The 126,677-nt window shown below is 39.5% G+C and overlaps 4 protein-coding genes across 7 annotated transcripts in view; 2 read left to right on the forward strand and 2 right to left on the reverse strand.

The window, feature by feature from the left end:
- The first annotated feature begins 8,079 nt into the window (after positions 1-8,079).
- Positions 8,080-68,594, forward strand: RNF19A (ring finger protein 19A, RBR E3 ubiquitin protein ligase). Of its 4 annotated transcripts, XR_013921799.1 has the most exons (12): positions 11,068-11,258; positions 48,109-48,863; positions 54,338-54,546; positions 56,521-56,665; positions 57,243-57,405; positions 60,809-60,923; positions 62,274-62,435; positions 63,078-63,291; positions 64,686-64,829; positions 65,218-65,417; positions 67,242-67,309; positions 68,525-68,594. XR_013921799.1 is itself a non-coding variant. In XM_080339257.1 (11 exons), the coding sequence occupies exons 3-11, from the start codon at positions 48,247-48,249 to the stop codon at positions 65,906-65,908; spliced, it is 2,460 nt and encodes an 819-aa protein (XP_080195383.1). In that variant the 5' UTR covers positions 8,123-8,158; positions 11,100-11,258; positions 48,109-48,246; the 3' UTR covers positions 65,909-67,437. The 4 variants fall into 4 exon arrangements, 2 of the variants coding, with proteins under 2 accessions (XP_080195382.1, XP_080195383.1); XM_080339257.1 differs by lacking the exon at positions 68,525-68,594 and adding an exon at positions 8,123-8,158 and having other exon boundaries at positions 11,100-11,258; positions 65,218-67,437; XR_013921798.1 differs by having other exon boundaries at positions 65,218-67,309.
- A 6,068-nt stretch (positions 68,595-74,662) lies between these two features.
- Positions 74,663-112,059, reverse strand: SPAG1 (sperm associated antigen 1). Its single transcript, XM_080340568.1, has 19 exons — positions 111,989-112,059; positions 110,694-110,835; positions 109,970-110,129; positions 109,471-109,590; positions 103,493-103,560; positions 101,299-101,417; positions 100,707-100,812; positions 95,956-96,086; positions 95,198-95,304; positions 94,508-94,670; positions 90,875-91,303; positions 90,388-90,487; positions 87,816-87,968; positions 83,415-83,590; positions 82,371-82,512; positions 81,331-81,457; positions 77,925-78,089; positions 75,018-75,395; positions 74,663-74,863 (listed from the first exon to the last, which is right to left on the reverse strand). The coding sequence occupies exons 2-19, from the start codon at positions 110,831-110,833 to the stop codon at positions 74,732-74,734; spliced, it is 2,916 nt and encodes a 971-aa protein (XP_080196694.1). The 5' UTR covers positions 110,834-110,835; positions 111,989-112,059; the 3' UTR covers positions 74,663-74,731.
- Positions 112,060-113,789: 1,730 nt separating this feature from the next.
- On the reverse strand, positions 113,790-117,854 carry POLR2K (RNA polymerase II, I and III subunit K). The gene is made up of 4 exons (XM_080339611.1): positions 117,733-117,854; positions 115,234-115,297; positions 114,381-114,473; positions 113,790-113,949 (listed from the first exon to the last, which is right to left on the reverse strand). The coding sequence occupies exons 2-4, from the start codon at positions 115,292-115,294 to the stop codon at positions 113,927-113,929; spliced, it is 177 nt and encodes a 58-aa protein (XP_080195737.1). The 5' UTR covers positions 115,295-115,297; positions 117,733-117,854; the 3' UTR covers positions 113,790-113,926.
- A 7,787-nt stretch (positions 117,855-125,641) lies between these two features.
- FBXO43 (F-box protein 43) overlaps positions 125,642-126,677 on the forward strand; it is a gene marked incomplete at both ends in the record, with an annotated part of 4,598 nt that continues 3,562 nt past the window's right edge. The window contains 3 exon segments of the mRNA XM_080339060.1: positions 125,642-126,095; positions 126,098-126,672; positions 126,674-126,677. The exon segment at positions 126,674-126,677 is cut by the window's right edge and continues 359 nt beyond it. Of these exon segments, the coding sequence (XP_080195186.1) occupies positions 125,642-126,095; positions 126,098-126,672; positions 126,674-126,677 (1,033 nt within the window).

The raw sequence follows: 126,677 nt of genomic DNA on the forward strand, positions 1-126,677 counted from the left end.
TGCACATAAAGTCTCCTGTGTACAAACTGCATAGCATGTTTTGTAGTCCTGTGGTTTCAAGCATGACAAAGAGACTGAACTGGACAAGCCTCTGCAAGATGTGGTTCAGAGGATTATCCCACTGCTGATCCAAAAGGTTATTAGCATGGACGCTGTTATGGATAAAGACTCACTGTCCATTCTCTACCACACACAGCTGATGCTCTCCCAGATAGTGTGGTCCGTAGCCAGTTCCCAGGAATGTTCTGCCAACTATGTAGTTAAATGGCTAATCGGTAGCAAAAAACCCTAGACCTTCTCAGTTAACTTGGTGGGATTCACTTCTTGCCTTTCGTGGATCCAGAACATGCGTGTTCTTTCACTGAGTAAAGGTTGCTGGTTCATCCCTGTGCAGACAAGAAACTGAGCTGTCACAGGTTCACGAATGCAGAGAGGAACTAGAAAGTAGACAGAAGTACTTCAAATTCCAAACAAAATATTAATAGGTTGAAAAAAGCTACTTAAAATGCTCTTTTGCCCATGAAGTAAGTTGGTCTTTAAGCAAATAAAAAGAAGAAAGGACTCCCACAATGCTCCTGTGGCCTTCTCACTCCTCACAAGTCCTCTCAGTATGCAGACTGACTGCTATGGACATAGAAGAAAGCAGCTTGTGGGACATGCTCCCTTCCTCTATTCTCCTGGCCTGGAGCTCACAGGAGCTGCCCTTGAAGTCTCAGTCCAAACATTTCACGGGTCATCTGCCAGTTCAGCTTCCTTCCTTGCACATGTAGGAGAAAAGATTGCCATCGGGGTTGGATCTGCAGCTGATGGTAACACCGCTGGAGACAGCTCTGCTGTGATTTCCTTCAGGTCCACACTGGAGCATGTCTGTTGTAGACACCTGTACTCTGAGGGCCAACACTGCAACCTTGTGTATGGGTACAGGAGCTTGGTTGAACCCTTTGCAGATTGCATCCTGGGAGCATTATTTGGAGCAGTTCTCCAAAGCCAACTGCCCAGCTATCTGGGAAAGGCATCAGGAACCAGGACTCAGCCCTAAGACAATGGACATTTCTGTGAGCACCAGTTTAGACTGCAGGATGAAGAAGCTGGGTAGACAGAAGCTAATCTCTATCAAAAGTTTGGGGCATTACATCAATGGTCTTCATTGATATTTCTCCTTATCTGTAGCCTGGTCTGTGTGGTGACTAGACTGAAAACCTTCAGCTGCTTCAGATACTTGCCTTGCATGTGGAAGGGACATTTGAGATAAGCAATTATCTTCCAGTCGTTTTGCATCATGGCCAAACTAGGCATATCCTGGTATGCTGTCTACTATGAATCAAAACTATTTAGAGCTCTCTGTCAAAGATTTAACTATGTACTATTCCTGGGCATTCTTACGGCACTGTAGTCTCTCTCTCTATGCAATGATTGCCCCAAAAGGAGCTTGAAGTATTGGGAACTGTTGGAGAAATTATTGGAGTTGGATACTCCTGACTGCAGGAAATTGCTATTGCTAACTTGTGTCTAGATTCAGCTTCATGCGAAGAAACAAGAGGCTCCCACCTCACTCCGGAGGCCTGCTCCTGGCTAGCCTAAGGAAGAAGAGACAACAGAGGAGTCTTCTGGGCAAGAGGTGAAGGCCACGATTGCTGTTTCATGGGGGTGACACCGAGAACAATCACAGTAAACAGCAAACTTGCAAGAGTTGTTGGCAGGAAGGCGGGCACACTCACAAGCATGATGCTTGTGAAGAAATTGCCACCTTGGCAGTGGCCTCAGCGTGGACAGGACAGTGGCTACACATGGCATGAACAATTCACCCACTGAGGAGGACCAGGCTTCCTTGGAGTGCCCCGCTCATGTCCCCCATGCTTGGGCAGCAGCTGAGGCTGCAGGATGTTTTACTGCAAGTGGGAATCACCACACAACCTGCTAGACCTGTGTTTGCAGGTCCCCAAACACAGCTGTCGCAGTTGAGTGATTTACAGTCTTGCTTGCCACAGAGCAACTCTCCCACACCAATGGCCCATCTGCGCTGGTGAGGCCAGGAAGGATGATGCAGTTCTAGAAAGCTCTCCCCGTACAGAGATCCTGTGTCCTACCACTGCTTGTCTGTCGGCTCTCACAGCCTTAGCCATCATATCAGAAACCATATGCCCTCTAAGCGGGGATTAAAGGCAATCAGTCCTCACAGACCCCCACCTTTGTCCTTTTCCACCAACAATGTGACTGCACTCATCAGTGCTCCCACCAGAGCCCTGCTTGTGTGAGCTCCTCTTGAAGTGAGGGATGGTCAAAGCCCCTGACGATCCTTGCCCAGGGATGTTATAGCAGCCCCTGAGGCCATCAACCTCTGCTCCAGCAATGCTGCAGCAGGGCCGGTCTCTAGCACCCACAGCCCTGCCCTCCCCGGCCATGGGTCCTGCTGAGCCAGGCCCACCCAGGTCTCCCATCCCAGCCTGGCCTCAGCCCTGCCCTGCTGCCATGGGTAGCCTCTGGCCTGTGCTGCTCACTGTCAAGATGGTTCTGTGGACACAAGAGAGTCAGAGGTTGCACAGTGCTCATGCTGGACATGCAACACCTGGCATGACCGCAGGTGGCAGCGTGTGGCAATGGATGTGTGATGTCATGCCTGCCTAGAATCTACTCCACATGCTGTCCAGGCTGGCAGATGTCACCTTGGGTGCAAAATATGCTGCCTTCAGGTCCACTGACCTCTTTGCAGTTGACCTGAGGCATCTCAACAGACCTTGTGAGGTGCTCCTGTGGAGAAACACTCTGCTTCTTCATACCCCCATGGACACAGTGACAAAGACACCTTTTGGCCCCTCGTTGTCACACAGATGGCACATTTTTTTAAATGCCTGGGAGTGACTGATGATAGTTAACTGTAGCATGAGGACATGCAGAGAGACAAGGCCACAGGGCCTGCTGTGACACTTATGGAGGTCCCACACCATCAGCAGAAGAATGTGGCCATAGTGTACACTGAAGTGGGACCCCATGGGCACTGAATACTTCCTTCATCAGCCTCCCACATGCAAGTTTATTCATAAAGGAACCTGTAGACACACTGCAGATGAGCCACCCCAGGAAGGATTACACAGTAATGGGCCAGCCGGTGCACTAGGACTTTGGGGTCCACTCAGTGTGTCAGCATGAAAATATGGAGGCACTGTTTGTGACTCAAAGGACAAGTAAATCTGAGCAGATATTAGTTTATCAGAGAAGGGCAAGTCTAAATGTTCTCTGGCTCTGCTGCTTCAAGGACCCTCTGACTGATTTGAGACCAGCTTCAGGAAAAACACAGGCCTTTCCTGAGAAGGGTTATTTCCACCATGACTTTTAACCTTTTCACATCTAGTGATATTGATTTAAAAGTTATTTAGAAAACCCTGGAGCACTTTAACATTTATGCAATTTTACCCCTACTCCACTGTTCTCACACTTAGAACAGCAAAAACATTCTTGGTCAGGCTTTTCAGAAACAATTTCACCTTTGGGCAGAGACTAAGCATATAATTTCTCAAAGTAGAAAACCAGAAGTTTCAGGCTGTTCTGGGTAACAGAGGAGGAAAGCCCAGGGGACTAGGATGGCAACAGTGTTGTGCAACAAAAGATAGTCTTCTGTTTTTCGCAGTATAACTAACTCTCACTTGATTTTAATTATTTTTTTCTAACACATTGAAGCTACATAAGGATACAGACAGTGACAGCAACCGACCTTTAAAAAAAAGCTAGCTCCAAGAAAATACACAGGTATCGCATGTGCATCTTGCAACTCCTCACCTTTAGGAACCTGACTTCCAGAATAGTCTCCAGAGCTTAAATATTACATCCAGGAGTGGAGGGTTGTGTGTTCAATAATTTTTAAGCTCATGAAGAAGTCTTTTGCAGACTTTTGGAGCCTTAAAAGTTGAGTGACATCTCTGTTTAGGAGCAACATTTTGGGTTCAGGCACACGGATTTATTTAACTATTTCTATTCTCTCTTTTTGGACTGGAAATAAACCTACTTAATTGATTTAAATAGATTCTTTCTTGCAGTAGGCATGTTCTAGGGCCAGTAGTTCAAGATATCTTAAATTTTCTACTATTTTTTCTCTGTTGACTACTACAGAAACTGGTTAGATCAGATTATGTAATTAACATATCTGAGATGTTTGAAATGGCTAAGGGAGCCTTCATCTTTAATGTTTTATGATATGCCAATAATTTGGAAAGTTCTCAGCCTGCACATTGTTTACTGGTATCTTGCCACTTTGTAACTTGGATCAGTGAGGTTGCATTTACATCAGATAGCTCTACTTGACACTAATCCATTATCCTAGGCTTGTCATCATGGTACTCTATATTTAAATATTCTTTCATTTTATCTTCAGGTTAACGATGCCTTTTGAGAAAATTGTAGTCTGGATTTCTTCCAGAGCACATATTTTTTTATCTACTGCGCTCAATACATTAACTGATGACAATCAGTGTATGGTAAATTATCTGTCACGAAGGGTAAGCAGAAGCCTGACAGAATTCAACACGTTTTTCTGTCCCATGCAATTTGTCTTAGCTATACTAATATATCATAAGGCATCTACCAGTTATATCCTGATATTTATTAGTATTGCCCATTTTTGCATGCCCAGTCTAAAGATACGATATGTTTTGTTATCAATGGATATTGCAGATATTTTAGTTCATCAAAGGCTTTTATCCTTTCTTCTTTAGTTGCAAGTCAGAATACGCTTCCATATTACATTTTCTCCAGTGGCAAAATTGATTTAGACAGCTCTCTTCCTTCTCTATGCCACTTGTTCCTCCTGCCACATCAATCTTTTGCTATGCTTTTTGTGCAAATACAGCCATCTGTGGGGCAACAATGTAAGACAGATCAGTAAAATCAGGGGTGCTAAAAATAAACTCTCCAGGAAACAAACAAACAACAACAACAACAACAAGGCAAAGCCTGGAAAATGTAGGAGAGTGGTGAAATCCCAAACGAAGGGTGTTCTTCAGAACAAAATGAAGGAAAAGTCAAGGGCACAAATGTGCATGTCAAAAGGGGAAAATTTGAGGATCTCTCTTTTCCCCCTAAAAATTATGGACTGTAGACCAGATGATGGCGGAGGCTGAAGAAAATATAAAATTATCTATAGAAAAAAATAGTTTGGCTCTGGCGATTTTATGTTGAAGATGATAGTTGAATATTGAGATAAACGTTTCTAAGAAGTACTCAGATGTGGGATCACAGAGATGGAAACTTTTACTCGTCATACTTTATACTCTTTCAGAATAAGTTTAAAGAAAGGACCACAAACACGTGAAATTCTGGCCCAAGACACTGGATTTTACAGTACCCTTTCATATGAGATAGCAGTGTTTCGTATATAAATACTGAAACTATACTGAGGCCAGTAGTCCATGCAAGTATAGCTTATGAGAAGAATATACTAAATTGAGAAAAGGTTGTCCATGTCATACCATTTCTTCATTCCTTACCACTGAGAGAAAAAGCACTTTTCTTTCTCAGTCCTGTCTGCTCACCTCTCCTCATGCCAATATAATTTTTGGCCTTCCAAATTTGACGGCAAGTTGTGTGCGCTTATTTCTCCATAGAACATACCAGCTGCTTTGCTTTGATGGCAGTATTTTTTTAATTCTAAAATAATACTTTGTACTTTTCTGCCAGCAGCTGAATGAAATATCCAGAATGTTTCAAATCTTAGATATTTTTCAGAAAATGTTTTGGAAATACAGGCTTGTTTGTTTTCAGAAATCTTGTATGCTTCACAAAATGCAGTGTGCATGAGGTATTTCCTCTTTGTTAAAGGCTTTGGGCAGCCCCTACTTTTCCTTAATGCCTCTCTGTCATCCTGCTCTATAATAATAAGCAAACAAGCAAACAAACATACATATCTCCCTACATATTATACAAACCACTGTAAGTTTTTGTGTGCAGCTTGTGCAGAAAAGATTCCCTTCTGTATTTTATTAATTGACTATTTTGAGTGTTTCTGATGAAAAGCACCTAGTTGGCTTCAGGCTCTCTGCTGCAGAGCTCTCAGGGCGACGCTGGCTGGAGGTTTGCTTTCCCCTCATCAGCTTCAAGGGGAAACTCTCTGACCATCACAGCGACTGCTCGATCTCCCAGCACAGACTTTCAAAACACCCGGGCTCCGTTCCGCTCCTATTCTCCAGCATTAGCTGAGAGACTTCAGAATATTTGTACTGATTTGCTGAATCCCTCTGGACATTTAGAAAGCAATACATTATTGCATTGCTCTGCATTTCTGGTTGCTGTTTTTTCGTTTTATTGGTGCTTGCACATTTGAGTTGGTAAAATCGTTTGCTGTTCCTATTCCAGTCAACATTTGTTCACCTATCCTGTCATGATATTCTATATGCTCATCTGTTCCTGTCTTTGTTTTCTTTCTCCCATTCATTTCCACTCTTGCCTTTCCTTTTTCTCCCCTCATTTTATGAACTTTAGTTCTCCAATACCATATTCCTGTACCAAATCTCATATATAAGAAAGTGGCCAAAACTTTACCCTGCAAACAGCTAGATGTAACATTTTTCTACATATCTTATCCAGCTGAATAAAATGACACCACTTACATGCCTGAAGCGACATGTACGTGTCTGCAATTCTGGAGTCTAAGGAACTCACCTGGCTACTGGCTTTTACAAGGAAAGAAGGAACTTCTGTGGTTTGGTCACAACGGATCAAAATTCCAGTGTAATCTCATTGCTGTTACCCTCATTTCCTCATGTTTGTTGTAATTGCCTAATCTGTCATTTCAGATCAAGTATCTCACAATAGAATGACTTGTACTCACTCTTAATTTGATGTACTGGAAGTAGCTCTACTGGCTTAAATGGAACTATGCACATAAATAAAGGTAAATGTATCTGCAAGCCTTGAAGAGACCGTACATTGCAAATCCCGCAGGAAAAGCACGATACATTTAACTAATTTTACAATATTTGCACGCTAAATACAGGTTGGGTAATTAGTAACTTCTTCCAGAGTAAGCTTTTAGGCTTCATATCAGCTTAACAGAAGCACCACTAGTCATCTGTAAGCACAGGATAAACTCCATTTCCAGAGAATTCAGAGATGATCCAGGACAGTATGAATTATTAACTAGAGAAAGAAAAACAAACAAAACCACACATACACACGATTTAAACCCGATGAAATATTAATGTCCACAAATAATTCTTAAAATATGCCAGAGGGATTCGGAGCTGGCCCAGAAGCAGAGGTCAGGAGCAGGCTGTGGGAGCGGGCAGCAGCTCAGGCAGGATTGCAGAGGGAATCCCATGAAGGTCGGCGGGACAAGCGGCCGGAGAGCCGGGGCAGCGGGGCCGGGTGCGCGGCGCGGCACAGCCCGGCCGGGGCGGCCCGGGGGGCTCCGTTGCCGAGCGCCCGCGCCCCGGGGCTGGCTGCAGCGAACCGCGGCGAGCGGGGTCGTGCCGCAGAAAGGCTGGCGACTTCTGGGCAAATCCTGCCTGCGGTTCTTTTTCAAACGGCAAGAAGAGGGGCGAGAAGAGTGCCTGTATTGTACAGCATGCAATCAGTGCTTTGCCGTTCGGGCGAGTGAATCAGCGTTCAGCGCCGTGACCCTACTGAAATGCCTCAACAGTTCACTACTCGCCCTGCACTTTTATATTTTAGTGGGTGTGAAGTCCACGGAACGGTAAATAATTGCTCTGTGCTGCTGTCGCGGCTCTCGGCAGCGCTGCGGAGTCTCCGCACGCCGGCCCACCGTGCTGACCGCCACCGGGAGGACAGCACCCCCGCCCTGCCGGCGCCGAGCTCCCCCGGGGCCGGACCGGGCCGGGCCGCCCCGGCAGCGCCGCCGGGTCCCGGCGCCCCGCGGCCAGCGCAGTGCCCCAGGGCAGCTCGAGCCCGCCCCGCCCCAACGGCCGCGGGCGAGGAGGCGGCACCGCCGTGCGCGTGAGCTCAGCGCGTCGCGGAAACCAACGGCCCGGGCGCCGCCCTCTCTCCCTCCCTCCGCGGGCAGAGCCGGGCTGGGCCCCGCGCCGCCGGGCTCGGCCCGCCCCGCCCCGCCAGCGCCGCCCCCTCCGTTCCTCTCACACACACACAGACGCTTCCTGCGTGGGGCCGGGCCCGGGCGGGCGGAACGGCGGCTCTTTCCCCCGTCGACTCGCAGGTATCGGGGCTGGGCCCGCGGCGGGGCAGGGGGCGCGGAAGGGCCCGGCGGCGGCAGCGGCAGCGTCTCGGTCTCCCGGCTGGGGTCTCGGCCGGCAGCCGCCGCCCTGAGCGTAGCGAAGGGTGGGGGGGGGTGGAGCGGTGCCTTCGAGCCGGAGCCGCCTCTGGGCGGGGGCCCGAGCCCGGGTGGGAGAGGGCCCGGGAGGGTTCCCGCTGCGGCCCGGGGAGCCGCGGCCCAGGGGTCTCCCGGGGCCCCGGGGGAAGTCGGCGGCGTCCGCCGGTGCTCCTCACATTGCTGGAGGGTGAAGTCATCGTGCCCATTGTCTCCCCTCGACTCCCCCCGGGCTGAGCGAGGGGCCCGTCCCGCCCCGAACCGTGGCGGAGGAGGGGGGCCCGGGCCGCCCCCCGCCCTGGGAGCTGGATGGCGGGGCAGCCGCCGGGTGGGTTTCGCTTGGCCTCGGCGGGTGGGGCTGTGCGCGGAGGTGCTGCCGCCCTCCACCCGCCCGGGTGGGCCGCGGCGCTGCGGGGGGCCCCTCGGCGGGCGCCTCACTCTCGCCGCCCAGGAGCGGCATAGGGCCGCCGGCCGGGCCCTGGGAACTCTGGCGCTTGAACTTACGGGGCACGGGAGAAGCGCTGCACGCAACTCCCGGGCCTTCGGCGCGGTCCGGGGGGAAGATCCCACGTCTGCCCATCGAGAGTTTCGCTTTTGCTTTTCTGGGCTCTGTTGCCCACCCTGGATCCGGTGAATCGTAGGAGCGAGTGTACTGGGGTGACCGAGGATATTGCAGCTCGGCTGGAAAGGCGGTGAGGGAAACCAGCAATGGTGATTGCCAGCATCCTTGCACAGGTCCTTCTGCAGAGCTGGGAGTTTTCCATCTGGCAGTGTACTATACACACTGCAACTATTGCAGCCCCGTCTTGCAAAGATGGAAAAACGAATAACAATCTGAACGCCAGTGTGCATCTAAGAGAGCTAAAGAGGTGCTAGTTGGCAAATGGGAGGTGTCCCTCTGCCTCTTCCTCTCCTGCTCCAGTGCTCTCTGAAAGAAATGCGGCTTTGCTAAAGGGGTATTAGTGCAGTAGAGTTAGGGGTTATGCAAAAGGGACGGTAGTGGAATGCAGTTATTGCTGAGCAGAGAAACCAAAGTTTAAAGCCTTTATGCCCTTGTGGTCGCTTACTGGAAATGTGCTAGCATTTCCCTGTGAGGAGCACAACAAATCTTGTTTCTGTTAAAATACTGTCATTGGCATTGCTAGTGATTAGTGCTTTATCTCAAATTGCCATCAAGGACAACGTTATTTTTAAAAAGCAAGGGGCAGTTTGGGAAATGAGTCTTGCAGGATTTAATTCTATAGACAAAACTAATAATAAAATCATTTTTTAAATTCAATTTTTTTCTTCAGAGTTTTTTTGGTGGCCAAAAAACCCTAGTTCAGTATCTGAATGAATGGTTTTTACTAAGTTCATTGGAAAATAAGGTTTTCAGTTTAATATCTAGGTCAAACTCAAGTATAAATTCTGTTTTGCTCAGCTCATATAATTGATTTGCATGCTTAGAAATGATGGCTGTGTAACATTACTTAACAATTTCCAAATTCTCACCATTATTTAAGTGCAAACATTGTTTAAATATTTGTACTTAAAGCTTTCAGAAAGCCAAGAAAGCACTTTTTTATTACTTGTGAACTAGGCCTGTTTGGTCCAGTAAATGAAAATGAAAGTTCCACTTTTGCATAATGGCAATAATGCAACTCTTAGAAATGAGTCCAGTAAAAGGCTTACATATGCGTAACTCCTCTATATGCATATTTCTTGAAGTATTGCAGAGTTTCAACTGTGCTTTACACAATTCAGCATTTCTAAAATGCTGAATTCTAGCTGTTATGTTTACGTTGTCAGCTGTTTTTGAGTTTGAGGACATCAGATCATCATTTATAGAAGAGAGGGTTGAAATGTGTATGTGTGGTTTTCTTTTTATATCTACCAGACAAATGACACATTTCTTATAAAGAGCAATCATCAGATTTTGATTAATTATGCTAGCTGAGGCTCAGGAGCAAGTAAGATACTTGACAAATGTATTTGTTTACCTTTGTAGTGTTTACAAATCCTTGTCTCTCCATTAGTAAATGAGTCGTTAAAACTCATTTAGCTATGGGATTCCCAGTTAGCCTTAATATTAGGAAAACTTGGTTTATGTGAATATTGCCAACCTGTAAAAGAACACAAACCCTTGAATTCTTTTGGCAGTTGTGTAGAGCCTTTTGTGATGGAAAATGTGCATACTTTATTTTTCTATTAATAATTAACAGCATTTAGCTACTGTTCCCCATGACAGAAAGTTCAGACTGCATTTGTTCAGTGGGTAGATGGTTCTTCCTAACCAGTCAAATTTTTTTTTTCCCGTTTGCTTGGGCCTTTTTGATACTTATGCTTATGAAAATATTCTTCACAAAGATTCCTCCCTTGCCACTTGCCAGGCAAACAAAGTAGGATGCCTAAATCTTTCCACAAGACTTCTGAATCCTGGTTTGGAAGTGCTAAGGAAGGTGTTTGAACTCTAAAGTACAAGACACTGTTCTGCACCACTGTCCTCTGATGGCCGTTAGCCAAGCTTGTGGTCTCCATTATGGGGTCAGTTTACCCTGGCCCATGGTCAGATATCCATAATTAGCTTTGATTTGTTTTCAGGATTGGACGTAAATGCCACATACCAGCCTAGTATAATAAATTTTAATACCTGACTAGAACGAGTTGATGGGTACATGTTTTAGGCTTTACTCTTAGTGCGATTTCTGTTTTGTAGCTGAGTTGTGAGTCAGTCCGATTCTTTCTTAGGGTCAGCGAATGCTCTTTCAGGGACTACAAAATACTAATTTTAATACTGACTTATTCATAGAGGAGTTTATTTCAGATTTTTCTCTTTTTGCATTTGCCTTAGCTCTAAGTTTCCATTCTCCCTTCTGTGTGAACTGATGGAAGATGCGTAGCTGGATAAATTGGTGTACATAATGCAGCTTCAACATGCTGAAAATGGTCTTGGATCTTATATTGCTAAAAGCATCTGTATTGCACCTGGAGGTAGACTTCCACCAAGAAGGTAAAAAGTAGCATTGAGTCTTAGAGAACTGGTTGTTGCTAGTAGTGTTGCAGTATATTATTTTTGGTGCAGCGTATTGTTTTGTTGTTCTTTTTGTTTGTTTTTTGTTTTTGTTTTCACATAGGAACAATATGGAAGAGACTGTATCAGCACCTAGAAAACAGTTGGGTTTTTTTTTACGTTCCTAGTTTCTCTCAAGAGGATGCCTCCTTTATTTTTTTTCCTGATTCTCTGAAATTGAAGTTTTAATTGTGATTTAGTCTAATGTTAGTTCATTTCTAGTAGTTTGTCTTATATCGTCAGTGAAATAGCCTTTAAGGAAAAGTGAAACCTTTTCGTGTTTTTTATATAGATTAGATTTCAGATAGTGTGTGTTCTGCTTTAGCTCAGAAAGAAGTAGAAGTCCAAATAAACAACTGAGTTTGAACTAAAGAGTAGAATTCAGAGTGGAATTTCAGTCTTCGCTCTTGAGTATTTACTTGAAGGTTACTTCAGAAGGATATCTTCAAGGACTCTCTTTTACCAATTTTGTTTCTTAGTGCTTTGTGATAAGTTTTATAAGTAGGTATTTGGCCTATTGCTGACATTTATGAATTGGCAAATTTCTACCAAACTTCTGTAAACTAATGTTCCCCCCATTATCCCAGGTTTTCTAGTTGATGAGAAGGGACTTTGTATAAGAGACTTTGCTCATCTGAGTCATAAGGCAGTTTAGTCTTCTTTCTTCATTTCTGTCAATTCTCAGCCACTGCATAAATGTGCTTTACCTTGTGTTTGATTGCTGGCCCTTCTCTGGCATGGGCTACTTCTTGTTGTGGTTTTTTGTTTGTTTGTTGTTGTTGTTGTTGTTGTTGTTGTTTTTCTTTTTTCTCATAGTGCAGATACTGACTCAAGGTTCCAAAACAAAGCAATGTTCTTCAAAGGCAGTAAAATTCAGAGAAGAGAGAATAGCCCCATAAAAGCTGAATTGTGAGTTGTCATTTGTGATACCACACTTAGGTCTTTCCTCATTAAGGGCAGTGAGGAAGGCCTCTACTGTCGGTTTTGCTTCACTTCCATGGAAGTTGTGGCACACTTCTAAACAGAATAAACCTACCTTGAGCTGTGTCCATGGAATAAGAAAAGGTGGGAATCCTTCTATTACTTTTTTGCAATGGGACGATTAATATAGACTTTAAAAACTGGATTGAAGTCAGTCATCTGCTCTGTGACTATTAGTATATTGTTGGACTGGTAGCCAGAGCACTACAGCTGTAGTTGCCATTTACAGGATGAGAGTAGCTGTAGATTTTTTTTTTTTTTTTTTTTTTCCCTGAAGGGCAAGTTTCCAGCAGGTTCACTTCACATCTAGATATATTGCACCAGTCTGGAAAGCTGATATAAGAGTTGATTTAACCTGAAGCAACTTAGCAAAGAGACCTAATGAAATGAGCTTAAATAAAAGTTATGTGTATGTACACAGGTGTTTCCTCAGGCATTAAAACTTCCTCTCTTCAGAGGCCAGCATATCCCCTAATGATGTCTTCAGCAAGATGTTTGAAGGGCATCTTGCAGAAATAAATGTTTGTACCAATTCAATTTGGTATAGTCACTTGTTTTTGCTTCTTAAGTAGAGCACAACTCTGTTAATGCAAGTATCCTGTTATTGTTCAGCACAAACTGTCATTGTGGGACTATGTCAGTTCTGTTCTGCTTCCATTTATAGTTGAGATAAATTACTGTTAAACAAACATTTTTCCATAGGTCCTTTAGCCGCTCCCATAAGGCAGATTAGAGCTCTTATTCTAAATTGGAGCCTCTGGCTGTCCCTTTCAGTTGTTCCATTTAGTGAATGAAGAACTGCTTCAGCAAGAGGACTAGCTCCAGAAAAACTGTCTGCAGTAAGAATCATGTTGCTTAGTTCTCATTGTGTTTCACTGATGCTGCATATTCTCGATAAATAAAAGTATCAGGTTTAGTTTTCTCAGTTAATGATTAGATTTTTCACATAAAACCAAATTCTGCCAGCTACATCAAGTTAATCAAGTTCTGTTTTTATTTGAAAATATTTAGTCTGTAAGACAATTCCAGCTATAACATTTGGTGTGCTGTGTATGACTTCTGGTGAGACAAGTTTTCTCGAAAACATGCACAAGGTAATGGTTTGTAGGGAGTGTGAAGTGGTTGTGGACTTCAGAGCATCTACTGAACCATGGAGGTATAGGTGGGGCTAAAAGTTTTAGTCAAGGCGTGGGGATTTTCCAGTGCTGTCTGGCTAGCAGTTTGGATATGATATCACAGCACTAATGTTGCTGCACCTTTGTTTTTTAAATAGCCTTGTTAACTGTCTGCTCTTAGTCAAGTGAGAGTCTCTCTTAGCACCATAATGGTTGCATTCCAGAGGAAAAGATTATTGATGGTGCCATGCCTAAATGCGTCATTCATCCATTTCCTTTGCTGAAAGTACATGCTGCACAGAACTTCCAGTATAATTCAGTGAAACAGGGCGAGGGGAGGGATGTTTTCGCAGATCTTCGGCAGTATCCTCATTTGGAACTCTATCTCTTGGGAAGAAACATTTATACCTTTTATAGGAAATAAAAGGCTTTTGTTCTGTCTAAATGAGATAGTTGATGAGTGCTTGGGTCTTTTTATGACCTGGAAATTGAGGGCCATGTGCTCAGCCCATATTCAGTGCTGCAGCTCTTCTTGTATCAAGATCTAATTGTATCTTGACACTAAATGTTTTAGTAAGTATTAATGTCTGTGTGGGGAGTGTATATAGTAAGTGAAGATGCTGTCAGAGTGGTTGTTGCAACATACTGTTCGGCTTTTCTCCTTCATATCAAAATGTTTTATAAAGGGAGCATCCAGTTGTCCTTCAAACATCTTGTGTAGGAATAAAATAGTGGTTGTAGTGAGACCATCCAGCTGGCAAAGGTGAAGCCTGCTGAGAAACATTTTCTTCTAGTCAGCCATTGGGTAGTGTCTTACGTTAGGTCTGTCTTCCGTGTTTCCGTAATAAGCCATCTAATATGGTGATAAATGTGACTGTAAGATGAAGTCTGTTCAAGCCTAAATAAAGACTTTTAGAATGTGTATGGAAAAATATTTTTTACCAAAGACTTCTTTGCTGTGTGTCCTGATGGTGGTGCCTCTAACTTTGTGTTCCTCTGTCTCAAGTCAAATATAAACACAATAAAGCCTTAGAATATTTTTTTTTATTATTTTTTTTTTCCTGAATAGGAGACCTTCAGTTTCCTGAGAAGAGCAGTTACCTTTCCAGTTTCATTTTACCTGTGAAGCTGTATCTGATAGTTACTTTTTGTTTGACTTTGCATTTTCAAAAAAAGGAATCAAGCTTTCCTTTATATGGCACTGCTAAAAATACATCTTGGGAGACCAGGAGCCCTTTTGCTCAGGGTCAGAGATGGAGGTATCAAACTTCTAGGTCCTTTTTAAGCAAAGGGATCTTTTGCACTTACAGCTTGTGAAGCCAGGCTGTTGCTTTCCTGAAATGCAGGGTTCTGCAGTCAGTGCAAGTTTCTTTGTGATACGATGCAGAGAAGAAATCTGCAAAGCTGTTGTGCTCACTATTTCTCCTGATTTCACACCACTGTGGTTTTAAGCTGTCTCCGTTTGGGCTGAGAGGTTTTTTTTTTTGTATTTGGTGACCATAAGTATTTTCCTTCTCACGTTCCTACCTGACTAGTTACTTTCCCCCCCTTTCTTCTTCTTCCTGTTTGCTGTTGCCTCCTTTTTCTCTTTTATGTGGCAGTATGCTTTTGTTTGGACTTTGTGGTAGTGGTGCCGAGCTGTAGAAAAGTAGACTTTGCCTTCGTGTGACCTGACACCAGGCAGAAATTCAGCCAGGGTAAGAATAGAACACTGTAAGCTCAGCACAGGAGTCCCGAGTCTTTCCATTATTAACAATTAAAGATTATTCCAAGATGAATTAGGTAGTAAATTAACTAACTAATGAAAAGAGAACAAAGATAAAAAAAGAGAAAGACCATGCCTTGCAAGAATTAAGATTATTAGGATTACATGCTGCCTGCCTGCCTGTTTGGGAAAGGAAGAACAAGCTCCCCTGTTTTCATTGTTAATTTAGTTAGTAGATAAGGTATGTGACGTGCCAGATGAACTTATCTTTTGCTGTTGAATTGAAGCTTTGCAAGGAGGTGGTGTTTGTTGGGGAGTGGGTTAAGAAACAGAAGCATCCTGTTTAGTCCTGCCCGGCAGCGTTTCAGCTTTTTATCTAGAACATTAAGCAGCGAAAACGGTTTCTTCCCACCTCCTACACCCTGCACTACTCAACATAATATCGTGGCTGGATCTAGACCAATAAATGTTGTTTGAGTAAAATATGAGACAGTGACATGGTTTTGTTTTCATTGTTGCTTTTTTCTGTTTTGTTTCTGAGGTGTGAGGTACTGCTGTATTTTTTTTTAGGGCAATATCCTTTTTCTTATCTCAGAGGTCATGCAATATTACCCTTTTGTTTTAAGCATAACAACTAATTTCGAAGTCACTGTTTCAACCTAAATTATATCCCACAGGCTGTGAGGATCTTTGCACTCTATGCCTTTTAAAGCCATTATACGGAAAACGGCATATGCACAGTTGCTGTGAAGCCACAGTATGCTGCATTTGTGGGACAAATTCTCTTAAACCTTCTGTAATTTGCCTTTGTTCATCTATGACAATTAAAAGTAAAAGTAATAATGAATAGGTATTTTGATATGGTTGGTGTTCCTCCTGAAATGCATACCAGTACACCACTAAGTAGGCAGAATGGTTCTGTTGTGCTAGAAGTCATTCAGAGAACAAATCAGAACTCTGAAAGGAGGGAGCTTCCAGTTGGCAGTAAAGTGAACAAAAATACAACACTATGGGAAGCCTCAGTAGGCTGATGATTCTATCTGTAAAAAAGCAGTGTAGGTACTGAAACTCTCTAAAATGTAGTCCTTCTGAAGTTAGAACTAATCACATTTAAAGTTCAACTCTCTGAGATATGTGCTTTGTTTGTACAGTATTACTGTAAACTAGTAACTGAATATGGGTGGGTTTGGAATATTTGGTGATGAAGAAGATTAAATCCTTGCTTTGGTGATTTGATTTCCTTCAAAAAGGGGAGGTTATTAGATTTAACTTCATTATCACATGACTGTCAAGTCATGAAAGCAGTTGACTGAAGTATGGCTTTGAGTACGTATGGTCTAACTCAATATGGAATTGCATTAACTTTAACTTCTCTAATGGGCATTCTGCAAAACAGTGCATCTTGTAGTTGAAGAATGGCTCAGGTTTTAATAGTGTGTGTAATGAAAAACTGTTGTAAAGTCAAGGGAGATGCCTTTAGGGTGATGGAAGTTTAAGTTTGTTTTTCAGAAACCATGATAATGTGTGCACTAGAAATACTACAGACAGGTAGGTGTGGCTTCTGCAGCAATTAGTTGACTTATTTGCCCTTGTTTTGTAATGTGAGGGGTTGCACGTGTCAATAAAGTGAAATCGATTCTGCCATTGCATGCAGTTTATTGTCATTTTAAGGTTTCAGGGCAAATTCTCAATTGTTAAGAAATGCCAGAATTCAGGTTGAAGAAGTAACCATAGTTTGATCGCCTTTTGTGCCTAGCTTTACTAAGGTATAGTTCTTAGTTATATTATACAGCTGTGTTGTTTTTTTTTGTTGTTTCTTCCCCAGAGAAGCATTCCTCAGAATGCATTTGCCCTGCCCACTAGGGACTCCATCTATGTTGGGTAGCAACAAACCTGGTCTCAAGGGTGATTGTTTCATTTGAATATAATGCAAATAAACCAGAACACTGAAAATATTTTCTTCTTGCCTGTCGAAGGCATCAGAATCCTGGCTATGTAGTATCAGTGGTATTTCTTGGTTTAGGGTGGAGGAGTGTTGGGGTGTGTGTGTACACAATACTGCCGGTATCTTTCAATATATACTTTTCTGTATAACATAGCCTGAAATAAATTAAATTTTGGGGTATCTCAGATCAGGCACCTGAGTTTGGTGAATAAATTCATCCTTGATCATATGCCTTAATATTGAATCTGTTAAAAGGGACGGTAACCATGCTACTTCAGCGGCATGAATATGGTATTTGACTATAATGTAGCATTATATACAGGGTTGGGGGGTGTGCGTTGGTCTGTTTTGTTGTTGTGGTGGTGTTTTTGGTTGTTTTTTAATGAGCGCACAATGAGTAAGAACAAACAAAATACTGAGTAGTGACCTGATAAAGTGTGAACCTGGCAAAGATTCTACAGGAAGGAAAGGGATAAAAGCCATGCAATTAAACCATCGTAGTGTACTTCAGCACTTATTTCTAAACTCCAGGGCTTAACTCTGTTTACTTGGTGACGTTATTTCTGATGTAGTTCGTGTGCTCTGTCCTAGCTGTTAAAAATAATAATTGCAATCATATCAGCAGATTTGGAAGCTACTCACTAGGCAGGCCACTGCTATTTGAGCTAGTGGTATCTAATAATATTCTGCCATGCTTTATAGGGATCAGCCCTAGACAGTATGATCTGTGTGCTTATGCAGAGTTTTATGGATGTCTTTGGACTTGGAGGATGAGTGCTAGAGTAAGGCATGCTTCGACAGTATAAGCTGCTTTTGCTGCTTTTTTTTTTTGTCACCACTGATGTACCTTTTACTTTCTGCATACTTAAAACTGTTTTTTTCTAAATCCTATTCATATTGAGTTACGTTTTTTGTTAGGAAGATATCTTAACAAATCTAAATGCATATCCTTTTCCATACCTAATCTGATGTCTGTGTCTTTCCTGTCACTTGGAGATGCTTCCTCTCTTCTTCCCAGTTCAGCTACTCTTTGTAGGGTCTCTGGTATCTTCTCCCTGTGCTTGTTAGCATGTTTTCTTTTAGTGTTTCTGATCAGCCAGTTCTCCTGGCTCTCTGGGTTTTTCCTGAGATACATTGTCTCTATTACTTGTGCTAGAATTCCCAGATTACTTCCCTGAACAACTGTTGGTCTCCTCGCTCTGCAATCCCTGTTTTTTCTTATGTTTTTCTTTCTTATGCTCTGTGAAGGAGTCTGTTTAGCCATCTTGTTCCTGTTTTGGTGCAGACTTCAGTTGCCCTTCTAGCAGGCACCACCTCAACTGTTGTTTGAATTCCAGCATGGTTGGGATTGAAAGAGACTTTTGAAAGGCATGGAGTCCAGGTCCTGCTCAAAGCAGGGCTACTTTTAGGTCAGGTTGCTCAGAACCATGTCTCAGCAAGATTTGGCTATATCCATTCTTGTTTTCATCTGCTTGTCTCCCCCTAGCCCCCTTCTCTCCTGCTGCTTCCACATTTGGTTAGATTATCTTGTACACTGCTGTTACATAGTAGTGAGATCCTGGAAAGGATAAGTCAGCTTCTTAGCTTTATTTTCACAGAATCACAGAATGTTAGGGATTGGAAGAGACCTCAAAAGATCATCTAGTCCAATCCCCCTGCCGGAGGAGGAACACCCAGATGAGGTCGCACAGGAACATGTCCAGGCGGCTTTTGAATGTCTCCAGACAAGGAGACTCCACAACATCCCTGGGCAGCCTGTTCCAGTGCTCTGTCACCCTTACTGAGAAGAAGTTCCTTCTCAAATTTAAGTGGAACCTCCTGTGTTCCAGTTTGAACCCATTACCCCTTGGTCTTACCATTGGTTGTCACCGAGAAGAGCCTGGCTCCATCCTTGTGACACTCACCCTTTATATAGTTATAAATATTAATGAGGTCACCCCTCAGTCTCCTCTTCTCCAAGCTAAAGAGACCCAGCTCCCTCAGCCTTTCCTCCTAAGGGAGATGCTCCACTCCCTTAATCATCTTTGTTGCCCTGTGCTGGACTCTCTCCAGCAGTTCCCTGTCCTTCTTGAACTGAGGGGCCCAGAACTGGACACAGTATTCCAGATGTGGTCTCACCAGGGCGGAGTAGAGGGGAAGGAGAAAGTCTCTCGACCTGCTAACCACCTCCCTTCTAATACACCCCAGGATGCCATTGGCCTTCCTGGCCACAAGGGCACAGTGCTGGCTCATGTTCATCCTCCTGTCCACCAGGACCCCCAGGTCCCTTTCTCCTGTGCTGCTCTCTGTCCTTGCCCAGATGCAAGACTCTACACTTGCCCTTTTTCCCTGCCCAACTCTCCAGCCTGTCCAGGTCTCACTGGATGGCAGCACAGCCTTCTGGCATGTCAGCTACTCCTCCCAGCTTGGTGCCATCAGCAAACTTGCTGATAGTACACTCTATTCCCTCATCCAAGTCATTGATGAGTATATTGAATAATACTGGTCTGGTACTTTGATACAACATGTTGTGCACCTGGAAGTGAAAAGAAGATTAAGTTTGGTTTGAGGCTGAATCAAGTTCAGGAGAGATTTTTGAAGATAAAATTTCTACTTTTTGCTGAAAATCATGTATCTTTCTTCTCCCGTTCCCCAAAACTTGCAAGCATGGCTATATTCACATTGCTGGAAGGCTGGTAAAGTGTACATCCCAGGTACATAGGTCAGAATTCAAATTCTGAGAAAATACTAAGTTTTTGATTTATTTTATTTTCTAAGATAATTTTCTTCATTGATGTGTTATCATTTTTTGAGGTGTGGGGTTTTGTTGTTTTCTTAAGTAGTTTGGTTGAAATAAGAGAGCCGAAGATCTTTGTATATAACTTTCAGCCTAGCTTGTTTCAGAAGATTCTAAGCAGCTTTGGAAATAGGATGTTACAGTGGGAAGTGTCAAGCATTCTTAATAATAGTGTTACCAGGCTTGCTTTTAACAAGAAATCCTTGTCTTTGGAGATAAGTGACTTACTAAGCTATAAAAATCAAGTGAGTCACAATGTATTTAATTTCTTATTACTTTAATTTCTGTTTTCAATAGCATGTTATATTTTTCCAATTTGACTTAATCTGACTGTCTGCTTACATCCTCCTCCCCCATAACATCTGTGGTTTAACCATGAGGTGCTATATCCATCCTTGCTTTAAGCCTGCTGCTGCCTTTTGTAGGACTGCTGTACTCTTTTATGTGCTGATGGTATCTGGTCTGTAGAGTAAGTTCTGGTAAATGTTTGCCTTTTGGGAGTTAGTCCCACAGAATAGTGTAGCAAGCTACTTTGGAAGCTCAACTGCTGTTGTAAGTACATTGTTAGTTTAGTAAATAGCCACAGTGGTTTAAAATGTTAAACCTGGTACCACCTCCTGTTTAGTAAATTCCAAGAAAAGGACATTAATAACTATAGGTTATAGTTATTATAGGACATCAGTATAATGACATGAAAGCCCTTGCTTCCATTCAGATCTGGAGATTTAGCTTAAACCTGTCTTATAGGCAGTTTAAATTGAACATCTGACCTCACTCTGAAGAGTGCAAGATGGCCCTGTTCTGAATTTCTGCTGCAGGGTAGGTTAATGCAGGACAGAGACAGCATGGACGACTACTTGTATTTATTTAAACTTTTTTCTAGTTCGGTAGGGACTTCATCTGTAGGACTCTCAAACTATGTAGTGAACCTTACTGAGCATAGAGCCCCTCTATACCAGAGCTTCTTGCACTGGACACTGGAAAAGATGCATTCCCTTTAGTGTCCATCATTTTAAAATACAGGCAAATAACTTCACATCTGTCTATATTCCTGTAGAACTTGTCTGCCATGTTTCTGTCCACTTCAAGTTACTTTTTGTATTGTTCGAGGAAATTATATTAAAATATAAAAAACCTGCAAGCTACCTAACTGCACATCAATAGAATTTCGTGAATGTATTTTTCCCTGCAGAAATAAATTTCTTAAAGTTATATGTAGCTTAATTAGTCTTAAACAACTGCAGGTCTTACTGTAACTTAAGTGATAACTGATTTATAAAATGAGAAGTAAATTTGAACTAAAACTGAAAGCACATTGAAAACAAACGGCAAAGTATCTTGGAATGCTGCAGTCAGCTTAAATTTTGTTTATTTAGTTTTTTTTAACCTGTCATGTCCCTGGGTATTTTACCATTTAATTGTAGTGATGTTGAGAATTTTCTTCGTATATTTACAACTTGAAGTGAAATGGTGTTTTCCTGGCACTGTAGTAATTTAATTTTGTGCTTAGGGCCACAGAGCAATGCTTACTAGTACTGTGGAATAACACTCTGTAGTTGCTTTCCTTTTGTAAAGTAGTAAGGTAAATACTAAAGCGTATGTTCTATCAAGTAACTTAAGGAAATGTTTGAAAGATCTCCTGTGCTGACATAAAGTTCCTTTTAAAGAAACTTAAATAGCTTTTCAATGAAATTATACACCTAGTTCCTCTAATGTGTTTGTGTAACTATTTTCTTTGGAACTGTAGGAGGAAATAAATGGTTTCAAATAAACAGCGAAGCTCCTGACTTCAAAGAACTTCCCTCAAAAGTGAAATAGCTTCACTTTCCTTTCTCAAGTGAATAAAACCCAAACATAACTTACCTTGTTACATTTTCTTATTCGTATGGATAAATCTACAGGGATTTACCTCTTGGATCTTCCATAGGAAAAGAGTTATTAGTGTAGGGCACCTCAAATTGGGTTGCATTAGGAACATGGTTTAGTGTTGGACTTGGTAGTCTTAGGTTAATGGCTGGACTTGATGATCTTAAGGGTCTTTTCCAACCTCAGTGATTCTGATTCTGTAAATTAGTGTTGGAAAAGATTTACTAGATTTGTTATTATTTGTTGCATATCTTTATTATGGTGATGTAAAAAGAAAAGTTCTCCTTGGAGATGAGCTCCCCGGATGAAGAAGAGGCAATACAGCTAAATTTTTCTGCAGTGGTGCTGCAGGGCAGTGTCTTTTCTTCTTCAATGGCTCCTTACCTAGAGTATCCCAAAAACAGACTAGATAGCATCTGCTCTCATACTCTGCTTAACCAGGACATTACTTAAGGAATAGAATTAAAACACAATAGTTTTTACTGGCAAATACTGCTTAATTAGGATGCCTGCAGATATTTGATCTTCAAATAAGCTTATAGATGCATGCAGATCAAATATTCAGAAGTGTCGAGACACCCATTTGTTTTAATTGTTCTTATTATAAGTAAGAATGCTCCTAACATTGTCTTGTTTAGATTTCATTGGCAGTGCATTTCTTCTGCAAATCTGACCTGTAAGGACTGCTTTTCTCCACCTCCTTAGGATGCTGAGTGTGTGCACGCTTCTGTTTGTAAATGTATGTTGAACAGTTTTAAAAGCTTGATACTTTTTTTTTTTCCTTTGCTTTGGTTTGTTACTGAAACTTTTTGTTAAAGTGTACTCCTTTAGTATTATGCTCTGTAGTATAGTGGTTTCAGCAAACTTTTGGAAATAACATAATTTATAAGTTTTCTATCAGTTCAGCTCTGTGTAACACAGTTTTTTGATAGGTTCAGAGAAACATTTTCCAAGTTTATAATTAGCGAAATATTTTGTACTTATTGACAGGCCAGACCAGGTGTGAATTACATATCAATACAAGGACTGTGTTTTATATACCAAATGTTCTTCCTAACTCAGTAATTGGTCTGACTTCCTCTTGCTTTTAATCAGGGCATATTATTAAATGTTAATAGCGTCAAAATTATTAAATTATTAAAAAAAATCTCTGTCACAGACAGATAAGAGTGTACTTTGTCTCATTAGAATAAAGTTACTTTAATTTTTTTAAAGGAATCTTCACAAGCTGCTTTTTTTTTTAATAGGTTAGAATAGGTTAGTATACTTATAATGAAGTACATTGCTTTCCGTCTTGTATTTGGTATTTTAGGAAAGATTATTTTTTTAAGAAAATATTTGTTAGAAAACTGAAATACTAATGTATATTTATATATAAACTTCAAGATTTTATGTGTTGTTTAACACTCTTAATGAGCTTGTTTTAGATTTGAGCGAACTTGCATTCCTCACCAAAAATTGTGTGCTAATACTCTTTTTAAAAGGCAGAACTTCTTGAATTACCAGAGCATCTGACATCCAGGGTGTCAGTTTAAAAATCTTCCCTCTTACCAGTTGTGGTTGAAAACTAGTTTATAGTTAATTAGTGTATTTCTGAGGCATTCAAAATAATGGCGGAAAATACAATTAAGAGTAAAAATAATTCTTTTGAATAATTTGCTTGCTATTACAATATTAGATATTTTTCTTTAGTTCAGTGTTTTTTATAAAAAGTGTGGGCTATTTTATATGTTATATGTAATCAGAGGGGAATATGGAAACATCAGGGAGTTATTTCAACCTATGCTGTAAAGAAAATGAGGAAAGGGAATTCACATTCGAGCCAAAGTGTGGTACTTGCTTTAACTGTATATACCTGGTCAGGTATGTAAGAGATGTTAGTAATATGCAGAGTAGCAGAATCCAGGTCCCCTCCCCAGCTGAGACTGGGAAGGACGGAAGTTGGGCACTGGGCTGGGGAGCCACATTCCTTTCTGACCCGTGCAGGTGCTCATGAGAACCCTGCAGCCTGGGATTAAATCACTGAAACCAACCCCAGGGTCAGCTGCCACAACTTTAATAATGCTTTGCATATGAGGAAAAAAGTGTGCTGTCAGTTTGCTGTAAAATTTATTATTAAGACAAAAAACATATAATACCTACATAGGATGGAGCTCTGTTTGTTTGTTGTTTTGTTGGTTTCCCTCCCTCCTCCTGTAGACTAGTTCTGATTATGGGGGGGGGAAAGTATTTTAGTCCAAACTTGAAATTCAAGTGATTAGTGTGGTGTCTAGTAGGGATTATAGCCTGGTTCTGTTGTTCTTCTGTATATGCAAGTATACAGCTGTCTTAAAATGTCCTGTGACATCCTGGGTTAAAATAGGCTTTTGCCTGCCATTTAAATTTTTTTGTGGAAGTGCATTTTCTTCAATAGTTGTCTTCTCTATCTTTTTAAACTTTTGTTTTTTTATTATTTTTTAACTGCTTAAATAAGAGATGAGACAGTCCAAAAGAAATGGTGCTCAAGGATGACAGAATTTTGTACTTGCATGGGAAAGTGATTTCAGAACTTGAGGTTAATTTTTGTTGTTGTCATTGTATCTTATTTCTTAAAGTTCATTGAAGGAAGTTTTAGTGGAATTTAAATGCAGTATCACAGCATATCTGTAACACAGAGACCCAGACTTGTTCATAATACAGCCTGTCGTGTGGCAAAGCTGGAAGGAAAATGAGGGGTTCACTGTAATTTGGCACTGATCTTTATTTGGTAGCCTTCATTTCTTACCTTGGCTGGTGCTTCATCTGCTTACATGCAGATTGCCTAAATTCCATTTATTTAAGAGCCAATTTAAAATGTGATGCATCAGAAAGACTGTGGAAGAGACTTGTGATATGCCATAATAAAGAAAAAGATCCAGATTTATTTTCTTGTTCTGAACAATCCATATTTACTCTACTATCTATTGAAGCTATGGTTTTTAGATCAAATTGTGCACTGAAGTTCCTGTCACTTTAAAAAAGAATGAATCTTTTGTAAGACCAAAAAATTTCATCGTGTTTCTTCTCAAGGTTTATTATTTCAGTCTGATTCATTTCCTGTTTTTTCTGCTAATGCACTGACAAAAGCAGAAACATGTATCCTTCAACTGTTTGTTTGTAAATCTAGAAAATATGTAATTTACTGTATCACAAGTGGCTGTGTGTAGCTGTAAATGGTGCAAACATTTATACAGTACTTCCTTCTGTCTGTCTCTGGTCATGCACTTGATTCCCCAGCTAACCCTGCTCCTCAAAGGCTTCGCATCTCTCTAGTTGGCAATTCTGTTCATATATGAGAAAGATGAGAATAAGTTAGACCTTATTTTCTCCTATCATAATGTGAGAATGAGATGCTATTCAGTAAGATTAGTAGCAGATTAAACACTGATTTTTAAATCAGTAATTGGTTTTGAGCTGTTTTCCATTAGGCTGTTGAGCTCATTAACGTAGGACTGACTTCAGGATTCATAGCATTGAGAAGGGAAATTTGATACTTATGGACGGCAATTTAGAAAGTGCTAGGAGATAGGGAAAGGGAGATAAATTTTCTATCTGGATTTGAAAGCAGTCTGGCAAATGAAGAGTGTGTGTTTAGGACATGGGCCCAGTGGAATATTTCTTTCACCCTTAATCTGCACCATGGAGTTTTACATGCTCTGGAGGTAGGATTCTGTACTTGTGAGATCCAGTGCAACCATTCTTATGTTCCATTGAATTCTGGTAGTCAGGAACGTTCATGATTACTGAAATAAGTGTGTTTTTTCCCACGTTTACTAATATCTTGACACGTATTAAAATGGTAACAACTTAATAGGTTCTTGTAAGATTTATCAGATTTGAGTAAAGTATCGATTGGCCTTTATATGTCATTTTTTTGAACTGTATCAAAAGAGTATGTCTTGCATAGCAGTTAAACCCCCTCCCTTTCAAACAAATGCCTGGAAAAAGATAAGCACTTCCAATAGGGTATTTTTTCATGATGTTGTGGTTCATGCTGTAATTGACAAATTTATGAATTAGGACATGTTGGAAGTTTGCAGTTTCTTCTACAAAACATAATCAAATGAAGTAATTGCTTAAATGGCTTTTTAAAATTGAATTTGGGATTACAGTAGTATAGTATTCTAAATCCTTTTCAAACTTGTATTTCAGGATTAGTTTGATAGTGTAGCAGGCTTGGTCTTGTATGTATTTACTTGTCAATTAGGGAAGACTGTTTCACCTTGAAGAAATAAAAGCAAGGTCTTTAATGTGTTGAATAAGTTCTTTTTATAGTGAGCTTTTGTATGTGTAGATTAAGTTTTATTAGGTGCTTCGCTATAGAAAATTTCGTCTGAAAATATCGACCTTTTTCTGTTGCAGTTAATGACGTTTCCATTACTAACTTCATAAAGTTATTTAGGATTGGTTTTGTACTTTTTTTTAATCAAGTATTTGTCTTTCCTTCTAGATATGTGGGTCCTTCAAGGATGAGAAAGGCGTACTTTTGAATGACATTAAATACCTCCAGGCTACCATTACAGACCATGTATCTTGCTGAGCAAAGAAAAATTCAAGGGCTCTTTCTCTGCTGATGTCAGTCATATGGAGGATATTGTACTGTAAAATGAGCAGTGGATAAAAGGGCGAAACATAATGCTTTTGTGCTGCTATAGGCTATGGATATTTGAGAGAGACTACAGAGATATGTATGAGGGAGGAAAAAGCATGCTTTATTTCTGCTCCAAATGGTGGTGGGGTTTATAAATGTTTTTAAGGATAGCCGTGGTGATGAGAGACTGGACTGATGTGCTACATATATTAGAGTACAGGCAAGTGAGTGCAAGTTGTGAAGTTATTGTGGCTTAATGCTCAGCCATAGGAGGCTGTGACAATTCATGTGATCCCAGGCCAATGGTGAGATAAGACATGTTCTCCTCTGTTCGTTGTCAGGCTGTTCTGTTCATTGTCTGTGTGAGAGTGTGGCAAGTCACATTATCACAGAATTATAGCTATTGGAAGGGACCTGGAAAGATCATCTGGTCCAATTCCCCCGGTGGAGCAGGAACACCTGGATGAGGTTACGCAGGAATGTGTCCAGGCAGGTTTTGAATGTCTCCAGAGTAGGAGACTTCACAACCTCCCTGGGCAGCCTGTTCCAGTGTTCTGTCACCCTCACTGTGAAGAACTTTATTCTCATATTTAAGTGGAACCTCTTGTGTTCCTGTTTCAACCCATTGCCCCTTGTCCTATCAGTTGTTGTCACCGAGAAGAGCCTGGCTCCATCCTTGTGAGGCTCACCCTTTATATATCTGTAAATATTAATGAGGTCACCCCTCAGTCTCCTCCAAGCTAAAGAGCCCCAGCTCCCTCAGCCTTTCCTCCTAAGGGAGATGCTCCACTCCCTTAATCATCTTTGTTGCCCTGTGCTGGACTCTCTCCAGCAGTTCCCTGTCCTTCTTGAACTGAGGGGGCCAGAACTGGACACAATATTCCAGCTGTGGTCTCACTAGTGCACAGTAGAGGGGAAGGAGAAAGTCTCTCGACCTGCTAACCACCTCCCTTCTAATACACCCCACGATGGCATTGGCCTTCCTGGCCATGAGGGCACAGTGCTGGCTCATGTTCATCCTCCTGTCCACCAGGAGCCCCAGGTCCCTTTCTCCTGTGCTGCTCTCTGACAGGCTGTTACCTGGCTAATACTGGAACTTGGGATTGTTCTTGCCCAGATGCAAGACTCTACACTTGCCCTGGTTCTGTTTCATTAAATTTTTCCCTGCCCAACTCTCCAGCCTGTCCAGGTCTCGCTGGATGGCAGCACAGCCTTCTGGCATGTCAGCCACTCCTCCCAGCTTAGTGTCATCAGCAAACTTGCTGACAGTGCACTGTATTCCCTCATCCAAGTCATTGATGAATGTATTGAATAGTACTGGTCCCAGGACGAACGTTGGGGCACTCCACTAGATAGAGGCCTCCAACTAGACTCTGCCCCATTAACTGCAACTCTCTGGCTTCTTTCCTTCAGCCAGTTCCCAGTCCTCCTCACTACCTGATCGTCCAGTCCACACTTCTTCAGTTAAGCAGCGAGAATGCTGTGGGAGACTGTATCAGATATTTTACTGAAATCAAGATAGACCACATCCACTGCTTTACCATCATGTATCCACTTGCTTATGTCCTCATAAAAGGCTATGAGGTTGGTCAAGCATGACTTCTCCTTTGTGAAGCCATGTTGACTGCTTCTAATGATCCTCTTATCTTTGATATGCCTTGAGATGTCACCAAGGAGAAGCTGTTCATCCCTGGAAAAGGTGATGGGAAGTGAGGCTAACCTGGGACCAGTTACCTGGGTCCTTCTTCTTGCCCTTTTTGAAGACTGGAGTGACATTTGCTTTCCTGCAGTCCTCAGGCACCTCTGCTGTTTCCCAAGACTTAGCAAAAATGATGGAGAGTGGTCTAGCAATGACTTCAGCCAGCTCCCTCAGCACCCATGGGTGCATCCCATCTGGATCCATGGATTTATGGATATCTGGATTGCTTCATTGGTCCCTAACACAGTCCTTGTCAACCAAGGCAAACTCCTCCATTGTCCTGTTCTCCATTATCTGTCTGCCTCAACCTCCTATCTGTAAAATAAGAACGATGCTTCCTTTTCTCTTCATGCTTTGTTTTTAGAATTTGCACTACATTTAGAAAGACACTTCCACATATGTTAAGTGTATGATGTAGTGGAAATGGTCTTAGTAGATATTAATTTTGACTGGGCTGCTATCATCACATAAGCAACAAAGAATTCATCTTTCTAGGAGTGTATGGCTGTATGTCTATATAGTACTTGAACTGACAGTATCTGTTATAAATGAGATTAATATTATACTTTGCATTATGAAACCAGGCATTTAGGTTTTTTATTATGCTGCATTCCAAATGTAGCTTGTCTGGAACACTTATGTTTTGTGGCTCAACTTGGATATAAAAACAAACAAAAAAATCCCACTGAATATTGTTTCTGAGAATCCAGAGAAAAGGTTTCTTACTGTTTAAAAATATAATCCTTTGCATCTCTTCTGAGAAAGTTATAAAGTCTGGTTTAGAGCAAACGTGGTTGGTTGTTGGGTTAGTGTGGTGTGGGGTTTTTTTGTTTGGTTTTTTGTTTCTTTTTGTTGTTGCTGTTTGGGTGGTACTTTGTTTTTGTTGTTTGTGTGTTTTTTGGTGTTTTTTTTTTTTTTTCCTTAAAGAAGTCTTGATCCATTTTTATTCTTTCCCTGTGAAAACTTGCAAGGAATTACAATTTTTTTCGAAAATGGCTTTGAGCATTTTCTTTATAGACTGGTTGGTGTGGTGCCTAAATTCCTGAATATTTCACATACAACCAGACTTTTTCAGCCATTGTAGCAATTAGTGAGATACTTAAATTTTGTCTGCCAGCTGCCAGACATCAGTAATGAGAGACTCCAGTGAGGAGGAGGAATACTTCCTCTGCTCTTGGTTCTCTGCCAGGTTGAGAGGCTTGAGACAAAGCGGGAGATGCCTACCTTAGGTTCAGAGGGGGTAGAGGAAAAGGTGGTGGGTAGAGGCAACAGAGGAGGGAGAAAGGCATAAGTGAATGCCTGGCAGAAGAGTAGGAAGAAAAGGTTGCATGCTGGGATAGAGGAAATTGAGGGTAATGAAAGCTGAAACTACTGAAACAACTTCTTTTAAACTTTTTTAGATCAAATCTGTTTTCTTTTTATGATACCTTTCCCCGTTTTCCATGTTGTTCCCCTCCTGCCCTATTTGTAGTTTTGTGGCTCTCCAGCTTCAGCATCAGCAAAATAAAATGGTAGAGGAAAGAAGGGACTGTTCACAGGTGTTATCCTTAACCTCTGCTAACTATTGGCCAATATCTTGGCCAGGACAGTGTCAAGTGGGTTTGGTTAGTGAGGAGTGAGGGATGGAAAGGTTAAATGAAGCTTAGCCGTGGGTAGCCCTCTAAGCTACCACCCTGTGCCTACTTTTGCAGGAGCATGGATTTATATCAGTTTCTTGTGTTCGTCCACAGAGATGTATTCCACAACCCCTAGTTCAAAAAGCACTGCAGCAGACCATAGTATCTTTGAGGGAAGGCATTCTTTCAGGTTTGTTTTCATCTTTTGAAACCCATTGGCCAATATTAATACAATCTGTTACAGGGACAGAAGTTTCAAAGAGAAACTACATCTAGCTAATGCTAGCTAGGTCTCATTTGCTATCTGCACATTACTAAATTTTATTCAAATTTGTGTAAGAGGACATTCTCATGCCCTAACAGGAGACAAAACATTGTTAACACTTAAATCACTACAGACAGCAGTGACATTTTTTTGAGCATGCTGGGGTTTAAACTTAGGATAGGAAGTGCTAGAATGAGGAGTCTCTGGTAGCCCCTTTTGTAGAGTGTTTATGTGGTGTTGGGCAAGGCCTGTATAGAGTAGTTAGGGGTTTGTTTTCCTGTATGCCCATCTTTAGACATTGAGTTGTTGATCTGCAGGTAGCTACTGCTGTCAGTGCTCAGCATAAGTTTTGAACCTATACTAACATGAAACAGCTTTACAACTTGGGCAGCCTACAGTATTTCAGGTGGCCTTCGTGTCTGTTTCCTATCTCACAAATTTGGAAAAATAATATTCCATTTCAAAATTACTGTGAACACAGGAATACTCTGAAGACTGATTTGTTAATGTTTTTGAAGCCATTGGTCTGGTAAAAATGTTTTATGGACTTCTGTGGTGTTTGTGAATTCAGGGTTGTAGAATGTTGCTGTAAAGCAAAAAATGTACATCACGTAAGTCACGGGGCCTCATTTATTAGGGAAATAAGAAATAGCCATCCATGCAATGAGGCCAGCTCCAGAAAAATCAGTATGTCTGTGTGATCCTACAGGGAGTTCAGAAGCCAGATCAAGCCTTTGGGATCACAGAATCATAGAATGGTTTGGGTTGGAACGGATCTTAAAGATCATCTAGTTCCAACCCCCCTGCCATGGGCACGGACACCATTTCACTAGACAAGGTTGTTCAGAGCCCTGTCCAACCTGACCTTGAACACTTCAGGGATGGAGCATCCACAGCTTCTCTGGGCAGCCTGTTCCAGTGTCTCACCACCCTCATGGTGAAGAATTTCTTCCTTATAGCTAATCTACCCTTTTTCAGTTTAAAGCCATTACCCCTTGTCCTATCACTACATTCTAGGATACCTCAAGCTGGCTGGTGCCCTTCAGCCCAGGAGCTGAAAATGGCTCCTAGAGCATGAAGTGGGATCCAAAGAGCAGCAGTCTTCCATCTTCTCTCACTAGAGTTCACCTGCCTGGTGCTATATATGCAACTTGTCCCTGGAGTAAGTAGCCAGCTGCTTGGGTGGGAAGCAACCAGCCCCACTTAGTCTACAGATCTGCCTGTAGCACCCTGGTAGTTGGGTCTCTGTTGTGGACAGGGGAAGACATGTCTCGGTGTTCCTGAAAGTGGTGATGAGGATCAAATACTCATATTCAGCCATCATGCGTGCTGGGACTGGACCAGCATTTGCTTTGCCTTCCAGTGCATCAACTACATAATCAAGTGTATGGACAGGGAATGCTGAATTTAGGTTTTAGGGACAGCTTGCGTTCTGGGATCCCTAACTTCCGAGCACTCATATGCACAGTGTTAAATGACCGAACAGTTCTTTATGTAGCATTGTATGTGTGCCTCTGTTATCCATGGAGTATTTGATAATGTTATTCGTCAGCAGATAATGTATTTATTGTGGCAAGGACTTTGGCAGGGGGGAAAGTTGCAGAACAAGGATGAGATTGTGTCTCCTATAACCACATTAGCACTTGTGATTACGGCAGCCTTGCTATGCAATTCCTACTGGCTATGGCATGGCTGTAGTGGACTTTTATGTAGCATAGTTAAATATGCTATGGGAAATACTTGATTCTACACTAAACATCTTCTTACTTAGTAGAAAAGTTATTGTTTTGGTTCCTAGAAAAAGACTTGGTAGGTTTGCTTTCTTGGTGAAGTGAAATTAGTGAATAAACAATATTACCTCAATGTGTGAGTTGTAGAGACTTGTGACTTCTCTGATAGCTTATCTTTCACTCCACCCATTTAATATTTCTTGTCTTTCTCCTTTTCCTCTCCTCCATGCTGTCTAAGCAGCACAGTCCTCTCTAGGATTGTGGTTCAACAGCTGGCTCTCTGACTCTACATTTAGAGGACATTAAATAGAAAGGAAAGGGATTGTACTCAGACAGGGAAAGCTGTTAAGTTTTAATAACTTGCTAGTTGTTCCTGAGAAACTCTTTCCTGTTGCATTGAAAAGCCGCAAGTGTAGCTGAAGCTGCTGTAACTTCTCTAATGGGGAAGTGTGGGCTCTGGTTATATCAAAATTTAAAGTTAAACAAAATGGTATCTTTTTGAATGTAGTTGTTATCTCCCCACTATGGAGCAATGTCAGCCTGACCAGCAGCTATTTAAGAAGGCTGCACTCAGCAGAAATTTCAGTTTGAGTGAGGACTTGCTAGTGTAAGTAAATAACAACAGTCTTTCAATGCGAGACAGAACAATTCCTTTTCAGACACAGTGTTGTGACGTGAGTTGACTTGGCAGATTGTTGTTCTAGTTTATTTGCATTTATTTTTCATATTTTCTACCTGTTTTGATGTTAGAATCCTTTTGGATTTTCCTTGGCCTTTCTGCTTCCTTAAATTCTGTTGCACAACTCTCAGTTATACAGCTGTGATAGCTACAAGGTCATGATTTTCTTTTGCTGGGTGACAACAGTTTTCTCTTTTAAGGAGGATCCTTTAATAATGCTGACTAGAAGTTTGCAGCAGAGTGCTTCTGTTGTTGCAGGAAACTTTAAAAGAGTGAGGAATCATTTATGTTCCTTCAATCCAGTATTTGATAGATTTCAATTGGTAGAATGACTTGAGGATGCATGCTGAACAGTGGAATGCAAGTCAAAAGTAAGTACAGAAGGGGAATTGTCATGAATACCTTTATTGATAATGGTGATCTTAAAAATTACGAGCAGGAAAAAGGCTTGAGAGAGAAAAAAAAGGAAGGAAAGAGCAGTTTAAAGAACTTGAGAATTAATTTTGGAATGACTTCTCAGTTACAGTTTTTTGTTTTTAATGCAGAGTTGAATAATTGTTTAGTCTCAACCCTCCTTACTGAAAACAGGCAATATGCCAGAAATGTAACAACAATTTACAAAGTAAATAAAATTTATCTACTGTTTTGAATCAAACTTGAAGCTTGTGAATAATTATTAAATAATAAAAATTCCTATTTTCACAACTTAACAATATTAATTTGATTAAAATGTCTCACTTCTAGAGTACTGTAACTTTTCTGACATTTTATATGCCTTCTTTTTTCAGCTAAAGCTGTTAAATTTCAAGTTGACTGAAAGAGTAAATCCTTTGTACGACAGAAACAGATGTGCAACAGAGGTTTTTATAGGGCAGTTTCTTCAATAACAGCGATTGGACCTGCTTTTTTTCTCTATTTTGGCACTGTTACAGCATATGATTCATTTTTGTCTCAGCTGTAGCAAGGAAACCACATGCATATTGCAGTGTAACAAGGTTAGAAAAGTACTTTTCAAGTCAGATGCAAAACAGTCGTTAAGAGTACTTTTTCTGTGGGAGTTTTTTCCTGTATTATATGGCATATTTGGGGGAAAAAATGAATCTCTTGCACAGATTCACCTTCACTATAGGTGGTACTGTGCTACCTAAAGAATGGAACTGGTGCTAACACTCCATTCTTGAATCTTGAAATAGTTTTGGAGTTTGTTTACCATGTTCCTTCCTCCCCACCCACTCATGAAAACATACTGCATTATCTGAATTTGTGTTAATAGCCAGAGGAAAGGTCTGGGCTAAGACCAGAGCCTGAGACTTATACCTGGGTAGTAAGCCTTACAGCTGAGGGGATGCCAGCTGTGATAGCTGGACTTTCCAAAGAGCAGCTGGCACCATGTCCAGGTATGTGCATTGATCCAGTCTTGCTGGGAGATGGCAAAAACAAATACAGGTTTGTCTAGATCACAGTCCACTGAATTGGAACAGTATCTCTTAGTAAACTGCAGTTAACTCCAGGTAATGTTTGATAGTATCACCAGGTTATCTAGAGGCAAACGTTGTCTTTTGTGAATGTGAAATTTGGAGCTCTTTATGATTAGTTTTTGTTCAAATGTCAGCATCTCTGGTTTGTCTGATTTCTCTGTCAGATGCTCATTTTTCTCCCAGGAGCTGAATTTCATTCAAGAACCAAGTCACGTCAGTGACTGTGGAAGCTAAATGTCATTATCCTTGAATGTTCATGTGCATGTTTTTAAAATCCACATTTAAATCTGTTTTCAGCGCTGCTGTTTTCTGTGAGGGTTCTGCTGTTTCATGGAACACTCACTATTTGTAGGTGGAAGATCTGATAGAAGTGAGGAGCCTTTTGCTATAAATGTATGTGGGTAGCTGAGAAGGAGTGAAGATGGTTCACAAGGTCCTTGTGCAGTGAGGTGACTGCCAATGTCCCTTTGTGTACAGGCTCAAGTTTGAGGATCTGTGACTTGAGCCGTCGCAGTTGTGAACATGCCTTTATGTCTGTGTGTGGCTTACTGAGTGAATTTCTACCTTTTTGAGTAAAAATTCAGAATGTTGTTGGTGTTGGGTTGGAGCAGAGCTGACCCCTGGTAGCCGTAAAAAGCTGAGTGAATAGAGGAGGTTTTTGAGTTAGGTTCTGAGATCTTTTCAGTATGATTGACTGTTCTCTAGAGAACCAATGTGAGGTATTCTGCCACCACTGTGGACACTGTCTGCAGGCAGTCTCAGGAATCCTTTAGTCTTAAGTGATCTGCAGAGTGTACAAACTGTTAGCTTTAGTTCCAGTTTCTGCTTTTAGAATAATTGAAATGACTGTTTCTTACTTGAGGCATCTGTGTTGTTATTGAAGATGGAAAAGAAGACAAGTGCACTGCTGTCTACCATTATGGTATCTGGGTCAGGCCGTGTGGCGCACAGGGACAAGGTGTGCTGGTGAGGGCTTCTGCCCGGCCTAGTGGATGCAAGCAGGGCAGCTTAGCTGGCTACTTTAGCTGACCTCTTCAGCTCTTACCACCACTGTTTGTTTTTTTTTTTTCCCTTCCTGGCTCTGGTTGATACAGAGAATTTACCTGAAGCCTGGAAAACGAGCCAGTTATGTGGAGAGATTGTCCCCAATACAGCCATGGTCTCAGACTTATGCATTTGTTTTGCAATTCAGGAATCCAACCTCTGAGTTACATTAGATCTCCATTGTGCTATGTAAGTACTTCCAAAGCATGTGTTGGCAAGAAAACTTTGACGTCAGCAAAGCTAGGGTGAGGTTTAGCATTGCGCACATTCAGTTGCTCCGGTCGGTGTGGATAATGGCATGTGGGAATTGAAGCAGAGTTTGGAGCGGGGTGGGGAATCATTGTGAATGGTGTTTGTAGTCTGCTGCTCAGAGTATATCTTCTGTGTGTAGAAAATGTACTTGACAACTATGTGTTGTCCCTATTGTTTATTACAGATATTTCAGATGATTTTGTAAATATTTGTGTCTGACACTCCTGGCTTGCAGAATATTGCTTTTAGTTCTTTAAACTGGGATTACAATAACAGCTATTTGCTGGTGTTGCAGGTGAAGATATTTTTCAGAGGCAAACTACATGTATTGCTCAAGGATTTTTTTTTCCAATGTTAACACTAAGTTTAGTTAAGCGAAAATAATTTGGTAATCATCTACTGCAATTTGAAATTCATAATGATTAACTTGCAAGTAGAAAGCAAGCAGGGATTTAAAGACACTGCGTGAATTCATGATCTGCCAGAGAAAGTGGTATTTTATTTTAAGATGAACAGAGGACTGACTTTCGTTATTGCTGTTTAAACAAATCTTTGACTTGGAAATAAATACGAAAGCCTGTTTGTTAGATTCAATTTAAGATATTTGTTTCAGCTAAGATTTGTCTGGATGCAGACAGCTCAGGAGAGCTATATTTAAGGCTGTTAGAGCAGAACTGTGGGTGTCACTGTGACAGGATTCAAAATCAAGCTGGAGGCTTGCAGTTGATTTTATAAACAAACAAGAAGCTTTTGTTGTGCTTAGAAATTATTTACTCTGCTTTTTAAGGGAAAAAGTCATCTGGACATTTGATGACTGTATCTCAGGTTTAGGCTAACAAGTACTCCTGGCCTGAGGCAGCATCTTCTGTACTAATTCACTGTTTCTGTGGTCTATGAAGCTTTTAAATCTGACTTGATGGGTTGGGGTTTCTTTAAAAGTTTTACTAGAAAGGATATAGTTGGAGGCATATACCAGTGTTATGATGTAAAAACCACAAAGTATGGTTTTACCTCAGAACCCCAAATAACACAGGTTTATTTGGAGACTATAATTAGAAAGTATTTAGCTGCTCTAAATAATGGAGAAAATAAGCACAGTAGCTTTTCTAGGAACTGCATTATGCTTGCTTCCTTTTTTTCTTTTGTGCCTCTAATTATTTGAAATGAATGATGTGTCACAGCCTGTCGCACAAAGGGGCCTAACTAATGATGTTTCCATAATTGTGTAGAAAGAGCTGAATAAGATGATGCTGTGGGGAGGAAAAAAACTAACATTCAACAAAGTGTATTTAAAGACGTATTAGAAAGAACATGTGAGTTTGCATCTGCAAATGTGGAGGGGGAGAGTGTCAGGGGAGAAAGGCTTTTTAATCCCTCCTCAAAACCAAGAGAGCAAGGGATTTGTATTTCAGAAATACTCCATGTGTTGTGGGGTCTGGCAGTGGAGGTGTAACTTGCTAATTTAAAGGTCGTGGAGTAAATGGAATAGTACAAATACATCTTGACCCACACTTCCTTTTCTCCTTTCTGGAGTGTGCCACGAAGCACTGCTGCAGCGCTCCTCAGCTGGCACAGAAATCACTGTAGGTCCCATGCTTTTTTTTTCCTGTTTGTATTCTACTGTTAAATGTATGAAGCACAGTAGGAGTAGGGAACCTTTGAGTATTTTTGTTTGTTGTGAACCATTCTGACAATCCATGATGTCACAGCTCTGCCAAGGTTCCATCAGCACTGTGTGACGTGGAGTGTCACCTGGCGGGCAGGACTGTAGGGCTTCTGGCTAATGCGCAGTGACTTGCAGGAGATTCACAGACTCCCCTGTGTTGTTTCTTGCTTGGATGCCATCAACGAGACAATGAGGACTAAGAAGGTTTTGGAAGATTAAGTCTTTAAAGCCACAAGTGGGAATCTCTGCGCTGACTTTTCTAGCTATTTGAAATAGCATTTTTTTGCATGGAAAAGCTCTGCTTTATCCCCAGTCTATGTTACAGTTATGCTGTGGTGCTATCAGTGAAAAAAATGTTTGGCTAAATTCTGCTGTGTGCTGACACAGCATATTTTTGGTGTGATATATGATGTTGTAGGAGGAGGAGTAACTGTGCTGGCAGAATAACTCCTCCTGTTGGCCTATATTGTATTTCAAGCATAGGTACAGCATCAGTTTTACTTTTAGTGATGAGTGTTCAGCTTTTCTTGTTTTGTGCTTTTAAACTAGTTTTTACACTATTTATAGTGTAAACTGGTGGAGTCTGTCTGTAAAGGCTGGTAGATCATTGTCCTTGTCTTGCTCTGTCTATGCTGAATGAGTTCTGTCTTTTCAGCCTGGTCTTTATTTATTTTTAGTGGGACTAGAAGAATCCTTTCCACTATTTCCCCCCAGAAGAAGCATCAGTAAGATTGAACTTTTCACTTCATGTATTTGTAAACGAAGATCTGTGTGTTTGGGTAGTCGGTTTGTCTTTACCTTACTCTTCTAATGTTCTCCTTTTATTCTACATAAGGTTCAGATGTGAGATAAGCTTCATGGTACTTGTGCCATTTCCTGACGCCTATGGTTTTTCTGGAGGCAGCGAGTGTTTCCTGTCTGGAAGCCAGAGGCTGTGTTCCTGGCAGGATGGAGTATTTTTGTTTCCCTGGCTAGATCTTTCCCTGTCTTTGTTTTTGTCTCTCTGTCTCAGTTGTTCATTCTCTTTATTTTTTTTATTTTTTTTTTTTAACTTGGTCTGTGTTTGAAATTGCCCCAGTTTAGCTAGAGCTATCATTAAACAAAAAATTGACTTGGTGATTTCACATACATCCCTGCAGGATTTTTCAGTTAACATATGGGCAGAATGAATTAATAGACCAGACAGCAGTAGAATTGGGTGTGTTACACTAGGTTTTGCACTAATCTCGCTTTTTGACAGAACAGGAGTGGTTAATTACGCTGGTGTAACTTTGTACCAGACCTGTGAGCAGTTTCAGCAGTTCTGGCATTAGCCATAACAGGTCAGAAAACCGTGCTGTAGTTCTTGTCTCTATACTGCACTTGCTGCTGCTAAAATAGACTGACTTGGATTATTCACTTAGGCACCCAAGGTTTTCTGAAAGTTTTGTATTTAATTACATTTAGCAAAATTATTAGTTTCTTTACAAAGAGACTTAAACAAGACCCATGCACAGTAGCTATTCTGTTCTCAAGGGCTGAGATACTGTGGGGTTACAGCGGTGTAATAAGTTTCTGTGAGTTGCCACAGTGGTATTTAGAAACTGTGACCAAGTTCTTAGCCTGTGCCATCCCATGATAAGGTATTACAGCCTGACTTGGTCTCATTGGAAGAATTCAGAACTCTTATTAACTTGCTCCCTTTTAGTTACTTCAGTTAGTTTACTTCTTAAGTTTTATTCAAAGTATATCTGTATACCCATTGTGTTAATAAAACTGGTAGAATAGCACCAGAGGATTAAAAAGTAATTCCTTAATAGTTTCCAGCACTTCTTATTTTGAAGCAAAGCTATTTCAAAATGTGTTGGGGTGTGGTGTTTGTGGTTTGGGTTTTTGTTTGCTTTGGTGGGCTTTTTTACTTTTTTTTTTTTTCTACCACCCTGAAAAAATAGAGGTTAGTTATACCACAGAAAAAACAGAGCTGGAAGATGCTGCCAGTCAGCTGGTCAGTAATCTCTGCAGTGCAAGACACAAACCCCTGGCTCTTCCTGAATTTAAAAATCAATAGGAGCTGGTAATGGAGATCTGTTACCCCTTATGTATCCCCCCCAGCTGCTGTGTCTATGATATGCCGTTCAAATTCTGTCTGTGTGCTCTCTCTGGAACTCCTGCTCTTGGTTTCAGATGCCTCTACTACAATATTTGTCCCACCTTATGTCTTGGTACATTTTATTTGGTTTATCTTTATAGTAGGGCAAACTTTAAAGCCTACTTGAAAACCAAAGCTTGTTAGAATTCAGTATGTAGCCATTACTCTTTGATCATGCAGAATTACAGAGCTGAAATTATGTCTGTTTATTCTGGAAATTTGTAAGTCTTGGTTATTTTCATTTTGAAGCAGTTTTTCTGTAGAAATGATCTCAGCATCCAGGAGTGTTGTAATGTTTTCCACTTGCAGGATTGGTGACACTGCAGGAAACAAAACTTTCTGATACTGTTTCACTGGTGTATGTATTTACTCAGATTATTTTGCAATGTTTAGTTTAGAATTAAAAGCAGCTGCAGGAAAGTCCAGGGTATCAGTATTGATTTTAAAGAGTAAAACTGGAAGCAGGCAATACTTGCTTTCAACTAAAATAAATACAGAGGAAAAAAAACTCTGAAAAATTGCTATGGGGTAATTTTGCTATTGCCAGATAATTTACTTTGCTTTTCTTGAGTCTACATTGCTCTGGATCTGTTATGCTCTGAAGACAGAATTCAGAATTAAGTTTGTTTTTCTATATTGACTGCTGTTACAGATGATTAGGATTTTAAAAGTTTACAGTTTATTTTTGCTGTTGGGATGGAAAAGATTTTGGGCTTATGAAAATTTTTGTCTCAGGCAGGTCAAACAGTCACCTGTCAATCTCTTGAGTGATTCATTCATACAGTCTAATTTTCTTTTCAGCTGATGGTCAGAAAGATTGCATAGTTGCATTAATATGGTTAGATTAAAACTTTTTTGATGCATAGGCAGCTTGTGCAGTTTTTAATCTCATGTTTCTTCTTTCCAGACCACTAGCTATTCAGATGGTTTGGAACATAACTTCAACATGTATACACAAATAAATATCACCACTATATTCAGGAGTGAAAATACGTGCCCATCATTGCACAAAGAGAATACATTCCCATCACTTATGCTAGAAAAAAATGTGCTGGTGTGAGAAGTTTAATGATTAAAGGATTAAAATAGTTAAAAGTTCTGGTGATGTTTTGTTTTCTTTCCTTTTTTCTTTTCCCCCTGAGTGTTTGGTTTCTATTGGCAGAGTTTGGTGTCCATTTGCTTACAGTAATGCACTGCAGTGCATAGGATAAGCTTTTGACACGGCTGAGAACTCTCTGCTCAATTAGATAAGGGAAAATTGATCCTGTTAGTCTTATTTCCAACAGATGTAGGCCTGGAGACTGACAAATAAGAAAGCATCTCTCCATTGAGTTCTTAGCTTTGGTCAGCCGTTGCACTCAATATATCCAGATTTAATGCTGCTGGTTTGGAAAATTACATTTTTAGAATTTAAGGAATCCTTGCCTGTTTGTACTTTTGCTAACAAACGGCAATGTGGGCCCTTAAGAGGGGCTCCGTCTTATGGCTGACCTTGCTTATGAAAGTGCTGGTTTGATTGTGGTGTCTTCCTTTGAGGTTTGAAAGGATGGTGATGGAAAAAAAACAAACGAACAACAAACCCTCCCCACACACACAAAAAAGCCACCAGACTGAGGGGAGGCTCTTTAAGTCTGCTCTCTCCTTAACAAGCGTTGTCTGCAAGAGGAACAGTTTTGCTGGAGTTGGCAATCAGTCGTTCAGAGACTTTCAGAATGAGTGGAGCAGCTTGCAAGATTTCCTTTCCTAATAGCTGCTGTCATGGACACATGATACAGGATGTATTGCACATAACTTTCAAAGGAAGAAGCATAGCTCCTTTTTTTTTTTTATTTTAATAAACTGTTGAAGATTTTTCTGGCTGTCAGGATTGGTTTGTCATGTGCTACGCAGCATTGTGAATTTTAAAATAGAACATTGTGTATCAGTTAACTTTTGGCAATTCTGCAGTGTGTACTCTGCAGGCTTCTGTGTATTTTAAATACTGTCAATCTTTTTATTTTAATGCCCAGTCAGTCTGACTGTCTCAGGCTTTGAGCCCAAGTGGGTTCATAGTGTCTGTTTGCTTCATTGTTTTGCAAACAATATTGCTTTGTTCTGTAAATGAAAATAGAATTTCCAGATAAGTGACATAGGACTTCAAGGAAAAATGAAGTGCAGTCAGAATAAACTGGGACATGGTAACAGGGCAGTATGTAGATTTTTAAGAGATTAGAATATCTCTGCCTCACAAGTGATTTTCTCTTAAATTCTTATGTAATAGTATATGTGAATATTAGAGTATTTTTAATAACGTGATTTAGAATATGGAGTAATAATGTGGACATAAAGTTGATGGGAGAAACCATAATGTTTTCCTTTAATATTTGTTGAAAGATGCTTTACAAATGAAGGATGCTTTACAAATGCTGGAAGGACTACTCAGCCAGCCAGTCCATTAGGTTCTTCCAGTGCACTGATAACTTGCAAATGCAAATGGTGGATGTGCTGACTAAGAGAGGAGCGCTGCTGGATCTCATCCTCGCTAACAAGGAGGGGCTGGTTAAAGCAGTAAAGGTTGAAGGCTGCCTTGGCTGCTGTGACCATGAGATGGTGACGTTCAGGATCTCAGAAACAGAATACCTAGCAGAATTGCAACCCTGGACTTCAGCAGGGCAAACTTTGGCCTTTTCAAGCAATTGCTAGGGGAAATCCCTTGGGAAAGGGTACTTGAAGGTAAAGGGGCTCAAGATAGTTGGTTAGTGTTCAGGGACTGCTTCTACCAAGCTCAAGATGGGAGCATCTTGACACAGCATCTCCCTTATGAGGAAAGGCTGAGGGAGCTGGGTCCCTTAGCTTGGAGAAGAGGAGACTGAGGGGTGACCTCATTAATATTTATAAATATATAAAGGGTGAGTGTCATGAGGATGGAGCCAGGCTCTTCTTGGTGACAACCAATGGTAAGACAGTGGGTACAAACTGGAACACAGGAGGTTTCACTTAAATTTGAGAAGAAACTTCTTCTCAGTGAGGGTGACAGACACTGGAACAGGCTGCCCAGGGAGGTTGTGGAGTCTCCTACTCTGGAGACATTCAAAACCTGCCTGGACACATTCCTGTGTAACCTCATCTAGGTGTTCCTGCTCTGGTGGGGAGATTGATATATGATCTTTCGAGGTCCCTTCCACTCCCTAAGATTCTGTGATTCTGGTGAATGGCAGTCTTGTTCTTGCTTTAATGAACATCCCAGTTCAAGTGCAGATTAACAGCTGAAAAGAAAGGCTTACATGTGGTGAGGGAATTGCTCTAACCTTTTGTCTGCCTTTGATATCTAGTAATAGGCTTTTGTTTAATTTTAACAAGGCATTATATAGTGCCTCTAAACTGATCCTAATTATTAGAAGACTTTCCTAAAGTAAATTGACTCTGCATTGTAGGAACTCCCTTATGTTAAAGCAAGTCCTTGTGCTCCTGGAAGATGCCTTGTTTCTGGTGGCCTTCCTGTGTGTCAAGCTGGCTCATCCCAGAGGGTTTAACTTCCTTTCAGTTTCAGGATAAGAGCCCTACTCTGTTCTGCTTATCAGTTCTGTGCTGGTGCCAGCACATCCCAGATTTTGTCAGCACCTTCACTGAACCTCCTGCTAGCTCCAACATGGGATTAGTGAGTGGATGCTTGGTACAATACTTGCAGGCTACTCCAACTCCCAGTCTTTTGAGTTTGCATAAATTTAAAAAGTGAAATTATTTCAGCAAAGGTGTTGTTCTGTTGTTCAAAGATGTGTCATGTTTGAGACTTGACATGGCAGATTTCTAAAGGTTTTGAAAAACTTGTATTGGACAGTTGTGGATTTGGAAGTCCTATTTTTGAAATAATGGCCTCTGTGCGGCTATCAATAGTCTGTCATAAGCATAAAGAAATGAGAGCCTAATTAACTACACAATCAATTAATTTTTGGTCTGAAATAAAGGAAGCAACTCTGCTAACTTTTATAATTAATGGTCTTTGTGCTTTAAGAGAAACATTCGTATCTGTGTCTCCTGGAACAAAGCAGGACAGAGCAGTAAAGATTTTTTCCTGCAAAAGTGTCTGAAAGATAAGAATTAGTTTTTGCTTGGATAGATTTCATAAAATGTAACTACCATACCAGTGCCCTCTTTTTCAAAAGAGAAAAGTCATAATGACGTAAAATTTACATGAATGTATTTTTAGTAGTTTTACATGGCTTAGTTTAAATTAAATAAATTGTTTAACTGACTTCATATTTTTGCATCCTGGCATAACTTAACAAATCACTGTAAATGTTTTATAAGTTCATTTTGAAAGCTTGATATATATTTTGATACATATTTAACTTCTATGGAACAATCTTTTTGGTTTAATCCAAATGGTATAAACTCTTTGGCTTCTAATAAAATGTGAAATTAAAGTTACACATCAAAAAACCCCACAAAAATGAAATTTAAACATCTTTATTGTCTTCTAAGCATTAAATGGAGAATGTCACTGTTCTTAATTTTAGTTTTTGTGGGGAAATATATTGAAGGAGTAGTTATAAGTGCATTCTGCTAATTGTTGTAATTAAGCATTTCACCTATGCTGCATTATGTTACCATTAAAGGATTTTATTTTTCAACTTAGTGCATATAAAGGTTCTGCCAGAACCTTTGTTGTTTTGACATAATTTCCATTCGTTTACTTCCAAGTTGCAAAGTGTTGGTTCTGCTTGTACTAAATCATCTGTGATTAAACTAAATAAGAGTCCTGGCATGCTCTGACACCATGTGCATTGACGTGAGTATGGTGGGATTTATTAATGGGACATAGTGCTACAAAAGCACATAGCTGTTGAAATTGTTAAGCTCCTTCAGACAGTTCCTCACTCTGTTTTTAACTCTTAGTGATGTCAGAGTTTTAGTTGAACCTGAGGAGGCATGTGTAAAGTGGGTAGGGTTATATTCCTTTTGGAAATACTCGGACAAAAGTGTAGGGATTTTTTTTCCCCCAATTTTAAAACTATTGTGGAATGAATTGACATTGAAAGAAGAATGCCCATTGAAACAAGAAACTTGATTGCTGTTTAAAAATCCTGTGCATTAGTATTTAATTTAGTAGCTTAAGCTTTTGCATATATTTGTTTTACATTTTATTTCACTATTTTACAATTCTTACACCATGGAGTAAACAAAAAGGAAAATCTGTTTTTGATGCCTCTTCTGGATGTTTAGAGATACCTCTTTTAAAAACATCATCGCTTAGAAATTCCAGGATACTATGGGATCAAAACAGGAGATGCTTATTGGGAGCGTGAGGGAGTTAGTCTGTCCCAGCAGCTGGTTTACAGAAGTAGGGCTTTATCGCTCTTCTGCTTGCAAAATCTGTAGGGTTATGCTCAGCTGCCCTAGTGCATTTTGTAAAAGTTTTCAAACTAGTAAAATGAGGAAAGCAACAGTTCTGTTGTGGAGAGCCATACTAGGAGATATCTTTCGCCCTAGCCATTTTGAGTTGAGAATTTTTCCCTTTGTAAGATTATTCTAATTTCCTTTCCCTCCCCCTCCTTCATATGGTCAGCAATAGTATTTCCTTAAAGCAGTGTGGTCAAAAAGAATTGCAGAAGGAAATCAACTGGATGCTAGTTAGTTTTCCCCAGCAAACAGTTTAGGAGGGATTACCGAAGGAGTAACAGTTAAGAACTGAGCTTTACGTGAGTTACATCTGGAAATGTTGCAGACTTTTGGAAATCCTCAAATGACAAGGTGTGTTTGTGCTGTGGTAACTGGTGGTTTGTGGTAGTCTGTGGCACGAGCAAAATGCGAAGTACGGCTGGAATTTGGATTTGTGGTAGAGCTTTGGGCATGACAGGAAGCCAGAAACCTGCTTTTTCTGTAGTCGGTAAGTGCTTTTGAGGAAGTGTTGAGGACAGTGGTGAAGTTACATTTTTAGGAGTTATACTCTCTGTGTGGATTTTCTATCCCTTTGCTGTTGCCCATATTAGTTTCTTCTATATGTTGATAAAGTTTATACTGGTCAGTGAGTCATGCAGAACTTGCAATGAATGTTGCCTCTCAAAATCAGATTGTTCATTATTACCATAATTGTGTGTCTCAGCTCGTTTCAAGTATCTTGATTTCAAAGCTTCATTTTCCACACAGTGTATCTCCTTCATGTTGGACTCATTGTTACTGGAACAATAGAGGTGTTGTGTTCTCTGGCTATACAAAATCAAATATTTTTTTTCTTTCTATTTGTCAGCAAAAACATGCAGTTGCTGTGTTGGGTAGGGCAATGTGAGAACTGGCCAGTGCTCCAGATTGCGCTAGTAAGGCACTTATGATTTTGTACAGCTCTGATCACTATTAGCGTAGTAACATTTGTCTTCATTTTTTCCTGTAATAAATCATCTGCTGAATCTTTTCACTTTAGCAAAGTCATCTTTGAACGTCACTAAAATGGCAATCCAAAATTACTATATAAGGAAGAGTGTGGCTCTTAAAACTGGCTTTATGCATTTAAATCTAGAGAGCATAATTGATGATTGTCTGAAATAACTGACAACTTTTCTATTCAAAACTCTTGACAAATTTTAACCATTTTCTTAAGAAAAGCAATCTGCTGTTTCTGAGAGACTGCTTATCATATCCAGTTACACAAAGAGAACTGTAGGATGTACTGGTCTCTTTCTTCAGGGCATGGGAGAGTCTTTGTTTATTTAAAACCAAAACAAAACAAAAAACAACTGGTTCATTACCAGAGCTGCTATTTCTTGATTTTGTACATCTGTTGGAACTGGCAAAAATGCTGTAATACGCATTCTTTCCTCTCCAGAGAAAGGGAGGAGAGGAAGGCTTGTAGTCATAGGCTTGGCTGCGTTACTGTATTTATTTCCTATTAAAATAAAAATATATTTTCAAACAAACAAACAAAACAATAACAGCAAAATACCACCTCATTGCCTGAAGTAAGTGTGGTGATTGTTGTTCATGTTGTTCATTAACTCTCCTGGCTTAGGGGTCTGGCACTTTGCACTGTTCTGGTAGTATCTATTTGAACATACAAATGTCAGTAAGTATGTAGTTATAATAACACTTTCAAGGTTATTCTTGCACTTCTAGACATACAAAATTAATTTGTCAGCCATAGGCTATAGCATTTGTGTATCTGTAGTATATTTCAGACACTGTCTACCAACTGTATCTATGATACAACATCATGCCAAAATCCTAGAGAGAAGCATATTTCCTTCTATCTTCATTGTCAAGTACTTTTTCAGTTTCACCCTTTTTTCTTTAGAAAAGGGAATGGTTTAGTTCATCTAATGAGAAACAACTGCTCTGAAGCTATTAAATATGTTTGGGGAACAGAAGCAGGTAAAGCATCCAAGATTCCTTTTGACTAGATTTTAGGCTAAACATGTTCCTTTAGGAGGGAAGGAAGAGTATGTTATGTTCTTGAAATAATACTTTGTTTTAGACAGACCCTGGGAATAAAATTCAAATTGTTTGATAGTGTTCCACAGAGTTAATAGCTTTTTCCTTTGGCGGGGGGGGGCGGGGTGTGGGGTGTAGAGGGTGTGGAATTCAACATTCGAACAAAAACCTTAATATAGTGGTGCTTTTTTTTTAAAAGGAAAATCTTAAAAATCTAGTGGCCCAAAACTATGACCTCTTTAGCAAAATTAGATGATGTGAGGGATTTTTTTGAGGTTTTCTTTGTTGCATTTGCTTGTTTATTTCTTGCACTTGAATACAGTAGTATTCTTGTGAGGTACTGCTGTACTGGATGGTTGTATAAACTAGGTAGTGGTGACATGGGTACCTGCTAGTCCATGTATCACACCCAGCTCCAGCAGCGTGGAGAGGGCCCAGCAGCGGGTTTGCTGTGCGCATTGCTCCGGGGAGCTGCACAGCCCGGCGGCTATTTCTGTGTTTCCTCTTCAGAGAGGGATTCCTGTTTCCGCTGCTGGTCGGTCATCTCTGAAACTTCCCAGTCCTGACCCAGTCGTGGCAGTGATCCCATCCTGGGGACGTGCGGCACACGGCTGTGGTTTGGCTGCTCTCCAGCTGTGTGCAGGCTGCCTGGGATCTGGTAAAGAGGCTTTCGCCTCAGTCAGTGTTGGTTTTTTGCCCCTCTTCATCTTCTCTGTACCAGGATGTGAAAGTTAGAAATTATATATATTTTTTAATCATTGTCAGTAGCCCTTCATGTTCCTTTGTTTCTACCATTTGACTTACTTTTTTAGTAACCAGATACCAAACACATCTCACGAGAAATACCTTTTCATTCTCCTATTACAGAAGCAGTTCACTGAGAGTTAGAAAAATTCCTGTTGCACAGCCAAGCTTCCAAGTGGGAATATTTGTATGTTTGTATGTTTGGGGGAAGTGAGCATTTTTGGTTGGAGGTGATCTGCCACTTCTTCCAGCAGTCTCCTCCATCAGAGGAAAATACCTTTATTTCTTTCTGCTCTTGGAGTCAGTCAGTTAGGAAACAGGGAACAGAAGGAAATCTTTGCTGTCATCTTGTACATAGGGAATGATTGAAGCTTGATATGTGATGAAAATCTCATTTTGGGGCTTATATTTTTTTAAAGAAAAATCAGTATGATGAAAAATTCAAATGTCCTCACCTTAACTCTAGTCTTCACTTGAATTGCAATATGGAGGTTGAAGGGCAGGAGAGTGTTAGCTGTCCCTCACTCTGCAGCTCTGCCTCCTGAAATATTCAGATGCCGTACATTATAAATATGCATCTGCATACTTCTCTGAGAACCCTCAGGTTTTGAGAATATCTTGAGTTGTTTAGCCACAGTAACTTGATGCCTGCTGATAGTCTAAATGGGTCTAAAACATATACAAAAATAGTTAATTTTTTTAAATTAACTTACTGGATTTGTACATGAACTTATTGCATGTGTGGAAAATGTAAGGTAAAGAAAACAGGAAAGTTTCCAATGCTGTAAGCCTGTTACTGTGCTTTATAGAAGAACTTGTTATACATTTACTTAATTGTCACCTTGGGTTATGGTAAATTCTACACGTGTGCGTACACACCCACACACACCACCCCAGTCGGGGAGCAGGAGAGAGAAGATGCCGTTTGTAAAGGTGAGAAAAAGCTGACAGAAGCAAGCATTGGGTCAGATGGTGAGGAGAAAATGGGAGTAATATAAATGTCAGTTCATTAGAGTACTGTCATCTTTGAGAGCCAAAAATGATAAATGTGTTTCTAATTGATCTTTTCTTCATCTTTCCTCCTAATATAGGGAATTCCTGTGAAGAATTTGCTGGAACTGGATACGTATGAATATTCTGCATGACGACTCTCAAACTGGATTACATAATAATATGCCTGTATCCTCTGACTCTACTATTTTGATCCTTAAAAATGACTAGGATTGTATATGAAAGTTAACCCATTTCTGATGAGTGAGCTAGACATGAGTTTACATCGGCAAATGGGCTCTGATCGGGACCTCCAGTCGTCTGCTTCCTCTGTGAGCTTGCCATCAGTTAAAAAGGCACCAAAGAAACGAAGAATATCACTGGGCTCTCTTTTTCGGAGAAAAAAGGACACAAAACGCAAGTCTAGGGATTTAAATGGAGGGGTTGATGGAATTGCAAGTATTGAAAGTATTCATTCAGAAATGTGTACAGACAAGAACTCTATTTTCTCCACATGTACCTCTTCCGATAATGGAACAACCTCTAGCAGCAAACCAAGTGGAGACTTCATGGAATGCCCCTTATGCCTTTTGCGGCACTCCAAGGACAGGTTCCCGGAGATAATGACTTGTCACCATAGATCTTGTGTGGATTGCTTGCGTCAGTACCTCCGGATAGAAATCTCTGAGAGCAGAGTTAATATTAGCTGTCCAGAATGCTCAGAACGGTTTAATCCGCATGATATTCGTTTGATACTAAATGACGACATCTTGATGGAAAAATACGAAGAGTTTATGCTTAGGCGATGGCTGGTTGCAGATCCTGATTGTAGGTGGTGCCCAGCTCCAGATTGCGGGTATGTATGTTTTCCCAATATCTGCAAAACAGTGACAGCATAAATAGATAATGTTCACAGTGTTATGATTTTTGAAAAGTTAATTGCTTTACTTTAGCATTCTGTTTTGTGTTGTGTACTAGTAGGTAGCAGGCAGAATTCTTTTAAAAAAAAAAAAAAAAATTAACAAAAACCCAACCACCAAGCAACAACCTGCCTTCCAAAATAAAACCCTCCCTCAAGTAGTTTGTTTGGTTTGTTTTTCAGCACAGAGAGAATTTCAGCAATGTCATGAAACTTATTTGTAGGTGGTTGCTATGTATCTACAGCAGGCAAAAACAAATTAGATTTTGAGCTGTCAAGGCAAGAGTGCAAAGTTCAGACTAAAGAGAACTGAAAATTCAATGACTACTTTTAACTTAGTCCATTTCTTAGAGCACAGTGGGTATTTTATTTTTTTAACTGTGGAAAATGGTTGAAAGTTTTCTTTCAATAAAAAGGCCTCTCCAGTTTCAGATATCTTCCATCTTGTTGCTGGTTGAGACACCACTTGTTGCCTGTCAACAGGATTCTGATGTAAGATAATAATCAGCTTGTTCCTGCTTATTATCTGAGGAACTTAATGTTTTAACATTGCTATAATACTCAAGTGGTTCTGAAACCATTCTGAATTATGACATGAGTAGGCTGAATACTGCTGAGCAGCTCACAGGCTTTTCTGATGTTGGTGTCTCATAATGCCATTTTTCAGCAAGTTGGTTTTTTAGAGATTTTTTTTGTTTGCGTTATCAGAATGTCTAAAGGTCATAGCCCTGACTGTGATCTGGATGTGCAGCGCACACTAAAAACTCACAGAAGATGACATCTCTCTCTCTCAAACCCTCACATATGAGCAATAATTAGAAAGAAGAAAAGGAAGAATGTTGGAAGAGAACAAGCTGAATTGGACTGACTATTAGGTGGATTAAATATGCCGATATTAATGTTTCGGAGGCTTTCAAATTTAAATTATATGTTAAGAAACATATTTTAAATACAATTTTGCTTTCATACTTCAAATGAAATAGCATTTGCTAATGTGGGTCAAAAGCAGCGACTGGGAAAGTGATAGTTTCTTAGGTGCTCTGATCCAAAATGGGTGGCAGTGCTGTGCTGTGGTTTGAGCAGAGAAATGACTTGAGAGGTAGACTGGTTGCATGAGCTTGTAACAAAGTTATGTGGACAAAACCACTGTAGCTTGCTCTTACTGTTTCAATAACTGCAAAAGAAAACAACCACTAGAAGGCATTATTTGCTAGGCAGAAGTATGCCTGTCTCAGGTTTCTCTGAGTTTCGTTTTTCTGGACAAACTCTAGTTACTGAAGGTAAGGGGAAGCATATAAGAGCTGTTAAACCATTTTCTGTCAAACCATATTTTAATTATTCAGATAATCTGCTTACTGCAGTACTAAAAAAGTAAGGTGGATTTGTTTAATGGAGACTTTTCATCTTCTTATTTGTGCCTCAGTTTTCTCATCTGTTTAAAAAAAAATCCTAAGCATCTTTAAATGGTCAAACTGTAACAATAATTGCTGTAGATAATACCATTATAAAATTAAAAACTGTGTCTTCAGATCAAAGTTCTTCAGATCAAGTTCTGTGCAGTCATGTGGGACCACAGCAATATAGTAGTTAGTACATAGCAAATACTGTAATACTCTGAGGATGGAATCCTGAGGAAAACACAGAATATTGCCAGGCAACTACACTCTGCCAGTGGTTTTGTGTGAGGGGAACGGAACAAACTAGTACTATATGGGTGACCTCAGATCTACTTTGATAACATGACTTTTTCCTAATATGTTTCATCTGGTAGGAAACTACTTCACAGTGATAGATGGATTCTGTTTCTGATGCAGGGATAGTACATCCGCACTGAATTCTCATTACTAATTTAAAATAGGATGAAGTTGGTTACTTGGATACTTCTCAGCAGGATCATTCTTTATCATCATTCATTATGTCATCCTGAAGAAACAAGAGGTTGTGCCATCATGTTTTGTCAGCTTAGCAGACATTTGCCTTAACAATCACATGGTAGAACAGTTATCAGTATCTAATTACTTTGGCAATTGTAATCTATTTGTGCAATATCAATTAAAACTGATGCTGCTTTTATTTTATTTTTTCTGATCAGGTGCTGATAGGTCATTCTGGCTAAATTCAATAGGGGTGTGATGGGAGCTGACCCGATTTTAGCATGCGTAAAATATTTCATTAAGGAACTTGATGGCATGCATTTACTTAATTTACCATTGATCCCAAAGTAGGAGAGGCACAGTAACTTCAGAAGATAGCATTATTTCCTAAAGTTGTCTTTAAAATTAGAAGTACTGTAATAAATAGGAAATAGGTGCAAAATATACTGTAAAAGTCTTTGGAGCAGCTGCAGCCTACCTGCAGTGGCTTGGTAGGGGACACTGGCAAATAGGTGGTCTTTCCCTGGGGCAAAGAGCATGGGTAAGGGAACCTCATGGACTTTCTTCCAGACTAAATTTTTGAGATTCTGTTTCTTCCTATCAGTTTTCTGATGTCATTTTAACAAGCCTTAGTGAATCAGCATTCCAGATGTGTTCTGTCTTTTCTTCTATCTGAATTATTTAATGGTTTTGCTCTGAGATTATGTTGCTGACATTATTAGAAGAGAGCAGCAATTCCTAGATTTTCTTGTCTTTTTCAAGGAAAAAGCAGATCGGGCAAAAGAGTAAAAATTCTTCATTCCTATTTCTTCTTCAAGTAATTTCTCTTTGCCTCTGGTTTTTGATTTACTCATTACTTTTTAAATTTGGTTGTTTGTCCCTTCTCTCAGTGTAATAAGAATTTCTGGCTTTCGCATCACCTGTAAAATGAATGCAAAATGTAGAAATTAAACCTGTAGCCTTGTACAGTTTGAACTGAGATTTACTCTGGTCTAAAAAGCTACTTTCTAAAGGTGTGCCCACACATCTGTCCCAAATGGGGGGTCCTTTCCCGGATGCACCCATTCTTTATTAGCAATGGGAGGCAGGATATAAATTGATACTTCATTCTGTGGCCTACATTTGAGATTCTTTGCTATAACATTGGTGAGTCTTGGATGTATCCCTGTATGTTGAAGAAGCATTTGGATCGAAGTTTCTTTGTGTACATACAAAGCAATTATGTCTTTAGTCACAGTAAGTGGGAAGAGAGCTGATTATGTTGGCAACCATACAGAAGAGTCTTGCAATTGTTGAAACAATTTTTTATTTGGAAAGTAATAAGTATTTGAAAACAGATGAGTATTATATCTCATTTTTATTTGAAACTGCATCATCTGTAAATTTAAGATTGAAAACTCCTATTTGTTTGCAAAACTTTTTGTGTTGTGGTTTGACCCAAACTGACAATATAACCATGGTATCTGCTCAGTGACTCCTCCTTCCCCAGCCCCAAATAGGGGAGAGAATTGAAAGGGAAGGCAGAAGCTCGTGGATTGAGATAAACACAGTTTAATAAAATAGCAAAATAACACTAATATATTATACTACTAATAATATATATTAAATTGAAATAGAATATAAAATTAAAGATAGTCAATTCAATTCCTCACGAACTCCACCCACACCAAGCAGCTGGTCCTGGGCAGCAGTACCTGGTCCCAAGAGCTGATCCTAGAGAAAGAAGAGAGAAAAAGGCAGAAAGGCCCAGAGGACACTGCAAAATAGCAGGATGGTAAAAAGCCAAAATAAAGAAACTCCCAAACAGAACTCCACCAAAACAGAGCAGAACCAGAACAGATCTCCATCCCTGTCTGTCCTGACTGTCCCTAGCCAGAAGATCCTGACTTATATACGGAGCATGATGCTAATGGCATGGAATACTCTCATTGCTCAGTCTGAATGTTAGTCAAGTTCTGCCCCATCCATGCCCACTTCCTTGCTGCCTCATGCCTGTGGGCAGAGCGCTCAGAATGTCCTTGGCCCTCAGACCAGAGCAATTCATCTTGTTCTCAAACTAAATCCAAATAATGACCGTGCTGGCTATGAAAAGGAAAGGAAAAAACTGCATGGAAAAAACTCATTTTCTGTCAAACCAGCACAGGAGGAAACTTCAAACATGCTGTTTTAAAACACTAATGAAAGGGATAGGGTTTGCATTCACTTTACAGTGCTTCAGATCTAGCTATTTTAAAATTAAAACAGCTAAATTTTCAGATAAATATGTGAGTGGGAACGATTTTTTTAGTATCATTAGCAATAAAGAATATTTTGAGTTAATTTAGTCAACTACTATAAATTGGGCAGGGGGTAAAAATAAACAATGTAGTCTTTTAAAATAAAATTACTTTCATTTCAACAGCCACAAATTAAAGCCTTCCTGCATTTAGAAATCTGTTGAAGTCTATTCAGGGGTACTGTTCATGTGAATTGGAACTATAAATCTGTTTTAAGTGTTCATGCCCATGGACATAGCAGTGTTTTCTATTTAAAAGAAAGCTATTACAAAGCTTACAATGGATAGGAGTTGAGGCACATGTGTGTATATGTATTTAGTATTAATATGAACTGTAATATATATAGTCTGTATTTTTATCATGTGATCTTTAAAATGTAAACCTGATGGAGGACTGGATTTGTGGCAAAACCTGTCATTGAATAGACTTGTTCATGTAGTGTCTGATAACAAAATAGTGTAACACAGTTTTGCAAGTCTCAGGGTTTTTGGAACTTTTTTACCCTATAGTATTGTCAGAGTAAAGGTGACAGTAAAGCCCTGAACTCTCACCAGTTTTTTTTTGCGGTTTCAAATGTATTTTTAAAAAAATTTCCAAAAAAAAAGTCTTAATAATTGAGAAACCAAAATATTTATAAAATACTTGCTTTGTTTTGACATTTTAAAATACAAAGAGTAAACAAACATCTATTTAAAGTAGAAGTGGTATTCATGACACAAGGCAACCAGGAAAACACTGAAATGTCATGCAGTACCACATCAGATGCCTTTACAGTAACAGATTACACTACAGCTCACTTAGCAAAGATCCTCCCAGATTACAGAAGGGGTCAAGCCTAGACATGCCCATAGTGACTTGGACACTTTTAAAACTGTAGCTTTTTTTTTTTTAATACCTTTTTTGGTTTTATTGTCCTGTTCTTCTGAACTGTGGTTGCTTTGTGACCATAAACCTAGAGTACTGCATTCAGCCTTAAATGCAGTATACAGTATACTTTAGTACTGCACAAAGTTACCAAGGTGGGGGAGCAAAGTGTTACACTCGCTGTAGTATTTCTGTACAGTCTTAGTCCAGTGCAATAGTGATGGAGTTGAGGGAGGAGCTGGTGAGGAACCTGTTCTGGCTACCTAATGTCACCTCCTGATGCACACTGCCTTTGTGCCTGCTTCAGCTGCTCTGGCAGCTGTCTTGTCTGCTCCAGTCTATAGATAGGACTGTTTTTATTAACAAAATTCTCTCTTGCCCCTCTTGGTCATTCAAGATATGCTGTGATCGCTTTTGGATGTGCCAGCTGTCCCAAACTGACGTGTGGACGAGAAGGCTGTGGAACTGAGTTTTGCTACCACTGTAAGCAGATTTGGCATCCAAACCAGACCTGTGATGCTGCTCGCCAGGAGAGAGCTCAAAGTCTGCGCCTGAGAACAATTCGTTCTTCATCTATTAGCTACAGCCAGGAGTCTGGAGCAGCAGGTATTTATGATTATGATACTGTGTCTGTAAGACCTTTTTAGTATTTTTCTATAGTACATTTGCACAACTAACTCTAAAAAGGAAAGAACTGAAGAGTAGTATGGTAGATACAAGCTGCTTTGTCTTTCAGAAATATAAAATATACAGTTTTAAGTTTGAATTCAAATTTTAGATGTTATAATTTGAAGTATTCTGTGACCATAGCATCTGACTTCGATCTTACAGGCTTGTCAGCATTTTGAATTCTTCCTTTGTAGCTGAAAAATGTGAAGTCAAAGAAACTTGCTGCAAAGCAGTCTTTGTGTTTGGCAGGCTGACTTCATTAGTTGTATCACTTACACACTGGGAACACTTTTTTTCTCCATTGTAGGTGAAATTTCACAGGGCTGTTAATAATAAAACTTTAAAACACTAATTTTCTGCTTTCAGAAGAGACTATTAGTCTGCCAGCTCTGACATTTGACATTTTTTTTAGTACTAATTAATGTTTTTCAATAAAAAACTTAATAATATCTGTCTTGGCTACCAGAAAGCAAACAATTCTGTCGTCTTTAAAATGAACTTGTTTGTAAGCCTCCTAAAAAAGATAATAACTCTTTGGAGTAGTACTTTGCAGAGCAAGAATCTGGTTTGCTATTGATAAGAATTGGCTCAAGAGTTTCACCAAACTCTGATCTATTTGGTGGTTTTTGTGTCTGCCTGACTGAACAAGGTAGATATTTGGGGAGATGTCTCTTGCACTTTGAATGTAGTTAGAGCTGTTGTTCTCCAATCCAACCTAGACTTGGGAGTCTCTAATTTGTTGTTCATTCTGGCTCATTTTAACAAGGCGCCTCATCTTGTCTTAAAAATTGGCGTACTTCTTTAGTTTTGAAATATATATTTTTTCTTTTTTAAAAACCTTTAAATAAAATGGCACACCAGTTCCTTTCCTTGCCCTTTCAGTCAGTCCCAGCAGGAACAGCAGTAACTCTGCTGTATCTGTGCTGTAAGAGCTTGCTCAGTTTAGTTAGTGCCCTGTAGGTTGTGCATCTGTTGCCATCTGGGAACAGCTGGTGCCTCCTTTCAGCTGCTCGCTGTCCTTTTGCACTGGGGTTGGTAGAGGTACTCTTCCTGCTGGTTCTGCACCTCTGGATATTCATCATCCCAAGTATAACCCCTCTTTTCTGTTTGTCTTAGCATGTAGCGCAGAGGCAATAAACTTGGGCTTCTGCACTAGGAGCTGCAAGTTATTCCTGCTGCTGTGAGCATATAGCTCACAGCTCAAAGTGCAGATGCTAACCAGTAACGTGAAAGAGCGAAGATCACAACTGTGGTTGTCAGTGTACAAGTATTTCACTGTTGCCCAATGACCCCTTGTTTATTAATGATAGAGCTGGTCACTTAACTGCATTTTTCAGTATTTGACTTGAAAACGAGGAGACTCTCCAGAATTTTAATTTTGCTAGGAAGTAAGAAAGTATTAAGTAGGGCTGTGAAAAGGACTCAAGAGGATGTTGGTGATACCAAAGAAATGCACTTAGTGTAGAAGGGGAGACAGATTTGAGATAAGAAGTAGTAACAGAGCGGAGACTGAATATTCAAGTAAAAGATTCATAAGAGCATGAAATGTAAGAGAGGATTATATTTAAAGAGACCATATTACCAGTCCTGTGGTAACATACATATTTAATGTTCGACTAATATATATTGCATTAAGCTTAGAAAATCCTTGAACAGAGTGTATGCATTAATTATTAAATTACTTGAATGTGATCTAATACACCTTGTTTTCATTAGTTTTACTTGGTCCAAGGTTTATGAATACCAATAGCTATCAAGTTATTGCCAAATCAAGATTTGTAAAGCAAGATTACAATAAACTTCCATTTTTCAGATAATGGTTCAGTCAGTTTTCCCAAACATATGTCTATATTTTGATCAAATGTGCTTGTCTAGAGAACTGATGTTATCTTTATATTCATTTTTAAACAGCTGATGACATAAAGCCATGCCCACGCTGTGCTGCTTATATCATAAAAATGAATGATGGAAGCTGCAATCATATGACTTGTGCTGTCTGTGGCTGTGAATTCTGTTGGCTATGTATGAAAGAGATCTCAGATTTACATTATTTAAGGTACATTTAAGGAAAAAAAAAAAATCTATGTTGTTGGCAATTTGTTTTCTGAAGTATATAGAAGTAGGTTCCTGGATGCTGTGCTGCAAGTTTGACTTACTTCCTGTTGGAGTAGAGAATCACAGTGGAAGTATTCATATCTGAGAATTGAGTTAGTTTTCAATGCATGTATTTAAATGAGTGTTTTGCTATTTTTTTTAAATTTTAAAATACTTTCCTAAGTTTCATGTGAGCAATGTGTACTTATTACAACAAATGAAGTGTTTTAGATGAACATACCCCTGTTTTTACTGATACCTTGATACTGCTATGTTGTCTTAGTAGTAAGCAACTCTGATTATGTAAGTTACCTGTGAACCACAGATTGGCATGTGGTAATATGCAATATGATTCTCATTATGTTACAAAACATGTTGTAAAGATGAAAAAAAAAAGAAATTATAACTGATTGCTTGATATCCATAATATTTGTAACTTGAACCTAAGAACAATAATTTTTAAACTAGAGAACAGTTTAGTACTGTATAGTTATGTTGATTTATTTACAATTTCTTTACAATTTTATTCTTTCTATTAGCCCATCAGGTTGCACATTCTGGGGAAAGAAACCATGGAGCCGTAAAAAGAAAATACTGTGGCAACTAGGGACACTTGTTGGAGCTCCTGTAGGAATTGCTTTAATAGCTGGCATTGCTATTCCTGCTATGATTATTGGAATCCCTGTGTATGTGGGACGAAAGGTAAAATGTGCTGCAACTCCTAACATGCTTCAGGTGTTATCTTCTGAATTGTATGAATTTGGTAAAACTATGTTCAGTTGGCTATCTTCACCAGCCTTAAATAAAAACACACACAAAAAAACCTCATGAAACACCACCGTCTAGATTGCTTAAGGATATTTGTTTCAGTTGTACAGGAGGGAGAAGCAGTGTTTATAAGAATGTAGTTCCTTTTAAAACAGGTAGAGCGAAATACTGATTACGTGTTTTGAACAACAGAATCAAAAGATTTGCTTTTCTGCTTTTATCAGCATGGATTCTCATAGTGACCGGCACAGACATGTAATTCTACATTTGCTGGGGGGGAGTGTTTCTTACTTGAGATGTTGCGCCTAGACAAAAAGTCCAGGGATGCAGCTTTTCTACCCTGTTCTTTTTCATCTTTTTCTTTCAATCTAGTACTCCTACCTTCTGCTGCAATTATCTTTTGACCCTTCTGTTCTATCTTAGTCTCATGAAGTAATTGGAACCTTATAAATGATAAGAGGAAGAAGGCAGCAGTTACCTGTTTCAAATTACTAGTGCATGTTCTGCTTTTCCATTAGATTTTGGGATAGGTCTCCATCACATGTATTAATGGCAAAGTCTCAAAGTTAGTCTGAGGGCAGCCTCATGAGAATTTCTGTTGTACCCCACTGCTTAATGGTCATCTTTCTGTGACTCCTGTCACATGTTGGCACTTTCCTTTCAAACATCTGGTGATGGAAATTCCACAGGCTCTCTGAGCCTGATTTTCTTAGTAAAAATGATTTTTCTAACATTAATGTAAATTGTCTTCCTGCATTGAATTCTTACTGCCCTATCTTCAGCTGATGTAAGAAATCCTTTTGTTTTGCAATATCCCATTACATATTTGATTTGTAAGTTTACTTCCATTCTTATCTCTGAACAAACCTAGCACTTCCAGTTTTTCTTGACAGATTGTCAAGAAAACGCACTATTATAGACCTCTGATTCTTCTCTTCCCTTCTGAATCTCCTTAGCGTTGTTCAAAACCACCTTTGGTTGTGTCCATTTTGAATACAGCAGTCAAAATGAAGCATTACTACTGCTGAGCTAAATGAAAGGGTGATCCTGTGCATATAACTGCATATGTCTGTCTCAATAACATTCTATTTTCACTTTGTGTACTCTAAAACACATACACATCCTCAGCATACTGGTAATTTAGGCAACTGATCTCTTCCTAAGGCTAGTCTTGACCTCATTGCTGTGCTGCATTTTAGTCATTTCAGGGCATTGTTTGAACTTCTTAAGACTAGTATGAGTTCTGGCATTCTTGCAGCCTTGCTAATTGTATTGACCTGAAATTCAACACACATGTTCCATTCCTTCCATCTTCCATGTTAATGAAAATGTTGACTACTCCTGGATCTAGGGCATATCTCTTGAAAAAGTATTGGGTGAAGAGTTCCAAATTGGGGAGTAAAGAGGTCTAATGACAACTTGGGATGTTTTCTATCAGTTTCACATGAAGCTAGTAGTAGTTTTCTCTAGTCCATGTTTCAGTCCAGACCATTACAACCTGTTTGAGTGTCATACCAGAAAATGTCAAAATTTTGTTCAGTGTGTGACATCTGCCTCTCCCCATCCTCAAGGCTAGTTATCTTGTCACAAGAGAAAATTGATGTGATCTCTACTTGAGAAAAGTCAGTGTGGCCTGTTGACTTTGTGCATTTGCTTTGGTGTCTACAAGTTCCCAGTTGTCAGGAAACTGAAGTTCAGTTCACTGGTCTTTAATTCCACAGCTTCTTGTTTTATACCTTTTTAAAGATTATCATTGCAGTTCAGCTTTTTCCAGTTTTCCTGATTAATTTTTTTCAGACATCCTCTATGGATAATAATTTTCAAAAGTTATTATTAGTGGCTCTGAAATTGGGCCTGCTGAGATGCTTTTCAGATCATCTCATGTAAGTACACTCTAACCTGTTGTTTTCCTATGGATATTCTTCCTTTGTCATCAGTCACCTGGCTCACAGTTCATCTTCAGTGACAACTGAAGGGAAAAAAAATTGAACAGGCCTCCAGTTTCATCCTCATCCTTTCGTTTTTGTTAAATAGCAAATTGATCCATTTTGGTCTTCCTCTTACTAACCATGTACTTTTAGAATGATTTCTTATAGACTTTGATGTCCCTTGCTTTTTTCCTCCTCTGTTTTAACCTTTTTGACTTTTTTTTTTGTCCTGACACCCTCATGCTGTTTCTTTATACCTATTCATAGTAATCTGACCTACTTTCTATTTTCTTAATGCCGCTGTTGCTTCAGTAAAGGAAGCTTTGTTATTCTTATACAATATTCTGTCTGTCTTCTTCATTGGAAAGAGTATTTCCATTCCTTCCATTCCTTTTTGTTGCTTTATGCTTAGGGAATCCAGTAGCCTTCATAGATATGTTTATTGTGTGCCTTTTGTTGCAGTAGCTAAGATCGCCCGTAACAGTAAAATTCAGTGCCTGAGGTGATCCTGCTAATTGCTCACAGAGCCCCATGAAACCTGACTTTCCTGGGTTTGTAATTCTTAAATGCTCATACTGTGAGAGCGTTCATGTTGCCTTTTTCCTTTTCAATCCATAGGTGTGTTCCGCATTCAGGTGCTCCCTCACTCTGTGTTGCTCTCTGTATAATGTACCTCATCACAAGTAAATACTCTCATTATACAAAGTGCAGTGTCTTCTCTGCCCTTTATTTGCCTGCTTTGCCTGAAAAAATACAACAAGTTTATTCCAAAATGAGAACTACTCTACCAAATCTCTAATTGAAATTATAATTTAGAAAGGACAACATTTGATGACACTTTTGCTCATTTTTTGTCATTCTTTTTGCAGTAACACATTGATACAAAAATACTGTGATTATCCTCTGTGTTCCTCCTTAGATGTAGTGAGGATTAATGTAGCCTCATGACAACCAATAAGATAGTGACCTATTGTTCCTTTGTAATTGCATCTTAACTGAGAATGATGACAGATGAAGCACATATCCATGAAAAGACACATTCCTAGAGAGAGTAAACGCACAAGAAGCTTGTTACTGGAGGGTGCCAGGGCAAGGGAGTTCTTGCTGTCCCCACTTAACCATCAAAAAAAGCTCTTCAATGATTTAGCTCTTTTAACTTGAGGCTCAAAGTAAAGGCTTAGTTGCTGGATGGGAGGGCTTCTAACTTTTAAGAAGTTGCCTAAAATTAAGAAATGTGTACGTTTTCTTTACTTTGAGAGGAGTTATGCAATAAATTGTGACATAGTATGTGGTCTCTCTGGAAGAGAGTAGGATACAGATTCCAAACTATTATGTGTCAGTTCTTCCATCCTTGAAGCAATGTATTATGACAATAAATCTAAAAACCTTTCTTCTTTTCTTATCCTAAGATTCACAATCGATATGAAGGCAAAGACATTTCGAAGCACAAGCGAAACTTGGCTATAGCAGGTGGTGTAACCTTATCTGTAATCGTTTCTCCAGTTGTAGCTGCAGTAACTGTAGGTAAGCAAATGCTGCTATTTTGTGTATTGGTAACACCTTGCAAACAGAACTCTGTAAGAATTCTTTAATAAAACAGCTGAGATAAGACCTGTATTTTCATTTTATAGGTGAAGGAACTGAGACAGTGATGAGTCTGAGGTTATTTATTGGGGCAGAATAGATAATGCAGTACTTCAGGAAATGCTGCATTAAAATGAAGAATTAAAAATTATTTTTATTTTGCAAATTGAAGTTTCTGTGTTGTCCTATCTAGCTTTTAAAACTGAAATACTTCAAGCTTTTTAAAATGACTGACCAAGAAAAAACTGCTGCCACAGTCTCTATTCACATTTGAATAACTTCTTGTGAAACTTTTCTCAACACAAAAGAATAGTGTCTTAAACTTAATGTTACAGTAGTTGACAAACTGTTATGCTCAGGGAGTCAGTTTAGATTCTATCATTCTTTCTCATAGAGATTGTTGAAGGTGATATTTGAGGAAAATCGGGATGTATGTTACAAAATATTTGTTGTCTTATATAATTTCAAGATCACTGTAAATAAACCCTGATTTTTTGAAAGGAGTGAATTTGCCCAGCGCTGCCTTGCTTCTGCTTTGTTGCAGCACAAGCATCTTTACAGTTGCTCAGTAAGCTGCCATGGATAACTGATTCACATTAGACCCACCATTTAGTTTTAAGCTGGATCAGTCTGCTGATCCGATTCATCACACAGCTGTGCGTGCCGTGTTCCCCTCGTGCCACAAGCGATGCTCAGAGGGATGGGAAGACAGGGCCACTTCTAGGCAGTGATGGTTTACATTGTCGCTGAAGCTGTGGCTCTAAACTGCTTGGTAACAGTGGCTGACTGCTGTGCAAATGCAGATATGCCAGTCATAAAACTGTTTCTGGTGTCTGGCTGCCTTGAGTTGCTCTCATAGCAGTGGTGTCAGATCCCTGCTGAACTGGTAGTGGGACACAAAATCTCATAGATGTAACATTTTTAGTTGAATAACATTTGAAATAGATTTCTGCTTCTCAGGTGGAACATTATTACAGTCTCCAATGGACCTTATCTGAACCTTTAAAGTATTTTGATTTGTTTTTAAAAGATGTTATGGACACACTGGAAGTATTAATTCATCAAGCATTAAGCTTCTCTGCCTACCAGTGCTGACAGAGGACATTCTGCTTGCTTAAAAGTACTTTCCTTTCATTTCACCTTAGTGATTTACCAATATTTATTAATTTTTCTCCCTCCTGATTTCTTTCAAGTGTGAAATATTAAGTAATCATGGAAAATTAAATTGCTTTTATGAAAGGATCCAAAATACAAGTCACACTTAATGAAAGACTGTACTTTGCTCTGTAGGTATCGGTGTTCCTATTATGCTGGCTTATGTGTATGGAGTCGTTCCAATTTCCCTCTGCCGAAGTGGAGGCTGTGGTGTGTCAGCAGGCAACGGAAAAGGCGTCAGGATAGAATTTGATGATGAAAATGATATAAATGTTGGTGGAACAAATGCAGCTGTAGGTAAGAAAAATCTGATTAATTTTCTATAAATTTGGGCTTTGTGACTTACATTTGATGGCCTTAGATACTAGAATACTAACTTGCAGAAGAGGTACAGTATAGTTAGGACTGCCTCCACTCATTGCTGAAAGACCAGCTCTCAGATTAGATTAACTTCTCTGTGTACGTGCTGTGCAGTAATACAACCATTAAAATTGTTCTTACCCATTTTAATCAATGCCAGACTCAAGTCTTTTCCGTAAGTAAAAGTTTTGAGATAAAATTAGTGCAGCTTTTTCCTAAGGCTTGTTTGTGGAAGCTTTCTGGCTTTCATCTTTTTATCTGTAGTAGCGGGAACTAAATGCTGATCTGGGGCTTTTAAAATTTTTAATTATATGGCAATATTCTTTGGGATAGGATCCATGACTGCGTGTTACCATTCTGTCTGTGGTTAACTTTTTTGCTATCTTAATTATGTAATGTCAGGCATAACCATTATAGCAACTACAATAAACATGGGGATTTTAAGTTATATTTTTGTCACAATTATGTTTTGTAAATCCTCTTTCTCAGCAGAATTTCGGGACCAGTTTCCACGGTCACATCCTAGAAGCTACTAAGTTCTACTTCCATAAGTGACAAGCCATCTTTATTTCTGTCTAGATACCACTTCAGTAGCAGAGGCACGTCACAACCCCAGCATCGGCGAAGGAAGCGTTGGCGGACTGACGGGCAGCTTGAGCGCGAGCGGTAGCCACATGGATAGAATTGGAGCCATTCGTGACAACCTCAGTGAAACTGCCAGTACCATGGCCCTGGCTGGAGCCAGCATAACAGGGAGTCTCTCAGGAAGCGCAATGGTTAACTGCTTTAACAGGTAAGAGGCGTGCTTTCTGCCATGATGTATCTCGTTCCACGTGTAAGCAGAGGAAATGGTATTACTGGCGTTTTTTGACGTTTTGTTTTTTTTTAAAAATTGGTTCCCATTGAAAGGAGCAGTCTGTAGGAGATAGTGACAGTTCAGCTCTGACAAACTTGCTGATTTCAAAGAGATCCTACCAGACCACAGTCCTCAAAGAAGAGTTTGAATGCTTTCGGGGTGAAATACTGAGATCTTGTTCTCTGGCTTCCCAGGAGAGCAGTGTTCACCCAGCAGTCAGAGGGAGGCCCCTCCTGTGTAACACAGGCATGTTCTGTGCATCTCACCCCAAAGTCAGAACTGCTGACTTGATCAGTAGTGCCCAAGTCCTGAGCTGTGCCTTCAGAACGCCTGGCTAGAGCGTGGATTTGAAGTGGACTCGGGCGGGAAAGGAGGCAGCCAGGTGTATGGCCCCACCGAGGGAGCGGCTGCTTGTCACTCATGTGCTCTGCACCTCCTGCGAATTGGGACCTTGCTGTTTCTTGGCTGTCCTGCACCCTGAAGAGAAAGTGTGTCTGGAAAGAATTGTTAGCATTTAAGGTTCAGGGTGGAATTTGCCTTTTAAATCAGGTGTTAACACAGCTCATTTTCTTGAGTAATACAGAAGTCCAGGCTATCTAGAATAAGGAGAGCAGGATGGCATCAAAAGTTTCCTTTTGCTCGGACAGGATTTTCAAGCTGTGACTGCGGAGTGAGGTATACCTATCCTCTTCTTTAAAGAGCTAAGAGTGAAAAACAAAAAAACACTCTTACAATTCACTGTGAGGACACAGATGCACAAGGCATTTGGGAAAAAGCCTATGATTTCCGGTGTATCTGCTCAGCCCAACTTAAGATTGCTCAGGTTTCTATTATTTCTGTTGCAGTTGCTAACAGTACAATATAAAGCAGAGTACAGGACACAGTTCTCTCCCTGTTAATTGATTAGGAATAACTTTACAGCTGGAGAAACAGGAGAATTATAATGTCTTGAACTTAAATACCCTTCTGATTTGTTCTTTTCCATTTTTAGTGAGCAGTACACTTATCTGCAAAAGAATTGTAGCTAAGCCTGGAAATTGTTCTTGTAAATCTCAGGGAGGAAAAAATCCAGAACCTCTGGTTAACATGCAACATACTGCTTTGTTGGGAAATCAATCTGGTTTTGTTAAGGGGCGGTTTTGGGTTGTTGTTGGATTTTTTTTAATCGCAAAATTGTCATTTTTGACAGTGCAAATATGAACATCTGCACTGGAGTAACTAATAAACTTACTACTGAATGGTGGAGAATCTGTACAAAGTGACACTAACTTTGAACTAGTGCGCTTTACCTGTAGCAGCAGTATGTGCAACTCTTTTTCTTTCTCTCCAAGACTGGAAGTACAAGCAGATGTGCAGAAGGAACGATACAGTCTGAGCGGAGAATCTGGCACAGTTAGCTTGGGAACAGTTAGTGACAACGCCAGCACCAAAGCAATGGCGGGATCCATTCTGAACTCCTACATCCCTTTGGACAGGTAAGAGAAATGTGCTGAACACAGAAGATGAATAAGCCTTGCTTATTGAAGGATATTCTAAGCATGCCTCAGCTGTGCTACTTTTATGATTGCCCTTTGAGACTGCAAATTTTATTGCGAACTGAATTATATGTGGCTGCTTATATTTGCCAAGGTTATTTCCAAAGAGGAACACCATACTCTAGCTCAGTAAAGTGTTTGATCTTTCGGACTTCGTGTTTTCCTTTGGGCTGTTGATTTGTTTAAATGTTTAGCTTTTGTAGAATAACTGACATCTCCCTGACTTTCTTTTGCTATGTATCTTGGAAAGCAGTGAGAGTTTGTTTTGCTGTGTTAGCTGGCTTGTCTTAGATGACCGCTTACACTCAGGGATTCTTTCTTGTTCTAGGGAAGGCAACAGCATGGAAGTGCAAGTGGATATTGAATCCAAGCCAGCCAAGTTCAGACACAACAGCGGAAGCAGCAGTGTGGATGATGGCAGCGCTGCCGGCCGGAGCAATGCCGGGTGTTCATCGGCCTGCTTGCCAGAAAGTAAGTCTGGTGCCACCAAGTGGTCCAAAGAAACAACAGCAGGAAAAAAATGTAAAGGTAAGCTGAGAAAGAAGAGTAGCATGAAGATAAATGAGACGAGAGAGGACATGGATGCTCAGCTGTTGGAGCAGCAAAGCACAAACTCCAGTGAATTTGACTCTCCCTCTCTTAGCGATAGTATTCCATCTGTAGCAGATTCTCACTCGAGTCATTTTTCTGAGTTTAGTTGCTCAGATATGGAAAGTATGAAAACTTCCTGTAGCCATGGTTCCAGCGACTATCACACTCGCTTCACCACAGTCAGTGTTCTCCCGGAGGTGGAAAACGATCGCTTGGAAAACTCTCCACAGCCAAGTGGAATCTCTGCGTCTGTTCCAACAGCCCCAAGCACTGACGTTCCACAGCTGAGTTACATTGCTGAGGAAAGCGTTAATAGTGGATCTTCGGCAGATGTAGATTTAGGTGTTGGTGAAGCACTGAAAGAAGCAAACAACAACCATTCACAACATGCTGGGGAATTAAGCACTGCTATTCAGACTGAAATCTAAGCCTATAAGTGCTGCAAAAATATAGTTACCACTAAAGAACCCTGTCTGAAAGCTGGTTGAATTACACGCAACTTCTGTAGGTTTCAGGTAACCAGCAGAGGCAAGGTTTTGATACAACTGCATTTTGTATGTTCTTGTCTGATAAGGCAAAATACTTCGTATGGATCTTAGACCTGTGTGAAGAGACATGAAGGCTTTAACCAAGTGCATTACAGCAGTACAAATACGTCCATGTTTTGTATTTTTGCCACAACTTTGCTTGAAAGCATATGCTTGGTGTATTTAGGTAAAAATTGGTAAATTCTTAATATGTTAAATGCTGAAATGAATAATATGTCCTGCACTGTTCACTTGGAAAATATGGGGTTTGGGATAAATGGGTGTTAGTTGAGCATTAGTGACTTAAAACCATTCTTGTGTGAACTCTAAGGGAAGCAAAAGTTTTGCGGAGACCTATACAAACATATTTCAACAGTGAGTATTCATAATGATAATTTTGTTTCATAACTGGACACACTGTATTTAGAATGCATGTAGAATGGACTGCATATCTTCAGATGGATGTAGCCTGTGTCAGAAGCATTTGTGTGTACACTTTGAGCAAGGTTATGGCATTCTACTTAATTTTGAAACAGAAGAGATAGGTACTTAATGTGTGGTAGAATGAAGATGTCACCTGTGAAGAACAGTGGGGTTACTTATTTATTCATGCAACCAACCATGCAGCAGATAAGGCTACTATATAGAGTATAAGAACTGTAAAATAATCCGGTCGTTTATAAGCATTGTAGAAAAGCAGATGCAGTCACCTTTCATTAGGGGGAAAACGATGCCCCATCAATTCTTGGTGCCTTTGGAAAAGACTGGGTTTGAAGTGCCTGGTCGCTTGAGGATTTTACTGTAATGTTTTCCAGAATGTCCTCTTTGGCCACCTTGGATCACAAAAGAAAGTTCTAGTGAATAAAATGACTGTGGTAGATAATTGTATAAAAATAATGAAGTATTTGCCTACCAAAGACTCACTCAGGCTTTAGTGGACGTGACATCTCTTTGCAAGACATGCATATCTTCGGTCCCAGAATCAAAGTGCAGTGCAACGACTGCCCAAGTGCAAAGATGGGTTCCAAATATGCTGGCTTTTTCTTTTGCATATGGAAGATGTACAGCCGAACACACGCTGAAGTTGGCCAAAGCGCCTGCACTGTTTAACATTTTTTTGCTATGTAATTCACTAAAACTAAAAAAAAAAAAAAAGGAATTGTGAATATCAGAATAACAGTTAACAATGTTCTGTCTTGTGTTTCATGTGTTGCCATTATGGTGCTACTGGAAGTTTGATGGGATAAAAAGAAAATGCCATGAGCTGCAGTCCTCTTCCATGACTTATCCTCACAAGTTTTGGTAATATGCTTATAACACTAGTGCCAGTTACGTTATTTGATAATGCTTGTTACAGTATTTGTATATTTGCAATTCAGTTTTGCTCAATAATATGCGTGTAAACTGCATATCTGAAATAAATGTCTAAATACTGACTTCTAGTGGCTCTTCATTGAGTGTGCTGGTTGGCCTTGTAAAAATGTGTACGTTCCCCGACGGAGCTGCTTGTCTTGTCTGTGCCAACTGCTGTTGTCTCTTGTTGCCTTTAAACATTTTCGTTTTGTTAGGCGTGCTTTAGAAGTTGAATGTTTAACACTTTGAAATATGAGATCTGAAGTTAGTTACATGTTTGTACAAGATTTCAACCTGACTTGTTTTTGTTGTACAGAACAGCGATCTGAGCTGGCTCTACGGCAGGCAGCACAGTGAACGGTTCTCTGAGAGGATGCGGCTCTGGCATAAGCTTATTACTGTAAACAAAGCTGCACCATTTTGGTACAAGTGGACAGGCTATGGTCAGATTGTGGACCTAAACGTAGGCTCTTTCTCCGTCTAAAGTGATGCTTTTCCCAGTTCACACGCTCTGTAAGAATTTCATTGTGAAACACCGCAGATTGGCTGGAGTTTCTGGTAACAACTGGTGGTTTTTTTGCTTGGCTGAAGTGCCTGTTCATTAGGCTAATTTGGGATGCGTTACAGGAGATATATCTTGATCTGCCTTATCCCTGGCCCATATGTAAGCTATATTTATATCAGAGTGCATACCAAGAGGATAACTGTTACACTGCGTCAATTCTCTACAATTAGAGCATTTTTGTATACCGTTTCCAATGGCAGATGCTCAAAGCGAGGATAAGAAGTAGCATGAGCGAATCTTAGTGCACCCTGAGAATGGTAGCAAGGCATACAGGCAATTTTTGCCATGTCATCAGGCACTCTCAGTTGGAAGTGAATGCAGATTTTATATTTTGTAGAGAGGTTGGTGTTAACAGTTTCTTTTTGTGCTTTGCTCCCTGTTGATTTTTCTTTCCCCCCCCAGTCTGAGCACATTTGAAAAATTTACTGTTACTGAAGAGTATGCGGATTGAATTAGGGTCAGCATTAACTAAATGAAGCACTTGCTGTTCCATCATCTTGCTGCACCAGTTTGTGAATTCTGATGTGATTTTTAGGCCTATGTAGAAATGTACCTGTTACAGCCACGAGCTGAAGCACTAACAGACTCCTTATGCACAGGCTGGAGAAAGGAGCAGAGCTTGAGGCAGTCGCGCCACTGTCCCTGCGCCGCCGTCATCTGCTGAACAGGCTTCGGGGCCTCAATCTCCAAAGCTCCGAGGGAGCCAAACTGTGCAGCGTCACACAAACACCTTCAAGTAGTCACAGCAAGGCAGAAGCTGTTTGCTCCGTGCTCCGTCCCCTTTGGCTTTTATTTTCAGTTTAGTTTTGAATCTGATGTCTCAAGCTTTGAAAATGTGTGATTCGGCTTTATCCAGTACCTCTATGAAATGGCTGAAGCACATCAGTTTGGGGCCATGAATGCTCACAGCAGGGAGCTGGGAGGTGAAAAACCAACTTCTGTGAGTTTAAGCCTAACTCTGAATTTCTCAGGGCCTCATTTTGGCTGTGCAGGAAATGGGAAATACGGTTTATATGGTAAGTAAACTTTATCAAAGGACAGTGTTATCTTCTGTCACTCTAAAACCATATCCCATTATTTTATATAACACATTAAGAAGTAACATGCTGAAATATAGGTAAGTTTTTCTGTTTACTTTTGCATAAGTTCTTAGCAGAAAACTTTTGCTGATTCATTTTGTGACTTTTTATATTCAGAGGTAATACTATTTCATATGTGAGGCAGTCTGAACAGCTCTACTAAGTTGGATGCAGCACTGAATTTTTTGAGTCTATTAAAAAATAGAAGGTACAACACTTCCATTAATACAGTAATACAGAAGATACTTCTCTTGTTTATTGATCTACCAGTGTAAGAATTCAATAAAGCAAGTAAACCACAGGAAAGATCAAGTTTACATCTGCTCTCCCAACATAGTGGTTCTTTGGACATTTTCCTCATGTTTCCTGGCCAATTCAACCAATTTATGCCAGATTGTGAATCTCAAGAGGAAATTATTTTTAACACCTGCTATATCAGAGAATACTTGAGATAGTTACAACTTCGAATAGATTACAAACAGTCAGGAAAGCCTTTCCTCCTCATGTTTGCATATGCTTTTTTTTTCCTGTAGTAAAGCATCTGGACTTGTACATCCCTTCTTTCATCAGATCAGTGTCTCAAACCTCTGCATGTATAAACTGATGACTTTTTACTGATACGTAAACATTTTTTTACTGACTCATGTCTCTTCCAGTTTTGATATGTAAATCCAATTTTTTTAAATAGCTGCCTATTTAGTGATGCCATCACTCTCATGGGTAGTAATGCTGGAGTTAATTAACTTAAAAATCATTTCCTAATAAAAGTTCTCTTGGTTTAGGTGTTTAGGAGAGGGATTTTAGTTGCCTTACTGAAAAAAACAAAAGAAACCTCAAACCCAAAATACCAGCTCATATGCTGTGAAATAGTCTAGTTAAAATGTATTCAATTATGTTTAAGCCAAAGTCATACCAGGAAGGTGGGGGGAAAGGGTGCTGAGCAGAAAATAAGGTAAAATATCCTGGAAAAGTAAGTTTGGATTTCTGGTCCCTGTTGCACAGCCACACGCGGGTGGTACCTCAGGGGCGTCTGGAGCTGGAACCTGCCTGTGCCACGTCCTGGGGACTGCGCGACGCCCCCAGCTGGTGTCCTTGGAGCTGCGGGCAGCGTGCTGCAGGAGGGGCAAGGTGCCTGGGAGCACTGCAGGGCAAGAGCTTCCCCCTACCCGCCTCGGGGCTGGTGCCTAAAACACAATGGTTACACTGGGCTTCTCCTGAGATGTCTTAGTTTTGGATGTGGCAGCAGAGGGAACAGGGATGCACTTGGCACAGAATCCGGCCTCCTCATAGCAGCTGGAAGCTCAACGACAAAGACAAACTTCCTGTCGCACCTCACTCGTGCCAGGCTGGTAACTGGGGACCTTTGAGATGTGACGGCCTCAGCCCCTGCATGCGCACCGGGTACTGGCAGAAATCATTCTGGGGGGGCAAGGCCAGCAAGCTGACAAGATGTATCTTCTTCCACTGGCTCCAGGTGAGCCAGCTTGACTAAAGGACGGTTGTTGCTTCCCATCTCAACAACAAGGACATCAAAATTCACAGCAGCCTCAATTAGTGGTTGGGTTTAGGTACCAGACCCATGGATGGGATTTCTGTGTCCTGAGCTTCCCTTTCCTCACAGGCTCTGCACTCAAAATGTTTCTGAGCATACTGTTCTGTGCGCTGGGCGCTCTATCCCTTTATAATCCCCCTCACTTACTAGCAGAGTTTATTTACGAGGGTGGCATTTAACAAGCAGCAACTGAGAAATAGCACAGGCCTGCAAGGAAGTGACACCAGTGCCTGGCACAGCTGCAGCTGCAGGTTGTGCCACCTGCTGAGATGTTACAGCCCAGGGGCAGGTACGTGCTGCACAGACCCTGTGAAGCAGGGAATGTTTATAGATATGTGATATTCAATACTCTTTGAGCCAACCATTGGGGTTTGATACCCTGCGCTGAGCTTTTGTCCCACCGGCGCCTGCCCTTTGCTCCTTTGGTAGTTGCAGCTCCTGGGCAGTGAGCACAGTTACGCTAATTCAAGTAATGAGTTTTGAGTTGCAGGTGGGGAAGGAGTCTTGTTCCCTGCTGTTAAAAATACACATATATGTATATATTTTGTTTATTGTAGTGAACAAGTCTCAGTATTTGTTTGCATGATTCTGAAAGGCCCGGCAGCCACTAAAGAGTAGCCCTTTATTTGTGTGACTGGAGTACAAAAAGCAGAGCAGCTTCTGATGGGTGGAAATAACTGCCCCCGTGAAAGCAAAGAGTGTGGTGCGCCAGCAGCTGGGCTCTCGGCAGCTCCTCCTGCCTCTGTACCACTGTGTGAGGAAAGCAAAACCGGCGCTGCTGGGTGAGGGCTCAGCACTAAATCGGCCTGTTGGCCAGAGAAGCAACTGTGCTGTGATGATGCTCATCCCCAGTAGCACCTCTGACTGTTGCCCTTTGGGTGACAGCACTTGTTCTACCTGGAGCTGGCTTCTCTTAAATTTCAAAAATACTTTGAAGGGAGCAAAGCAACAACCGTGCAGAGCCCTGTTCCTGGCGTGCCCCATGCCCCAGCCACCTCTTCAGTGGTTACATATACTTGCTCTCTCTCCACTCATACTAAAAACAGAGATTTATATCCACAAGCAAACTGCAGCCCTGGTCAGCTCACCTGTACAGGGCATTTTTACTCTGCTCTCTGCGGCATCGGGGTTGTCCAGCTTATTGCTGCATTGGGACCGCATTTCACTTGCCTGTTCCATCAGCTGAATAACCGATGTTCTCCTCCTGAACACATTTTCGTATCGTCAGTTTTGATTTATGTTGCCTTGTGGGTTGTGATTGATTGATTTATTAATTTTTGGTAAGGGTGGATGTTAACACTGAGGGGGTAAGTGACAGGGTAACCCTGAGCTGCGATTTGGGACTCCCTGCCATGAAGCCAGGTAGGGCCTTTGAGATTCTCTTGCCAATCTCAATGAAATCTGACAGAAGCAGGAAAAATCACCCAACAGCTGCGAGTCCTGGTGGTGCTGTTACAGGGAAAGGCTCAAACTTCTTTCATTTGCTCAGCTTCTTGAATAATTTTTCTTACATTTGAGAGTTGTTAACTTTTTTCATAAGAAATATATATATTTGATTATTTGATGTCATCTTTCAGCTATGAAAATAGTAAGTGTTTCAGTTTGTTATTTCCTTGTTCTTTTAAAAAATATTTATTAAACTTTGGTGACTGCAGCCAAAAGTCCCTACTTGAGACAGGTGTGAGGACCATCAGCCAGAAGAGACTTGCAGATACTCCAGCTGACCTTCTGCTTAAAGAACAGATGTGGTGAAGTTTTAGTTCCCACAAGTGTAGGGCCCTGCTGCCCGCAGTGCAGCACGAGCAGAGTTACTACATCAGTTACTGTTCCATGGCTTCTGCTACTGAGGGTGGCTCAGGAGGCGCTGGAGGGAACGGGGCAGTGTCAGGAGTGCCGGTGGCCCCTCCCGCAGCGGGCGCCGGTTCCCTCGCACACGCCGCCGCAGTCCTGCCGCAGTTCTCCATTTAGAGCTGCTTAACACGCGGTAATTTTAGCTTCCTGATCTGTTGATCACTGTCATTTTTACCTCAAACTGAATTAACCTCTGTTTCGGCTGCCATTCCAACTGGAGGTATTACAAGGAAAGGTATCTTCCTGGACTATGGGGCTGCTTTTCCATGGACTACTTTCAAGCTTCCAGTTTAATTGCCATGGATTGATTGAAACTGTCTCAAAATTAACTGTGATACTGTGTACTATGTATGACAAGCCATTTGGCTATTATTTCCTCATGGGTAAACGATTTGTCAAGAACATGCCATTTAAAAAAAAATCTCGTCTTTTAAAGACTTTTTGTCTTTTTAGTGATGTCTGATCATCTCCTAAACTTAGTAATTATTTAAAAAATAATTTACTGCTGCAAAGATTCTGATTTTTGTCTTCAGTGTCAAAATAAACTGTCCAGATGAGATACCAGCTCTAGCTGCCTACAAGATCTCAATAGAGCTTTTAATACTTGGGGGTTTTGGTGGCACAGAGAAAGATTTAACTTCATGAGGAGCTTCTGTGATGTGGTAACTTCTGACATTGGCTCTTACTCAACTACTGTTTTTCAGGCAACTAAGACTATTTTAAAATTCTATCGCTGTTTTTTCTGCTTGCTTTTAGCAAAAGAACTTTTCCTTAATGCATGTATTATTAATACAATCCCCCAGCTTACTATTATAAAAAACACTCAACTCTATTAAATGAAAATCAATTAAGTTTTCTAAACCTTGTCAGTAAGCCGCACACATACAATGAACCTTCTCTGAACAGACTAAACTACAGTGGAAAAACCAGACTGAAATCACTAACATGGCAAGTAGCGCTTGTGAATACTTTGCCACCGTGACTGGAGAGGGAAAGTGGCGCTTTGTTGGTTGAGTACAATGGATCAGATGAGCTCTACACCTTGAACACATGATAACATCAAAAAAGAGGAAATCTAAAACCAAAACCCATCAGCTGTACTGACAGTGCTTTAGCAACTAAAGGCCTTATTCTTGGCACTCTAATTCAAGACAAAACCCCTAATCATGTGTCAGAACCATAAGCCTGAAGCGTGGAGAAGCAGAGCAGAGAAGCCATCATTATACTTTCAGGGGAAAAAGTTTATTTTTTTAATTAATATACACCTGAGAACATTTTCATTAGAACAACATTCTTAATGGTATTTGTGCAGTGTTAGTGAGTTTGATCTACAGTTATACCACATGTTCAAACAAGGTACTGGGGTATTAGAAAAAATTAAAAGCTTCATCTTGAAAAAAGGAGCTTTGTCAGAATCAAATATAAAGCATCAGTACTGCCCAAAATTAGGGGGAAAAAGAAGCCATACTGGTCCACAAAATGGTTTTACTTTTAGCTTTATGAATATGTCTGTAAACCTAAATGGTTGGTGTTCTAAATAATCTGATTACAAAACTTCGAGTTAAATATTTTGGTTGCTAAGTGCAGCCACTTATTCTCCTATTTCCCACTGTCCCTTCAAAAGCTGCAAACCAGCGGTCACACACACAGAAACAAATAGTTCTCTGTGCACTGAAACTTACTTGTTAATATTTTCAAAAACATACCCATTTAATTAATAATTAATCATTTTGATTCAAAGCATTCCATGACAAACTAATTGCTCTTTCACCCTCGCTGCTAAATTGTATTGCACCAAAAATGTTTCAATCTGTTTTGCAGAGAGCAGGGGTAGTGAGGAAACAGATGGCCTGTAGTAGTTTAGCTGAAAAATATTAATACATTCTGTAAACTCATTTTAGCAAAGCTACTGGCTAACTGACCCGTTTATCTTCTTTGTCACAAGAACGTACAACTCACAAAATGATAAAACAAATGATGACTGAAAGTGTATTATCGTACCATCAAGATATTTCACACACTAGATATAATGTAAACTATATTTTTATATATATAATTAACACAACTATGTAAAATCAGTATGCTAAATAACATGAACTCTTGTTACTGAACACAAAGATATGCGTTAAATTCTAGAGATTAAAAATGTGTACAACTACAAGAAAAAAAGCAGCAAGTTTTAAATGTGCAGATGCTGTCAAAATAAAATAGAATTCAGCCAGGCTGGGTGAAGACCCACTTCAACCCATGCAAGTCTGCAGAGGTCACACATTCATCATCGCAGAAACATCAACTCTACGCGTGCAACTAATAATTTTAACTTCTTAAAGTTCATAAACCTTTTTAAGGCTCTCAAGATCTTTCAAGGAGTACTGATGATTCTGGTTTTCTGAAAGTGAGTCAAACAGTTGGTGAAGCTGCTCTTTTTCATGTTTGCTAAGTAGGGCCAGCACCACCTGAAAAAACAGATTATTTTACAATTAGTATGGGCTGATTAAAAATCACAGTATTTGACGGAGATACATATTAGTGCATCATTTCCTTTTATGATATGAAAATTCCCTTTAGGTTTCAGTTCAACTGAAGTACCTATTCAATCTAGGTTCTTACCTTAAATCTTTCTGCTTTGCTCAAGTAGAAGAGGTGCTGATATACAAGACCAGGATTTTTTCCAACTACATAATATTCCAATGACTGGATAAAAATCAAAAATATTTCTCCTTCAAGTTTGTTACTTAGCAGCATTGGCAGCTTTTTTGGATCGGTAATTGTTAAGAGCTCCGCACAAGCAGCTTTATCCTTATTGGTATTTATTGCATTTATAATCTGACCAAAGTCATAAGCATTAGCTGGTTCAGAAATATGCAGTTTCTCAGAGGTCTGCAGCGGCACATTCATTTGAACTGTTTCCTTGGAGGCAACACAATCAGTCACAACATCTTCTGATGTAGCAAACTGTCTCTCTTCCTGTTCATCAGAGTCAGTCACCTTCGCAAAGAAAATGGCAAAAAAATATCCTTTTAATGTGGATAATTTGAAGCTTCATAAACTGTATGCATAATGCTGCTGCTAAGTTAAAGTTAGCATTTTATAAAAGAAAAGGCATCTGTGTTCCTTTATGTCCTACTTCTCCCAAGAACAGCACCTCTCTAATTCACCTGGAAGGGTTTGTAGTCAAAGTGCCTATTTTACCTTTTCCTTTCACTGCTTGGCACCAACCAAAGACACTGTGAGAAAGCTAAGGAGGAGTGCATATGTATATAAAATGTGACGCTGCAGAAGACAAGCAGAACTGAAGTTTTGTCACCAGATACCCGTGTTCCGTACCACTGCTGTGCACACGGCTGCTCTGCCAGGTTGTGTTTGCAGTCTCACTGCACGATAAAGCTCAGCATGGTCTCACAGTATGTTTGGGATTGGAAGGGACCTCAAAAGATCATCCAGTCCAATCCGCCTGCTGGAGCAGAACGCCGAGGTGAGGTCACACAGGAACATGTCCAGGTGGGTTTTGAATGTCTCCAGACAAGGAGACTCCACAACCTCCCTGGGCAGCCTGTTCCAGTGTCTGTCACCCTCACTGAGAAGAAGTTTTTTTTCTCAAATTTAAGTGGAACCTCTTGTATTCCAGCTTGATCCCATTACCCCTTGTCCTATCATTGTTTGCCACCGAGAAGAGCCTGGCTCCATCCTTGTGGCACTCACCCTTTATATATTTATAAACATTAATAAGGTCACCCCTCAGTCTCCTCTTCTCCAAGCTAAAGAGACCCAGCTCCCTCAGCCTTTCCTCCTAAGGGAGATGCTCCACTCCCTTAATCATCTTTGTTGCCCTGTGCTGGACTCTCTCCAGCAGTTCCCTGTCCTTCTTGAACTGAGGGGCCCAGAACTGGACACAATATTCTAGATGGGGTCTCACCAGGGCAGAGTAGAGGGGAAGGAGAACCTCTCTTGATCTACTAACCACCCCCCTTCTAATACACCCCAGGATGCCATTGGCCTTCCTGGCCACAAGGGCACAGTGCTGGCTCATGGTCATCCTGCTGTCCACCTGACCCCCAAAACCCATGACTGCCTCAACACCCATTTCACTTCTCCAGAAGCCCGTACCAAGTTTTATTACTCAGTCACTAGAAAATCAACTATGGGTTCAACTACATTTGCTAAAACCCATTTCAAGCTATCAAGAGTTGTGGAATTAGCATAAACTGACTAAATTCTCATTGAATGAGTTCTCTTCAACTGATACCAAGGTTTTGGGAAAGTCTGAAGCTACTGTACTGCATAGTACAGTGTTGTGCTGTGAGCTAGGTTAATCATTTTTGAAAATACTACACTGGCCTTACAGACATCTTGTTTTATTTTTTCAACAAACCTTGCTATCAGGAGAGAAATCTCAACTGCCTTATATGTAATTATAGCTTGATTAAAATGGAATAACAATGATAAATCCCAGTTTCTAATCAAATTTTCCTTTTCCTTGAAGCCTGTTTTTATAGAGCTACCTTGTTCTACAGCAGATAAGAGGGGGAAGGCTCTCTAAGGTAGCTTCCTGTCCCACCCCTGCAAAAACTACCACTGCCAGTAACACAGTTGGCTGGTGCCTGAACAATGCAGTCACTTCCCAAACCTCCTCTGAACACTCTTCGGGTCCCTTTGTTTGTCACAACTCAGGGCTTAACTAACGCTACAGCCGGCTTACACTCATTACATAAAATCCCACAAACGCGTGACAATGTGAAGTGTTTCAATAAAACAAGTTGTTTCTATACTAATAACTGCAGTTTCAATTATACCACTATCTGGAAATTACATTATCAAATTATAGTATCACTGTACCAGACTGTAACTGTGAATTTTAACCATATATTTCAAAATTAAGCAGGAAAAAAAAACCCTCTTAAAAGACCAGCAAAGCTACAATTGCAAAATCTCAGATGACTGAGAAAATCCTTTCATTGCCTAATTCTCGGCAGAACGCTGCAAGGCTAACATTTTGAGCCAGCATATAACACTACATCACTTACTTATTTACCCATACTCTTGCTCTTGAAGGCAGCATTTCACTCTCCAGACCAGTGACTTTAGCACCCGCACCCGCGCGGTGCCTGCTGACTCTGCGCCTTGGCCAGCGCAGCCCCGGGGCTGCCCCGGCAGCAAGGACTTTAAAAGCAAAGCTGCTATTTGACAGACATATTCTGTAAAGCACAGATTTCAAACTCTGAGCAGGTTTTTTTTCACAAGGAGGATATCCTCTACTTTAGTGCCATCTAAATGTACCGTTTTCAATTTCTGCTGTGGTTCTGATTACACTCCAAAGCAGTCCAAGCATTACTATAGAATGCAATGGACACCAAACACATCATACGCAAAAATCCTCCAATATGCCCTCAAAATAACATGAAAAATACAACCCCACTTCCAAAAACTGTAGAGCTAAGAAGTGCAAAATAAAAGCTTTAATATTATCTCTTCGAATGTGTAGCTTCTGTACACTCTTCTAAAAATGAGCTGGTATACCTCTTGTATGGTTATTTTCTTCCTTTGCTTTTGTTGACCGCCAGCTACAGCACCGTTGTCAAAGTTAAGCAGCTGCGTCACCTCCTCTAGTTCCCTTTTTGCTTCAAGAACACCTGGATCTATCAGAAGTACTCTCTTGAAATCATCAACACTGGCTTGGTAATTCTGTAAGTAGAAGGCAACATTTTTTTTCATAAGCACATCACTAGAAAAATAAATGTGAACTACCATACTGTCCTGTACAATCAGGAAAAATAAAAATGCTAAAATCTTGACATTAGGTAGACAAAAATAACCTTAATACAGACAGTGTAATTTCAGTAGAGAGAAAAAAAGGGAAGTGAGGTTGAGTTTGAATGAGCATTTTGCAACTAAATACTTCTGTATTAAATATAGAATATGAAATAATTTAATTCAAGAAACATTTTGCCTGTATCAGAGAATAGATTACTGAAGACTGCTGCTTATAATTGGTTACAGCGTAACACTTCCTCAAGATTAATGAGTCTACCAACAGTTTGCATATTCGCTTTGCTAAAAAAAGAGTTAAATTAGTCTTAGATGAAAAAGATACCTAATCTTCCTGGGCTTCAATCCAACAGACCATCTCTTACAGTTTGAGAAGGGAAATTTTTGGTAATACTTGAGAAGACTGGGATTATGTTATGAGCTCTGGGATAAACAGGGTTACAAGGACAAACATGGAGTGGCATCAGGAAACAGCTCCTCAATAATCAGTCTTGTCATTTGTTTAATGTTTCATTACAAATTTTGACATTAGGAATTATGAATTTTTAGAATAAATTTTCTGGAGAGACAAATAGCATCAATTCTGAGGAAGAGAGTATCACGTAAAAAAAAATAAAACAAAGCACCTTGAGGGCTAGAATATCAAAAATAAGAATGAAATATAGAAGTAAACAGCAAATGACCATGCAGACAGTAAAAGATCAACATAATTTCTGTGTGTGAGGGACCCAATATTTCTTCTGTTCCCAAGCAGCATTGTAAGGTTACTATAAGTCATTCCCATTGTCATGAAAAAACTGACAGCTGAGGTATTTCCTCAGCATCTCAACTGCAATAAAAGCACTACTGTGCAAGTCACTCATTTTCTATCGCCTACATGTAATATTTTGTACAATACTGATGACCAGTGTTCAAGGTGCAGAGACACCACAGTAAATCTGTAAGTGAACTGAAGTCTCCTGTATCATAGAAGAAAGAGTAAGAGAACTAGAGTTACTTAGCCTTAGCAAATGAATGCAGAAAGGGGGCAGATTGCTTTCATCAGAAAACAGCTACTAATTAAGCCAAACCATTTGAATTACAGATAACTACACAACTACAGAGAAATGAGATTCTGGAACAGACTTCTGAAAACTACCACAAGAGTCAGCAAACAACCAACTCTCCTGGGTTTCAAACTGTGGCCTACCACACTTCTCAACAAAAATCACACAGGACAGTTTTACCCAAAGCAAGAGACTGGACGATTAGCTGTAGGAGATGCAGCCCAAGGTCCTGTGTCCTACCTTAAAGGCCTAATTCATCAGAGGAGCATGACTTTTTTCCCTATCTTCCCTTAGCTGCATCTCAGTAAATCTATTTTAAAAACCCTCACTCACTACATTAAATTCCACTGCAGCTTTTGTGGTTAAAAATATGGATATTTATACACAAGTAACACTTCCCAGCTTAGTTAGGTCTTTGCCAAACTACATGCTTTTAGCTCTTAAAATTTTTCATTACAGAGTCATTTGTCAACCTCAAACCACTTTTGTTGCTTTCTCTGGTTTTGCAAATCACTCACATCCCAGGAATTAGCAATAATGAAGGCATTAAATTCAACCACGACAAAACATCTTGGGAATCCTCAGTTCATACTGTTCTGAACGCATCCACGAACAGTGTGTTTCGGCTTATGTATTCAATAATACAAAAATAACTTTTTTCCTAGGATATTCAAAAAAGCAAAGTTATTTCTCCAAGTCTTGACATTTTTCCCTAGTGTGTAATTCCCTTTTTTTGACTAGTAGAATCACCATTTACCTTTGCTAATATTTATACTTTTTTCATCAACTTCAACAACATATGGTTACAGATGATTAATACCAGGTAGCTTGGTACGGTTACAGCAAAGATTTTACACAACATTAAGTCTTTTCACCTTCTTTGAAATCAGAACAAATTTTTAAAGTTTCATAGCTACTGTAACAGAAGAATAAATTTATCACGAACAAAAGATCTGATGGTTGCTATGACTTGCATTTGGAATCACAACACAGGATGAGAATAGGCTACTATACTGCTAAGCACAAACAGTTGTCATCAGGTAATTATTCTAAATGGAGAGACAATCTGGTAATTTTGTGTTAAGGCACCAAACATAATGGAGGTTTGAAGTAAGTATTCATTTGATGGACACTGCTGGAACTTGGTGGACAGCTGGAGTGACCACCTCCAGTTACAAGGTGGAACATGGCAGAAAGCACTTAAGAGGCTTGTTTAAAGATGTGCAAAATTTAATACAAAGCAGATGATGTTGGCTGTCATCCTGAGCCAACACAAGTGAGAAGCTGCTCATCTAGTACCGCGTGAGAGCTGACAGGCAGGGTAAGGATTGCTATGAAAAACTTATAGGCTAATTAACATCACTGACGAAGGGGAATCACCAGAGGGACTGACAAAAGGAACAATATCGTTCAAGTGATGGAACACGAGACAGTCACATTCAGGGTGGATATGAGCAATATAAGTCTGCACTTAGGAAGATCAGGTAAAAGGGTACTCAAAAACCCGCGTTAAGACGAGCACAGTACAGACATCACCACTGTGTAGATGGAAAGGAAAAGGTTGAGTCCTCACACTGTCCACAGACTGAGAAAATAGATTACTGACAAAGGATCACTAAGTGTTTGGAGAAGGAAGAGAGTGAGAACGAGATAATTGAAACCCTGGTTTAATATGACAAGCACTCAAGTCCGAGCAGATGCCAAGAGATAGCTTGTGATTTTAGTTTGGAGAGTTGAAGAGAGACTTGGAGAGAAACCATTTGTCATCAGCAAAGATACAATAAACACCTTGACAGAAAAAAACAGACCGGGATACCCAGAAGATTAAAACATTACAAAAGAGCTGAAATTTGCTTCACCAGTCTCCAGTCAAACCTCATTTATTCCAATACTCTTGTATTTTCTCAAATTATTACAAGTCAACATGAACATTTTTATGTTGCAAAAAAAATTATATAATATTTTGTGCATGCCTAATGCTCTACAAAAGCAACAGATCATCAGCACTGCATACTTTGTATTCACCCAGACTGCAACTACCTGATTGCCTTTGAACAGGATAAGCAAGTTTAGAAGTGCTTAAGAATACCTGCCACGTTCTTTTTCCTCACCTGTAATCCTTTGTATGCTAGGGCTCTTCTATAGAAAGCTTTAATATTAGAATCTTCTATTTGAAGAACATGATCACAATCCTGCTTAGCCTCTTCATATTTACACAGTTTCAAGTAACAGAGAGCTCTAACACAGAAAAACAGAATACACTGCAATATAAATAAATTCTACAATGTTGTAGTGCCAACAGTATCTGACTCTTAACTGTTAATTACAATACTTCACACAATTCAGTCTCAATGTGGTATTTTTTAAAGCACATCAAAACCATTAAGTTATTAATAACATCACCAGGTGGATTTAGAGAGATGGCAAATTCCTGCAATAGAAGTCAAAGTTCAAGTATGACTAATGCTTAATGTTATGCAGATATGCAAGTATTTTAAAAGTAGAGCCTATGTTAGTATGATAATACAGAGGTGGATACAGTATGGATTTTATACAACCATTCCGAGTAAAAAAGAGCTCCAGATTAAATAAGCAATACCGATTTCTGCATCTAATTATTACCTGGAAGTCTCCTGTTCAATTACTGGCCTAATCAAATCCTTCTTAGTTTGTGAAAGCTGATAAGATTACAGCATAAAGAATCATGCTGCAGAATTAGATCAACCTTTAAAATAATGCTGTTGTATGACCATGTTCCTACTTTTATTTGCTCAAAACGTACATTTTCTTTGAAGTATTACTCTTTGCATTGGAGATACTGCTACTGCATGTCAGCTTTTAACTAAAATGATACTAGTACTCTCAAAAAATGCTGCAAAATCCTATGTTAATTGTAACTTTTACTATTACTTACTCTATTTTTATATATATCTATATATATCTATATATATATATATCAATGACATCAATACTTGCTCCCCTGAGAAAATAAAGCAGTTTAACAAAAAATCCATTTTCTTATTAAAAACACTCATCAAGTTTGAAAAAATCCTTTTTTTACAACATTAACTGAAGTGATGAAAAATCTCTATTTGCAGTGATTAACAGAACTACTGTTATCACAATGTGAGGTTAGATTTTGGATCTTTACCTGTTAGTGTAGACTGTACATTCCTTGTTATTTAACTTCATGCATTCGCTGTATTTATTTGCAGCTTCTTCATATTTACCCTTTTTTATAAAATCATTCCCTTCATTTTTTAATGTCTTGAACTTCTCCTCAGCTTTCTCACCTACATTAGAAAAGCACCACAGTGTTAGATAAGAAGGTCAGCTCATCAAGGGTAGCTGAATAATCTACCCAGCCTAATAAATGCCTGGCATCTGCAGTCTCTCCATCGGACAGTACATTGCAGTTTCTGCCCCAGATCTCCCTGCTACTCTAAGAAAGGCATAAACTTCCATAGATACATATGACACAACACATACTTCCCCGTGTGCCAGGGTAACTATTTTACTGAAAATAACAGGATGCAACAGACAGCTCTGCACTTTCACCTCCTTCTGTCTGCCCCTCCTCTGTGGTAGAAGGGACTGTACATCTCCACCGAGTTTTATTTAAAATGAAGGAGATTTCATCAACAGGATTAAAGGTCTTCTAGATCTCCATCATCACACCAAGGTGACCATAATTTGATCTAATATTTTTTATGCAAGCAACCATCTGTCACAATTACTAAGATAAACTGACAACGACAAACAAATCAGTAGGGGATGAAGGAATCTCTCTGATTCAGTTTTTACTGACATTAAACATTCTTTTTGCAAAGGCCTTATAGTTAGGTGTTTTCATGTTCCTTGAAGCATTTTTATAAATAGTTATTAAAAGAATATTACTGATGTATCACTATCCCCTACTGATTTCTGCCATATTTTCTTTTATTTTATAGAACTTCAGAAGTAACATGCTTGCAAACTACATCATTTGGCTTTAAAAAAATTATCATAACTATGGTTCCATAAAACACATTAAACCAAATCATCTAAATGACCATTACCTAACTTGGCTTTTCACAAAGATCTGATAAATATTCTCTAAAGCAGCTACTTTGACATTATGAAATTAAACTGTATTCAATTTTTCAAATAATATCATTTTCTGTTCTGTGTACATATTTGCATTAGCTATACATACAATTCATTTGCAACTGTTCTTCTCTGTTGATATCTGTAGTACTTCTTGGCTTATTCTCTGAAGTGAAGCCTCCTCCATCCCACCTGTGTAGCTGAGCAGCAACTGGAACAACTGGAATTGGTGGCAGTTTCTCCCTCCAACTGGGACCATCCTGATCTATTAAAGTCTTTGTTATTCTGAAAGAGAAAAGCCCCACCAACATGACTTTTCACATATTTAACTCACACTTTAATAACTTACACCCAAATTAAATAATGCGATGTTCCAATTTTTAAAAAAACTGAGCAGTTGTCCTTAAGACTAATTTTAAAAAAAGATTATCACAGCAATCAATGGTATTGCACTCATTTAAGATTTAGATTTTTCCCCTTTTTAGAGAATTTATGCTAGCACTTAGAAGACAAGAAGCCGACATCAGTATGATCCGTAAATATTTTAGCAAATGACTGATTCTGCAACTAAGCTCTAAATGTTGCCTACCACATGCAATAAAGAAATAGAAAAAAAAATGTATTTACTTTGTTTGGTTTTCTCAGTTGTTCACAGGTGTTATTTGTAACAAGTGTAGATTACAATATCCTAAGACAAAGTGTGGTCCCTAAATTTGCCAATGTCAAATGAAACCTCTTACACAACAATAACTAATAACTAAATAACCAATACAGGTCACAAAGTAGGTATTAAGCTGCATTTTATAGAACAGTCAGAAATTAGTCAATCATTCTTTGTCCCCATTTAAAACGTGAAGAAAATACATTAAAAAGTGTTTAGTCTTTCTTAAACCAACATACGCATTTATTAACTATCTCCATACATGACATATTCAATCCAAAATCCATTCAAGTGGGAGTTTACAAGACTTCATGGTTCCCCTGTAATTTCTGTAGTGTTTTCAAAAAAAAACCATTAATCAATTATGAGAATAATAGTGGGATAAATGTCTTCTAATCTCAAAATTAGCTCAAGAGTCAAGTTCAACTGGTGGTTAAGTCTAATATCTACTTTAACAAAGCAAAATTCTAAATAGCGTAGTAAAGAATGTCACATTGATATGATAACCAAGAAACCCGAAATTTGCATATTAGGTGCATTTCCATCTAATACAGGTGTAAAAAACATAGTACATAAATACACATCTAAAAAAAAACTATGAAGAACCTTGAATCTGACATGAAGAATGAAAAGGAATGAGCACAGATTACCCAATCAAGTTTGCTTGCCTAGTTTTGTTCTTTTTAAATATTTAGGTAACAGCTAAAAAACAAAATAAAAGCCTCAGTATAATACTATGGCAACAGAGTCAGAGCACACGGGACCAAATTCTTTTGCCATTAAGGTCTGACAGAAAAAACAATACAAGAAGCAGCACCTATTCTAACCTTCTTTATTGTAAACCAGAAATCACCTAAATATTTTAAAGAATGATGTAGACTAAAAAGGCAGCTTGTAGAGCTATATAATGTGCAATTTTTTTTGATTAAGTAATGCTGCATAAACATATTATTTCTTATATTTTGGAATTGAAAGTCTGTTTCTTCATACACAGAATATCACATTTTGTAGTATTATCTAGTTGTTTTATCTGTTTTCTAAGGGAACAAGAAGAACACTTTTCTGTGTGTTAGCCTCATATGCCCTTCCAGGGTTTCTCCTCCACCTAAATCTTTACTAAGCAGTATTTTATACAACGTACCAACAAAGCAGCTTGTCCAAGTTCTGTTTTGCTCTAATTTTACTAAAACTATAGGGTTTTTTTAATGATGGTCTGAATTAAATTCTTACAAAACTGTGGCACACCACCATAAATTAAACAGCCCAAGATTTACTCAGGTTATTTTATTAGAAAACAAAACTGTACAATTCATATTAAAATAGTCCATTTCTTGTGTTTAGGTGTTACCCATAGAAAGTAACAGAACAATTCTACAGTAAACCATTGACCTCCTGTTTAATTTTTCTCCATTTACCATAATGGGCTTAGCAAGTTGGACAAAAAATCTGATCTAATTCATCAATATCAACAGAAAGCATCCTGCAGTCTTTGATGATCAACTGACTTCTTGTAATACAATAATCTAAGAACAGTCTTTTGAAAAAATGCATACATGTTTGCAATGGTTTGTTTAAAAAGCACAGGTATCTCATGAAAAAGTTTGTACAGTACAATACTTATCTGGGACTTCGCAATGAAAGCTGCCAAACTATCTAATGTAATTTGCTAGCTGGTATTAAAGGAGTTGAGACAACTGGAATAAAACTTCAATTTAGTAAATGGAAATGCATAAACATATTGGCCCACATATTTGTAACAGCAAAAAGCAAAGAATAAAACACTCATGAGGAAATTCAAATATGCAAAGTAGGAAATCCATGGATGTTCAAAAAAGCTAGGAAAATGTCACTAATTAAAAGCATGCTTGAAATGCATTTTCCTGTGACTTGGCACACACCATTAAAAGAAACAGACCTTCCAATTTATCTAAACATCACCTCATGATAACCAATAAAACACACAATTCAACATCAACACAATAAACTCTCAAATAACTGTTTATACTTGTTTTCAGCTGACTTTTCATAAAAATATCTACTTATATTCTTAATTATTTTCTTTTGATTGCAAAATGACCAGGCAAAGGCTTTTTATTAAAAATTCTACTTGTCTTTTATGTGAGATTTATTAGTAATATGACTGAACATCCATTCAATTCTAAGATTTCTTGAAAGCCTGCTTATTCAGGGAAGCACTAAAAGACAAGCCTTAACATCATTTTTCAAACCCACACTCAGACACAAGTAGGATGATGAGGTTTTTCCTATCAGCTTCCTAAAGCATTACCATCCAATTTCCCACAGGAACTTAAAACCAAAGAAATCCTCCAGGAAAAGCAGGTTGTTAAGACCTGACATTCCTAATATAAAAAGAAGTTAAATTACATCTTGGAGTTGTCCCTTTAAGTTAAAAGGAAGCAGAGTAACAAACATTTGCTGTTGAAATTAATTTTTTTATAAGACCGCTAGTTTAGAAATTAAAATTAATACTTTAATAAACAATTTCAGTTTAATTAATAAATGATAAAATACTAAAAAAATAAATTATAGTAAACATTCAATTATGCAGGAGGTCTATGCTTTAGAAACTAAGAATTTGCAAGCAAAAATGAATTACCAGAAGAGAAGAAGGAAGAAGCAGCTGAAATAAGGTGATGGGTTGCCAGGGAGGAAAGAGTAATGAGCAGTGAAGCTAAAAACATAAGGAAGGCCTAGAGAGGAGAAAAGGAAGAGTGTTAAGGGAAAAAAAGGAAATAAGCTTATTACTAAGCAAGTTACAAGTCAAGGAGAAATATGAAAAGAGTTTCTGCAGATAAAATAAGCTAAGAAGATTTAAAAAAAAAAAAAAAGTGTAATAATCACACAGATACCAGGATGAGCAGTTATCTCATCAATCCAAGTGCTCTGTTATCAGTTTAGATACAGGAGATCAGTAAGAGTTTTTTGTGTTATCAAAAATTAGACTTCTAAGAGGAGATGATGGAGTGTCATGATTGCCTTTGGCCACCTCTGGTCAAATAAAAAGATATTATGGACTTTTTAAATGAAGTAATAATGTAAATGCTGATGGCCTTGCCTTAAAAAGAAAAAAAAAGGCAGTAGATTCCATTGTTAAAAGCTGCATACATGTGGGTTCCTGCTCAACAATTAATGACTGTTCTGCTCTCATAAATACTTCTTTTTTTTTTTTTTCTGTTAAAAGACAAAAGAAAAGGGAATGGAAAATCCTATCATTCATGCACTACTGCATCTACTATATGTTAATGAGGACATAATTAAAATAGAGTGTCTACACTAATTTTACACTATTAAAATACTACAGACATTGAGATGTCTCTCTTGGCAGCAAGAATTAATGTTGGAAGTATGAACTTTTAAGTTGAAAATACTAAGTTACATTTTTTACACCTCTAAGCTTTGTAGCCAACCACTGTTTCAAGTTACTTCACTGTTTACACAACTACAGCATACTGAAGGATTCACACAATATAAATCTCCAACTGGGATAGTGCTAATATGAAAAGGAAATAAATGTCAGAGAAAAGGTACAGACCTTAAAGTATTACTTTCAATGTTATCAAATACAAGTTAGGAAAGAAAACAAGTTGAGGCACCAGTAAAAAACACCTTTAAAATACTTAATTTTTAAAACAGAAAGTGACCTACTGCTGGCAGAGGAAAACCCAAGCTATGGGAAAATGAAATGAAACAGCCAGTCCTCTAGTTAAAACGCACTCGCTGGGAGGACCCTGCCTCTGACAGATACAGAACAGAGGAAGTACCGAAAACAACACTGAATTGTTTTTCTATTTGTACTGATACGAGAAGAAAATTTCTAAGTGCAGTTACCTATTAGCACTATCATTTGCTGCTTGGATGCTGCTGTCTATTTGTAGGACTGTTTTATAATCAATGTATGCCTGTCGATACCGCTCCATAGACTCATGTGCCATCGCTCGTCGCAGAAGTGGCTTAAGGGAAAACGGCTGAAGCTCCAGAGCCCTGGGAAAACAAAAGCAAAATGCAGGAATGAAACAGAATAACTGAAATAATATTAATAAAAGTACTTTATTACATATACAACTATACATAACAACTTTGTGATTTCAGATGGGTCTTACAGTAACATAACCAAGGAAAATGGGACTAAGTGGTTTATATTACTACCCTAAATGACATGCAGTTATGAAACTGTTAGTGCTTTAACTACAACTTACTCCACTCAAATCTGTCTTCCACCTGGAAAACTACTTTCATCACCAAGAAAAGATTAATGTAATGGCAGCTGTTGGAGAGCAAAAGCTATGTTTCCTAAGCCATGCCTAGATCTATGGGGATTTCAGGTATTTGGTCCTTTTGCCTACGTGATTTTCTGTTCTTCTTCCTTACATGCAAGTATGTACATTAAAAATACATTTGGTAAGACATGAATAAACACCTGTCTTTTTTTGGCTTTTAGGTTTTTGCCTGTATTTTGTCTGTTTACTCTTCTGGTTGTGTATCTGGTTAACACTGAGCTCAGCCCCTGACACTGTGCAATCAGAACTCGCTTCCAAACATCATGTGCTTTTCCAGCAATATGAAGAAGCAATACACAAAAGCTTTATTTATTAAAGCCTACCCTTCATAAATCAATGATTCTTGGTAAAGAGAAAAAGAAATAAACTTTGAAATACTGAAATCAAGATAAGTCTAGCCAACTATATTTCACAGAATCATAAAATAATTCAGGCTGAGAGGTCCCTAATCCAACCGTTACGGAATGTTAATCATTTTTGCAGGGGTTTTGTAGGGACTATGCTATTGTGTGCTGTTGTGTTTTTCGAACGCATTCAGCAACATAAAGAGAAATTGAATGCTGGAAATACTTATGAAATGGAAATTGGAAATGTTTATTGTAGAAATCATCGTTTCCCTAACTTTAGGAGGAGTAATGGTGCAAAGTCAAGTCACAGCAAAGAAGATCAACAGCCTCTTGGACTTAGAAAGGGAGCACAGCCAGTGGATCGAAGGAAGTGATTATCCCCTTGTACTCAGTACTCCAAACCAGAGTCTTGAGACAGAGATCCAACAGAGGGCTTTTGGTACACTTCTAAGCCCTAAATAGCTAGAATTCACTAAAAGATAAATGTTCAATTCTTATTTTTCTATCACTAATATAAGCAAAACACGACTTTTTTACTCTGAAGTCAAGTAACCTATTTGTGATCATCCTTTATGTCATGTTGCGTTGAGAATATTTAATTGACACTGCGCAAAACATGTGTGCTTGCAGTTTTGCAGTTCTGCTTCCCGGTCTCTAAATTATTTCTACCTCTGTTGCGTTCACTGAGCATCACAGGTCTGTGTGTATCCAGAAAATATGCACAACAATAAGGACATTATTGTTAAGTACTAAGAAAATGAGCTTCCAACTGGTAAAAATACAAAATGCAAAACTTTTTAATTACTGGTTTCAGTCTTACATATTTCAGACCTCCTGAAAAAAAATGTGATGGCTGCTTAACTTGCCATCTTGTTTTATCAGCCAGCATGGTCCTGCATCTGTTTTAACAAAACATTGTTAACGAGTCAATTTTTTCAAATGATGTTTTCAGAAAACATTTCTCTCAGGTAGAACATATACAGTAAGTCAAATATTTAGTTAATACAAAATTACATGCATATTCTATTTTTATGATATGGTTTTGTTTTTAACAGTTGGGTTGTGCTGTAAAAAATTTGACTGATTAATTAATATGATTTCTAACTGTCTTGGGATCCTTTTTTGCATTTTAAGCCCCACTCTTACTGACCCTACCTATGAAAATATTTTAAAAACCATATAGAAATACAGTAATAATTTAGTGGAAGGCAGTGTTTAGAAGTTTTTGAAGGTGTCTGACCCTCCCTAACTCCTGTATCCTTAATAGCCACGATAAGCAGAGAGGATTTTAGCTCAGCGCCTGAACAGCTGTAATTACTGTTTATAACTATGCCAAGTATATATTCAAAATAAAACAAAAACAAAAAAAAAAGGCAAGTAAACCAAATACTGAAGAACACACACATATACAGCATACATATGCTTGAAAGCAATTTCCGACCTTGTGATAAGCACCTGGCTTAACAAACCTTTAACATATAAATTACTACACAGCATCATTGAAGTAAGTCTGCTTTTATATTTAAATTTTTGACCCTGCTATGCATTTCTGTGTACACAGGAAGCCTAACAACTGTTATCACACAGTAGGACAGCAATTTGAAAGTTACTCCTTCCCTAGACTCTATGTGATTGTTTACATAAGCGACAAATACAGCTGTCATTTAGACAAGGAATCAGACTTCATTGAAGTCAAACTGCAATAACAATATATCAGTTTAAATGTTTAATCATCATCAGGAACGTTGTTGTTCTACATGGGAGGCTGCAATTTACCTGTTACAATCCTGAATGCAGTCACTGCAGTTGCCTTCTTTGAGGTAACATGCTGCTCTGTTAGAGTACAAGATACTTAAATCATCTGGACTTTGTTCTCCTAAAAGAAGTTACAATTAAAATCAAAGACCATTACTAAAACAACATTCAAGAATTAAAGATTTGCATACTGTAAGTTGCACTGCAGTGATGCAGTCTGCTGACAATGCAAAGCTGTAAGGAGCTTTATCATGTCACCAAGAATATGTAATTATTCAAACACTTAAATAAAAGCAAACAGCTTTGCACCAAGTAAGTTAAAAGATTATTTCACTCACCTTCCTAATATTTTGTATTACATGAACTATCCTCTACAGACAATAACAAAGAATTTACTGCACAGTAACTCCTGCCAAAACTCCAGGGATAACCTAGGTTAGTTCATTTGTAATTCCTTTAAATAATCGAAGCAATAATCCTAGATTTAAGTGTAAGGTATTGCACTCACCTAGACCAATGACATATTCAATTGCTTCTGAGTATTTGAGCACAGCTTCTCCAAACTGTCCACTCTTAAATAACTCATTTCCTTCACTTTTTAGTTTTGCAGCAATAGGAGGAAGTGAAGTAGAACTGGTATCACCAACTGGCTGAGACCCTGCTCCATGCGATCTGGAGATCTTCTCATCTTTAGGGGTTTCACTCCTTTGATAGCTGTGTATGTAGCCATTAACTTCACCTTCATGGTCTGACAAATGCTTTTGTGAGTTCTCCTCTGATGTGCCTTTTTTCAATTCACTCTCAGTAGATTCCTTCTGCTTCTTCGTCTCTCTGTCCTCCGCCTTACTGCCATCTCCTTTGGTACGAAACTTTCGGTGCGTGTTCCCCATTGCCGCCGCCCCAGCAGCCGCTTCTCCTCTTACTGGCACGCCAGATTCTGCGGGAAGTTAATGAGCTCAGTTAGAGCTTGCATCATCAGAAGAAACTATCGTCCTGGCAAGAGAGGGGTGTACAGCCAAAGAACACGGGACCAAATCCCTCAGGCACCCTCATGTCACGAAGATTTATTTGCCTCAGAAAACACCCATAAGAACAGAGAAGAATTCCTACTTCCAGCTAACTTGCAATTATCACTGAAAAGGTATTACTATGAAATCTCATTTCTCCTTCCTGGGCACATGGGGAACCCCTGTTCCCTAGTGTCCAAATGGTACAGAGTGCACCTTGAAATTAACTCCTTAAATGCCAGCCATTGCAACAATACTGATACTTGGCTTTTCCGTGACCAAATGGATGTGCTTGCATGTTAAACTTAGAAGACACAACTAACAAACCAGTGATATTGCACACTTCAAAACTCTCCTCAAATACAACATAGAATAGAAGGAAAAAAGTTTATAAATCATTCTCAAAAAGCTTTAATTTAAACATAATGTTAAAACGCCTTTTCTAGAGTTCTGATCACAGATATTAACGTATATAAATTCCTTATTCTTGATACACTCTTGATACTCCCAGTCATGAAAGGCAACTCTGTGCTTTGGTGCTGGGTTTTCACCTTCCCCTAACTTGATGTGCTCATCTGTACAACAGCATTTTTTCAAGCCTTCATATATTGCAGCAATACTTCCAACTGACTCAAACTAAACTTCTGAGGTTGATTGAACATGGATGAACACTAGAGGTTGTTCCAAATTACAGAAATATTTTTTTAATGCACAAAATGTTACTGAAATCAAACTGAACAGGATGGCAGAGCATACGGTTTTTAAAAACAATAAATTCTCTGATGCCTAATAGACAAAAGCTCTAACTGCATCCTTCCTAGCTGTGGTCTCTGTTTTGAAATACTGTGTTTAATATGTTTAATACTGTGTTTAATAATGAGTTCATATTCCACAGTGGGAACAATGATAGGATACATCTATTCTACCCACACAGACATTCTTATAAAACTTCAAGTGAGTGAGTGAGTAAGTAAATCAATCAATCAATCAATCAATCAATGTATGTCACAGACAAACAGGTGATAGGACGTGTGTTTAGCAAGCATTCTACAGCAAAACACTCTTGAGGATCTTCCCAACTGCCAGACACAAAGAAAAAGCAAGGAAGGCAGATAATGCGTGATGTGAATATCATTAATGCAAACATCATTTCCTGAATACAGAAGAAAATTTCCTGAAGATGAAGGCCACAGAACCAATTCTGGATTACACAGGAAACATTTAACACATTTGGAGTCTCCCTGAAAAGAAGAATACTCATAATTAACTTGTTTAGCTGTGAGGTTATGCCAATTGCCTGAATACTTCTGGCCTGAGTAAACATCATGAACAGAATTGTACAGCTATATTTCTCAAATCTAATTCTCACTGTCTGTCCATTTACATGTTCATACCATAAACAATATTCCTGTATTGGAGACTACAGAGAAATATATTCATGAAAGCAGAATGTTTTAAGTTTTTTGTTTTGTTTTTTTGTAATTTATTACATCATCTCTCACTTAAAATAAATTTCCAGCTACACAAAGTATTTATCCTCCAGAAGCGTGGCAGAAAAATAGTGGTGGCAGAATGGAAAGCAACATACCTAATTCTAGTTCACAATAAATTAACCTATTGCGAAGCCAGGAAACATTTTCAACTCTTATCTACTCTGGACCAGCTACATATAAAGGCAACTGGAGTGGTCCGAATCTCCACTATAATAAATGTGACTACACAACAGGACTACATGGACTACTGGACTGACTGTGACTATATGATTAGATGTATAGAGAAGACATGTAAGATGCTTAGTCTACTTATAGCTATTAGAGTCACAGAACATATCAGATTTATTAAATAAATGAACTTTGTATTTGTTTCCAGTTGTACTTTAAAACACAGAGTAATCTATGAAGATGCTTGCCTCCTAAATGTAAAAAATACTTATGTTTATCACATTAACATGTTTGACACTGACGTCAATTGACAATCTTCCCTATGTTTAAAAGCCTAACCATTCATCAACAGAATGGGAGTCTTCCTATGGAGCTAGAAGGCACTTAGTCATCTAAATGCTCCCAATAGAAAGCAATCCCAAATTAAGTAATATTCAAGGCTAGCGACCTGAACCTTTTCTTCCAGGGTTTTAGCTGAGGAGACTTAGTAGATACCTACTGATTTTGAAAAATGTCTTTTACATAAATTTGTGTGCAAATAATGCATTACAGAATCACACATATGCAGTCTAATATTCACAATTAACTTGGCAAACCCATAGACTGGTTTAATTTCAAGATAAAGAACCACACAGGCCACAGAAAATACAAAATCTACAGTTGTCATGCCAAATTCTCTTAAAGAACCAACAGAACGGAGAAAGGGTGGAAATTAACCCAGGGATGTTATTCTGTTGCAGGCTGGAGCACACACTTGGAGCTGACTCCAAAAGCAACCTGTCAGTGCAAAGCTTGATAGCCTCAGCTGCCTCACATGCTCCCACAAGTCAGATATTTTGATTGTGCCAAGAGCTTCATCTCAGCAGTCTTGCAGTTAGTCACACACTAATCCCAGAACGGGAGCTGCACTTCAACTGCTTGCAAACTACATGCAGCACAAGAGTTACGTGTTGTTTACCTCTAATATACTAATATTACTTTCAGCGCACACAGATCTCTTACATTAAAAACCAAAAAAAAGACAAACCAAATTACCTGCCACTTGATCATTTTTACACCCTTTGAGCCAATCAAAGGAGGAAACATGCAGAAAAATGTGATGGTGGGAAGGCAAGAGATCTGTGCAAGAGAAAGAGCTAGGGAGCACAAAATGTTCTCTAACACTGGAAGATATTCCCGACATTAAATATTGGTGTAAAATTACGCACAACACAGGGAAGCACATGGTTTACAGCAACATTTTCCATCTGTTTCTGTTATATCCTTTCTAGAAATAATTCCAAAGATGTGTAACACAACTGGATTCTAGATTTCACACTCAGATCTACTTTAAGTAGTAATTGTAATTTTAGTCTTCAAACAGGCAAAATTCTTTGCAAGCGAATATAGATGAATTGTGTGAATAAACAGTGCAATACCAAAAGGTATTTTTTTCCTCATGTTAAAATTAAATAGGAAATGATATTACATTACTTTTATCTCCATTGCTTCTTTCACTTTCTTCTGTATTTTCCCCTCTTTCCTCATCACCTTCTGAATCCTCTATATCTTGAATAAGTATTCTTTTTCCTTTGCCTTGAGTCTCAGATACAGGCTTTAAACCTTTCAGTTTCTTTTCAATCTCTAGCAGATTTTTCTGCAATATAGAAAAAACCAGCAGGTATATAAATTCTAATTTATATAGAGAAAATACATTCTGTTTAATAATCCACATAAGATCCTGAAGAGCTATAAAATACTACAAATATAAAAACAGAAAAAATAAACGAATGTGACTTTTTCAAGAGTCAGTATCAAAACAAAGATTAACACTCAATGGATCTTTTTGAGAGAAATTTCCAAATAACTTTGATCAGCTAAGACATTATTACTGTTACCATCTTCAGCAACAAAATTTTAGGCACCTAAATTACATAGAGAAGACTCGAGTGCCTACAGTGTCTCACAATTAAGTAGCAAACAAAAGATCTGATCAAATTCAAGTACCTCATTTCCACCAGAGGCACCTATGTAGTCCTGGGAAACTGATCATTGGCACAGTAGGTTGAGTGTGTCCTCAAACTCACACTCAAATCAAACAGTAAAACAATATAAACTGTATTCGCTGTATGCTACAACTGCACACAACTTCTTTCTAGTCACATGCAACTCATTTATCTTTACCTTAGCTATAGCATTTTCTGGTTCGATACATAATACTTTGTTCAGATCCTCTATAGCTGTCTGGTAATTCTGCAGCTGATTGTGTACAGTGGCACGGCGCATCAGAGCTACAAAGGAACAAAGTGTATTATTTATGTATTTAAAGCATAAACCATATAATAATACACTATTTTTCTACACATATTAAGTTTAAAAGTTTTTAAAATTCTGCATTTACTTCATAATTACTCTGTATTAGTAATAACTATTATTTTGATCATTTTTAACAATGTAATTTCACACAGCACCTTTTGAGATAGCAATCATGAACTGTGAAGCATCTTTTAATATTTTTCCAATTTTTCCCTTCCTCCCATGCAAATATAATTAGCTACATTCAAGCCCTTACCTTCAGAAGGGAATTAATCAGCAACTTTCATTGTTTTCATGTCACTTTTAAGGTAATTAATACTTCCGTGTGGAAACAACGCACTGTATGAGTACAAGAGTGCTTATAGTAATCATTTAAAAAACAATAGTTAGCTCCATGCTACTGCACAAGAAAACCCATTATGGATCAACAGGACAGACTGCATAAAACTTCTCTGACTCTGAAAATACTCTTACAATACCCTTGAGGATCTACTCTGTTTCCTTCTTTATTCTTGGACTTGATCTGAAGCTCAGTGAAGTCAACTAACAACATGGATGGATATGTTGCATTTTATTTGCTAGAAATAAAATACTACATAGAAGGGCAAGTTTATGTTCTACTTTACCTTTTACATTGCCAGGTTCCATATCTAGTACCTTCTCACAATCCTGCAAAGCACTGTTCCAGTTCTGAAGTTTGATTTCTGCTTGAGCTTTGTTATTATATGCAGCTGCAGTGGGTATTACTGATATACTCCTGAAAAAGGGAGTATTGATCATGGTAGGCTCATAGTTAAATAACCTGAATGTAGAAACACTTGAGTACTGGAAGCTGAAAACAGTATCATAACAATACTAACACTGATATTCTAACTGTGATAATGGTTAGAAAATCCTTCCTGTGAAACCAGAGGCAACCATCCACCAACTAGATGTACCACCTTCAGAGGTCTGTTGCTTGCCAGGGCTTAGATCTGAGATGTTGCCAAAAAGATGTCATGGCTCATCTGTCCCTTCAGCTATCACCTTGTGCTGCAATTCATGGAGACTTGAATGAAACTGCCAAATTAAACCTTTGAATATCAAGAGTAACTACAGAGCTCTGCAGGCTATGATGAAGAGCATGGGGGGCCACATGGGCTTCTTGATCTTGCTTGTAGAAGGAAAAGACTCAGCAGTGGATGAATCATCCAGGTCTTGCTCCATGGCTGGTATTGTAGACAGGGCTTTCACTTTTAAAACAAGATCATCTCTGAGGAATAAGGAAAACTGGGATCCATACAACAAAGTGGTATGAAACAATCCTTGCCAACACCCTTGCTAACCAAGGACTAACCAACAACCTTGCTAATCAAGGACTCTAACCTATGTTCACTGGGAAGGGGGGCACTAGGGAAGTGTCAGAAGGACAGCGTACTGAAGATACTCTCATACTTTCTTTGTGAAAAAAGCTTGACTGGAGGACAATCTCAACAAAAACCAAAAGAACACAAAATTTAGATACACAGCAGATGGTAGTGGTGATGGGCTACCCAGGAGGAATATAGAGACACTATTTAAGTGCAAGTGATGGAATTAAGAAAGCAAAAGCTTAGCTGAAGTTGAAACTAGTAAAGGGATGTGAGGAGCAACAAGAAAAGTTTGTGGCGTTTTGTTGTGGTTTTCGTTTTGTTCGGTTTAAGGTCTATCAGCAGCAAAACAAAGATTAAGGAAACTGTGCGCCAGCTAGTCAATGCAGCAGAGGACCTAGTGACAAAGAACGTGGAAAAGTTTGAGGTACTCAGTGGCTATTTTGTTTCAGTCTTCATTGCTAAGGTTTGCTCTCAGGCTTCCCAAGTCCCTGAGTCTACAAGCAGATTTTGTAGCAGTGAAGCAGTACCCACAACAGAGGAAGACAAAGTTAGAAAACATTTGAGAAAATAGGATATACATGAGTTCCAGATGGGGTGTTCAGGAAGCTGGCCAATGTTACTATAAGACTGGTCTATACCATCTCCAAAAAGTCATGATGACTGGGAGAGGTTCCTGGTGACTGGTAAAGGCAAATATCACGTCTTCAAGATTGGCAAGGTGGAGGACCTGGGAAACTACAGGCCAGTCAGTCTAACCTCATTTCTCAGAAAGATGATGGAGCAAGTCTTCCGGATTCCTGTCCAGGCTCATGAAGGTTAAGAAGGTGATTAGCAACAGCTAGCATGGATTTGCCAAAGGCAAATCATGCCAAGACCAGCCAGATAGGTTGCTTTACTGAGTGGCTCAGTGAAGGAAGGAAGAAGATGTTGCTTACCTTGACTGTGGCAAAGCCTTTGACATGATCTCCCACAGTATTCTTATAGTCAAATAAGTAAAACATGGTCTAGGTAAGTGGACAATAAGGCAGAGAGAAAACTGACTGAACTCCTGGGCTCAAAGAATTGAGTCATGCCAAGTCCAACTGGTGGCCAGCTACTCATGGCCTCCCTTTGGGATCAATAGTTTATAGCATCTTTATCAGAGGGGTGTAAAATGGAACAGAAGGCACACCCAGGAACTTTGTCAATGACACAAACCTGGGGCAGAACAGTCAACACACTAGACAGCAGAACTCCAGTCAAAGGGACTTTAACCAGCCAGAGGAATGGGCTGGCAGACTTCTCAGGAAACAGAGTAACTCCAGCAACAGTTCAGGCTGGATGCCAACTAGCTAGAAAGCAGAAAGGACGTGGTAGCTCTGGTGGACAACAAATGGAACAGGAGTTAACAGTGTGCTCTCATACCATGTGTTGGGCCATATTCGCAACACTATAGCCAGGAGGTCGACAAAAGTGACTCTTCCCCTCTCTTCAGCACCTATGAGACTACAGGTGGAGTATCTGTGTTCAGTCTGGGGCTCTACTGTACCAACAGACTGGAGTGAGTCCAGCACATCACCAGGATAGTTAAGGGGCAGGAGTACATGCAATACTCCTGAGGAGAGTCTGCAGTAACTAGGTTTGTTCAGCCAGAAGCGAAAGTTCAGGGGAGGTCATTTAGCTGTTTTCTTAATGGGAACTTAATGGGAAGATATGGAGAAAAAAGAGCCACATCCTTCTCAGAACTGCACACTGACAGGGCAAAAGGCAACAGACACAAGTTGCAAAAAGGAAATCTCTGATGACGTTATAGGAAAAAAAAAATACTGTAAGGGTAGTTAAACACTGCGAGAGGCTGTGAAATCTTCGTCCCTTGGAGATATAAAAAACTTAACTGAATGCCCTGAATAACCTGATCTAACTTGGCCCTCCTTTGAGGGGTGATTTGCCCAAAAGATCATTCAGAAGTCATTTCCAACCTAAATTATTCTGTGATTCTGCAGTATAAATGAAATTACTAAGCAGAGTGATTTTACCAGAGGTATGCAGAAAAATAGACAAGTTCTATTTATTTTAAAATCACATCGGCACAACAGAATTGTGTCACAGCGTGTCCTCTGCAAAAGTTTTGAATTTCTTTAGAAATGAGAGAGGTTTGTTTATTGTAAAATAGAAAGTACTCTCGACGTTCAGCTTAAAATAGTAGGCCTTATTACAGGACAAACAGAATGAATAACCGTACGCTGATTATTTCTATATAGAATTCTACTCTTCTTCCATCTTAGTTATACACAAAAAAAACCTTCAGACTATTATCAATCCACTCCAAAATATGTTTTATTTAAGTATTTCTAAATATAGGAAAATAAGGATTTTTTGGATAGTATTAGAAAAATGCCCAGTTAGAAGAGTACAAAGTGTTAATGTCATATATTTCAGAAAGCATACAATGCCGCATGGGGTCAAATATATAAGGATTTTCCATTAGGAAGAATTCTACCTATCCTCACTAATTAATACCTTATTTATTAATATGCCCCAAGAGTAGGGATTTTAACTTATTTTTATATTACAGGTTTGTATTTTATTTATTGCATATAAAATAAAGCTATGGAATTTTTTTTATATCCATGTCCATGTATTAAAAAGGAACAAACAAACAAGAAAGATGTTACGGCTGCAAGTCAGTAACAAAAAAAATACACATAAAATGCCACAGTTCAAACAGGCTGTACACTGTGAGTATCAATACCTTTGTGCACATATATACGTCAACAATATCCAGCTAAATTTTTCATAAGCTCTTCTACAAAATCTTGCCTCCTTCAGTGACAGTATGAATGCTGCTCCCTAAACATAAATCTGTCCAATATTTATTTTATTGCTGTTGCACACAACTTATTCCTATTCATTATTTTCTCCATACTCGTCTGCACTGACCACAGACACATAAATTTTTGAGGCTATCCCACTACAATATCATAGCCCATGAATTATCTTAATACTTCAGTTCACAGTAGTGTAGTGCCATATCATTACCGTCAATTTACAGTGGTAATTAATACCCCAAGATTCCCATACGTTTTCAGTTTCTAAGTGACAACTCGGATTCTTGTAGAACTTGTGCTTTTTTAAATTCCTTATCATTTCAAAGCATTGATTTAAACACAAAATTGAGTTTCCTTTAACATTAATGTGTGAGCAGTGAGCACTTTCGCAAGTCAGACCTATAGTGTCTCAAGATGGGTAATCTGCAAATGAGAAACAAATGTTGGTCTCATGTGAAAATCCTGTTTTTTATAAATGGCATCATGTTCAAACACTGTGGAAAAGGTAGAGAAAAAAAATCTAGTTCTCCAAAGGTAACGTTCAAATACATTAACTGAAACGCTATTCTTCTCTTCCTATTATGGTCAATTCTGTCACCTTGAACTTTCCTACTTTTGAAACAAATACAACAGAGGTCCTGTGGCAACAACCACTATTTACATAATTAAAGCCAAAGTCTGAATGTAGTTCACTGTGCACTAAATAAGGCAAGCAATATGCAAGAGTCTCTTTTTTTTAATCCTGTGTTTATATACCTTTTTCTGGACTGGTACTAATTACAGACAGTGTTATAATGAAGCAGCACATAATTTTTCTTTCTCCTAAGAAGAGTTTAAATAAATTTTACTTATTAACAACTGAGACACTCCTATGGACATGATTAATTAGAATTAATTTGTAGTGAATTTAGTTTCTTATGCTTTTATTTTTGTAAACTTGCCCTTGAATATCAACAGCTTTGAAAAACGTGAAGAAATTTGTGACACCTGTAGGTTGCATCCCCTTACTATTTATCCACTTCTCTTCCTGACAAATAAAAATTAATATCAGGATGTAATAGTGCTTTAAGTATTCTCCTATCAAATCTTTTTGCCCTTTTGAAAATAATCTAATTGTCACTAGCTGCTTCAGTAAGAAGTTGCTTTAATTACATTGCTCTAAAAATAACATTCGCAAGTAAGTCATTAAAATAAAAGAACACAGTAGTATTTACTCACCGAGTATAATATGTCACTGCTTCCACATAGTCACCACTGGCAAAAGCTTCATTGCCCTTTTCTTTTTCACGATTAGCAATAAAAATCTTCTCTTTCTTTGTCATGCCTAGAAAAATATATTTATACAAAACAACTAACAACTGCACAGATGCAATCAAAATACTGTCAGCTAAAATACTCTAAAAGTTGTAATCTGTGTATTATTGTTTAAAGGAACATGGCTTTCTAAAAGACAAATTTGTATTTTATTTGCTATAATAAAAACTTACATTCTTCTGATAGGCATACAATTCAGAATGCAAGATGAAAGGAGCTGGCTCACCTCTACCATAGGTTTATAATAGCAGAAGTATGCTTTACTTCTTTACCTAACACTCTCAACTTAAACACAACATAAATATTTTAACTGATTATTAACACAAAGATTGGATTTTTTTTCAAATATGGTTTCAAGCTCAGTTGACCCCCTAGCAACTTTTGGTATCTCTAGGGGCTGAAAAATAGATAAATGTAATATGCTTCATCAATTTGTATTCACACTCTATAAACACAGTATAACAATTAAAGAAAAATTATGTTTCTAAGACATTACCGGTTGTGTCTATTTTCTTTTCAATTACAGGTAGCCTTGGCCTACTAAAGAATCTTGCTTTTGAGTTATTTTCTTCACAGCCTTCATCAATTTTAGAACACTCCTTTTCCACATCAAACCTTAAATTAATAAAAAGAACAAATTCAATAATGCTGCATTGCAAGGCTCCTTTACTAAAAGAAAGGAATACTATATTTCCATTATAAACCAAAGGAAAAGAGAGATAAAGGCTGTGTTCAATAATCCATGACTAGTTAGGAAAAATATGTTTAGTCTTATCTCCTTTCCTTGTGTGGTTGTCTTTTTTTGTGTGTTGTTCTCCTGCTCCCCTCTTTCTCCTTCTGGTTAATCCCAACCAAACCAAACCAAGAAAGATGTCTGTCTCACCTCCTCGCCATGCCTACTGCCCCAAAGACAGGTAAAATTTAAGAAACAGTTCATCAGGCTCAATCCCAACCCTATCAAATATCTATATTAACCTTTGCCAAAATACCATGGAAGCAGCTTCAAAGTAATTAATACTGTAAACATTCGAGAGATTTCAGAATACTCTCAGACACCTCCAAGTTTAATCTGAAGCAGCTTTTGAAAACAGTGTTTAGGAATTTATATAAAAAAAAATATTGCTATGGTCCTATAAAACAAATACAGTAATAACTAATTCCTACACTATCTAGAAACACTACACTCACTGCTTTTCTCTTTAGGACTTAATGAAAAATAGCCTTTGCTTTCCAATCTTTATAATATGAATAATTTCTATCTGAAATCGAGACACAATTTTGGAAATCTATCCAACTCAAAACCTTTTCAGGTAAGACTAATTGTTCTCCATTTTAATTCTGATCTTTTGCTAGCTTACTTTTACCATTTTATTATAAATTAACCACATTTCAACGTAAGTGTTTTTAAAATATGATGTCAAACATTTTGTTCAGAAATTGCCTAAACAATTATTTGAAGGTTTTGAAATTATGCTCAGAATCTTTTGAAAACATGATATGCTTCAAACTGGAAAACTTATTTCAAACAACTTCGGTTTCAGTATACTCTCATAATCCGAAATACATTATGTGGGAAAATTCACAAACTGTAGTATTATAAGCGTGCTAAAGCACTTAAAGATTGTGTACATAAAACTGTAAACAAAATCCCCAAATTATTACTTTAAAGGATACAGTGGAAAGACGGATGAAAGAATAAATTGTTGCCCAAGTTATTTTGATACCCTGTTTTGTTTGTTCACATTTGAGCAGGAAGGCCCCAATTTCTGAAACATACATGCATGAAAATAACTGATTTTCACAACTGTTTGTAAGAACAGCATCTTATGCAGACAGGGGTTTTGTAGGGGTTTTAGTATAGAGTGAAATATTAAGGTTTAATAACCCAAACTCCACAAATTTAGTTCCCATCTACTGCACTGGAAATTTGTGTCTCCTTACTCTGATCCTACCGCATCACATTCCAGATTTCAGGAGCTAGAGAGAAGCTGCTACCATGCAAAAGAGAGAAGTATGTGCATTTCTCCCTCTGTGTTCAACAATTTGGGGACATCAACCTGTTACATAACCTGGGAGGATAACATGCCACTATTATGTAATGCAGAGAGTGTTTTTGTATCAAGGCTCCATCCACTCTAGAAATAGTCACTGTCTAAACCTCTGATGATGTGTAACTGCATTTGAGCAAACTAAAGCACCTGCCTCATGCTCATTCTTTGAGGTCAGTGGGGGTCAGTACAGGAATAACGATTAATTAGTTTTGGTTTTAATTTAGAACTGTGACTTTAGATACACAGAAGGTCAAATTTATAAGTTACCTGAGAAGTGCTTTCAAAACCTCATAAATTAAGCTAATTTTCATTCCTTGCTTTTATGTCCATAGATTTCATAGCTTAGATATTGAAAGGAAAAATGAAATCTGAAACAAAATCACTTCTTATTTATATTTTCTGCTGACTTGCTATATTTCACACACAAAAGTATAGACTAACTTGTTCTCAGATGTTAGTACAATGCATCATCTGCATTTTAACAGAAAATCTAAGTTTCACCAAAGTGGTGTAATTCCCTGAAATGTTGACCTTAATAATATGTTTCTGGATTTTTTTTTTTTAAACGACCACCATATTCCATTATTAAGCAAATACATAACATTTAACAAAAACTTAAATATAAAGGATTTAACATACTTGTCCCATTCACTGTAATCCCGTGGTATGTTTTTCTTGTTTCTTTGCTTGCCTTGTGATTTTTCATGCTGAAAGAGATACAACCAGCCTGTAAGACATTTTTTAAAGTGGAAAGTGACAACTTTTTGTTTCTGCAATACATACTCCTAGTAACTAACATTATTCATGACTAACCTCAGCATAGTCTTGAACATTTAATTAATATTTTTTAAATAAAATCTTAATGTATTTCACATATCATTGTAGTCTGAGAACCTCTTCAACCTCACACCTTCTCTGCACTGCCCTGTTATATGTCACAGAGGCACTGAATAAAACTTTCAGATAGAAGACTTATCTTCCTAATTAGTACCTTGTGCTGCCATTTCCAAACCATCCTTTCAACACAGCAAAGGAGAACTCAGTCTTGGGAATCCCAGCCTTGTGATGAGCTGGTTGACACTGAGACTGAATCTGTAACCTCATCTAGGCTTGCCATTCCCAAGAGAAGGCAATGCACAGATTCTGATAGTCCCTGGAACCCTCACAAGAAACTTACAAATGTTTGCCTTCAAAATAGCATCTTGGCTTCTTTGGAGTATTTCACACTCCATTCAAGCTAATTCCCAAGATGACTTACACTCATTTCAACTTTTAGACAAGCTCCATTATTGAGATTTGCCTTACCTCCAATTTATCCTTAGCACCTTCCTGTAACAATCAGTCGCAATAACAGATTTGACTGACTTGTATTTCAACCATTCTCCTACACTAAAGGAACCTATTTCCATAGCTGGCATGTTTGGCATCTCTTCTACCTCTGTCATGAAACTATATTTCTGATATGTCCGCCCTGCTTGTTGACTTCAACAACAGTTAATAGCAAGGTGTGGCTCCGAACAGGTATTCCACGGTGGAACAGCCAGTTCAAAAGATTCCCACCTACTCTGTCCCGGCCATTCAGCCCTCCTCTGACCTTGCAATCCCTCATTCACTGAGTTAAACTAATGTAATTGTTCGTAGAGTTGCACATTTACAATTATGTGGGTTCAAACAACCAATTTGATAGAGATTATGGTGCAATCCCTAAATACCTGTACCAGTTCAACTGAGCATGTGATAAACCAGACCAAAGAAATAAGCATCAACCTCTTAAACTAGCTTTACCAGTGGTGACACTGTAACAAGGAAATACTTGTGCAGTTGGATGTAAACGCCTCAATTTACATAATGCAAATGTGACCCTTCCTGTAAACACTTCTGACTAAATATAATGTTAGGTTACATAAACTTTTATACTGTATAACTTCAGAATTAATGTTCTCAGTCTTTCAAGAAGCTAGACAAAATGACATTTAGTGATCAGGATGTTTCAAGGAGGTAACTCTTAAATATGGCTTCCTGAAATACAAGTTACCATTATGTATGAATCCTTGTGTATATTACAAACTTACTAATTCAATAAATACCAAATCTTTTTTTCAAACCAGACATCCTTAACTTAAATGAGCACATAAATAGCAAAACTCTCAGAAGAAAACTCATAAGGTATTTACACTAATCCAACTTTAATTTAGGGAGAGACCTACAGCATGTCCCTTTAAGGAATACGGCAGAAATGGTGACTCAAAACCTCACATTTTAAAAAATTCTAGGTCACATATTCTTGGGGCGATTGTAACCAAGTTGCAGTGCCAGCACAGTCAGGAACTTCTTAATCAGTAATATTTCAGAGCATCTAATCCAAGAGGCTTTGATGAAAAAATGTGTGTTTGCATGTTGTAGAACTAAAAAAAACCCCAAACTAAACAACTCTGCTCTTGTAATGTTTCTCGCTAGAATTCACAATGCACAGATCCCGCAGAGTCTGAAGCTCAGTGAACAATTTCTGGACCAAAGGTCAAAGCATGCACTGGCTTCAGTTCAGGTGACATAGAATTTGGCCTTGGCTATCCTCTGGGCCCCATGGGATGCCCTAAGGCATTGCTACTCTGTGTCAGCTACCTAATATTCTTTTTTAGTTCAGAGTATCCAATATAATATGAAGGCTATATGGGTAGCATCACAGTGGACTTCTACAACATAAAACTTGGAATGTACGTTGCATGCCCTGGACTGTAGCATGAGGAGTTATCTCAAGACAGAAATATTTCTGGAAAAACATGAGGAAACTGTGTTTGGCAAAGGAACTTAAGTCTGCTGAAATCCCATCCATACAGTTTTTTGGAAATGAGCATCTCTAAACCTATGCTTTAGTTCTGTCCTAGAAAAAGTTAGGCAGCAAAACCAATAATTAAGCACTGTGGACAGCTAGAAACAGAAAAAGTCAAGTGGCCTCTCCTGCCCTCTTTTATTTTGCAGTATAGATATACCCTTGAAGTCTAGGGCTGTGTGAAAAACAGCTGTGTACGACAGAAACTTACATATTGTGTTAAAGAGGGAAACACTGCATAAAGTTCACTCTTTATCTCCTCATTTTTGTAAAATCTTCCACATGACTTCACATCAACAAGAAAACACCATACAGAGTTACAAGCTATTAGCAGTGAATTAAACGTATAACTACATTTAGTATCAGCAAGAAAATCAGGTTACAGGCACAACAAGATGCTCCCATTTAACTAACTCGTACTCATTGGTGCAATCCACTGGTTTAGGGTCAATAAGGATTTCCAGAATTGGCTTAATCGAAGATACTGAACTTTTTATGCATTGGATCAGATGAACAGTCTCAAATCAAATAACAACATAAAATCATGGAAGGGTTGGTTAATTTCTTTCTAGCAGAGAGGAGAAATTTATCATGCCAACTTTATTCTTGATGCATCACAAAATTATGTGATGCCAGTGTAAAAATAATTAGTCCTAACTGATTAGCAAAACATGTTTAAATATTATAAGATTACACATAGCTTTATCAGCAAGAAAGAAAATAAATAAAAACTGATTAAACCCTATTTCGGTGAGATTTCATATAACAGGTGTAGGTTTAGTGTATACAGTAGAAACAGCTTCTTTTTATTCAGCAGTGATCTAGTAGTGATGTAACCACACTGCTACATACAAAAATTGAATTCTAAAACTCAGTTTCAGGCTTCCCTTCTCTCTTCCAGGACACATTACAATCACTTCAGAGTCTGTCTGATTGGACAAAAAGAATGGAAATCATTTACCGCAGATAAGGCATAAAGCTGTATCTAGGTTTCTTGCGTAATAATCCTAACACCTAAGCCTTGTATGGAGAAGAAAAATTTGACCTGAAGACTGTTGCACTGTTTAAATCAGGAGAAGAAAATCTGAACAAATATTTTATCTGTGAATAGAGAACACAGGCTCTTCAGTAAAACTGCATATCCTAGATTTCAAACCACTTTGAATTTGGATTCACTGAGTTCACATGATATTTTATTTACTATTTTCTCTTCTAGGAAACATTTATACAAGACATAAATCAAGAGTAAATCTAGAGTAGCACTCTTCGTCTCAGCAAAACAAGATAGTCAAGAGGAACATACATTACAAAATGTGAAAGAGGACAGATTAATGACAACCAAACAAGCCAAACCCAAAACAAACACAAAAGCACACCTTAGTCTCAATATTAACCACTTGTAAAGCATGAGACTGGAATTCCCAGTCTCTTTGTATAGGACATAATGGAGAGTGTCTAGTTATCCCAAATGTCTTGGTCCAATGTCTAAGTACCAGCTGACAAAAAGTAGTTTCTGACAACACAGGAACACAAATCAGGCATTTACTAATACATAATTATCCCAATAAAATTTGTCAAATTAACAATTAATAAGAAATATCACATGACCTGTAAGGATCCTTTAAAAACACTTCTCACTTCCCAAAAGAAAAATCCTTCAGTGAATTTGTTGCAAGAGTGTCCCAGAATTCAAAAGAAAGGAGTGGGAATCAGCCTGAAGCCATCCATGGTAACATCTGACAACTCAAAAAAATCCTGTCCCACACCTACTTTTCTGCCAATCCCTCCACAATAGCACTGAATTTAGTAAGAAAAGCTGATGACAGACAAAACAGATTTCAGGAAGATAAATACATGGAAAAAAAACCAAAACATCAGGAAACTGGTACCTAGGGGAAAAAAAAATAATAAATGTTTCTTCTGTAGTTCTGAAAATTTGTTAAGTATGCTTCATGGCTAAAGTTGAAATACCAACTCAAGGTATATAAAAAGGGGAATCAAAAGCTACATATACACCAGTGCAACTCAATATAGAGGTGGCTATACAGTGAAGCAGTTGGTGCAAAGTGCCCAACATCCACTTTGTTTGTGTTTCAGGGTATTTATTTTGGACTAGCTCCTGTCTGGTCTCATGGAACAAAAGCCTCCTGGCAGCTGGAGAAAATCTCCTGGCAGTTTCATCCAACAGAAACCTAATTCATATGCTTAAACACCACTTTGAAATGTGAATCAAAGAACATAAAAGGGTGTTTAAGGAGATTTGTTCCAAAAATGAATTATTGATCAGAATTAAAACATTTTTACAAGACACATGCTGCTATTAGGTTGGTGCAAAAGTCACTGCAGTTTTGGACCATGATTTTTAAGTCATTATAACTAGGTTCAAACACATTTTTATTAATCAAAATAGGAACCACTACAATCAACACATTTTTGCCAACGAGAAGTAAGTTTGTTTATTCCTGTAGCGTAAAAATCTGTGCTTCGGGATTCGACAAACTCCTGGAAAGCATTTTCTGCATCCTGCTGGTTGTGGAAGCGTTTTCCCTGCAAAAAGTTGTCGAGATGCTTGAAGAAGTGGTAGTTGGTTGGCAAAAGGTCTGGTGAATACAGCGGATGAGGCAAAACCTCGTAGCCCAATTCATTCAACTTTTGAAGTGTTGGTTGTGCAACATGTGGTCGGGCGTTGTCATGGAGAAGAATTGGGCCCTTTCTGTTGACCAACTCTGGCTGCAGACGTTGCAGGTTTCGGTGCATCTCATCGATTTGCTGAGCATACTTCTCAGAAGTAATGGTTTCGCTGGGATTCAGAAAGCTGTGGTGGATCAGACCGGCAGCAGACCACCAAACAGTGACCATGACCTTTTTTTGGTGCAAGTTTGGCTCTGGGAAGTGCTTTGGAGGTTCTTCTCTGTCCAACCACTGAGCTGGTCGTCGCCGGTTGTCATATAAAATCCACTTTTCATCGCAAGTCACAATCCGATCGAGAAATGGTTCATTGTTGTTGCGTAGAATAAGGGAAGAGGACACTTCAAAACGATGATTTTTTTGATTTTCGGTCAGCTCATGAGGCACCCACTTAGGGAGCTTTTTCACCTTTCCAATTTGCTTCAAATGCCGAACAACCGTAGAATGGTTGACGTTGAGTTCTTCAGCAACTTCTCGTGTAGTTGTAAGAGGATCAGCTTCGATGATTGCTCTCAACTGGTCATTGTCAACTTCGGATGGCCGGCCACTACGCTCCTCATCTTCAAGGCTCTCATCTCCTTTGCGAAACTTCTTGAACCACCACTGCACTGTACGTTCATTAGCAGTTCCTGGGCCAAATACACTGTTGATCTTGCGAGTTGTTTCCGCTGCTTTACGACCCATTTTGAACTCGAATAAGAAAATCGCTCGAATTTGCTTTTTGTCTAACATCATTTCCATACTCTAAAATAAATATAAATGGCAAGTAATAAATCAGTAGCAAAAAAAAACATAAAGTGAGAAAAGCACATTAAAATGAGGTATAACATAACCACATTTATTTAAAAATGTATTCCAATATCAAATGGCAAATTTCAACAACACAAAAACCGCAATTCCTTTTGCACCAACCTAATACTAAGAAGGCACTTTTGTTTAAGCATTGGTCTCTTGCAATGGAACTTAAAAGTTAACAAAATTAATCTGGTTAACAAAATAAATCTAGTAAGAAAGGCTTAATGACTTGAAGTTTGTACACATAAAACTTCCTGGTTTTAGAAAGACATACAACTAACATACATTAGAAAACTGGAGGTACCTTATTAGCTGAAAGACAGCTGCTGGAACAACGAATAGGAGGCAAGTTATCTTGTCGTTCATGCAGTGTTCCTGGGAACTGTGGTTTCTTATCATCTTCATTCATTTCTGTCACCCAGCTCTAAAAATAAACAAACAACATATCTGTACCTTAAAGCAGTAGGGAAGATATACTTCATAGTCTATAATGACCCTAACAACTATTCTTATGATGCGCTGTTGTTAATGGGGAGGAGCAATTAAGACAAAAAGCAACTGTGCTTTTTTGAATAAGAAGTAATCTACAAAAAAAATCTGTAGAGTTAAAATGTACATTAAAGATTCAGTGACATTAATGCAATAAAATATTAATTTAAACCCCCCAACATAATTATTTGATAATTTCCTCATTTAATCAAATAATTACATCCTACTTATGCACAAGAGGAAGACTGATATATCAAAGTGATTACATTACTGACCGTTATTTATAACTGTAATTTATTACAGTTATACTTTACCATCAGTTCACCATTAATTGTTTCCCATTCTTCAGCTGTGAAATCAGAAGCTGTGGCTGGAGGCTTGTCTTTTCTCAGAGCTCTGCTCCTTGGATCTAAATGCTCAATACGCTTTTCACAAAACAATGTAAGTTCAGGATAACATCCCTCTTCACCAGACCTTTAAAATGCAAAGATATAAAAGTTACGAAAAACGAACAACACTGCACTGTGTCCTCCATATTTCTCTGCATATGTAGTCACCACAGTCACTGCACGGGACTATTTTCCTGTTACAACTGAATTCTACTATCACCTAATAAGGTTTTAATCAGAAAATTCCAGTAAGTTAACCTTCAACCACTTTCCAGTGTACACACACACAGAGTTCAAAATTAACATCACTGTTCTAATTAAAAAATGCTCATCATTTTCAGCAAAACTTAAACTAGCATGGCATCTGAAGTGGCCACAGTCAGGCAAGTTGGCTTCATGACAGAACCAAAAGTCCACTGGCACCATTTGAGAAAAACTGGCACTGAGTTACTCAAACCTTTTGGATGGTTAAAACAGGAATTGGATTTCTAGCATTATCATTTGGACACTTTTGACATGACTTTGACTTAAACTTTGTATTTTAGTCATAAAGAGATTCAAAACAAATAGAGTATTTAGGTTCGGTTCCTTTGACTTGCATAGAACAAGAATATAATTAGCAACGAAGTTAAGAAAATATAACGCATACCTTAATACCCTGAGAATCTTTTCCAAGTGTTTAACATCTGTGCATTTTTCAATGAACTTGTAGTCCAGGTGAGCAATAGGTATTTGGTATGTTTTAGTGGTTCCTTGGTCCAGCAAAAATGGTACTGACTCATCACCCATGACTAAATATCAAAAGGAAAAATGTGGTGACTCTATAGGCATTCAGTTTCATTTTGAAGCAATGCTAATTTAAGGACTAACCCTGTTCATGCTCTGAATTACTACATTGTTATTATGCAAGTGGATCTACTGCCACAAAAGAAAAATGTCACATTTGAAGACCTGATCAAACAAAGTGTTCTTGACAGTAGATTGATGACAGAAGTACAGTTATATATGAGATGTTTTAGAAAAATTATTGGAAAAATTATATGTAAAATTCTAGGGCTTCTGCGAGGCAGAACAAGTCAGAAAGACTGTTTAAAGGAAAACTACCTTTTTTTTGCCTATCACATTCTCTGTTTTTCTTTAAACACAATACAGTATTACCTATTTTAAGCAAGCGTGGTGAGGATGATGGAGAAGATGGCACAGGGCCCTCAGGTCCCTTCAAAGGGATGATGTTAACCAATTCAGTGTATCTAATGAAATGATAACCTTTGCCTTCTCTGTAACCAAAATAAAGCCAAATGTTTGTCTTTCCTTACTAATTGCATTTTCTGGGCCTCTGATTATATTACTGTACTAATCTGGATGTTTACCAGTAAGGCTGTAACTGATGAAGAGGGGTGTTCAAACTGAACACTTCCTATCTCCCTGTACCTTTCATCTATTTATCTGCATCTTTTTCTGTTTTGATTCCAAGCTTTATGGAGCAGAAATTCCCCACGTTATATAGTGTTTAAAGCAATCAGTTACGGACATAAATCCAATTATAATGTCTAGTATAATTACACTATTAATTTGTAGTTGCACAAAAATGTTTACAAAACAGTACCAGTTAAATAATAACTGGTCATAATTACGTACTGCATAAAGACAGGATTCTGCCCCAAGAATTTACAGCTTCAGTACAGGAAAAAGAACAACATGCATGGGAGAGACAGACGAATATAGGAAATAATTAGACAGGAGCAGAACGGCACCATTTTCTCCCGTTTCAGTATTTCAATAAACGCTAGAGACAGGCAGTTCCTGCGGGTGCCCGCGCAGCTCCGGGCGGTAGCGGACACCCCTGTTTCCAGCCTCGCGCTCCTCTCCTCCGGGCCGCTCCCGCAGCCCCTGCCCAGCGGCTACTGACAGCACAACCTTCACCCCCCGGACTCAGGAATTTACCTCAAATCCCACACCAAAGGCTCCCCTCACAAGACGTCCGGAGCCCGGGCAGCGCGGCCAACCCGTCCCTAGCAACCATTGCTATGTACAACATGGCGGCTCGCAGGGACGCGCCCCAGCCGCCGGCAGGGAAGCGGGAACGACGGTGCGGAGACGGGGCTGCCCCTGCAGTGATGCCCTTGCGAGGCTCCCACAGAGCTCCGCCGAGCTTCAGCAGCGGCACTGGCGCCGTGAGGCGGATTGCAGCACCCACCTGCCCGCTACCGCGCTGCCTCCGAGAGACCGACACGACCTGGCCCTCGCCTCAGCCAGTGACGCTCGCCTCCCGCTCGCCGCCACGCATGCGCAGACGCGCCGTGGCGGGGGTCGCGCTGCGCGCCCCTTTCTCCGCCGGGCGGGAGTGGGGCTGAGACGAGCGGCGGGACGGGCCAGCGCGGCGCTCCCCGCCTCGGGCTCAGGGGCAGGAATACAGCACTTGTGGCTTCAGCTTTAGTAAAACAGCGCCTGTTTGATTTCAATGTGGTATTTTATTTAGCTTAGAACAGCCAGTCCCCCTCGAAACACCGGTCTCCCCAGGTGCCTCCACCACTATCGCCTGTTAGCCATACAGTCCCCCGCCACAGTCTTCACAGCAGGTCTGCATCCCTTTGTGACGGCAGCATAGGCTCTTCACAACCTGTGCACAGTCCAGCCAAACCCGTCCCTCACCCCCCGCTGTCTGGTACTGCCCCTGTGAGGGGCAGCTCCTGCACTCACCCTCTGAGCAGCCACCTCAACAGCTCTGCATGCACAAGGTGCACCCTACCCAGGCCAATCTGTGAACAAACTGATGGAAACGGTGTAGTAAAAACGTCATCATTTATACACAAGGGTATCTGGGTCCAAGGAAAAAAATCTAGATAAGAAATGTCTTTACAGCCAAGATCAGATACATAAGACAGCTCCAAAACAAAACCTGAAGAACGCTTTTTTTATCCCCTAAAACAAGCCACTGAAGTGCGTTTGTAAGCCAGTAGACGGTCAGGCAGTCTCCAACAAAGATGCCTTACTATAGTGGTACATTATTAATCATGTAATGAGCACCATCAAAACTGAGATTTGGAAGCACTAAAGTACACCAAAACAGCATCAGATACATTTTGTAGTACACTTCATGGATAAGGCTATTTTAGCATTACTCAACACACATTTCAAAAGGGCAGATGGAAAAGATTTGGCTCATCAATACAAAACAACCACTTTGATCTTCTTATTACAGACCCCTCACAAATCATCTGAAAAGCAAAACAAGTTGTTATTTTAATATTGGGACACTACCCAAATCTTTACAATACAGACCTAATTATTTCCTTGAGTATAACCAAGCCAAGCAGCCCTTTAGGAATATCTGTTTATACATGGTTTCTTAATTTTTACCTTGCCCCCCTCCCCTCTTTTTTTTCCAAGATTATGATGATTTTTTGACACCTCTTCCACAACTGGGTGTCTGAATTGGGTGCTCTCAAGTCCTTTGAGAATTGCTCTTTTGAAATCCAAATCTGTGTTTCAGGACCTAGCTTTGTGTAGTCATTTATTTTCAGTGGAATTTACTCAAATCACAGTTGTTTTATGCAGTTCACAGGAATCCAAAGAACACTTAAAAGTTAAAATGCAAATAAAGTTTATATGAGACTAGCAAAAACAAGATTAATTCAAAAAGAATACAATACCACGGAGCTTAAAAAAACCCCACTACATACTTTGACTACAATTTAAATGACAGCTTTAGAAATCTATTGCTGGAAGACAGTAAAAACAAAACTTAGTATCACAGTAAACTTTATTTTTTCCATATCTTAAAACACAAATAAAAGTACATTTATACACCAATGGATTTACACAGCAAAGTTATCAGAAAGATGAAACTGCAGCATAAAGTCACTCTATCTTCAGCAGAAATCACCGAGCATCAAAAACCACCACTGGAATAGTGGAGTTAAAGAAAAAAGTCTGTTGTGGTTGAAAAGAGATTAGGAAGAAGAAACATGATGGGTAGGAGGGGAACAAAAGAGACTGCCTAAATCTGAAGTCACAACTAACTACATAAAAGCATTTTTAAACTCCTCTTTAATTAACCCCACAACACTTTCCTTTTATTAAAATGCTGACTAATATCAACCATTCACAGTATGTTACCCAGTGGACACTATCACAGCTTATTATATTTTAAATAGAAAATGGATAATCATTTACACTGCAGAGACTTCCCTATAGCACTTTGCTCTACTGTATTGATTTCTGGTCTTCAAGGACTTTTACATAATTACACAAATCCTCCATTCTGCTTCCCTTACAGACCTCATTTCCATCCACAACTTCCCAAAAGCCTCCAAGTGCACATGTAAAAGGATACATCTCTTTGTCCTTTTCTTGTACATTATTCTGTAGCCACATTCTCTGCATCTGATAGGATCTCTTGCCTTTATTTCATTTTCTGTATGACATTCTGATGTGATGAAGGAAGAGAAAGGGAGTGGGTAAACAAAGCCAGCATTGTTAATGCATAGAGAACTTTCAAAAGTCATAATAGTCAAATACCTATTTGTGGCAAATAAAGCATGATAAAAAAATAATTGTAATGAAGTTGTACCAAGAGCTGAATTATTATCAAGACACTGTGCAAAAAACAAACAAACAAACAAAAAAAACCCCACAAACAACTTCACTTATATTAAAATCAAAGATGATCTTGCTAAAAATCACCAAATTATGACTGCATTATTATTATACATTCCACCCTTGAGAAAACCAGTCTGCTAAAGAAAACTTCAGCTCAGCTCCCCAAGGCCCCAAGATTATTTTCTTAAAAGTCAAAATATCTCAGATATTCCTGAAGCAACTACTCAAAAACACCAACTTTCAAGTTGTTGACTTATTTATAGGGAAGAGAGAACTTGACTGCTGCACTTCAATAAAAGTTGAGTGACCACACAGCATTTATGAAAAAACCCTCTACGAGATGCACAAAACAGAAGGTCTAGTATCTGCATCACAAGCAAACACTTAGAGAAATTGTCCTCTGGAGATGTAAGACCCCCACACAGCAATACAAGCTCTAGTGAATTACTTCCAACGTCGCTATCCATATATACCCCATATATGTGTTACTATCAGCATGTAAAGCTTCAATGAACACACTGCAAATATTTGTACTTATGTACTCTTCAGTATAAAGATTATGCAATTCACTGATGACTTTTCTTTACCTCCACAAATGTAAATCATTGGCTGCTGCTTTGGAGGCTGAACATCCTTCTGTGAATCCATGTTCTAAATAAAAAACACACAACATAACAGTTTGGTTTTTTACTTTTTTTTTTTTTTTCAAGGCATGCACAGTCACTTCAATATCTCAATCTACAGCTAACAGAAGATGAAAACTTCCTTAAGAGTAAAACCAAACAAATTCCATCCATCCATCCCTTACATTCTGTGATCCTGTGAATAATTCAAGTTGGAAGAGACTTCAGAAAGTAATCTAGTTCAACTTATCAAGCAGAGTAACATCAAGCTTCTCAGAGCCTTACCAATCTGGTACTGAAAACCTCCAAAGATGGAGAGGGCACAATGTTTTCTAGAAAACTCAATGAATGAACTCTAGAAAGCTCAATGAAAAATATTTTCTTTTGTCCCTTCTGCCAGAGGTAAGAATTTCCTTGCTGGCAACAACAGTGTTATCACAAATAAGATAAACCTTGTTATATTTTTTCCTTTTCAACACTAGTTAACCTCATCTACCTTTTCATTGATCTAATGGATTAGATATCTTGGGAACAGACTGTAGGTAGAACAGTAAAACAAATTAACAACAACAAAAGCCAAACAAACTGAACAAAAAAACCCCACAAACAAATGAACAAAAAAAATACAAACAAAATGAGAGGCCAGAAAGAAGAAATTCCACCCTCAAAATCCTAACATGGGTGTACATTATTACCAAAATGATTAAGAGTTCAACAACTCACTGTTACTCTTCAAATACCCCTTAATGCCCTATAAATGGTTTTGAATTTTCCGAGTTATTTGGAGACAAGTATTCATTCATAGTATCAAGCAAAATAGTTACATATACTCCTCAAACATTCTACCAACCTTTAAGTAATCCTATCCTAGCATACAAATATGGTTGCAACCATAAACTTTAAGGTTGTTGCTGTAACCACCAGAGAGACAGTAAACACTTTTGCCCCCACTCAGTGCAAGTCTAGACTAGAAGATGATTTTTTAGGTGGTTGTTTTCTGTGTCACTGTTCTTCCTGACACAGAAGACAAGAATTCCTAACTCTTATGCCAGTGAGTAGCTCTTATGATGCTTCTTTATGAGCATGACTCTTATATGCTCTTGCTTAATATTACAGTAAATTTTGTTTAATGGAGTCTGATCAGCACTTGACAAACCACCTTATTAAAACCCCATTATGCTACTCCATTTGAGAGAACTGGAGAACATTAAACTCCATAACTTTCAAGTAAGGTTTTGCTCTACCATCACCATAGTGGCACCTTAATCCATATGTGTTATAGTCTTTTTGTGCCAGTACATTATAGTAAGATATAAGCAGTCATCCCTTAGCATTGAAAGCAGTAGCATCTTCTAAAACACAGTGCTGAACTAAGGAGGACAACAGTTACAATAACTTGAGTTGGTGCTGCTCATGCAGCAAAATAACACTGCTGCCAAGTATTCTGCAGGGAGGTACCATGGCTTAGCCAGGCTTCATGTGCCCTGCAGCTGTTAAGAGCTGCCAGGCTGACATGGCCACAAGGTGCACAGATGCACCTGTGGCACCAGGGTGCAACTGTCACCTACCGCAAAGACCACACAGCGGCCACACTACCGGTGCCAAGAGGACATCACAAGTACTTGTAAGAAAGACACCCCCATTCCATCACACCCTCCCTAAGAGCTTGTGAAGGAGGAGGACAGGCAGCCTTCCTCACAGTCCTCCAGCCCTGCAGCCTCAGACACCTTACCCACCCCAGTTCTGCACGCAGGCCCCTCCCAATGTCCCACAGGGCTTTTACACAGAATGTTATGGATTGAAAGGACCTCGAAAGATCATCTAGTCCAATCCACCTGCCAGAGCAGGAACACTTAGATGAAGTTACACAGGAGTGTGTCCAGGCAGGTTTTGAATGTCTCCAGAGAAGGAGACTCCACAACCCCCCTGGGCAGCCTGTTCCAGTGTCTGTCACCCTCACCATGACAAAGTTTCTTCTCAAATTTAAGTGGAACCTCCTGTATTCCAGTTCATACCCATTGCCCCTTGTCCTATCATTGGCTGTCACCGAGAAGAGCCTGGCTCCAACCTCCTGACACTCACCCTTTATATATTTCTAAACATTAATGAGGTCACCCCTCAGTCTCCTCTTCTCCAAGCTAAAGAGCCCCAGCTCCCCCAGCCTTTCCTCATAAGGGAGATGCTCCACTCCCTTAATCATCTTTGTTGCCCTGCGCTGGACTCTCTCCAGCAGTTCCCTGTCCTTCTTGAACCGAGGGGCCCAGAACTGGACACAATATTCTAGCTGTGGTCTCACCAGGGCAGAGTAGAGGGGAAGGAGAACCTCTCTCAACCTACTAACCACCCCCTTTCTAATACACCCTAGGATGCCATTGGCCTTCCTGGCCACAAGAGCAGGAGGGAAGGAAGCCCGCGAGGCTGGGCTGGGCTGGGCCGGGCTGGGCCGGGCCTTTCCCTACTCACCACCGCCACCTCCCCCCGCGAAGAGGAGCACCGGGTCCCAACGGACGAGCCCAAACACCCCGGAGAAATCCCAACCCCCGCTGGCCTGCACAACAACTCCGTCAGCCTCGCGGTCTCCTCAGCGCCGGCTGATGACGACACTGCGGGCGCCGACGGAGGCGGGGCCTGTGCCGCCGACACGAGTCGCGCCCCACGCTCCCCGGTGCCGCGCGAGCCGCGCACATCAGCGGGTGTCGTTATGTCACCGGCCACGCGCGCCCGGAGGGACCTGCCCGCGAGCCGCGGGAGACCGGGCTGGTCCCCGGCAGCCCCGGCTGGCCCCCGGCAGCGAGCCGCCGTCAGCCCCGGCCTCCTTCCCGCTGAGTAATTAAGCTGAGAAAGTACTAAGTACTCTCGGTGTTCGGTACTTTAGGAAAAAGGGCGGGGTATTTGGTGGCATTTCTTCATATATGAGCTTTCCTATGAACAGCAGTGTCGGTTTCCTAAAAATAAAGCAAAGAGCTGCATGGCGAGATGAAATAATAACCAACGTACTCGGTGTTTTCATTTATCGGTACCGGACCCACTGTACGTGCTCGGGGGAAAATAATCCCTGTCCCGGGTCTGATCAAATGGCTGCGGGGTTTCAAACCGCCGAGCCGTTTTACCTCGAAGTCCTTTCCCTTTTCAGAAGCATTTTACCTGAGATCCGTGGATAAAAATCACAGCTGATATTTTAATCTTGTGGGTAGTTTCATATGCGCCCATATTAAGCCAAACGTACAAGCTGCCATGCTACATATTTTAACTGTAAAGTCGTATTATGAAAAGTTCAAATGCCGGCAATTCCTGTATATACTGAACTGAAATAGCGCGGACGAGATTGGAAACGATACTGGTTGCTCTCAGTCATGGCGGTGTGAATTTGGCATCTTCGGTAGACAGTTTGTAGAATTAGCTAGTTGGGTTTTTTTTATTCCTGGAAATATATTTAACAAATACCGTGTTTTGTGAATATGCCAATTTAAATGACTTCATCACTCGAGAGGTCTCCCAGTTTAAGGAAAAGTCTTTTCTACTTCTGAATACTGAATAAAAATTGTTTCTAAGCACCCAAATGCATTTATATGTGTGAGGCACTATCAGCTGTAATTTATTGATGTTATTCTTATAGTAGCAAATCACCTTCATACATGACCTATAGCTTATCTAAAGTAAACTTGAATAATAAATGGTTGCTGTTATCCTAATTTTGTATTTCAGTTAAACGTAGTGAAAATACTGTAATGATTTTAGACAGCTCAGCTGCTTGTCCATACTGCCGAGGATGAATAAAGCTAAATATAACTTTGTGAGTGCCAGAATAAAGGACAAGCAAGAAAAACGATATGTGGAAGGTGAAACTGTTCATCTCCACTCTGATGTCCCGGTGCCGTTACTACCGGCGTCCTCTCCTCCCCCACGGTCTTTGTAGGTGTGGGGTGTACCCAGAGTTTGGAGCAGAGCTGGGGGGAAGCCCGAACCCTGGTAAATGCATACTAAGTAATTGCCGTCTCACAAATAAACAAATAAAAACACAACTGACATTATTTCTCCAGACTCGTTTCATATATTCTCGTGTATTCTCTGGAAATATTTAAGATCTGCCTGGACACATTCCTGTGCGATCTGCTCTGGTGAACCTGCTTTAGCAGGTGGACTAGGTGATCTCCAGAGGTCCCTTCCAATCCCCACCATTCTGTGATTCTGCCAAACCGATAATTTTAAAAGGACTTGCTAATACAACAGCCATGAAAAAGTCAATTAAAGTTAAGTCTGTGAAAATAAGGTCTCCGCTATTAAGAAAGGAATCATTTAATTGATTGATCACTGACATCCTTTAACTGTTTCCTTGGAAAAATGAGATGTTTTACCAGGTATTAAAGCTTCGGTTACTGGAGCCAGTTTTGATAAAGCCCGCCTCCTTCGAGGGGAGCGCTGAAACAGTGCAGCCGCGTTCTGACGGGCTGAGGAACACCAGCCCGAAAGATGCTCCTCGGGTTTAGGGTGACAGAAAGGGTTGTGATTATGTGGGGGACCCCCACTGTTCAGCGAAGTGAAACAGCTCTCGGGGAATTGGTAGGAAAACGTGAGGAAGGGCTTTGTGGGCGAGTTGGAGGGATGCGGGGCTATTTGTTAGGGGGAAGGAAATGCGGTCGTAGCCGAGTGCAACGTGCATATGTTGCAGAACTGTTGTACCTCACTTTGTTTAGAAACAATATTCTCAGGTTTTGGCTGGGGTTTTGTTTGTTTGGTTTTGGTTTTGTTTGGGTGGGTTTTTTGTTTGTTTTGGGTTTGTGTCGGGTTTTTGTGTTCGTTGCTTTTTTTGTTACTTTTTCGTTAAATCACAGTTTTGGTTTTGATGCTGCTGTGAATTGCATTACATGTCACAACTACCACTTGTTACATTTCTTGGATATTTTTCATCTAAGTCACATAAGTCCACCCGGCTGACATAGATAAACTTGCCAAACCTCACACACAGGAATTACGCTACTAGATATCGACGTTTCTTTCAAAAGCCTCTATTTTGCTTCTTTAAATGCAGATGCTGCTTTTGTAGTCACACGCGACGATTTTACATCTGACGTTCTGCTGGAGGGAGAAAAGTGGAAGAGGAAACAGCGAAAGAAACAGAAAATTTAGAGATAATCCAGCCTAAATATTATATCACGAGGCGAAGGAGAGTAAGACCCATCCGAAGCAGAACACGGCGCTGCTTGATTTGGCCATTCCTCTGTCCCTGTGTAGCAAGCGCCGGCTTTCCCGCCGGGGCGGCTGCTGCGGGGCCTGCCGGCTGCCCCCGCCGGTTCCCCGCTGCCCCCGCCGGTTCCCCGCTGCCCCCGCCGGTTCCCCGCTGCCCCCGCCGGTTCCCCGCGACTCGGAGCCAGCAGGTCCGTGAGGTGTGTGACCCCTCGTTAGCCGTTCCGAGCTCCAGAGAAACAGACACCCAAGCATTCAGGGTCTTTTTTTTAATATACACAGTAACTAAAACCACGGCAAAACATCACCAGGCATTTCCCATCCGACTGACATTTAAAGGATATGCGTCTTGACAAACGCTCTGTGCCTGTTTTGTTCCTGGGCCGTCAGGTACAAATGTACTAATTAACTCGAATTAATTAGCACCCTCGTAACTCGAAATTAAAGGTTATGGTGTAGATAAGGTCCATCACCTATGGAAGCCTTTGGCTGGCCGGGGTCGACCAGCGCCTCTGAAGCCGCCGCTGAAGCGCGGCGCCCCCGGCAGGGAGCTGAGGGGGCGCTCGGAGAGGCGGGAAAGCCGCACCCTCACCAGGCACCTGAGAAGGGGCAGAGCAGGGGGAGGGATGGCGCAGGGGGGCTTTTCATGGTGGGCTGGGTGCGGTGGGGGCTCCCCCCGCGCAGGGCCGGAGTATAAAGTGTGAGGAGAAAGGCAAGCCTCGTCAGTATCTTCCCGTATTCCTGAGGAGCGGGCTCTCCCGTTCGGCGGAGCCGTTCGCCCTGCCCTCGCCCCAGGGCGGCGCCGCTCTCCCGAGGGCCGCAGGGCGGAGGGGGCGGGGGAGCCTTTGCGGCATCGGTTGGTAAGGGCGGGTAGTTCAAACCCAAGCGAGGGAAAGCAGCGGCAGCCGCACGCGAGGAGCCGGTGTGGGTGGAGAGAAGCGAAGCGGTTCCTCACTAAGGGCAACGGGCCCTGAGGCCGGGCGGCGAGCTGCTGAGGCGGCAGGATCCCCGTTCTCTCTAGCCAGCCGGGGCGGGGGTGCCTCTCCCTCAGCCCTCCTCAGGGAGTCCCGCCGGCCGCTTCGGCTGTACTCGGTGGAAAGGGGACTCTGATTTCCGTGCCCAGCGATTTGCCAGATGAGGGAGTGAAGCTGTTGCTTTGCTCTTCTCCGGCGTCCCAGGTGACTGAGAGACCCTCGGGTGCTGGTCCCTTGGTAGCCGTCTATAACCTTCATCACTGGGTAATTAGATGTTGCAGTGAACGCATATATAGACCAACTGAAAACCGTGTCTCAGCTGGGTAACGTTTCTCTTGCATCTCTGTCTTTTATCTCCACATCCTTTCTCACCGTAGGTTGTCAGTAGGGGTAAGCAATTCTTTGAATACAGCACCTTTGCTTTGGAAGATCTCGAGTTACTTCACAAATTAGGGTAAGTGACCCACACCTTACAGACAGGATTTAGCTACACTCTCTTCAACATTAGTAGCTTTGAAGGTATTAATGACTTCTGTGCTTTTAGATCTGGGTGCTCAAAGAGCAGAGTCTTCCAATAAAGTCAGTTTTACTACAGATATAATATCTGTTTAAATAACAGAGCAAATACTCTTGTGTCACCAAAACTTTGCCTTTATCTGTTTTGTTAACAGGGGTGACTGGTGACAAGCAAGGACAGAAAATGTCTTGTTTGAGGCATAAATGTTCAGTGTGTGTTGCTGGGGAATGTAAATTAGTATCAGGAACAGGCATGACTCCATTCCAGAACTCATGTCTAAGTTACAGGCACCATATACGTTGCCTTCTAGTAATCAGCATTTTTACCCCCTTAGGACACTTTGTAAGACTAAGCTTGTCAGAAATTATTCCTTGTCTAAATGTCTGAATCCTCTTCTTAATTTAGTTTTGGTCTCTGGATAGATAGTACTTTGTTCTGTAAACTGCTAGAAAGATTGCAGTTGAAGTGCAGATCAATTTGGGTTCTACGAGATTAATAATAGGTATGAGAAATGTATAGAGCACAAGAATCTACACTTAGCAGATATGGATTTTATTCCTTCCCCTGTAACTGACTTGCTGTGTGACCAGTTGTTGCTTCCCTGCACATTTGTTTTATGATATCTGAAACAAAGTTAACAACAGTTGCAGAAATTACTTCAAGATCCCCAAATGAAAAGGGCTTGATGTTATGTGTCAAATCTAGTGGATGAAACTTTTCCCCTGATAAAAAAAGGAAGTGCTTATAAAACTCTAGACAAGTCATCAGAGGTTTTATTAGGCATCTCTTATGAATGTAAGTAGCATCTCATTCTGAGAGATGTTCTGAACCTCTGAAAAGTTTTCCTTGTGTACTGTATTTGTAAAATGAGACCTTGTGTTAAATTAAGGCTTAATTTGTACAAGTAATACGTTTTGAACAAAAATAATGTGTATACAAAACTGAAGCATGCACTAGGAATTGCTGTAAAGACGTACAATGTTCACTCAGTGTCTGTGTTGCAGTGACTCCCCTACAATCGTTTGTAAATTGCGCTCTCAGTATCACTAGCGTAAGCTCACAGGCTCCTCCTGCTGGACATTGGCGTATTTACAGCATATTTTTGGCTTATAGTCGGGTTTGGAAACTATTCTCATCTCCCCTACGACTGCAAAAAATCGTGTTTCTGTGATTTTGTTACTTCACAATTTTGCTTTAATGGTTTTATTCTGTAATATTTAACATTTCTTCTACTCTCCGTTGTTCATAATATTAGATAATTTATCCCATGGAATGTCTGAGAATGAAACTGCAAATGTGGGCTTTCCTTTTATTGTTTCTTCAGCATGCTGACTGAACATTAAGGTTCTAAACGCACAAGCTTGTGCACTTTTGTTCAACGTGTGATTAGTTTGACTCTGTTTAACAAAAACACTAATATTTTTAAAGGTAAGTGTGGGCATGGTTGTTTTGTCTTTTTTTGTGGGTATTTTGTTTGTGGTTGGTGGTTTAGTGTTTTGTGGGGGTTTTTTGTTCTTTTTTTTTCTTTTTTTTTTTTTTTTTTTTTTCCTGGTGTGATTGAGATTTTGAATATCTGTCTCTAAATAGCATTCATAATTCAAATCTCCTGGCAACATTCATTAACTAACTGCAGTTTACCAAAATTCAGCATTGAAAAGGAAATCCCTATTCTTTTTGTTGATTACACAAAGATAACGCTCTGTTGCTGCTACAGGTCTCTTACAGGTCTTCCTCCTTTTACAAAAAGAAGAGCTATGCTGATGTGGTCCTCTACTTATAGCATGAGTAATCGACTTAGGAGCAGCAATGTACTACACAAAGACTCTTCACATCTTTTTCCTGTCTTCTGAAAGTTATTTTCTAGTTCATAACACAGCATTTTCAGCTTATTGCCTAAAATGCTGAAAAGTGATGCATATGAAACACTAGATGCTGCTTGGAGTTAGTCCTGCACTGTCAAGGAAGTTTTTCATGTAATAACGAGTTTAAAACTATGCCCTCATGTTTCTTATTTGTGCTCTCATTTATTTCACCAAGTTAAAACAGGGAATGAGGAAAAAGCAGTGAGGGAAGACAAATGTGAAAGCAAGGTACTTGTAGAGAGAAAGGAACCAGGTCAGACTTCAGAGTTTGTAGTCCTATTGGAATTATTTTCACATACCTCTATTTCCTGGAATAATTTTTCTAAATTATGTGGATGGATTTGTTTATTTTATATCTCATTGATTTTATACTGATATTAACAAGATTCTTTAGGCCTTTATGCCCAGTTCTCACAGTCCACTCTTTTGAACTTTTATATGTTTGTCTTCTCACAGCAGAAATAAAGAAGAGGCACTTTCTATACTGCAATGATCTTATAAAGTGCCTTCAGTATGGGTCAGAAAACTCTAATTAAATGGCACAGCACCATCAAAGAAGAGTTCTGTCACCCAGGCAATTTGGATTCCCACTGCTTACATTTGGTGGCTTGGGGCTTGACTAAGTCAGGATTGTTGGGATATTAGCTATGTCTTAATATTTGGTGTTTAAGTTGCCTTTAAAGATTCTGTTCTGAAAATTCAGTAACTATTTCCAGGCTTATGTTCCGAAATACCAGTTCTAGAGGCCAGTAACATGTCCCAGTAAAAGGTGCTGATACAGACTTTGAAGTTCTTACAAAGTTGATGTGAACTACCATGGTTTCTCTGACATCAGCCCTCATATAGGCATTATTTGTAACATCTTTTATTCTATTACTATGTCTTGTGTATAGAAAGCAATGACCTATTGCCACTCTAGCAATAGAGTGGAAAACGGAGAAACTCTGCCATATATGAGTGGCAAAAAAGTAAGTCTATGTTCTTACATGTCTTACTTCAATGGGTGCATCAGCCACTTCTAACTTTTCTAGGAAAATATATAGTCACTCTTAAAAGCTTTTATACTTACTAAGTTTAAAAGAACGTTTCTATCTACATGTATGGTAAGTCCATCTGTTTCTTTAAAGCTTCAGAACACTCAGTTTACCCACCAAGCTGAGAAAAGCAGAGAGCATCTTTACAAAATAATATTGAATATTGCCGCAGATAAGAATGTACTGCTCACTTTGTCACTAGAGGTCAAATTCTATTCCTTCCAGGGACTGTAGGGATGTAAATTGTAGGGAGACCTGTAGACTTGTGGCTTTATGATTAATCGTCTCCCTTTTTTAATGAGAAAATGCCTTTTGTCTAAACTCATCTATTACCAGAGCTTCTGCTACATATTGAGGACTGAGCTGTTAGTGGCTGGATGAATCAATAACATAGTGCAAATAAAAATCTTGGTCCTATTGGAATGAGAGAGAGCTTTGTCACTGATTTCAGCACAGATGAGACTCTAGTTGCTGTGTTGCTTATTTGAAGTGTTTTTCCTTGGATGAGGATTGGCAGATCAGTTGGCTAACTGGATGTATGTTTTAATTTGCCTCACAGTATACTATGCATTTTAATCTCTCATTCTAACCATCTACTTCATCGCAATTTATCTTTGTGTTCCTGTATAAGCACTGTTTCTACTAAGACTAATTAAAATACTTTTGTCAAGGCTGCTAGCTTGACAGATGTACACAAGCCTTTTCTCACTAATCTGAGGGTGTTTTGGTGACTACTTTTATCATTTGTTTCAGAAATAACACTGGTATCTTAATTTACAGAGTCAAAGTACCAAGCAGAAGATGTCAGACAGTCGCCCAATAATGTTCAATGTGCTTAAAAGAAATAGATTAACACCTCCTGGCAGCAATTTTAAATACTCCAGTTTTAAAGACAGATGTTGTACTTCAGGATTTCTGGGCAGCCCATGCAATGAGTCAGTAAAAGATCCTGATGTAGAACACAAAGAAGCACTGACTTTATCATTGCTACAAGAGCCTTCTGAGCATATTCATCCCAATGTCTTCTTTCCTATGTCATCATCTATTGAAAATGAAATGAGTTCTATCTCATTATCAGAAAGAAGAGAAACAAGTAGAAGTGCAGATTTTTTTGAAACTCCTAAAGTGAGTAGAAAAGGGTCCTCACTACGCAGGAGGCTGCTTTTATCTAAGACTGTTCCAGCTGGCACAACTGTAGGATGCTGTGAAAGGCAAGACAGTTCTTCAGGAAGCATCAGGAAAAAAATATTCTCTTGTGTTTAAGCTCTGAAGAAAAACTTTCACAAACTGCTTTGGATTCTCCAAAAGATAAAAGTGACAAACCTCTGACAACTAGCATTTCAAAAACTGAGGACTATAATCCTGATTGCCCAAAACGGAGACTTTCCTTTTCACAACAAAGGTCTTCTACGCTAGATGAGTCCAAATGTAAGGACCCCTTACTACTGGAACCAGAATGTTTATCTCCAATTCAGTGTAAGGATGTTACTGTTAGTAACACTAATGAATTCAATGGAGGTGTCCTTATGAGTGTTAGTGATGGGTTGCTTAGGACCCCTACTTGCAATGTGTCACCTGAGGCCAATGAGGGTAAGTTCCTGACTTCTATCAACAATCTTGTAGAGAACTTTAACTTTGAGATACATGATACAGACTCTCCCCCTGCCAAGCTGGCAAGTTACCCAGCTCTTTCAACACCTGAGGATAGTGGATATAATTCACTTCATTTGGACAAATCAGGAGACTCACTGTCTGATCATGAGGGATCTTTCCCAGAGGTCTTCCAAAAACATAAAGAAGATTCCAAAATTCTGAATAGTAAAAGAAAGGCAAAGAA

The sequence above is a fragment of the Nesoenas mayeri genome, assembly GCF_963082525.1.
Source record: "Nesoenas mayeri genome assembly, chromosome: 2".
In the NCBI taxonomy this organism is placed as follows: Eukaryota; Metazoa; Chordata; class Aves; order Columbiformes; family Columbidae; genus Nesoenas; species Nesoenas mayeri.

Bases quoted from the DNA above. Each gene is read 5' to 3' on its own strand.
- RNF19A (XM_080339256.1), top strand. From the start codon at position 48,247: ATGAAAGTTAACCCATTTCTGATGAGTGAGCTAGACATGAGTTTACAT. The intron at 57,406-60,808 runs GTAAAATGTGCT...TCTTATCCTAAG, and splicing joins CTGTGTATGTGGGACGAAAG to ATTCACAATCGATATGAAGG. The intron at 62,436-63,077 runs GTAAGAAAAATC...ATTTCTGTCTAG, and splicing joins TGGAACAAATGCAGCTGTAG to ATACCACTTCAGTAGCAGAG.
- SPAG1 (XM_080340568.1), bottom strand. From the start codon at position 110,833: ATGGGTGATGAGTCAGTACCATTTTTGCTGGACCAAGGAACCACTAAA. The intron at 109,591-109,969 runs GTAAAGTATAAC...GTTTATTTTTAG, and splicing joins CAATTAATGGTGAACTGATG to AGCTGGGTGACAGAAATGAA. The intron at 103,561-109,470 runs GTACCTCCAGTT...TATCTCTTTCAG, and splicing joins GCTGTCTTTCAGCTAATAAG to CATGAAAAATCACAAGGCAA.
- POLR2K (XM_080339611.1), bottom strand. From the start codon at position 115,294: ATGGATTCACAGAAGGATGTTCAGCCTCCAAAGCAGCAGCCAATGATT. The intron at 114,474-115,233 runs GTAAAGAAAAGT...TCATCACATCAG, and splicing joins AATGATTTACATTTGTGGAG to AATGTCATACAGAAAATGAA. The intron at 113,950-114,380 runs GTATCCTTTTAC...CCACTATTCCAG, and splicing joins CAAGAAAAGGACAAAGAGAT to TGGTGGTTTTTGATGCTCGG.